Source organism: Tinamus guttatus, unplaced genomic scaffold (assembly GCF_059628265.1).
Source record: "Tinamus guttatus ecotype Peru unplaced genomic scaffold, ASM5962826v1 Tinamus_guttatus_pri_ptg000580l, whole genome shotgun sequence".
Classification (NCBI taxonomy): domain Eukaryota; kingdom Metazoa; phylum Chordata; class Aves; order Tinamiformes; family Tinamidae; genus Tinamus; species Tinamus guttatus.
In genome coordinates this window covers 485559-626312 of record NW_028289114.1, presented here as the reverse complement: position 1 = coordinate 626312, position 140754 = coordinate 485559, and the positions used below count along the sequence as shown (strand labels likewise).

At 52.9% G+C, this 140754-nt stretch overlaps 3 protein-coding genes, 1 long non-coding RNA gene and 1 pseudogene across 5 annotated transcripts in view; 3 read left to right on the top strand and 2 right to left on the bottom strand.

Moving 5' to 3' along the window:
- Positions 1-4024, top strand: part of RPN1 (ribophorin I) — a 7577-nt gene extending 3553 nt beyond the window's left edge. The window contains exons 5-10 of the mRNA XM_088534644.1: positions 555-747; positions 1076-1175; positions 1444-1582; positions 1769-1888; positions 2375-2620; positions 3632-4024. Of these exons, the coding sequence (XP_088390770.1) occupies positions 555-747; positions 1076-1175; positions 1444-1582; positions 1769-1888; positions 2375-2620; positions 3632-3814 (981 nt within the window). The 3' untranslated portion in view covers positions 3815-4024. The remainder of the gene's footprint in view (positions 1-554; positions 748-1075; positions 1176-1443; positions 1583-1768; positions 1889-2374; positions 2621-3631) is intronic.
- A 34091-nt stretch (positions 4025-38115) lies between these two features.
- Positions 38116-38590, bottom strand: LOC148592486 (uncharacterized). The gene is made up of 2 exons (XR_015913926.1): positions 38473-38590; positions 38116-38274 (listed from the first exon to the last, which is right to left on the bottom strand). It is a non-coding gene; the product is annotated as an uncharacterized LOC148592486 (long non-coding RNA).
- Positions 38591-47396: 8806 nt separating this feature from the next.
- Positions 47397-55679, top strand: GATA2 (GATA binding protein 2). 2 transcript variants are annotated; one of them, XM_088534615.1, is made up of 5 exons: positions 47397-47654; positions 48313-48912; positions 51513-51658; positions 54347-54472; positions 55326-55679. In XM_088534615.1, the coding sequence occupies exons 1-5, from the start codon at positions 47426-47428 to the stop codon at positions 55623-55625; spliced, it is 1401 nt and encodes a 466-aa protein (XP_088390741.1). In that variant the 5' UTR covers positions 47397-47425; the 3' UTR covers positions 55626-55679. The 2 variants fall into 2 exon arrangements, with proteins under 2 accessions (XP_088390741.1, XP_088390742.1); XM_088534616.1 differs by having other exon boundaries at positions 51480-51658.
- A 14182-nt stretch (positions 55680-69861) lies between these two features.
- Positions 69862-139741, bottom strand: LOC148592485 (uncharacterized; annotated as a pseudogene).
- On the top strand, positions 108353-109139 carry DNAJB8 (DnaJ heat shock protein family (Hsp40) member B8). The gene has a single exon (XM_010213888.2). The coding sequence runs from the start codon at positions 108366-108368 to the stop codon at positions 109026-109028; it is 663 nt and encodes a 220-aa protein (XP_010212190.1). The 5' UTR covers positions 108353-108365; the 3' UTR covers positions 109029-109139.
- Positions 139742-140754: the final 1013 nt, after the last annotated feature.

Here is a 140754-nt window from a genome sequence, read left to right as displayed (position 1 = left end):
ATCTCATTGTGTTGAATATTAATTAGAAACTCACCCATTCATTCCTTATCATGAAGCACTTGGAGTGTCTGCTGGCCAGATGTGAAGAGTATTTTGTGTTTTCATCTCAGCTGAAAGCTTTCTCGCTCCTCGAAGTCTCCAGGACTGATGGCTGTAGTTCTCCAAAGCAGCCCAGCCAAACAGAAATCTTGTTTTGCTGAGTGCAAAACAGCAAGTTCAAGAAGTTAGGAGCAGTGGGCTGGAAGGAAAAGGGCATTACTGCCCTGATGGGTGTGATGAGATCCCTGCTGTCTGGGGTACTTGGAACTGGGCTGAAAAAAGTGCTGGATTCTCCCATTCACTTAGAGGCCAAGTGATTTGGGCACCAGCACTCACTTTTGTTGCTGATTGCTTATAACAGCACAATTTTATCACTCAGTGTAACTGCTTGGCCATTTGGGGTCTGTCCCATGGGAATGATGTTCCTGAGGCTTAGCATCTGTTACTGGTTTTGCCAGCTCTCCTGGAAAGGAGCTGCAGAGCTGAGGCATTGAGCGTTGCTTCTCCCCATGCAGACCATTCTGCCCGCTGCTGCCCAGGACGTGTATTATCGAGATGAAATTGGAAACATCTCCACCAGCCACCTCCTCGTCCTGGATGACTCTGTGGAGATGGAGATCCGGCCCCGCTTCCCGCTCTTCGGGGGATGGAAGACTCATTACATCATCGGCTACAACCTGCCAAGCTATGAATATCTCTACAACCTTGGTGGGTGACACAGCGGAAGGGAATAAGAAAGTGTTTTCTGTGTTTTAGAGTGGTTGTGGCACAGTAAAGGACTCGGTCGTTTGAGCTGCACCTTAGCAACAACAGCACCTTAGCTGTTGTTTCTAGAATATGCAAATCCATCCCTCTTTTCTGTGCTTACTTCAGGAATTGGTACACTTCTGGTTAAAATATTCTTGGGTCAGCTAGTGCCCTGTGCTGTAGGATATATCCATCCTTTATTCTGCTCTTGCTTCTGTTAAGAACTGTATCTCAGTGTTGCCCCACGTTCTTCCAGGAAGTGTAACTTCTCCCTGGTTTGCCCTCTTAGGTGACCAGTATGCCCTGAAGATGAGATTTGTAGACCATGTTTTTGATGAGCAAGTTACAGACTCCCTGACTGTCAAGATCATCTTGCCAGAAGGTGCCAAGTAAGTGTCATTACTCCTGGCTCATTACCACCAAAGAGGCTGTGTTAGTGCCAATCCTCTGGCGTGCTCTAATGCCCTGAGGACAGTGAAACAAAACCACTGGCTGTGCATATAGAGGAAACCTTGGAACACAGCTTTGTTTCCTTTTAAAGGGCTGTTTGAACTACATAATTGACTTCATGCTAGAGGCCACAATTGACCAGCCAAGTTTTGAATTGCTTCACCTCAAACAGCAGAGTCATATAGGACTGTCCGGCTTTCTCTGTAGGAATATCCATGTGGACAGCCCCTATGAGATCAATCGTGCTTCGGATGAGCTCCACTACACGTATCTGGACACTTTTGGACGTCCAGTTATTGTGGCCCACAAGAGCAACCTGGTGGAGCAGCACATTCAGGACATCGTAGTGAGTGTCACCTCTGTGCACATGGTTTGTCTGACCTGCTGGGCCTCCTGTTTTCATCAGCACAGTCAAAACAGCTGTGTCAGGTTTCCAAAGCTCCCCTCCCTGCCACGTGGCCAGTTCCACTGGAAGAAGTTCTCTGCCTTAATAACATGGATCATTTCTCAGTGTCTCAATCTTCTCCTCTAGGTTCATTACACCTTCAACAAAATCCTGATGCTGCAGGAGCCTTTGCTGGTGGTTGGAGCCTTTTATATCCTGTTCTTCACTGTGATTGTCTACGTGCGGCTGGACTTCTCCATCACTAAGGTGCTGTATGATGAAGAGCCCTTTGGGAGCCTTAATAGTTTGCTCATCCAGTGGCTGGAGATTTTTTTAACCAGTAGTTTTTCTCTCTGAATATTGATGGTGAGTAGGCATCCATGTGGATGCTTAAATGGAGCCTTTTTCTATCATGCCCAAGCACTGATGCTCCTCTGCAGGGTTTGAATTGGTGGGTGAAGCCTGATCAGAGTTTTGTCTCTAGATAAAAGTCCACCCCTGAAGCAGAGTCTCTAGAGCCTGTCTGCAATTCTCTGTCTCCAGCCTCTATTTTGAAGCTGTGTGCTAGGTTAGCCTGAGCGCTGAAAGGCACTTGCCCATGTCAGTCCCTGAACGAGACACTTGTGTCATTAATTGATCGCTGTCAGTTGAGCTAATTGCAAAGGGAGTCATTTTCCTAATAGCCCCACTGTAAACATGGCCTGAAGCAGATCACAGATGTGATTGTCCTGATCTTCCTTTCTCCTCTTACAGGATCCAGCTGCTGAAGCTAGGATGAAGGTTGCCTGTATCACAGAGCAAGTTCTTACTTTGGTAAACAAGAGACTCGGGCTCTATCGTCACTTTGATGAAGCGGTGAATAAGTACAAGCAGTCACGGGACATCTCCACCCTGAACAGCGGCAAAAAGGCTTTGGAGACAGAGCACAAGGCCCTGACAAGTGAAATAGCCTCTCTGCAGTCTAAGCTGAAGACAGAAGGCTCTGATTTATGTGATAAAGTAAGAAATGTATTTTTTTTAAGGTCTGCTTTTCTTGGCTCTATTAAGTGTTCTAAGTCAGTTTTAATTTGTGGTTTAGCTTCTTCAGTCCTTATCTTTTTTAGGCCCCAAATTACATTTTTTTTTCCCCCAGAAGGTGTGAAGTTCCATTTCTTCTGTTGTTTTTTTCTCCATTCGTTGTTTTTTCTTTTCCTCCCCATTTGCTGTAATCTTGGCTACACAGCCCTCTAGGTGGTGTTAGAAACAGCACAAGCAACTGTTCACTAAAATGTCAGTTAAGCCAGCTGTGTGGGTGCACTTTTGTAATGGTCCCAAAGCTTGTCATTGAGCTCATGGCATTAGGTAAAAATAGAAACCATCAATACACTAACTGTTCCGGCTCTACTAATCACACTCACCACACCAAAGTCTTCTCCCTAATCCCTTATTTTCTTGCACACGTGACTTTGATGCTGACAGATCCAGTAATGTGATGCTTCTGGGGGGATTTTGCTGTACTGCGTGGAAAGCTGTGACACGAGTGTGCTCCCTCTGCCCTTCACTTACACTGTTTCAAGCCCTACCTGGAACAGCCAGCTAAGCCCAAGTGGGGACATTTCCATCTCCAAGGTCCATTCAAGCCCCAGCCACCTTGCTCACTCCATTAGCAGCCTGAGGAGCAGATCTGTCCCTGTGAACAGCAGCCCTCCTTCTCACACACCATGACCTTCACTGCAAGAAGGATGCAGCTTCCAGCCATCGTAGTTGTGATTTAGCTGAAAGCATCAAAAGCCATCGGTAACGCTCTGCTGTTTCTGTAGCTCCTGGTTTCTCAGAGCCCCTGCTTTGTCACCCATTCACACATTGTTCCTCATGACACAATGACAGGCAGCTGCTCAGGAGGCAATAGGCAGAGAGGAGATGTTCCTCCTACCACTGACGATGGTTTTTGGCCCAGAGTTACTGATCCAGCTTCACTGTAGGGCTGTTTTTGACTCCTCTCACATTCCCTTTGTTTCTCACTCCTGCCAGGTGAGTGAGATTCAGAAGCTGGACGGCCAAGTCAAGGAGCTGGTGCTGAAGTCCTCCGTCGAGGCGGAGCGGCTGGTCGCGGGCAAGCTCAAGAAGGACACGTACATCGAGAACGAGAAGACGCATTCCAACAAGCGCCAGGAGCTGGTCACCAAAATCGACAACATTCTTGATGCTTTGTAACGCGGTGGGTCAGTAACTGGGAGAAGGGGAGGGATGCAAAGAGAGATCAGAGGCCTGGGAGTGAACACACGTTGAGCCAAAAGTAGTAATGCTCCTTCCCCACAAAACTGGGGAAAAATTTCATGTGGAAAAAAAAAAGTCTGCAAGTAAGTTTTGTTTTTAGATTCTTTCACAGAGCCTCAGCAGTATCTGCTGTGCAAGGGACCATGATGTCCTGCTTTCAGGTGGATAGCAGGGCTTCTCGGGGTGAGACACAGCAAGGTTATAAAATAGTCTCCTGCTTTTGTTTGTCCCTGTGCAGCTGTGCTCTTACACACGGCCAGTCTGAGCACAGACGTGCTCATGGCAAACTCCAATCTCGCGTCCGGAAAGAATAAAGATGATTTTGTTTTAAAGGCTTTGGAATAAAACAGCGGCTGCCCCTGGTATTTGAGCAAAGTGGTGGGCGGGAAGGGGCCCGGCCCGGGATGACGGCACGGGTCTTGCCAGTGCCCGGAACCAATGTATGGGTGGCGCTGTTCCCGGGGGAGCAGAGTTCGGCATCGGACCGGCCCCCCACGGTTACATCACCCACTTGCCTTTTCCCCTTGGTGCGGCCCAAAGCCGGGCCCCGGTCCGAGGGCGCCGGTCTGGGTTCTGCGCGGGGACCGGGCTGGGCCGGTCTGGGTTCTGCGCGGGGACCGGGCTGGGCCGGTCCGGGTGCTGCACGGGGACCGGGCCGGGCCGGGGCCGGGGCCGCTCGATGCGGCTGCTGTTTCCCGTCTGCGGGGGCGCCGCCCGGGGGCGCCATGGTGGTGCGCGCGGCGCATGCGCAGTGGGAGGCGGCGCGAGGTGGGGAACGTGGCGCTGCGGGGCCGCGGGTTCGGGTCCCGCTGCCGGCGCTTGGCCGGGCCCGGGGCGTCCCCGCTGTCGCGGCTCGGGCACCGCGCAGGGCCCCCAGCGGGGCGGGGGAGACGGCAGAGCCCTCCTTCCGAAGGGCTGCGCGGGCACATACATCTCCACGGGGAGGCACTTCCACACGTCCCTCTCAGCAATGTCCCAGGCTGCTGCCACCCAAAGCCTGGGTCTTTCCTCTAGGTTGTAGGGGTTTAATGAGGGGATTCTCCTGTCCTGACTTTTTAAATGAGGCCGCAAATATAGGAGACTGGAAGCAGTTATGGGTAATTAGGTCATAGCCTGTTTCTGTGCCCCGATATGATCTGCTTTTCACCTGCCATGAAGAGCAGGAGAAGGATCAGTTTGCACTTTTGGGGAAGGCAGGGCACTCAGCAAGAGAACTGGAGGTCACCTACAAACCAAGCCAAGCACCTGTAACTGCAGAGAGATCCAAGCCACATCCATATTAGAATTATCACCAGATCCAGTCTCAGCTCCCAGCTCTTCCCAAAGTGTGGCTGTTGTACAGAGCCCTTGTGCTGGTGCCTGAGGAGGTATTTGCCATCAGGAACATTCAAGGTGTCCTTTCAACAGCAGATACCTGCTGCCCCCGTTAAAAGGCCACGCGAGGAGGGAGACCCCCATGGCCTCTCCACCCTCATGGTGACTGCGCCCTACCCCACCTTGAAGTACTGCTTTCTTGTCCCCAGTTACCCGGAGCCTCATCCCACACTGTGCAGCAGCCCAGGGGCCCAGCAATCAGCCTGCCCAGCCTGGCACTGCCCTTCTGTGGCCCAAGCCAGGTGCTGGGTGACAGGGACACAGGCTGTCTCAATCTGCCTGGGTGACCTGGGAGCGGGGCAGCCTGGGGCTGTAGCTCCTCTCTTGGGCAGACACTCACTTGCAGTAGGGCTGTTGGGCAGGGGGTTGTCAGGAGCACCACGCTCAGCCCTCTTGGCCCCGGGATGACCGTCACGGTCAGGTTTGTCCCCAGGCCTGGGTGGCCTCCCTGTCGCCCCTGGTCAGACAACATTTGGTCAAGGGGGTGACACAGCTGCCAAGTGCCCAGACAGGGCAGGGAAGCAGCAGGAGGGCCCGATCACACAGAGAGCCGGGGCCACCCCATCATGGTCCAGATGATGGGATAAAAGAGGCCCTGTTCCCGCTCTGGCTGGGATGCAAAGCCCCCAGGCAAGCAGCACAGCACCGCAGACTGGATCAGGTGCCCGTCTCCATTACAGGAGCTGCAGGAGATCCAGCCAACACAACAGCTCAACTCCCCAGCGCTGCTGTCTCAAGGAAGAGCAAAATCTTCCCAGGCTCTTTCAGGAGGCTTTTCTTTTTTTACAGAGAATGCAGGCAGCATGAAACCCCCTTGGCCACACAGATTCCAAAGTGGTTTTGTTGGGCATGTTTTGATGACAGGCATCTGACCACATTCTCTTGCAAGAACCAGCACCCATCACCAAAAGCTCCCCCTTGCAATGGGGTGGGCAAATGGGCACCTTGCCCAGACCCACGGCTGTCCCCAGCCTCTCTGATCCCTGCTGAGTTGCTGTTGGGATACAATGAGCGCTGCCTGAACAGGGTGTGGACAAAAACAAACCAACAAACTGCTAAAGCTCAAACAAACTTCCATTAATCCCTGGGACCAAAACACACATAAGACACAGGGTGGTCCTGGGGGCATCTGAGGCCAGCCGGGACTTTCCTGCTGCATGCGGGGGGGATGCAGGAATGTCCAGGAAAGGAGCGGGGATCAAACTGCCGATCCCAGAGACACCCTTATTTCCTGCCCCTCCTTGCCGGGAAAGGCAGCGTCACCTCCTCCTCTGCCCAGCTGCCCTGGCAGCCCCGCAGAGGGGATTGCGGCTGCACGGGGTGCCCTGGGCTCCCGCCACACCAAGGCCCCTTAAGCTGTAAATAGGAAGGATGAACACAAGGAAGACCCTGCTCCGCCGGAGCGCTGCCCAATCAATATCCAGGGGCTGAGGACAAAACAGCCGCAGCAAGAGGAGAGCCCTGGCTCTGTCCTCGGAGGCTCCTTTCTGCAGCCCTCCCCGGGTACCCGCGGCCTCCTGCTCCGCACACGGAGCCCACCCGCTGCTGGGAAGCTCACAGCCAGGGAGAGGCAATCCCAGGCAAGCAGCCTGCGGATGTCACCGCTCGGAGGCTTGGCACGGGCCCTGGGGACAGGCAGGGACCTCGGGTGAGCCGCGTGGATGCACCCATGCAGCCACTAATGCAACCTGCTTTTCAACTGGATTATGAAATAGGCTGGAAACACACGTGCTGTGTCATCCCCAGGGTGAATTTTGTCCCCAGCAGGGACAAGCCTTGTACCTGCTGCCTTGTGCCCACAGTCTCCAGGGCTGCTGGGGAGTCACAGCGGGGAGGTGTCCCCCACCCCAAAGTGCACAGCCCTCCCCGCTGGGGCTTTTAACCTGTGACAGCAGCCAATGCACCAGGAACCCTTGCAAACAGCACAGCAGGGCAACCTGGAAACCCGCACACCCTCGGGAGTCCTGCAAATCTGCTCCTGAGAATAAACTAAAAAAGGAAGAAGAAAAAAATGCAGCACCTACCAGGAACACAGGGCCTGCAGGAGCTGGGAAGACCAGAGCAGCAGCAGCTGATGGCAGCACATGCATCAATGAGGGCTGCGGCTGTTTGTCTCTGCCATATTTATAGGTGGGCAACCACCAACCTGAGAGGAGAGAGGGGCTGCTTTGCTTTCCAGGTGAGTTATCGGATATGGCAAACACCTGGCCCGTGCTCGCCCGAAAGCTCCGTATGGGAAGCTGTGCAGAGCCGTGTGCCACAGGGTTCCCTCTTGCCAGAGGGATAACCAGCCCTTCCCGGGCAGCAGGCGCCAGCGCTTCGGCCTTCGGAGCCTCTCCGGGCCACACGTTCCAAGGAGTCTCCCCTTGCCCGCGGCCTCCCCGCTGTCACCGTCACCACTAGGGGCGGACACGGGCGCCCTGCCGCCGTGGTGGCCACCGGGCCCATGGGCACCGCCATGGTGCCACCACCTTGGCACCGTCACTGCCGCCGGGGGGACCGCTGGCACGGGCAGGCCCTGCCGAGGGCCGCAGCGGGCAGCCGGGGCGCTCGCTCCCCGCTCGCTCTGCCCTCGTCCAATTTGTCTTGGCGCCTGACACCGGCGCAAACCCCAAGTGACAGCGCCTGCCCTGCACGGTTTTACCACAGTATCCTGCAAAAGGCATCTGGCGAGCTGATAGTGCAGGGGGGCTCCGCGCCGGAGCCGCTGCCGGAAGCGGCGGCCTGGCGGCGGTTGAGGACCCGACGCCTCCGCCGGGCCAGCAAACAGGAAACGTCCCCGCGGCTCCGCGCGCTGCTCCGGGGCCGCCCGCGCGCCCGGGAGCCACCAGCGCTGCCCGCGCGGCTGTGGGGACACTGGGTACCCGTCCCCGGCGGAGCTGGCGGGGTGCCCGCTCCTGCCCGGGGCGGCCGCCGGCCCCGCTGGCTCCGTGCCGAGCGGCTCGGGAAGCTCCTCCGAGGCACCGCGGGGCTGCCGGGGGCCCCGTGGCCCCTGCGGGACGCGGCGGCCTCGTGCCGGCGTCGGGCGGGCGCATGGCGGCGAGCGGCGCCGGGGCGCAGAGCTCGGCCCGGCCAGCAGGGACGCGGCTGGGTTCCCTGCGCCGCCGCCGCAGGCCGCCCGGCGGCAGGAGGGACCCGGGACAGCGTTCCGGGTGGCTCGGGGCGTTTAAGAGCGAGTCACCCTGTCACAACGCTGTCCGGGCTGAGGGGGTGGCCGGGGGAGCAGCGGCGAGCGGACGGTGCTGGTGCTGGGTACCGCGGCGGCCGCTCCGAGGGGAAGCGGGAGTGGGAAGACAGTGTCACAAGTGAGAAGGATCGAGCGATTAGCACCAAGGGAGGCGAATTATTTGGGTGCTTAAGGCCAAGGAGGGCACTGCGGAACCGGAGCATCGTCCCAGAGCTCACTGACCCGGAGAGCTCTACCGTCCCTTGCAGCCAGGGCTGGTGTTTAGAGGGCATTAAACCTGCCTTGCTTGCAAAGGAGTCAGCGGCACAGAGCTGGGCAAAGCCAGAACACAGCGTTTTCCAGATAAACCATAGAGCAGAGCTGAGAAATGGGAGGGAGGATCATCTTTTGCCCCATGACTTGCATACTCTCACAACTGGCTAAGGGAGACATAAGTGACACAGGCTGCTGCCTCCAGCAGGCAGCCAGTGCTGAAACCCCTTTGCTTGGCGTTATATTTCAGCAGCTGCTCCGTCCCCATGCCTGCCCACCGCGCCGGGCCCGCAGTGCCCCTGGCTTTGCAGTTTTCGATGCCTCTGTTCAGCATCCCTAGTTGTTCAACAAATGTGAAGGAACAAATGCGGGCTGCGAGCCAGCAGGGAAGCAGCAAGGCACTCTTCAGGCGCTCTCAGCTGAGTCCTGGAAGATTTCACTGCCCATAAAACACAAATTGGCACCGAGTTTGTGTCCTGGACGGCACCGGCTCCCACACTAGCTCTGGCCAACTCTATCTCACAAGCAGGAGGAAGCATTTCCCTCGCAAGAGCCCACTTGACGCATGCACACGTGCGTGCAGCCGTCCCTTCCATCACCTCCACTACAGACCAGCAAAACAGGGAGAAGGGAACCAAACTGGAAAGGGGCTGAGATGGAAAACGCCTCCCCTGACTTTACCCAGCCCAGGGAGGGGAGGGCGTTATTTATTCCCCCTCCTGCTCCTTGGTACAGCAGATAACAAGGAGTTAGAGCTGCTCAGGCGATGTCATGGGTAAAAAAGGCCCCCATATCCACATGTGTGCAGCCGCCAGCAGACACCCAGCAGCCTCACAAAGGGCAATGGGGCAATTCCCGGCCAAGCTCCCAAGAGGAGGCACCGTCTCCCACACGGTGACGAGGGTGGTATTGCTCCCTGCTGCTCCCCAGCATGAAATCCTGCCCCTGTGGCCGGGATCCTCTGCTGGGGACCCTGGGGACGCAGTGAGAGTGGCAGCCACCAGGTGTCCCTGCAAGCCCACGCTTGTCCCTCAGCAGGGCCACCTGCCCGGGGACCAGGCTGGCACACAAACCAGGGGACTGCGGGCATCACCAGCGGGTCCTTGCTCCCCCCCACCCCAGTTTCTATCAGTTCTGGGGGGGTTCGAGCTGTTTTACCAGCTCGGCTGGGGTAGCACAGAGCCCAAAGCTGCCCTGCACAGGCAGTGATAAAAGCCATGTAGGGGGGAAGCAGGGAGAAGGTGCAAAGGGGACAGCACAGAGGACCCTGCAGGCACGACCCCAGTACGAGCCCAGATCCTGAGGTGGGTTAAGGCTTCCTGTGCTTTGACTTAACTTGGAGAAAGTTGTTTGGGAAGAGGCCGGTTTGGAGGAGCTGGAGGCATCGTTGGGAGAGGCAGGCAGCAGGGGAAGAGGCCTGGGCACGGGGTAGCTGCATGGTTTGCCTCACCCAGAGGAGAGGAGAGGAGGCCCCTTCAGATGGGCACGTAGCCCTTGGGCTAGCTAGTGCCTTGCCCGGCCAGCCACAAAGATGTGCTTTGGTTTAGCTCCGGCCCAGCAACGAGCTGTGCTGCAACCACGACGGCAGGGAGGGTAGAGCAGGGTGTAAGGCCCGATACCTGCACAGGGTCACTGCTGCGCTGCCCGGCAGCCTCCAAAGGAAGGAGGGAAACTCCAGGAGAGGGACATCAGAGCAGCGAGAAAGGATGGCTGGAGGAGAACTGCTGCACTCACTGGAGATGATGGAGCAAGAGCTGCGCAGTCCTGCGGCAGTGGGGATGACACCAGAGCATTCGGGAGACTGGCGGTGATGGAGAAGGCTCTGGGCAACCAGGTTTCTCTGCAAGCGCATGCGAGGCCGGAGCAGCTGGCAGCAATAACGAGGGCAGATCTTACTGCAGGTGGCCACGCAAAGCACCTTGCTGCACCCGAGCCCGGGTGCTGGGAAAGGCTGAACTGCGGCCCGGGAGCACCCGGGACAGCGGCGTGGGCCGGATCCCGCGGCAGAGCTCCCTGCAGCAGGCGCTGCTGATGCCCGTGCCCGGCCGCTCCGCAGGGACAGGTCCTGCAGGGATGCGGGTGGCCATGGCCTGGGCCTCAGCAAGGGCGAAGCTCGCGTTTTGGGGAAACCGTCCAGCCCCTCTCCTCCCTCTGAAGGCTGCAGGGGGGGATGCGGAGCTGCAGCTGCGGCAGCATCAGGAAAAGCAGCATCTGCCCCGTTGCCCCCCCACGCAGCGCGTTGCAGTATCTGTTTGAGCGCTGTCCGCCCGGGTTTCCTCCCCTTTGACAATCAGACATTAATCTCCCTCGCACCCCTGTCCCGCTCACGTTCATTTTTATCGCAGTTCCGTTAGTGCCCGGCTGAGCTTTCCGGGCCCCGCGCACGGTCCTGGCGCTGGCGGTGCCAAGCGCCGCAGGCCTCGCGCTCGCTGCCACCCGGCTCCCCAGTGGGGCTGCCCCCGCCGCTGCCGGGCTGCGCTCACCACATCAGGATACGGAGCCGTGCACCAATTCCGGCCGGGCTTATTTCAGCGCTCTGGTCAACCGCAAGCGCGGGCTGTTTCACAAACAGGGCCCGCCAGCCCGGGGAGGGCCCGCGGCGCCTAACGGATGCTCGCGAGGGCACGGCCGCAACGGGACGCCCCTCCGCCTCCCCAGAGCGAGCCCAGGCCGCGTCCGGCCTCGTCGCTCCAGCCCAGCAAGCCTGGGACTAAAAAAGCCTGAGGTGCGTCGAGTCTCTTTGGTTCTCAGCCTGGCCGGCGGCACTTCAGAGCACATGCGGCATGAGGCCACGAGGCCCTGCCCGCGCCTGCTCCACGGAGGCTCTTCCTCCTCCGCAGGGACGGCTGCGCGTGTGGCCCTGGGGACGCTGCCATGGGACAGCTCCACGGATATCCCAGGGATGGAGCCGGGCACGGCGCCCACCCGGGCTCTCCGCAGCATTCGCGCTCCTGGAGGCAGCGAGTTATCAGGCACGGGCAAAGGCAGGGCTGCACGGAGCCGGCGGGAGCTGTGGTTTGAGCTGGGGTAATCACTGCGGTTCAGTGGCGGCACGGCGCGGTACGTCCCGCCGCGCGCTCCCGCGGCCTCGCCAGCCCCGCTCTGCCTGGGGACACCGTTCTACGAGCTTAAATCTGGCTCCAGGTCATTGGCGCTTCAACAAGAAGCTGACAGCACAATTGCGGCTGCTGCAGTGAATGAACGGGCAAGAAAGGCCTCTCCTCCCACCGCCTCCTTCTCCCCTTTCCAGAAAAATAGGCTTTGCTCCTGCTCTAGGGCACTGGGTGCAGAGCCGAGAGCTGGCAGCAGGAGAGCAGGGAAGGGAAAGGGTCCTGTGCCAGGGCCGCCGGCTCCCCGTGCCCAGCAAAGCCCCCTGCCCAGGCTGTACCCGCTCTCTCCTCCTGGCACGGGGACTTGCAACGGGCTCTGGCCCTGCCCGGCTGCTGCAGCCACATCCAACCCCCCTGCGCCCTCTCCCTCAAGGGGCCTGGGGCACCCAAAGCCCAGGGGGATGGGTTTGGAAGAAGGAGGTGCCCCAGAGAGGGGTCCCCATGCAGGCTGCTGCTTTCCCTTGTTATCAGACTTTTTGCCACCGCTGGAGTGCCTCGAGAGACACGGATGCACCTCAGGGAAGAGGGCTGGCTGCGGCAGGGGATGCTCAACGCCACCGTGTGCTCCCTGTGCCCTCCAAGCTGCTGGCAGGAGGGGACCACAGCTCTGTCACTGCTCCACATGCCCTGGAGAGGCCGCTGGCAGCCGCAGAGCCGGCCGAGCCGGGGAAGGAGCCCAAGCACGGGGTAAGGGAAGGGTTTCCTGGCAGCGACCGAGCCGCGGGGCAGCAGCGCTTGTCCCGACGGCCCAGCACGTCTCCGCCACGTGTGCGCAGAGGCAGCGGCCGCTGAGAGACGCTCCTCTCGTCTGTCATCCGCGCAGCTTCTTCTCCTCAAGGTCCTATTGTGCTCCGGGAACACGTCGGGCTGCTTTGCCAGATTAATCCTGTCGCTATCAACCCCTCAGGAAAACAATACGAGCCCTCAGCTGCCTAATCCCCATGGCCAGGAGAGCACCTTGCTTTGAAATCAGTCCTGTCTTGGCCTGTCGGCAGGGCAGGACAGGGCTGGACGCCTCTCTCCGCAGTCGTCGTGTCCTGACAGCGCCAGGAGGCATCTGTCACCGCGGCCCGCGGAGCTCGCAGGTGGGGAGGCAGCAGCGGCCGGTGCTGCTCCTGCCCGTCCTGCAGCCCTTGGGACAGGCTCCTGCAGAGCCCCAGGTGGGACAAGCCCCAAGCACGGGTGCAAAGGGGCCTCTGCACCCACAGGCTTCAACAGACTCCCCTCCTGACACATCAGCCAGACGCAATCCGGTCTAAATGAGACGAGCCCCACGTTGCCTCGCTGCAGTCCCCCTGCCCCATGTGGCCCAGCCCCTCCTGGGGACAACAGTGACAGCCCAGAGCTGCTGGCCCAGGTCACCAAGGAGCAGTGCAGGGCCCTGCAACGCCTTTGGTTTTCAGCCCTGTTGCTTTGCTGCAGCCTTGTGTTTGGCTGCATGCTGGGGCTGTTTGGGAGCACTACGGGACAGGGACAACCCCAGAGGGGTAACAGAGGAGGTGGCTGCACCATGCAGGTCATGGGGACCCCTTGGAGATCTCTGCTCCGCTCTCCCTCCCGCCCTGGAAGAGAAAGGCTGCTCGGGAGCCTGCAGGGTGTAACACAAACAGGAAAGCTGGCAGGGACCCAGCCCTTCCCAGCTGGGACAGGAAAGGGACACACTGCGTTTCGCACAGGTCCCGAGCTGGGCCGCGCTGGCAGCCACAGAGGAGCCGCCTGAGCACCAAAGAGAGACACTTCAGGGTGTCTGGCCCCACCAAGCTCCCCACAGGGCCCCTTTACTGCTCTCAACTGCTCACCCCGGGCCCAGGAGGCTCCTCAGACCCTGAGCACGAAGCTCAGTTGTAACCTCTGACTCCAGGAGCTGCAGCCCATGGGGTAAACTGTGTCCAGGACCAGGGGTGCAGCAAGGGCTGCAGGGACCACACAGCTCCGCTCCAGAGAGGGGTCTCGGCCCGGAGCTCAGGAGCAGCTGAACCGCTCAGCCAGTCCATTGGCTGCAATACAAAGGTGGGAGTTCAGCAGATGGGGATCCAGGGGAAAGAAGAGGCCAGGGGAGGGAAAGGAGGCCGGAGGAAGGGAAAACATCCCGAAAAACAAATAAAGAGAAGCGAGGGCATCCCGACGCGCCGGGCCCGGGACGGCTCCGAGCAGCGCGGAGCTCGTAGCGCCCGCCCGGAGCGGAGGCGGCCGCGGGGGGGCGGCCTCGGCCGCGTTTTGGCGGAGCCGCCTGGCCCGCGGCTTCGTGAAACCGGCCTGCGAAAACAGCGCTCATCCCCGCTCGGAGCCGCGTTTCTAAGCGCGGTCTAAGGCACCTCTGCTCCGCGGCTCGGCAAGGGAGGCAGCGGCGCCGGGCAGAAGGCGTCAGAGCCAGCGCCCCAGGGGGACACAGCTCCCCACACCTGCAGCCACGCTGGTGGCAACAGGAGGAGGGCACGGGGCCCAAAGGAGCCATTTCTCCGTGGACCCTGTGCCATGTGCTCTAGCTGTCCCTGCTGCAGCAGCGGGGTTGGACTAGATGATCTTTAGAGGTCCCTTCCAACCACAACCGTCCCGGGATTCTGTGATATGCCCAGTTCTGCATCCCCAGTCCCCTGCTGCAGGACTGGCTGTCCCCATCGCAGGGAGGGGGCAGCACTCAGGGAAGGGGTGATGAGGGAGCCCCAGACACCCAGGGATACCCCATGAGCTGGGCAGCCTCATGCCAAGCCTGCACTTCCCCCAGCAGAGGCAGAGCTGGCACCCTTGGCATTGGAAGGGGCGTTTCAGTGCACTTGGCAGGGAGAGGGCAGGGTGGACCAGGCTTAGCGCTTCTCACTAGTGATGGGCTACCAGGAGAGGCCCATGCCCAAACCCTCCAAAACAAGGAGGAACAGCCCTTATTAAAGACCCACCTGAACTTACCACGCTGGCTCTCAGCAGGACTCCAGCCCCACCAAGGCATCGTCTCCAACGCTGGGTGTAAGCGTGAGGAGCAGGACAGTAGGCAGCTGTGGGGACCTTGTTATGGCAAATAGTCACATTGACCAGGAAGAAAAGCGGTTCTGAACCTACGGACACCCCAGATTTGGATCTCGAGCAGATTCTGGGAAGGGCCTGATGGATGGGCCTGGGCTGCGTGTTTTCAGTGAGGGTGGAAGTGGCAGGGGAACCTCTACTAAGAGCTTCTCCAAGGCAGTACTCAAGCCCTGGCTCAGCTCCATGCACATTGCAGAGCAATGGACAGCCCGAGCTCCCCTGTGCCCATCCAGGCCCTGCCTGTGCTCGCTGCCGCCCAGCTGCTTTCCATGCCTGTCACCGTGTCACCGCCTCCTCCCACAGCGCCCGGCTGCGCTACCTGCCCGCGCTGCCCCTCTTTCAGTGGCATCAGCCCCTCGCGGGGCTGTCAGCGCCCGGCCGCGGTGCAGGTGTGAACACAGGCCGGCCCTTTGTGCGCCGGCCGGCCCGGGCGCGCTCCCCCCGCGCTGGCACGGCCTCCCGCTGCCTTTCAACGCCGCGCGGGGCCGCGGCCGCCTCTCGTCTCGCCCGCCACAAAGGGCGGCCCTGTCCCTCGTGGGAACCCGAGATGCTCTGCGTCGAGCCGTGCCAGGGGCTGCTCTTACCCCCGTGAAGAGCGTCTCCGGCTCCCAGTGCTCTCCCAAGTCCTTGGCTTTGCAAATGCTACCTCATTTTCCCGGGAGAATAGCAGGGCACCCTGTTATGCCCATTGGGGTGTTTGCCTTCAGGAGGCTAGGGACGGTTCACAAGACAGATAATAAGGTATGGCCAAAGTATCTGCAGAGTTCCACTCTTCTTGCAACAACAGCAACCACCCAAACAAAATAAAAACAAAACAATCTCCTCCCGCTCCCTGACCTGTCACAGCCTGTGTGTTCAGCCTCGAGATTTACACCTGGCTGCATTTACTGGCAGGGAGATCTCTGGGTCCCAGGACAAGGGCTGCCTGCCCTGCTCCTAGCCAGGTGCCTCAGCTCCAGGAGCTCCTGCTCCTTCTGCCCAGGACAGCAGGTGCTGCCCATTCCTAGTGAATCCCTCACTACGGGCAGAGGGCAGGTCTCCAGCACAAGCAGAGCCCATGCCCAGACCACAGACTCCCTGTGCTGGGCCAACAGGCAGTTTAAAAAAAAAAAAAAAAAAAAAAAAAGGGGTCATTCCTCCATGCTCATGATCTTGGGTGCTTTACAAAGCTTTCTTTTTTGTTTTCCTTCTCTCATTCGAGTTGGGAGTGCTTGGAAGTCCCTCCGTCACAGGCACCTAAAAAGCCGTGTGCCTTTTCTGGAACTAATCAGCTGGGCAGGACTGACAGGACTCTGCTCCGGCGCTGCTGCTGGCCAAGCACCGACCACCCATCCCTGCTGCATCGAGGGGCGGCCGAGCTGCTCAGGGAAGGCTCCGTGAAAGGCAGGACCGGCCGCTGCCCCGTGGCTGCCGCCGGGGCCGTCTCTGCTCCCCTCTGCTGCACTGGCGGGCGCAGGGGAGGCTCCGTGCCCGCCTGGGAGGGTCTCTCCGCTCGCCCCTCTCACCTCCCTTCTCCTCGAGGACAAAGTGCAGAGTTTGCGACACGACGTTCCCTGCTGCCCTCTCCATTTCCCAAAGCCCAGCACGGCCCTCCTGCCTTTCCTTCCCCGCAGAGCCCACACTGTGAGCATGGCCCTTCCTGCCCTCTGTCCCTTGGATCATTAACTAGCTCCACTCTCTCTCTCTCTCTTTTTTTCTTCTTCCCTTTTGAACATATCAGACTAGTGGAATCAAAGAGGCATTTCAGTGACTCAGGCGTTTCCCATTGCCCTATTCCAGCATCCTCTACTCTTAACGCTGAGAGCTTTTCACGTCCTATTTGGAACTGATAGGAAGCCCTTTCATTGTTTCGCTACATGGATATTAACACTGATGAAGGAAATGCTCCATCTGATAACAGAGCCGTTGAAAAGAGCACCATTTCCAAACGAGCGGACTCGGAGACAGTGGATTCCTGCTGCTCACACCAGCTCCGCGCTCTTGCCTGGGACACGGGCAGAGCCCAGTTGACGGCTGGCCGGATCCCTTTGGGCAGGTATCTCCCATCAGCATCATCCAAGAAAGGGCTCTTCTCACCAGGGCAACATGGCACTGACCACGTTTGCTCTCGAGGTCCACGACAACCTTCAAGCTGCTCCTGAAAAAACAAAACAAAAAAAAAACTGCAATTGCTTTGAGCCCCTCTGGCTTAAATAGCCCAGCAGCAACAGTGAGTTGAAGCTACGGCTGGTGGGAATATGTCTAGCTTAAGATGCCAAGGAATAGAAGTGTCTGACCTCAGAGGAGGTTTAATGGCTTAAGATATCCTCTGCTCTGCTGCTTCTGGACTCTGGAGACTGGTATCTACTGAGTGAGCATTAATGAATTAATCCCGAGATTCCCTCTGGGACAAAGCCTTCACCTAGAGCGCAGAAAAGGCATGAAGGCCCTTGGGAGATGGATATAGAGACAAAGAGCCCAGGATTCTACCTGTTGCCCCATCAGAGAAAACAGCCTCTAGGATTTACGTACAGAGAAATGGCAGAGAAAATACCCAGTGTGTCTTCAGGCTATAGCCCAGGTTTGGCCACACGCCTCTTTCCAAGACCGTCCTTTCCCACTCTGCTGCAGCCAGGGTCTAGGAAAGGATTTGACTCTTTGGAGCACGAGGAGCCAACTAGTCGAGTGGGATGAGCCCCCAGCCCTAGCTCTGCCCACCCAAATGGCCCTAGAGCCAACCCTGTTGCCCATGGCCAGGGATTTGCACAGTCAGCCCTTCCCTTGCACCGAGCCTCCGTCCACAGCACTCGGCCCCAGCCTAAAGCAGTTCGACTGGTTGGGGACATTCTGCTCTCCCTAAGGCCTCTCCAAAGCTGGCCGGGCACGGAGCTTTTCTGTCACTCCTGAAAGTCATTTCCTCCTGCCATGGCCGCCCTAATCAATTAGTCCCCTATAAATAGCCTCTCTGATTTCACGGTGACATCCGGAGCACCGCGTCACTGCCAGCTTCCTCCTCTACCTGGGGAGCTGTTTTTTTCCAGAGAGCAGAGGGAGGGAGGCAGCGGCTGGGGAGCACCCGTCCTCCTGGCCCTTTTTAACGCTTTCCATCACCAGTGACTTTCCACTCTCCGCTCGTTTCCTCCTGCTCTCATGCACCAGCAGTGATGCTGTTTTCAGCACTTTGCTGCCTCTCTAACACATGATCAGAAGGCCCTAGGCCCCATCAAGAAGGCTCCAGCTGGCAGCGCTGTCCCAAATCCCCTACCTGAGCTTCTTGGGGGCTCTACGAGGCCAAGCACTGTCCCACCAAACACCGAGACCTCTTGAGACAGAGCCCAAGCACTCTGGACCCAATCTGCTGCTGGGGACAGGTGACCATTCCAGGGCCCCTCCGGGCTCAGCTGTCCCATCCATTGCTCTCTGGCTTCTCAGAGGGTCCTGGCAGAGTCAGCTCGGCCATCTCAGGCACAGTGCAACCAACAGGAAAGACGGCCAACATCATCCCCACGCACCAGCAAACCTCCCAAGTCATTAGAAAGACCAAAAAGAGACTTACAAACCTTTCAAAGGTCTCCTCACCTAGAGCAACATAGCACCAAGACCAGCACGGAACCAGCAGAGGAAATTCAGGCTTGCAGCACATGACACACTGGGATGAACATCCTCCCACATTCACGTGCTTCCCTCTCCTCGGGCAGGAGGACAGCTCTGCCTCGTGCAGCTGCCACGGATCTGCTCTCTGCTGCAAGAGAAGCACAGTCAGCCGGCTCTTTCCTCCCCGGCCAACATGGTAGGGGCCAGGCCCATTTTTGCAATTATTTTCCTCTCTCAGATGATGGGCAGACACCAAACCAGCCCAGCCCATCAGGCTTCTGCCCTGCACTCATTCAACAGATGAGCAGTTGAGCTCTGAATTATCCCAGCAGCCAGGCTTGCTCAGGAACCTGGAAAACAGAATTCAAGCTTTTCGAGGACAGGGGAGAAGCAGTTGTTCAGAATTATCTACCAGAGTCTCTTCTGCTTTGCAAAAATCTCTATCGCCTGGCTGTTGCCTGGCCTCCACTGCAAGCTTGCCCCAGAGCAGCAGCAGTTTCAGGAGTCGAGAGCCTCAGGAGTGGAAACACGTTCACCCCTGCCTCTGGACTCCTGCAGCGGCTGCCCCGGCAGCACCGGAGGAAGTCACCCAGCATTTGTTCTGGCGAGCTGCTGCTTTGATCAGCTCCGACCTCAGCAGATCAAACGGCAGCGAGGACGCAGCGCAGATCCCAGGACACGCTGTGACAGGCAGGGGAGCCACCGCTCCAGCCGAGCTGGCCCTGGCAGCCTCCGGGCACGCCGGGTTTCCTGCCTCGCTGCTCCAGCCGGGACACGGTGGCTTCAGAGCCAGGACGTGTTGTCCTCCCGCACCAGCCGCCCGGGTGCCCCTCTCCCTGCCCAGGCCCTGGCAGCCTGTGCAGAGGTTTCCCACCCTGTCCTTGCTGGGACACCCTGGGGCCTTTCCCATGAGAGTCTCCTGGCCCCAGGCTGACCAGCAGGAAAACCTGGGAATTAGAGCCAGCCTGGTCACCGTCTCAGCACAAGCCTTGGCAAGTCAGTCTTGCTCTTCCTGCAGGCTGCTGGGCATGCAGAGCAGAACCTGGGGGAAAAAAAAGGGACCCTGCAGAGATCAGGCTGTACCATAATGCTGCATATCTTGCATTTTTTTTTTCCAGATGTGAAAAGGGGAAGGAGATGAACACAGGGCATGAGTGGCACCCCTTATTTGCTTGGGAGGGGAGACTCAGGGAAGTCCTTGCGGTGTGAAGCGTTCAGCTCTCATCACTGGAGCCCTGCATCCTCCTTCCCCATCCCAGCCTCCCACAGCCGATCCCACCATCCAGGCTCACCTTGGTGGGAAAATGCCCTGAGCCAGGAGAATCCCAGCATGGGGCTAAGGGGCACAGTGAGCTGGGATAGCAGCCCTGCGAAGCCAGCGAACGCACTTGTGCCACAGGAGGGAGGCACCAACGCGGAGTCACTGCTGTCTGATTAGGGGCTGAACTTGTGCTGCCCTCTCCCCTGCTAGCAGGCTCTTCTCTCTGCCAGGAGGGCTCTGCACATGCATTTTCAGAGGTTGGCAATCGCTGCCCCCTCAAAGCCTTCAGGCAGGATCAGACAGAGCTCTCAGTGCCATCAGCAGCAGCTCAGCCTCAAAATGCAGCAAATCCTTGGGGCTGGTGTGGCACCTCCTTCCACAGTGCCCTGCGCTCACAAGGAGGGAGGAGAGGGGCTACTGGAGCGGGTGGCACCAAGCGGTGCTGGGGACAGAGCACAGTCCTCCTGCATCCATCCAGGAGGGCCAGTCTCAGGTCCCTGCACAAAGTCCCTTCTCCACTGCTCAGTGCAGCATCCAGGGCCATCATTGCCCGTGCCAACGAGTCACAACAACCAACCCTGGCACTCTGCAGCTAGCGAGCAAGCCTGGCACTCTCTCAGGTGCTTTTCTTAAGTCTACGGCTGTTGGAGTCAGGGAATTCTGGTTTGTACTTTTTGTTGTGGTTATTTTTAAAAAGGGAGTTTTTTTATCCTTTGTAATTGTAGTAAAACCCTCCCATATCTCTAAAAAGCAGAAAGCAGGTAAAAGTTAATTTCAGAAAGATTCCCTTTCATCAAATTTCTCGACTCATCATTTAAACCAGTCACAGGTTTGAATCTCCCCTTGCAAATGCTCGGGTTCGATGAGACAAACCCGAGCAGGATGATGATGCACTGCACACATCAAGACAGAGACAAGAGAGACCCATCGTACAAGCCAGAGAAGGTGCTGGACCAAGGCCGAAGGGCAGGACAGCCCCATCAGAGAGGCCATCACAGAGGGGGCTGACAGGGATGCTGATGGGACACCAGCAAGGGACCAGCAGGGAGGATCCCAGCACTGCTCCCCAGCACGGGCCATGGACCAGCCCTTCACCTCTCCAGCACAGCCCAGCCTTGAGCATATTTCCACACAGCTGGAGGGAAACCCCAGCTGCAGTCCTGAAAAATAACAAATAATAAAAGTGGCTGTGAGCAGCAGCAGGGCTGGCAGGAAACATTCCCAGTAGCAGCTGCTTCCTGAGTGCGACATTTATTTGATCCCCTGGCACCATCTGGGCCATGCCCCACTCTTTGTTTTCATTAAGAGTTTAGGAAAACAATTCGGCTTTGACTAATTGCTCTTTAAGGTCCCAGGCTCACCCCAGTCCTCCCCCCACGCTTCCTCTCCCAACCCAGCGCCCTCCCTCCCTGCCCTTTTGCCAGCCCCACACTCTCCCCATCCCGTGGGGCAGAGCCCCATGGACCCTGCGCTTCCAGAGGTGCTGGGTGTCCTCAGGTCCCGGGGAGAGAGGTGTCTCCATGCTCCATCCTCCACCCCCTGCAAAGGCAGCACTGGCACCTTTGTGCCGTGGCGCATCCCAAAACATCCTGCTGCAAACAGGAGGTCCTGGAAGGTGGTGCTGATGTGGAGTGGTTTGAGCTGGGCACCCTTGATGGGAAAGATGGGGTAGGTAGTTAACAGGATAGGAGCATTTCCAGCCAGCACTGCTGTGCTACAAGTGACCATGTCCCAAACCCTGTTGCCTTCAAGTTCCCCATATCTCTGTCTAAATCCCTCTCAGTCCTTTTTCTACCTCTGATGCAAGTGCTTTCTCTCCAAGTCTCCCCTTGGAGGAATCCAACATGCAGCCCAGACCTGTTTTGCTCAATCTGTATTTTCCAGCCTGGAATAATCAGTTTAAAAAAGTCAAGCCTTGATTTGAAATCCTTGCCCTGCCGGGAGAGGGGGGGTTGTTCCACAGGACATGCGTGGTCCCCTCACCCCGTGTCTCCACCTGATGGCTTTAGCAGCATCCGTGACCCAGACCGGGAACAGGAGGAATTCCGGCCCCCTAATTACACTCACTGGGAGGAATTTGCTTTTGCAATATCCCTGCTGAGATCACCTAACAAGCATGGAGACGAGCCTTTCTTATTTAATTAGCAGCTCCACCATGAGCTCTCCTCCACCATCGCCCCCCTCCAGTGGGGCACCGTGTTTTGCTCCTTCTCCCCCTGCCGCTTGCAGCCTCGCCGAGAGCTCAAAGCACTTTTACGCCTTTCTACTCCCACTTTCCGGTCCTAAAAAGTTTGCTTGGGCAGAGGCAGCGGCTCCGTTTCCTTGCTCCTTCCTAACAAGCGCTTCCTGCTCCGTGCTGCCTGGGATTATTTGGAGCTCACGAAGCACTGGGATTTCCTTCCCTGGAAACACGACCGGCTCCGCTTGGCTATTCTCTCCAAGGAGGCCTGGGTAACTAATTACTGCTGTTTGTGCCTGCACAGCACGACGTGCACGGAGCCTCCGTGCTCGGCACGACACCTTTTCGGCACTGCGATCCCAGCAGGAGAGCGGCTGCGGGGGGACCCAGTGCCACTGCCCACCTCCCTCTGCACGGGGCAGCAAGGAGCAGAGCACCAAGCTCCTCGGGCACTGCTTTTGCATCCACACGGCATTCCCACAAGCTGCTCCTGGGTGCCACGGAGCTCCAAGGGGTTGGGGAAGCTCCCATGCAGAGCCAGGCTTTCAAACTGGGGTCAACTGCTTGCAGGCGCTGTGCAAAAGGCAGCAAAGAAAGGAAGTGCCAGCAGGCCAGGTTTAAGATAGCAGGGTTAGGCTTGGACACCAAAAATCTCCAAGGAAAAAGTATTTGGAGTTTGAAAGATGAACTGAAACTGCTCTCTCCATGATAGAGCTAGTCTGGAAAACCCTACAATGAAGGCTACCTTTAACAGCATGGTTAGAATCATACTAGAATAAGAGATGAAAGAAAAACAAGTTTTGGTGGCCTCCACATTGCTTTGCCCTGGCTTAGCACTGCACATAGAGAAAGCTCCAGCCGAGCCCCGTGGGGCTGCGATCGCTCTTGTTTACCCCTCAGCCTCGTCCTGCACATGCCAGAGCTCCAAACAGCAGCACATCGGCTGCCAAGGGACCCTCGTCTTCCTCACCTGCACCAGGCTGGTTTTCCTCCTGGCCAGCTTCACCCTGCCAGTCCCCAGCGTGGCAGCACAGTTTAATGCTAAGGATGGCAGCAGATGTTGCTGCTCCCAGGGCCGTCCTGCGCTTACCACCTCCACCAACGAACCTGTGCATAACCCAGAGCTGCTGTCGAGATCGTTGCTCTCCCCAGGAGAGAGGTTTTACTCACATCTTGCAGCAAAAACAAGGCGATAGAGCAGCACCTGCTGCCACCAGCACCACAGCATCGCACCTTGTATCAGGCTAACACAAGTTAACCAGCCCCTCAGCAGCTCCAACCCAGTCCTAATGCCAGCGGTGCCACTTTTCCAAGCCAGTTCCTGGAGCAGCCCCAGCACCGGCCGCCCACAGTTTGCAGGTGCTGCCAGCCTTGCCCGCTGCTTCCCCAGGACACAACCGTGGCACTGGCCCCCTGCTCCACAGTTAGGGCCAAAAAACCTGGGCATTAGCAACTTGCAACAGATTGAATTTCCCTAATGAACTAGGAGAGATCAGAGCTGAAACACCCCCAGGGACAGGCTCTTGGGCTGGTGCCCAGTCCTGGTGCAGTTAATGGTACCTGCAGTCATTAAACAACCCACAGGCACCAGCAAGAGAGTGGGGACGTTGCAGCATCGATGTTGCAGCATTGCTGCTCCTGTCCCCAGCGAGGGCTCGCGCGGCCGCCGGGTCAGCGGCAGGACGCTGCCTCCGCACAGAGGTATTCCAGGCATGCTGCAGGAAGCGGGACTTGGGTTTCCACGGCGCAGGAATGCCGGGCAGCCCGGCCAGCGCTCCGCGGCCGGCTTCCTGCAGTCCTGCTGCACGCTTCCTGCCCCGTTCCCGCACGCCAAGCCGGGAGCTGGCTGGAAACACCAAGCGCTACCCGGAGCGCCCGGCCCAGCTCCCGGCTGGCACACAGCTTTGCTCCTCCTTCCCTGCTGGTCACGCTCCGGCTCCAGGAAGGGCTGGATTTCTTTCCATAGGGATGCACAAGGCAGAGGGCAGGGTGCACTCTGCTACACCGCACGGAGCCGAGGTGGCAGGAGATGGCGTTGGCACCTGGGGCCATCGTGCTCCATTCCTGGGCTTTCCAGAGCGGCTCCTCTCCGCAGGGACATCCCAGTGTGTTCCCACCTCACCCACAGCGGCGCTGGCCGAGCAGAGGGGCTGCTCGCACAAGCTGCATTCCTGGAGCCGAGCAGGGGCAGCCTGCGGATCTCCACATCACAGGAGCTCCTGCTTCCCTCCCCAGATCCCTCCTTGCTCCCATTGCAGAGGGGAGCAGCTCCCACACCACACACCCCACGGTACCTCCGGGCCAGCCAGGACCTGCTGCTTCCTGCTCTTCAGCATCCTCCTGTTGTGCAGGTTCCTCTTCCAGGGCAAATCACCTTCTCCACAAGATGCTGCAGCCTCATCAGGACTCACCTGAGGGGAAAAAAAAAAAAAAAAAAAAAAAAAAAAAAGATCAAGGTCACCATCAGTTGAACCTCACCACTTCCCGCTTAAGCTTCTCACACCCCCCGTCCTACTTGGGCACCATCTCTGCTGCAGGGACCTCTTCCCGCATGGGTCCTGCCAGATCCCACCCTTCGCAGCCCAATCCTCATCCCCAAAACCAGTCCCTCCCTGCATGGCAGCCTTGAGCCTCCTCCGCCTTTTCCCACACCGCTTCTTGAGGACGAGGAATCTCATCCCACCTGCCCACAAGCCCCATCTCCAGCAAGAAGCACCACAGCTCCCATGTTCCACCTGCCCGGACTCAGATGGCCTCGGGATATCTCCTTGGGACCCAGCTGCAAGTGGGCATCAACCACACACCTACACCCTGCTGTAGGCATCACCCAGCAGCCTACAGCCCTCAGGACCCGCACAGCCATCCCAGGTAACAGCCACCCAGCTTGGTCCCAAGACACCAGGGATGCCAGTCCCCAGCCAGGAGCCAAATCAGTGTCACTTGAAATGCATCTCAGCGGGACAGGCAGGAGCAGCTCACGCTGTACTAGGCAACCACCTAATCTCCCCAGAGACAGTCCTTCAAGGCTGTTCCGGTTCAGGCGCTGATAAAAATCTGACCAAGATGTTTTCAACAGTAAGCTGGGAGTGATTACAAAGCAACTGTCCCCTACCCTCCAGCTGGGAAAGCTCAGCTTGGAGTTTTCTTGAGTAACATGCAGATTTAAGAATCACTTTATTTCCCTGTTACACCTCTTTTGCACCACTGCAACCCGTCCATGGGTGAGTTCCAGAGCAGGGGGAATGGATGGATGGGAGGAAGGCCCCAAAGGCAGAGCTCCTTCATGGGACATGGCTGGATGACACCAGAGATGAGCTGCTCTAGCTCTGGTTGGAGACCTCCCGAGGACCCTTCTGGCAGCATTTCCAAGCCAGAGCACCCAGTGCTGTAGGGACATCCCTTATGTGACAGCTCCCAAATTCCCCTTGGTCACACTGGCTTGGCCAAGACCAGGTAGTCTGGGCTGCCAGTGGCACCGGTACAGGCACCTGGCACTGCTCACCCCACCTCACGGCTCCCAGGCTCTGCATATGCAGCTTTACATTGACCCATTAACTAAAAAAAAAAACTTAATAGATAAAATATTTGGCAGGGGGAGTGGAGAAGAGAGCATTTTTTGGCCAGAGGTCTTAAATACCTTCCCTTTATAGTGCTGCCAACTCACAGCACAAACATGTCAGGGCATGAAAACCACTTTGTGAAATTCAGCAGACTCATTAGCCAAAGCATTAAGAGCAAAAAAAAATGACCAAAGCACCCTGGAAAGTAAATCAGGTCTAAAAAAAAAAAATGCCCCAGATAAATGCAAGAATTACAGCAAGATCACAAGGAAAACCGAGAACTAGCCCACGGCGGAGACCCCAGACCCTCCCTGTTTTGCACAGTGTTTCCCCATCATAACACAGCTGAACTCTGGCACCACAGCCAGCTCCATCGCTGCTGCTGGGAATTTGGCTCAGGGTTTGACCCAGTGCCTGCCATGACTGTGGTCTGGGCAAATAAAAGATTTAATTAACACTTTGACAGGCAGTGAATATATCAATAGCTGATCTTGGGGAGCAACAGGTACTTAAAGAAAAAAAGCCTTTTTTAATCCTCAGAGCCATAGGGAAATTGCAAACAGTCACTTCACAGTCAGACGAAAATTAAAAGTCCAACTTCAGTGACAACAAAAATAACCCAAACACATAATGTGCAATAAAAAGCACAGGGACCAAAAGGCTCTTTAAGCAGGATTTTTAATCTCCTCTCCCCTCTGCTCGTAATATCATCTTTATTATTTTCTGATTTGGAGCCTGATTCTCACAAGGGTAACGGATGCTGACAGCAGAGTAATGGAGCAGCAGCAATTTCAGCAGGGCAGACTTCAAGAATTTAATATGTCTGCAGAGGCCAAGAAGGGCGAGAGGTGACTCAGGAGGAGAGGGCAAGCTGGACCAGGAGATGCCAGCAAAGAGGCACAACCTCAACCTACAACAAAGTGCAAGCAAATTGCTGAGATAAAGCACCCGTGTTGTGAGAAACCCTGCTTGGCACCAGCACCGTGGCCCTTCCCGGTGTCTGCCCGGCTGTTGGGACATGTCTGTAGCACAGGGAGCTCTTGTGCTGTGTCCTCCTGCCCAGGCCATCCCTGCAGCCCCACCACTCTGCTAAGCTGTCGGCAATCAAAAAGACACCTGGGCTGTTGCAGAAGTGCCCCCTTACAGCCAAGGTCCTGCCTATGTGGGACAACAACTGACAAGACCTGCAAGACAAGGAGAATGTCCCAGCCCCAACTCATATGTTGTCTTCGGGATCCTCTCTGAAAACATGAATCGCCAGAGAGCTGAACTTGTAGAACTTTGAGGCCCTGCACAATCTGACCTGCACCATTTCCTTCACCTGCCAGGGAGGTCTAGGACTGCTGCAGCTCCTCCATGTACATTTGTCCCAGCATCAGACATCATAGCAGGGATCATCTCCCATGCAAGGATGGTCTGGCAACCACATATCACCTACAACACCACTGTGGTGGGTGTTAAGATCTGAACTGCAGCTTTCACATTTATTCTGTCCCAGCTCCAGGTCTGGCTCATCACAACTCTTTTAGCCCCCTGTGCCATGTTTCCCTCCTGGGATTTATACAGTCATTCACTATCACCGAGATCCTGAGCAGTGACATAAAGGCAGCATCACTGAGGCACTGAAAAGGAATATTTAGTGGCAGAACTTAAATGGAGACATAACAGAGCAAGTCAGAGCTGCAGAGGGTATCAGGAGAGCTCCCAACCCAACCGCCCACGCACAAGAGCACCCACTGCACGAGAAACCTGTTCTGGTGCCTCCAGCCCCTGTGCTGGCTGCATGTGCCCTCCTGGCTGACAGCTGGACACGTGACTGCGGCTGGAGTGATGGATGGGGCTGGAGCCTCTCTTTAATAGTATCTCACAGTGGTTTCCGTAAGTTGATGGAGATTGCACAACACTACCAACTGCCATGCCGGATATATTTTGCAACCAGGGCTTCTATGCCACATCTGTAGGATGATATGCCAAGGCCTTCCGAGGAGGCCTGGGGAACTCCGAGTACAGGAAAAAAAAAGAAAGAAAAAAGGGGAAAATAAAATTCAAACAAGCCTCTTTCCATAGCAGCTATTTTGGTGAGGCACCCTGGGGTGAGAGGAGCAGACACTGGTCAGATTTGGATGCAGAGCAGCACAGCAGGCTTGTTCACAGGTCTTCTCCAGCAGGGATAAGGTCCCTTTGAGGGCGGCTGCTGTATCTGGCCCAGCTGACAGCCCCAGGAAGCAGCATCAGGAACACAGGTTGGTGCCATGTGGATCTCATGAGCAGTCTGGGAGCTTCTACATCCCGAGTCTAACCCCATCAGCCACCTCCTCAGCCCCCTTCTAGAAGGAAAGGAAAAAGGAGCCCAAGATGCACAGACAGGGCTGGTGAGGGGCAGGCAGTGCTGAAGATGCTCTGCCAAGAGGCATCCACCTGGCTGGTACCTTGCGCATGTCCCAGGCATCCAGCCCCAGCAGCTCCAGGGTAGGAGCCCGCATCAGTGACTCAAAAACATCAGCATCAGCTCACACGAGCATCACATCTCGCAGCCTCAGTAAGGCTGAGTGAGCACAGGACCAAACCCAGACACCCGCTAGCACATCTTATAGTCATTCCCATAAAAACACTTTTCTGGAAAAAAAAAATGGGGCCTGGTGAAAGACCCAGCAAATTGTCTCCGTTAGACAGGAGAGGACTCTAGGTTCACTGCATTCCTGGACTCAGACGTTTAGTTAACAGTTCCTAGATTAGGAGGGAGAAAAATCTCCAACACAGAGGAGGCTATAGCCAGCCACCAGGAAAGGAGCAAGATGACAGGCCAGTCCCATCCAAGGATAAACCACACTCTTGCATGTGATTTGCATGTGAGGAGTTCGGAGGTGTCATTTGGACAGAGCTGTTGTGCTAAACACCCTGTCCCTGCTCTGCTTGGTGCCCTGAGGAGCTCAGCTTGCTGCTTTCGCCCCGGGACAGGCTGGTGTCCCTCGAGCCGAAATGGCAGTGCTGCCCTTTGCAGGGACAACAGGCCCACATGTGCTTCTGGAGCACAGGCAACCAGATCCGCTGGGAAACAGCGCAGAGCAGACAGCGAGTGCACTTGACACCAGGAGCCATCATATTGGAGAAATAGGGAAAACATTGCCCTTGATTCTCCCGTCAAGGATGGGGAAGTGGTGGGAAAAAATATCCTTTTCACAGCAGTGATGTGGTGAGGCCCAAACAGCTTCCCCAACACGTGATGCAGGATGCAGAGATGCTGCTTTTTCCAGGAGGGAAAGAGGGATTCTACAATCTCCTTAATGAGAAATTTACCTTACCTCTGAGGCAAGGGCAGCCCAGCATCTGCAGAACTGCAGCTCTGCGTTGCCTCCTCTTCCTCACTGCAAAGGGGACAGAGGGCTTCTGGAAAGGCTGCAGGTCCTTGTCCCACACAGGGGCAAGAAGGTCCCTTGGACACCTGTAAAGGAGGGTTAACACTCATCTGCAGCAGAGAGATGCTATGAGGCTCTATCGAGAGCTGCAAAACCCTGAGAAGCCGTCACATTTTTCACCGTCATCATCGACAGCACGAAGACGGGATTTTCAGGACAGAGAGGAAGACCCAGACACGGAGGCGGTGGGCTCCGGCCGTCTTGCCCCGACCTTCCCTCTTCCAGCCGCAGGCTCCCTTCCCTCACCTCCTTCCTGCCTGGGCCAGAAACAGAGCCAAACTAATAATTCAGATGACAGAATTAAACTGATCCTGATTAGAAAAAGCCCTTACCCTGAAGAGAGCAAAATCTGGCTCCACGCTGCCCTGTAATCCAATAGTCTCCCACGGCCTCCGCAGCAAACCTGAAACCTGCCTCCAGGCAAAGGCACTTTGTCTTGAAACAGGGGAAGTTAAATGTGCCTTAATGGGAATTTTGACACGTTTTGCTTTGATTTCGCTAATGTTACAAAAGTAGCTGTCAGAAAATATTTCAACCTCTCTGCAACAGGGCTCAGCGCCCAGCCAGGCCCTTCGGAAAGGGATCAGGGCTGTGGAAAGAAGACACCTCCAAGCTGGATCACCCCCACTCTGTCCTGGGGATCAGCACAGTATTTAATGACAGCTCCAGGGAGGCACAGGGACACACCATGGAGGGAGAAGGATCCCCTCGTTGTCCCCACATTGGTGGCTCTGTTTGCACAGCCATAGGGCATGCGGCCTCCCAAGGCTGCAGCCTGCCTGGGATGTTCCATTGCATTTCGAGCTGGGACACAGCAACAGGATCTCTCATCTCCCCAGGCAGAGCCACAGAGGGTTCATGTCCTAGAGGGCAGGATGATGACATGAATGTGTTATTAACTTGTAGAAGTTTCGTGATTTTCCTTCCATTTGGCATCAAAGCAGTGGCTGGTGCTTCCTGGGTCCTCAGTGACTCGGGAAGGGCACGGAGCTGCTGCAGGTCAGACCAGCAGCACTGCAGGATCAGGTGCATTTAACTCCCACACTCCTGGGAAATGCCACAAGGGACCACGGGAACCCAGACAAACCTTTATCCAGCACACAGGAATGCCTCCTTTCCATGAAAAAAGCAAAAATCAGGACTGCCCCATCTTTCCAGCCCCAGGAGGAGGCTTTTCACCCTTTGGGTCCTGCAGTACATACCTGGTTGAGCCCAACAGGTCACAGTCCTGTGCTAGGAAGTCATCGCAGCACACTTGCTGCATTATCTGACTGCAACTGTGCTGCCAGGGCATCGAATACGATGCAAATGCAAAGAACTGGCAAGCAGAAGGGACAAGAGACTTTCCTAATGAACACGCTTAGAGGGCGGCTCAATGAAAGACACCGGTTTCCTTTCCCCCCTGCCAATCTGCAAGATAAGTTTGCAAACTCCCCTCCGCACGACGTGCAGCCGCTGGCTGCACCAACACGGGCCATGCCCGGTGCCCACCGCAGGGCTGGGGTGAGCGGCAAGAGGAGCAGAGGGGAAAAAAACAACCTGATCCAGCACTAATTTTAGCTGGGCTGAATGCAATTTCCTTAACTGGAATAAATTAGACAAACAAACAGCAGGGGCTGCGGGTTGCAAGGGGGGAGAGCTGGGCTCCTCCTCGGAGACCCTGTTTACTCGCAGCAGCTTCTCCTGCCCCTGCGCCGGTGGCCCCAGCTCCACCTCGGACCACATTTGTGAGCTATTTTTTGTTGTTCTAACGCAACGCTGCAATTCTAACCCAGAGCCTCAGATTGTCAAACAGTTTTTCTTTTCTTTTCTTTCCTTCAGAAAAAAATACAGCTGAACTAATTTGATGAAAGGGGAAAATAAAATGCAAGCCAGGCTAAACACACACAGTTCCTACCTACAGCCAGGGCCCAGCTTCTCCCAGGCCAAAGTCAACACACGTCAATTTTTAACATGACAGGACTTTAAAAGGGAGGCTTGAGCCCTGGATGCAAGGCGGCTGGAAAACATTAACAACAAGGTCTGTCAATTAAAGGCAAGCATGACAAGCCACTAAGACAAAGGTGGTTTTTTTCTCCCTCCTCTCCTTCTCTTACCCTTTTAACAAAAAGAATGGGATTTATGAAGAACTTTGGCCATTGGTCCAAGTGTTTGTGTTACCAAATGAGGGACAGCCTTCGCGTAGGAGCCTTGCAGGCAGGCAAGGGTCATGATTATGAGGTGGAGGAAGAGCTTCCCCATGGAGGAGCTGCCATCTCCCATGCCAAACCTCATGCCAGGCCGCTGGTTTTGCCTGCACGAGCGGAGCGAGCGGCCGCTGTGCGCACCCGTCACCAGCCCTGCGGCCAGCCCGGCTGTCCCAAGCCCGGGTGACCTCCCAGCCATGCGCCTGCCATGCTGGAAACAGCTATTTTGGGTTCCAGGCTGCTTTTATCAGCCGCATAGGAAGTATTTCCATGGTTGCTGTGGGCCAGGCAGGTTTCTGCCCAAAGCCACCCACTGGTATCCAAAACAGAGCCAGGAAAAACAAGCAAAAGGGGCAGAGCAGCCACATCCCAGCAGGGCAGCTCTCAGCAGCGCGGGCCGACCGCCTCTGTGAAAAATGAGGCAGCAGCAGCCTGAAGCTGGGACCCATCGCTGCACGATGGCCACCGGGCCAGGGAGCTGGGACTCATCATTGCACAGCGACCACGGGGCCGGCATCCCCACCACAAGCCTCTCCAGACACAGGCAGAGCTCCAAAATGCTCCCTGGAGCCAAGCAGGAGCAAGGGAATTTGCACCATGCTCAGTGCCCAGTAGCACCCAGAGCTGGGAGCTGCCCCTGGCCCTGCAGACCCCTCGGTGAGCAGGATGGGCAAGGCAGGAACAACGGGCTCATTGGGGGCACAGGGAAAGGGCCTCTCCCCTAAAGGAGGGGAACATCCACCCACCTCCCCAGGAGCAGCTTCCCCCGCTCTGGAGAGGCAGCATTTGCTTTCAGCTGGGGCAACAGGTAAAGGATCAACCAGAGGGAAAACGCCAAGATTCATTTCACCTTTAACACCTAAATAAACATTGTATCCACAGGCACGCACATGCTGCACAGTGTACACCGCACCGGTGTACATTACACCTCAACATAACGCCAGGACTGACTGATGGACCAGCTCCAGCATCCACCACCGCAATGCCCGGTCCCTGACAATGCCTGGGACCAGATGCTGCAGAAGGTGCTAAGAGCCTCCCACAGTCTAGTACAACACGTGCTGCTGCCTCCTGTTAAGCATCTCCTTCATCTAATGGGGAGAGGAACCTTCCTGGAGGCCCTCCAGGTCCTCGCATGGTGCCCACGCGCCAGCCCGGGGATGGCACATGTGGGGTCACAGCAAGGCACGTGTGCGGGGCTGCCCCGCGTGAGCCAGAAGCTGCTCAGATCTGGGGGCTCCAGCTCTGCTTTCCAGATTATGCTTCTCTTTCCCTGGCCCAGATGCCCAAACTCCTTCCAACAGGCTCGAGGTTCACTTTGCAGGGCAGGCAGAGCCAGCACAGGCTGTTTTCAGACAAGCCTCTAGCCCCAGGTTTCAGGTAGGAATAAGGCTCCCTGTTATCGCCAGCTCTTGTCTCCCTGCGCTTTACCACACCCAAAACAAAATCATTTGGGTGATCTTGTGCTCTGGAGCTTGTCACCATCAAGGACCATTCCTTAGCACAGACCCAGGCAAAGAGCAAAGGGACGGGCAGGTAGCCTGGGTGCAGGGCACTGCGAGGGACCGAGCGCACTGAGGACCAACCCTGCAGGGGAGCCGGTTACCAGCACTGCCAGCCCCTGCTCCAGCCACCACCAGGGCACCGGTCAGAAGAGCAGGAGAAGAGAGGAGATGCTCAACAGCCCCCACAGGCTCTCCTGTCCCCAGGGCAGAGCTGCACTGCCACGAAAGACACCAGGCCTGGGGGCGATTTCAAGGCAGGGCTGGTCAGGAAGGTGCTGGTCAGACCTGCTCCACATCCACAGCTTCCTGAAAGCGATTTATTGACGAGCTCTGCTGCAGCCCCGGCAGGGCTGACATTGGTGAGGCTGGAGGTGCCTCCGCAGGCACCGACTGGAAAACAATGTGCTCAAACAGCAGCACCCGGCTGAAGTCAATAGCAGCAGCTCATCCTCCACACACTAATCACTGAAATCGTTAGGGCTGCTAACGAAGTTCTCTGTGCCCCTGCATGCACCGAAGGCGGCTGTCGGGGCAGCCCCAGCTCCACATAGCAAGCCACAAAGCCGGAGCGGCGCCCACCGCAGCAGCAGGAGAGCTGCGTGCAGGTAGACAGGACATGGATGATCTATGCGTGCACAGCAGATATATCATCCAGGCTTCCTGAGATCCGTTGCCAGCCGTGGCTCAGCGAAGAGCAGCCTGGAAGAGGCCAGAGCAGGGAGCCGAGGGCCCTGCAGCCGGTCAGGAACCATCCACACGTCTCAGTTCCCATCACAGGCAGCTGCCACCAGCCCTGTCACCCCTTGCAGACACCTACACACCTGCAGCCCCTTCCCAGCCAGAGCTCATGCCAGAAAGGGAATCACTTCCAGGACAGGCTAATATCACCATGAGCACCCTGACCTCAAGGACGGGGGTCTATCCTGAGATAGATTTCACTAATACATCTTGTCATTCTCCAAAATATCCAATACAGCCTCACAAGCCCCATTCTCTCCTCTGGCTCTTCACTTCTGGGCAGGCAAAGCAGCCCAGTGTTTCCTGCAACATCAGTAAGGATCACACAGAGCAGGGGAGGCAGAGGTCTTTTAAATGAAGTTCATACTCTATCAAGGCAGATGAGGATTCCCATCTCCCAGGGAAATCATAGAGATGCCACATTTGAATGTACCCAAAAAGCCACGACCATTTAAAGCATTAATTCGTCTCAAGTTTCAAGCAAAATAGACTCTTGTCAGTCAAATAAGTATATCTCCCCCAGCATAGGGAAGAGCCGTGCAACATGAAGGTTTCATCCCTCCATGAGACCCTGCTCAGAGCAGGGATGAGGCAGAGCACTTTGCAGGACTCCCTTTTAAAGAAGGGCTGCTCTGCAGCTGGAAACACCCTGCTGGATTTAGCAGGATTACCCTGGAGTCAGAGCAGGGTCAGGCCTAAAATTCTCCAGCTTCCCACTTGAGATCTATATCTTGGATCCAAGCACATCAGCACTGTTAGCATCCCTGTAAGGAGCCAGGGCAGTACAAAGTCTTGCAACATCAATGGGCCCTAAACAGTCCCAACACTCCATGAGTTCTTTCCAGACACAGCAATGGAAGCAAGGATAAACTAAGCATCTCCAGTGCAGAACAAAGCAAGCAATTAGCACACAAAGCTCCCACAACAGCCTGATGGAGCAAAGTTGAACAAGGAGATTTTCCTCCCAGGCACTTCTGCTAGAAGCCCTCTGAAATATTTCCATTTCTGTTGCTTTTTAGCAGCAAGGTCAGCTCCTTGCTTCCTACCCTGACATCCTCCATGAGGGCCTCTTTCTGGGAACTCACAGCAATGCGCCAGATGTCAGAGAGACAGAAAAACAACCGGGGGCCAAAGTGGAGCATGGGCTGCCCCGAGCCCCAGCCACAAGGAGCTGAGAGCACCCAGGGAAGGGGGAGCCGGCAGCCGCACGCGGCGCCGGAGCCACGAGTGCCCCCTCGGCAGCACCACGATCCCCCCGCACCTCGGTGTGGGGAGGGAGCCCTTCCTCCTGCATCCGCCTGCCGGGCGGCAAAAAGCCATATTACAGCAGCGCCACGTGCCCCGGCTTCACACAGCCCATGGGAAATAACCTGAATATTTGCATCGCAGAGCTGACCTCGTCTTTCTCTGCTTTTGCTCCATGCTGGGCTTGGGCAGCGGCCACCGCAGGTCCACATGTCCCCTGGCAGCAGGGCACAAACATCCCCCCTTGCTCAGGGTTGCAGCTCCTCACCCCCTGCCCGCCATGTGCTCGGGGTCTTGCTGCCCCGCTGCAGCCCCCAGCCCCAGCCACCCCCAGCAGCAGAGCTCCCACCAGAGCAAACCTGCAGCTCCTCCACGAGCAGCGAGATGCAGGTGCTGCAGCCTGGAGCTGCAGGAAGGGCCCTGCTCCAGCCTGGATGCGGCTCCTCACGGATTCCTGGATGCTCAGGGCTGGGAGCGCAGCCCACAGCCATCCCAGCACCACAGCAGCCGCTGCCCAAGACAACGAGAATGAAGTAGGGAAGAAAAGAAACCACAGGGCTTTAGAAAGAAACCACCTACGTTTGGTGATGGGTTGTGTTTCTCTGCAAGCTTGGTCTGCACTTTTAAGCTTCTTCTCTTTAATAATAATAAAACACTGTGACTCAACTGGAAATACATCTGCCTCCTCTTCTCCAGGAGAGGTGAGATTCCCTTTCCCAGGCTCAAAAAACATAGGTTAAATTAACCCTAACAGGGCAGGGAATAAAACAGCTCTCTGCTCTCAGCCAAGAGGAGCAGCAGAGCCCAGGGCTGGGCTTTTATGGGTGCAAGGTGGGCCCAGGTGAGAGGGTTTCCAGGTGGGGATGGGCCAGCCGCCCTCTTTCAGCTGTGCTGCCTGCTCTGGGGACCCAGCGTGGCTCTGCAAAGCAGCACCCACCTAAAAATAAAGTGTTAAAAGCACCTTAGGATGCAGGGTAGTCTGTGGCACTGCTGTGGGAGTGTCACTGTCCTGTGTCACCCCAGCAGCATCCTGGGGCTCCCCATCCCTGCTCAGGTCCCACCTGGCCCAGTGATCCTGGCACAGCACTCTGGAGATCACCATGACATCCCTTGAGGGATGGAGGAAAAACAGCAAGGAAAGAGAGGAAAATAAAAGGAAAAGGTGAAAAAATACATTAACCCCTCCAACACTTTCTATTTTTATTCCCTATCTTCTGTCCCTGTGAGGGTATTTCTAGAGCCTCCACTTTTCCACATTAAAAGGTGCTGGAATAATCTCACTTTGCAGCAGATACCTGCAAAGAGACCAAAACCCTAAGTGTGAATGGCCACAGGCACACATCGCTCCCTCCCTCTCCTGATTTTCCAGGTTTTCAGGAGTGACCTTGGAAAAAAGAAAGAGCCGTAGTTCTTCATGCCACAGGCGATAGCACATTTGTCACCATTCAAGCTGTCTGAAGCCTTCCCAGGTTTTATTTTATTGCATTTCTAGGTGTCACCAAGCCCCAGCTGAATTAGTTCGCAACTCCTTCAAAAAAAAAAAAAAAAAAAAAAAAAAAAAGTGACTTTGCTCTATGTCCCCACGCCTGGCTGGAGATGGAGACTCGTGGGCCTCTCTTTTGGATAACATGTGTGTTGTTCACCACGATATTTCCCACATGTGTGACAGTTGAAACTTGCGGACGGAAGACCTGAGACCCTCGCTGTGACAAGTGGGGTAATGGGTAGAAGGGGGATGTTGAACTGTCGCAGCCGTGTGGGTGGAAGGAATCCTGGGGACGTGATCCAGAGGCTGCCTCGCCTCTGACGGTGCAGCCAGGAAACGCAGCCCTGATGCGTCCCGGTGTCCCGATCCCCGCCGTCCCGCAGAGCTTTCCCTTCGGGGGCCTTGGGAAAAGGTCCCAAAGCGGCCGGGCCGCATCCGCCCCCGCCGGGGCAGCCGGAGCGGCAGCGGCACCGGCACCAGCACCGGCTCCGGCACCGGCTCCGGCACCGGCACCGGCTCCGGCACCGGCACCGGCACCGGCACCGGCTCCGCACCGGGCGCTGCGGGGGGGTCCGGGGCCGCCGCCGCTGCCTCGCCCGCCGCAGCCAGAAGGTGCCGCCGTCCGCCCGCGGATCGCGCCGAGCCCAATTAGGCGGCCGGTATCGCCCGCAATCACGGCTGCTGATAGAGATAAATGGGGAAGGCACTATCTGCGCGACGGTCGGGGTTTTTTTTCCATAAAAAAAAAAAGAAAGAAAAAAAAAGAAAAAAAAAACAATTGAACTTTTCATCAGCTGCTAATCATATTTTTTTTTATTGCTTTGCTTAGCATTTTCTGGAGAATAAAACCTCAGAGGAGCCCGGTCTTTTGTGGAAAATGAAAGGGCATATAAAAAAATGAATGTACATGGATTCTAAATATTTCAGGTTGTATGACTTTGTGTTTGACCTTAGCAGAAGATGAACTAATCCTGCAATATAATAGACTTTCATAGAGATATGGAAAATGGCTGCTTTTTTATCTCAGTTGCCATGGGAACCATCAGAGAGAAGGCCTAGCTGAGATGCAATAGAAGGTTATTAAATGTGTGCTTGTGTATATTGGAAAAATACAGCTTTTTGTCATCTTGTGTCACTCATAGGTCTTTAATACGTAATGTTTAGGTTATTAATAAACTAACACAGGTCCATTTTTTACAGGGAACAACTGTGAATACAGCCATAAAAAATTAGCACAAGTTGAACATTTGCAAAACTCTCGGGCATGGGCAGGGGCTGGTGAGGGCTGCGATTCTCCCTCAAGTTCCCACCGAAGTTTCTCTCCCTTCCCTTGCAGGCACAGGAAGGGGTCGAGCCCTTGTCACCCGCAGTGTGGGGCACAGGGCTCTCCTTGTCGCTGCCGGGCAGGCGGGGGGTCTTCTGCCCCTTCCCTGGCACGTCTCACGCTGGGGGCACAGCAGCTGCAGCAGTGCCACATCGCAGGGCAAGCTGAGTTTTAGCTGTGCGCTGGCTCAGAGCCCGGCGGAGGAGACAAGGGGCTGGCAAGAGCCAACAGGGCTTGGGGCTTCTCTCATTTGGGGGCTGCACCCCAGCTGCACGGGGAGTGGAGGAGTTGGAAGGCATAATAATAATAATAATAATAATAATAATAATAATAATATAACAACAACAACTTCGGGAGAAAAAATAAAAAGAAAAAAAAAAAGAAAGAAAGAAAAGCCTGACGCCGCTGTGAGCTGGAAGGGAAAGACTTCACCCTAGAACCCCACTGGGAAGGCGGCTCCCCCTTTCCGTGGCGTCATTTTGCTCCCCAAGGGTCAGAAGGAATCCCGGGATGTTGCACTGGGTGCGTGGGATAGCGAGAAGGGAACGCAGCCCCTGGCCGGGGATGCTCGAAATCAAGGAAAAAGAAAGAAAAAAAAAATCTCTGTCCGCTAATCTGCCAGCTCCCGGCGCCGCTAATTCCCCGATTTTGGAAGCGCGGCGGCACCTCGCGCGGCCGAGCCGCTGTCCCCGCTGCTCGGGGACACCAGGGGACACCGCCACCCCCGGCTCGTCCCGCAGCGAAGCGCCGTGCGCTAAGAGCCTCGGGGACGGGGGGTCGGCGACCCGGCCCGGCCCGGCCCGGCCCGGCCCGGCGGGACACTCCGCGTGCACACGCACCCGGCGCCCATGCATACTAAGTAAAGCGAGGAATACATAGATTTTGCCTATCTGCCGATCAAACGCGGAGATCTGCTCTGGTAAATGATGCATTAGATGCGGTGGCTGTATTTGTTGTGTGAGTTTTGAAAGGGTTCCGATAATCTGGAAGCGAGAGATAAGGAACACCATTTATTCAGCAGCACTTTGGAACCAATTTTCAACCCTGTTCAACCCCATTCTCCAGCAGCCTCCAGGAGCCCAGGAGATAAGGATTGGGCTATTCATTATCTTCACAAGGAACAAAGATTAGCTAGCAGAGATGAAAAATTACCCCTGGATAGTAATAATAAGGAAGCGAACCTGGAGAGTTGCTGAGCCTATATTCTCCCTGCTGCTGGTGCTGCTTCTTCTCCTTTTAAAATTCTCTCCCTCTATTTTTGTTGTTGAATCAATATTGAAAAGGTTGGGCTTAAAAAATAATAATAAAAAAGCCTTCCCCATGTCTACCTTTTTTTCCCTTTTTTATTTTTTTTTTCAATATGCAGAATATGGTTGTTACCGTGGAAGAGAACTGAACACGGTCCCCCCTTCCTCCCAGACTTCCAGATGACATCTTTAGTACGAAACTAAGCAGCAGAGGAAAACATCCTTTTATTCCAGGGAGAGAGGGGAAAATCGCCCTCCCCCCGGCCCCCGATGCCTCTGCGCGTCTCGGGGGTGCCCCGGACACGCGGGACAGCCCGGGCGGCGGCAGCGGGAGCGCCGCTCGCAGCCCCGCTCCTCCGCGAGCCTCCGAAGCCCCGGGCTGGACCCCCTGCCTGCCCCCACCTGGGGAGAAATCCGCAGGCTTCAGCCCCTGCTTTTCCCGGAGTTTTTCCGCCTGGGCGACGGTCCCTCGTTTTAGAGTCGTTCCGTGCTGGGGCGATCCCAGGACGCGGCTAGCGGCAGTTTCTCTCTCTTCCTCGGCACAAGGGAAAACAGAAAAAAAAAAGAAAGAAAAAAAAAAAAGAGGAGGATATATGTGTATGTATATATTTTAATAACACATTCTTTTGTATTTTCTTCCCCTGCATAAATCTGGTGATGTATCTTCTCTCGGAGGATGAAGGATAATACAGGAGGAGTAATTAAAACACTTACTTTGGAAATGGGCTGCGTGGGGCTGATAAGAATTATCTGCCGCATATCAAGGACCCTTTTTCCCCCGAACCATATCACAAAGACAGACAGAAAATGCCAGCAGAATAGGCTGCCCCCCTTCGCCCCCCTCCGCTCCCCGTCACATTTTTACCTCCATTATGATGATAATTCTGCTCCCCGCGAAACTTTTCCTCCTTCCCTTCCTCACCCGCGTTTCGTTCCCCGCTCCCGCGGGACCCGCCACCCGCTCCGGCCTCTTTGTCCCGCCGCTCCCGTGGGTTTCCAGCGGGACCCGCCCGCGGCCCCGTCCCGTCGCAGGTGCGGAGCTCCCGGCCGGGCGCTGCCAAAGGCTTTCGAGCTGCTCCGGGGGCTCCGGGAGCGAGGGGCTTGGCCCTTGCAGCATCCCCGCTGCCTCCCTAAGGTTGCAGGTGCACAGCCCGAAAGACTGAGTTTAGGAGGGGAGACATGGAGGAGAAGAGAACGAGGTTGTACAAAAGCTTCTTTGGTCAACGCAAAAAAATACATATAATAATAAGCATCTATACAAAAAGATCCCATTACCAAGAAGTGGGAATAAAATTAATAGGAATCATTTCTGCTAATAATTAATGCTACAGAGCGTCTGTCCCCATCCTGTCTTCCCTGAGCTCCTTCTCCTGCAGCAGGAGAGCGGCTGCGAGAGGCAGAGGCTGCCGAGCCCGGCGCCTGGGCTCTCTCTCTGTGTTGTTGGTATAATATAAATTCATTTAAAATATGAAAGTCAAGTCGCGTAGACTGTGACAGCAACCGTAACAAAAGGTGCAAGCAACAGACAATGTGATGTGCTTGTACAGATATTGTAATGATGCAAATGAAGTGGAGGGGACGAGCTGCCTTATTATGTACATAAATACACAGTGGCTCGCTGTGCCATCCTTGAATGCAGGAGAGCGAGAGAGAGAAGGGGAGGGAAAGAAGGGAGAGAGGAAAGAGAGGGAGGGAGGGAGGAAGGGACGGGGGGAAGGAGGGAGAGACAAAAAAAAAAAAAAAAAAAGGCTCAGCTCGGAAACTGCTGCCAGTTTTCGGCAGAGCGCACGCCGGGCAGCCCCTCGGCTCCCTGTGCAGCCCGCGGAGCGCAGCGCGGTGCAGCGCGGTGCAGCGCGGCGCCTCCGAGGCACGAAGGCGGAGGCGGGCGAGGACGGCGGCGAGGCGAGGTAAGAGCGGCCACTGCGCGGGGCTGCGCGGGGCTGCGCGGAGCGGAGCGGCCCCGCGGCGCGCGCGGGCACCGGGGCTCGGGGCGGCTCGGGCCGGGCCGAGCGGGCAGCGCCCGATTTGAAACAACGAAAAAAAAAAAAAAAAAAAGGATCTCCGACCACCCCCCCGCCGAAGAGCCCCCGCGCCGCCCCCGCGGCCCCGGGCCGGGCAGAGCCGCGGCGGCGCCGGCAGCGCCCGCCCGAGTGTGGCCCCGGGGGGCCCGGGCGCCCTGGCGGGGCCGCGGCGACCGCTCGGCGGGGCCGGGTCCCCCCCCGCCGCCTGGTCATTGTCGCCGCCGTAATTATTTAAATCTCCATCTTGGGAAGTTGCATTTGGCCCGGGCGGGCGCTCCGCGGAGGGGTGCGCGGAGTCCCCGCGCCCCCTCCCCGCAGCCGCGTCCCGTCTCCCCGCTCCCTTTGTTGGCAGCTTTGGGCATTAAGAGACGCGGGGGGTTGTTGTGCCCGGGAAAGGCGGCGGCTCCGCAGGGCCCGGCGCCCGCTCCTCCTGCACCTGCCTGCCGGGGAGTCCCAGTCCCGTGCGGCAGCTTTACGGGGCTTTGCATGATTTAAAATTAGCCACATCGGGGACTGGGCAGCTCCTCTCTGAGGGTCTCCCCCTCTCCCCCTCCTTTTTTATCTTTTTTTTTTTTTTTCGTATGTTTAAAGTTCCCCTCTTTATCTTCCTTTTGCTTTGGGGTTCAGAGGCTGGAAGGCAAGGAGGAAAAATAAATAAAAGCAACCAGGAGCGAAGCCTGCCTGGATTTGAGGCGATTTCAATAATAAAAGCGATTTCAGTAAGGGGGAGACAGGCTAGGGATTGTTCTCGTGGAGAGCGCAGAGCATCCTTATTAAAAGCAATTTATGTTTTGTTGTAAATCTAAACCCTGGCCTGGTCCGAACCCCACGTCTCGCAGTACGGGCTGCGCCAGGCTCAGGGGTGGCCGCGAGGGGTCCCGGACACGGGTGACACGAGCCCCATCCCCACTCGTGGCCGCTCCCTCCCCAGCGAAGTTTTGCCCGCGGACAAACAAATGAAATCTACGAAATCGGCTTCTTTCCTCCCTCTTGCCACAGCTGCACCCGAAATAACCTTGCAAAGGAAAGAGAGAAAAAGCGGGGAAGGAGGGAAGAATTAAAATGACCTCCTGCGAATGAATTTTTTTCGCGACAGCGCTTAGAAATATAAATACATATATTTATATGGACACAAATGTGTCCAGCAATCTCCCCCCTCCCCCGATACGCTTTCCTTCGCTAACTCGCACAAAAGGCGGTGTCCCGGGGGCGCCGGGTCGGCTCGAGGCTTCTCCTCTCCGTTTCGTGTGGCCGGGGAGGGCCCGGGCCAGGCGCGGACAAAGCGCAGGTGAGCGCGAGTGCGCAGGAGAGCCGGGAGCCGCCGCTCCTACCGTGGGATGGGGGTATCGAGGCGGGCTAGGGGTATCGAGGAAGCTTTTGCAGTATTAAAAAAAAAAGGAAAAAAAGGAAAGAAAGAAAGATTAAGTATTCCGTGATTTATTCCCCGCGCCGTCCTTTTTTAAATGCAGCTAAATAGGGTCTTGTGGTTAAGAGGTAACTGTGTCATTTTATAACCCTATTAGCAGCCATTAATATGTGCTGGCAATGCAGGATCGGGGGAGGCAAGCGGAGAGGAGGCAGGAGGGAGGCAAAAACGAAAAGAGGCAGAAAGCAAGAACTTCCCCTCCGCACAACCCACCCCCGAGGAGACGAACGGCGGGCGGTGGAGGGGGCGGCCGCGGGACCCAGTCCTACCTGCGGGGGCGGCGGCGGCACCTGCCTCAGCGCCGCGGCCCGGCCCGGCCCGGGAGGAGCCCGGTTCGGCGCGACCCTCCCGCCACCTCCCGTGGCCGCTCCGGGGAACGTTGCCCGCCGCGGCGGAGGCTGCCGCGAGCTCGGGCTGAGCCCTTCGCTCCCTCCTCACCTTCTTCCTTTCTCCCTCCCTCCCTTCCTTCCCTCGCCGCTTGCTGGCACCGGGGAAGGGAGCGGGCGGCGGGGCTGCTGCGCGGCTTCCCCGGCGGCTCTTGTCCCCTGTCTCCATTAACCGGAGCTGCGCGAAGCCTTCCCCGCCGGGGCACCGGGAGAGCGGAGGGCCGGGAGCCGCGGCCCCAGCCCGGGGGCACACGCGGGATTCCCTCGGCTCTGCCCGCATCGAAGCAGCCGAGGCCCCCCCTGCTCAGGTACTCTTCTCCCCAGCCCGAGCACTCGGGGTGAAAAACAAAACACAACCAAACAAAATCTCCAGGCGGGTAAATAAATAGTCTGTGTGTACGTCTGGGGATATTTGTTTTCTGCCTTCGCATCTGCTTGGGCATAGGTGTCAACTCCATCACACGGCACTACTAACTGTTGCTAAAACATGTTGTCGCCCCCCCCCCTTCCCCCTTAACGATATGACATCACTTGTCAGTCAAATTAAAATAACCAGTTGTGCTTCCAGATCTGGGAATTCTCCCGTATTAAAAAAAAAAAAGCAACAACTGTATCAAAATAAAGTTAATAAAATGAATTCCCTTTGTTAGGAAAAAAAAATTAAAAAAAAAAGAGAGGGAAATAGGGTTTTGCAAATAGCGAGGGGCCGAGGCAGCACCGCAGAGCCCGAGGGCAGGGGCTGCTCCGCGGCCCGCGGAGGGCCCGCCCGGCCCCGCTCCCCAGAGGCTTTTCACAAAATTGATGAGCGCGGTTTAACCAGCCGTGCGACCCGGGCTGCGCCGCCGGCTCCGCGGGGCAGTTTAAGCCGCTCGCCCGCAGGAGCGAGCGCTGCCGCTCCCGGTGGGCGAGTTAATTCAATTAAAGAGCGCAGACGAGGAGCCGCCGCTGCGGGGCTGGGGCTGCCGTCCTGCGCTGGGCAGTGCCGTGGGCTGCGGCCGCTCCCTCAGACCCGCAGCCGGAGAAAAGAAAAAGAAATAAAGGGAGAAAGGAAAAATAAACAAATAAATAAATAAACTCCGCCGAGGCGTCTCGGAGGGAAACATCCCCGCTCTGCCCGGCGCAGCTGCGGGCATGAAGCGGCTCCGTCACCAGAAATCGTTTCTCCCTGTCGCAGGGCTCGCTTTTTTAGCGAGGCGTTTTAAGAAGCAGCGGTGCGCGGAGGGGGCCCGAAGGACACGCTTTGCCCTTAGCTGTGGAGCCGCCAGGCCGGGAGCCGCCGCGGTGCCCCTCAGCGCGGCGCCTGGGCGGCGGGGCAGCCCCAGCGCAGGGCGCGGGCCGGGGAGCCGCTGCCGCCGCCCCTGCGGTGCCGCTTACCCCGGCCGCAGGGTAACCCGACCCGGGGGCTTCAGGGAGCGCTGCGGGCCGCGCGGGGTCTGCCGCGCCATAAATCAAGCCGCCTGATTAATCTTTACAATTTGTCTTTTAAAACAAACACGAACGAATTATCAGCTCGTTAACTGCGATTTTATCACCTGCCTAAAACAAACAGCCCACCCAGCCTCCCCCTACCGCCAGCCCCCCCCCCCCCCAAAAAAAAAAATTAGGAAAGAAACCCGTGGCCCAGGCTTATTGCAGTCGGGCAATAATTAAAACCTCGGTATCAGTTAATAACGGCGGAGCGAGGCGCTCCGTTCCCCGCCGGGTCGGAGCCGGCCTTGGCCTCCCGTTCCCCGCTGCAGGCCGAGCCCCGTGAAATGCGGCCCCGTTTATACGGGCGCTCCCGCCCCCCTGAACCCCCCCGGGCACAGCTCGCCTGTGCGCCCCGCTTGCAGCGAGGCGCCGAGAGACCTACCTGCAAACGCCGGGAGCGTTTTATGCTCTCCCGTCTTTAAAAACAAAATTCCGTTCAGGAGGTGGGTGGGGGGGAGGGGGGTATAAAGGTTTTTTTTTTTTTTTTTTTTTTTTTCTCCCCCACGGTGGGTTGCTGCATGTGCAAAGAAAATTGCTTCGGAGATGGAGAGAGCAGCTGGATTTGTAGACAGCTCGCTCGGTTTTCTCTCTGCTATTTAACTTTTTTTTTTTCCTTTTGTTTTGTTTCCCTTTCCTCCTTGGCCCCTCCGGCCTGCTAAGGGCCCGGGCGGGCTCCGCGGCGCGGGGGGCACTTGCCGCCCTGAGCCGCGGCCCCTCTGCCACCAAGCCCGGCTCATTTCCCATCCCGGCCTGCCGGGACCGGTCACCTCATCAGGCTCTGCCGCTCCTTCCCCGCACGGAGCCGGTGGAGGAGCTGCCGCCCGGCCCCGCGCTTGCGACCCTCCCTCCGGCGGCAGGAGGGGGCGAGGGGCAGCCAGGCCCCTCCGCGTGGAGGCCGAGACCCACGGGCAGCCCGCAGCGCCCCGGGTTTGGGGCGCCAAGACTCGCGGGGATGCAGGGAGGGGGCAGCGCTGCCAGCTCCCCGTTCCCGGGGGCCCCCCAGGTGGCCCCCGGCTCCGGCCGCCCCGCTGCGGGTCCCCGTGGGGCTGCGGAGAGTCCCTCGGGGGCTGTGGAGGGAGGCAGCAATTGGGGAGGGAGCCCCGTGTCGCTCGGGCCAGACGAGCTCCGCAGCGAGGAAAGGGAGTTTTATTATTATTACCGTCATCATCATTATTATTATTGTTACTGTTTAAAAAAAAAAAAAAAAAAAAGTTCATTTCCTGGCGAATTTGGCAGTGGCGGGTGACGTCAGAGCTCCGGCGTCGCCGTGACTGGGGCCGCGGGGCCGGGGGAGGCCGGAGCCCCCGCTCCCCACGCGGCTGCCCGGCCCCGCGCCCCCCCGCGCGGGCACCCGGAGGGGGGCACAGCCCGTCCCGGGGGGCCCCGGCACCTCCTGCCCCGGTGCGGCCGTCGAGGGGGTCCCAGCTCGGCGGGCCCGGGCCCGCTCTCTGCGCCCCTCGCCGCTAGCCGGGAAACGGGGGCGCTGCGAGCAGCGTTTCCCCTTTTCTAGGACACTAGAGGTCTGGGGATGGGAGCGCCCGTGAAACAGGAGCTGCCGGCAGCGCCGGCTCCCGGGGGTTTTTGCTCCTTTCCTTTATTTTTTGCTTTTTTTGTCCTCTCTGTCCCCAATGAGGGCGGGGTTACGGAGTCCTATGGGGGGGCGGAGGGTTTTGGGGAGCCCGGGTGGGCGCTGCTGAGCGGTCCTGAGCGGGCCCCGCCGTGCGCTGCCAGCGCCTGTTGCTGCGGGCTGCGCTCGGGCAGCGCACGGCGAAGCCCTCCGCGTCTCCGCAGACACGAGAGGGGATTTTGCACAAAAGGGCTCCGGGATAAAATCCAAGGCCGCGGGCGCCCCGGCTCCCCCCGAGCCCAGCCGCCCCCTGCGGCACCAGGGCCGACGGAGCCGGTCCAAAGCGCCGCTCTGCCCCGAGGCCCGCAGCTCCTCCCGGAGCACTCGCGTTTATTTAGTTTTGCCCATTCAGACGGTTATTCAAAACTATCGTGACAGCCACGACCACGCCGGTATTCACTCCCCTCCTGGCTCCGCGCATTGCTTTCCTTGATCTTTGCTTTTATTATTATTATTACTGTTTTTTTTTTTTTTTTTTGGTCTGCATTAACGCCCTCGCGCCGATTTGGCCGTGCCCCCGGCCCGCCCTGTTCCCCCCCCCCCGGGCCCCCGGGCATCCCGGCGGCGGCGCCGGCAGCCGGGGCCGGAGCCGCGCGCCCCGACGGACCCACCTCCCCGTCGCCGAGCCCTTTGCCGCAGCCCTGCCTCGCTGCCCGCCCCCCCGGGGCTCTCCCCTCCCGTGCCCCCCTCCCCGGGCTCCGCAGCCCCCCTCAGCGCCTCCTCCCGCCCCGGCGGGGCGGGCAGCGCCCGGGCAGGGAAAACCCCCGCGGCGGCGCCGGGCGAGGATGGTGCGGGCGGGGAAGGGGGGCGGAGGAGGCGGGGGGGGTCCGCGCCCCCCCCGGCCGGCTCCGTTTGGGCCCGGGGGTGCGGTCGGGGGCGGTGTGGGGCGGCGGGATTGGCTGGCCCGGCCGCCGGCCCCGCGCGCCCCGGCCCGTGCGCGGCGGCGCGGCCAGCTGGCGCCAGCGCTCATATAGGATGCGCGGGGATGGGAGCGAGCCGGCCAGAGCAGCGCGCTTTGCCATCTGAGTAACACCCTCCAGCCCGCGCGCTGCCTCCTCCCGCCGCCCCGCGACGGCTTGGCTTTTTTTTTTCCCTCTCTCTTTTTTTTTTTTTTTTTTTTTTCCCTCCTTTTCCCTCCCTTTCTCCCCCTCTTCGCGGCACTCGCATCCTCCGAGCCGGCTCAATCGCTCCCAGCCTCCCGCACGGGTAAGTGTGGGGCGCGGGGGGGCCGCGCTGCTGCCAGGGCTCCAACACCCCCCCCCCCTTTCTCCTTTCTCCCCGTCACCTTCTCCCCTCCTTTTCCTTTTGTGTTTGCCGGAGTTTCTGCTATAACCACGTTATATTAGATCTGCCGTTCCCCCCACCTCCCTCTTTTCTTTTTTTAAAGCCAGCTGGAAAAACTCCTGTTGACGTTTGTAGCGAGAGGGTGGGGGGGAAAGGAAGCTTTTTTCTTTTTTTTCTGGTAAAGAGTTTGAAATGGGATCTCTGTTTATTTTGTGGGGCAACGAGAAGGGAGGGCGCCCGGCGCGGACTTTGGGGGAGCGGATATTTTGGGCAAGGGGGAGGGACTCCGCTTCCCCCTCCCCGTTCCTGGGCCGCGGGGCGGAGGCGGCCGCGCGGAGCCGGCCTGGCGGGCAGCGCGTCCCCCCGGGGCCGCTCACCCCTCCTCGTCTCCCTACAGGTGCCGAGTGTCCCAGGAGCCGCCCTTGCCACTCTCCTGCTCGCAGAGGGGACGCATTTACCTCGGGGGACGTTTCCCCCCGACAGCCCCATCCGAGAGCCAATTCGAGTCGCCCGACTTTTTATTTTTAGTTTTTTTTTTTTTTTTTTCCCCTAAACCGCACCCCGCACCGTACCCAGCGCCAGCTCCCCGCGCAGCCCCGCGAGCCGGAGCCCCGGCGAGCGCCGCTCGCTGCTGCCACCGCGGGCCCGGGGGCCGGCGAGCCCCGAGGCCGCCATGGAGGTGGCCACGGACCAGCCGCGCTGGATGGCCCACCACGCCGTGCTCAACGGGCAGCACCCCGAGAGCCACCACCCCGGCCTGCCGCACAACTACATGGAACCGGCGCAGCTCCTACCTCCCGACGAAGTCGACGTCTTCTTCAACCACCTGGACTCACAGGGCAACCCCTACTACGCCAACTCTGCCCACGCCCGCGCCCGCGTCTCCTACAGCCAGGCACACGGTAAAGGCCCCCGGCCCCGCTCGGTCCCCCGCCGCTCTCCCGGCGCCTCCGCGCAGGCTGACGGATGTCCTATGTGGCGGCGCGGAGCTTCGCTCGGGGCCGCTTCGGTGTCCCGGGATGGGACGGAGCGGGAAGCAAGCGAACAGGATAGAAAGGGAGGCACGGGTGGGTTTTTAACCCTAAAGACAACCCAGTGCTGGTGGCTGGGAAGGAGCGGGGGGGAGAGAGGAAGGGGAAATAGTGCGTGCATGGGCTGAAACTTCTCAGACACGGCTGCTTCCCGGATGCAAAACACAACCCGGCTCAAGTCGCCCGTGGAGTTTACGTGGGGGGGCTTTTAGGAGCAGAAGGGAGAGCACTGCGGCAGCCCGGGGGATGGAGCAGGAGCTTTTCTCCGGGGGTTCGCTCGAGGAGCGGGGCAGGAGGACGGGGGTGCCCCCCGCCCGCGCTGCCCATCTCCCTGCTCCCGGAGCCTCCCGGCATCGCACGGAGGGGGCAGCTGCAAGAGGCTCTTGCGCCAGTGCGGCCGCTCTCATCAGGGTTGTGAAATCTCTGCCCGTGCCCGGCTCCCCTGTGCCCACCGCAGAGCCGGGAGCTGCCGGGCCCGGCGGCCGGGCGGCTTCCCGGAGCTCATCCCGCCTCTCTCCTGTCCCTGCAGCCCGCCTGACGGGGAGTCAGATGTGCCGGCCTCATCTTCTCCACAGCCCCGGCATCCCTTGGCTGGACAGCAGCAAGGCGGCACTCTCTGCCCACCACCACAACCCCTGGACCGTGAACCCCTTCACCAAGACCCCCCTGCACCCGTCTGCGGCCGGAGCGCCCGGGGCCATCTCCGTGTACCCGGGCAGCAGCACGTCCAGCACGGCCTCCGTGTCCTCGCTCACCCCGGCCTCGCACTCGGGCTCCCACCTCTTCGGCTTCCCCCCCACCCCGCCCAAGGAAGTGTCGCCGGACCCCAACTCCACCAGCGCGGCCTCCCCGTCCTCCTCCGCCGGCGCCCGGCAGGAGGACAAAGAGGGCATCAAGTACCAAGTGTCGCTGTCGGAAGGGATGAAGATGGAGAGCGCGAGCCCGCTGCGCAGCAGCCTCACCAGCATGGGGGCCCAGCCCTCCACCCACCACCCCATCCCCACCTACCCCTCGTACGTGCCGGCCGCCCACGACTACAGCAGCAGCCTCTTCCACCCCGGCAGCTTCCTGGGGGGCCCCGCGTCCAGCTTCACCCCCAAGCCCCGCAGCAAGGCCAGGTCCTGTTCGGGTAAGTGCTGCACGCTGGGGACCCCAGCGCGGAGCGGGGGCGTCCCCGGGGGGACGGGCTGGGGTGCTGTGTGTGTGCGTGTGGTGCCTGCGCTTCGCTTGCTCTTTGGGGAGGCTGGAGGCAGCTGCGGGGCTGGAAGCCCCTTTGGTCTCTAGCCAGGACTGCAGGGCAGGTGACCGCTTGGTCCCGCTTTCCTGGGTTTTTAAACTAGGAAATGGGGCTCGTCCCACGTGTCGGTGGTACCAAAATGTCCACAGAGGTGCCCCGGAGCCTGGGCTGCTCCGTGGGGAAGCAGGGCAGAGCGAGCAGAGCCGAGCGCTGCAAATGGGGCTTATTCCAGGAAAACGCTTCGCTCCAGGAAAATGTTTCACTCCGAGCAAAAGCAGCCCCTGTCCGGCTCCCACCGCCCGAGGTGCTCAGACCCGGCCGTGCCCTCCCGGCTCCGTGGAAATCCCGCAGGCTCCATGGCAGGCGTTTCTAGCCAGAGGTTTTTCTTTCTCAAAACATTTCAGCGTTTCTCGCTCATAGGAAAGCAGGCCCCAGCGCAGGGTGAAAGCGAAACTTACCCGGCCGGTCCACTGCGAATCGCAGAGGGCCTTATTTCCTCCACGTTCTGCAGAAGCAAAAGTTCAAATATAGTTTACATACCAGTGCGAAAGACTAAGGTGCCCAGGCATTGCTAACTTATCCCCACGCTAACTAGAAAATACTCCTTTTTTTTCCCCCCGAACTGGACACATCTCTGCTTGCTAACAACTGATTGCAGATTTTCCCCTGTCTGTAACTCTTCCCTGGGTTTTTTCCTAAAAGTGCTTTCCTAAATCAGCAAATTACGCGATGGCTGAAGTTTTGATCTCACTTTGAAATCTCCCCAGCTGCACAACCAGGCAAACGAATTAAGAGAATTTGTGCAATTCTACTCACCTCCCTGGTTTAACATCCTCTGCAATGCAAGGAAATTAAATACAGTGTGGAGGGACCGAGTTGGATTGTATTTTAGAAATATAATGGCTACATATACTTGTGTGTATTTATTTCCTATAGATCAATGCACATGTATGCTTATGGATACCCTCCCCACGTTTATTTTTAAAGCAGACTGTGATTTAGAAATGCGATCTTTTTTATGAGTTTTGCAACAAAAATATCAGATATTTTACAAGCTTATCAGCTCTGTTTCAAATGGCTCCTCTGAAGGGAAAAACACACTCCCCCCCCTTCCTATTATTTAAATGCAGTCGATATTATGTATATGTATTTTTTTAATAGGGCAGCAAATATGTAAAGGAAATTAGTAGCCCAAGCCTACTGATTTTTTGGAAATGGATTCAAGACCAAGGTCTCTGCAAATAAATGGATCTTGAAATGGCTTTTTTATTTCTGTCCTGTAGTTGACAATGATTTTATTAGAGTGGGGAAGTGAGGGGCTTTTTTGTTTTGTTTTAGGCTTTTTTTTTTTTCTGTAAGGGAGCCCCTTGTGCAAGGAACTGGGGAAAGTTCGTGACCACTCAGTGTTTTTGTAGGAAAACTAAGACTCACGACACGATGACTCCTGCAGCTTCCTGCCCTCGCAGGGACAAAAGCTCCGAAGGCAGCGCCGCAGAGCTCCCCTCATTTTTCACTGCAGACTGTGTTGTTTAAAAGTCGCCCGCTCTCTAGATTAAAGGAGACACGAGCCCCACTGAACTCGGCATGGCCTGCTTCAGTTATTAGCAAAAAAAGAGAATTTCCTCTGCAGTTAAATACTGTCGGATTTGCATAAACTATATTAAGAGAGCTTTCTATATTAAGCAGACCTGCCCTCGAAGCATCCGAGGCAAATGAACTTTTAGCAGAAAGCTTTCTGAGGCAGAAATAGATATCTAGGAGCGACATGCTGGGTTTTAATAGCCCCATTCCACAACGCTGTGTTTCCCACGTCTTTTTCCCAAAACTAATAGTGAAACAGCAATGAGGTAAACTGCTCCCTACTACATCCAAAATGCCTTGTGGAAAAGTCACAGAAAAAGGACCCAAAAATCTGCTTTTTGTAGTTGTTTCCAGAGTGCTTGCTGCAACTGAACTTTCTTATAAATCAGCATTTGCAGCAGCTTCATGCCTTGAGAACAGGAATCCTAATGGAGCTGGTGTGTTCTGCTGTGGCTGCTCGGCTGCACTTTCTTATCCTGCAGCCTTAGGAGAGAGAAGAAGAAAAAAAAAAGGCAGAGAACAGAGGGTGTTTTTGCTTAGATTTAGTTCTAGGGAAGCTTTTCCTCTCTTTTTCCACCCTTGGTGTGTTCGCAGGTGTGTGTGTGTCTTGGGGGCACCGCGCAGCCCTCCGAGCACGGGCGACGGGAGCTCCCGGTGCCGAGCGGAGCCTTCCCGCTCGGAGCGTCCCTCTCACCTTGCCGGGAGCGCTGCCCCTTGCCGTGAAGCGCCCGCCGGGTGTTGCCGGCGCGCTCGGCTCCTCGCTGCATGTGCTGTAGATGTCACTGCTGTCTGATTGCGCTTGATTTAACGCGCTGTTTTGACTCCTGGAGAATGCCTAAAGGACAATGCAAAAAGCTTTTGTGAATTTGTTTTTAAAGAAAGAAATCCGGTTTCTTCGTGTTTCCATTTAGAAGGCAGAGAGTGTGTGAACTGCGGAGCAACTGCCACCCCTCTCTGGAGAAGAGACGGCACTGGGCACTACCTGTGCAACGCCTGCGGGCTCTACCACAAAATGAACGGTCAAAACCGACCTCTCATTAAACCTAAGCGAAGGCTGGTAGGTGTCTCCATCTCTGCTGGGTTCGGGGATAAATGAGGCTAAGGGGACCCCACGCAGGCACATGTAGAACGTGTCGCATCTTCTCCATCCCATCCCTCTGCCCGTCCATCCGTCCGTCCGTCTGTCCGTGGTGGGGAGGTCGGTGCCGCGGCCCCGCGCGCTGCCGGCGGGATTCCCTGCGCTGCGTCGCGTCTCCGTCTCCCCGTTTATCCTCGGCTGACAGCTTTTAATTTAATTCCTCATTCATTCGGCCCCTTGGGACGTTTCGGGGAGCTTGCCGGTCGTGAAAGGGTTAGGAGTGAGAACGTCCTCCACTGTGTGCTAAAAAAAAAAAAAGTTCCAGCTCTAAAAAGCAAAACAAATCAGATGAGTCAAAGCTACTGCTCCCTACTTCATAATTATTTGTATAAAAGCCATGAAGTAATTTTCACTCTTATATTCTCTGGCAATATTAATATTGGTTCCCTCCCCAGACAATCCCCTACTGTTTTAAAAAAAAAATTCTATTATTTTTCCATGGAGTCACCTATACTTTGTATTTTCATTTGAGTGATTTAAAAAAAATGTCCTTTCTAAGCTCCTGGTAGTAGTTTCCTATCCGGATATCTGTACGTTAAAGATAAGGAAACTTTGTGTATCTGTTTCCTGACTCTAAAAGCTTTAGAGAGTTTCTATAGGCAAGCCTTGCCAGTCGTGCTTGCTGTTTTGAAATTTCTAATACGCTCCACTCCACAAATAATGCGTAAAATGCTAAGAATAATAAATACATTTTTTGGAACTTTGTGATTTATGGTGCCTAAACCTCTTGGCCATTGGTGGGTCTGTCTAGGTGAGCCTGGGAGCGCGGCAGAGAGCAGGAATTTGGCCCTGGTGCTGCAGCGCGGGGACGGGACACAGATTTCTGTCGCGAGTCAGAATTCCAGCTATGCGAGCTTCTTAATGACTTGCCTTCGAAAGTGACTGACATATAGAAAAATGTTAAGACAACAGTGTAACATTATCGTCTCCCCGGCTCAAGTGCTTTCCCGGCTGAATGGGACAGGCCGTGGAGTTAAGCAGCATAGTTGAATATCACTAAGCCATCTCAAATATGCAAACAGAGGTCTCCACCTTCCCGTGCGCTGCGACACTTAGACATCGCTTGCTGCAAGGGGTCCGGGCGGACCAGGGAGACTTGCTGGTAGTTTAGCTGTTGCTTTGAAATGCTTTGGTTTTTCAAATTGATTTTTAACTTTTATTGCCCCTCTGGCCTCTGTAGTTTGCTGCTTTGGGGGGATGCGCTGGCCATCCCTGGGGACGCGCTCAACCTGCCGAGCGCGCGGAGCCATCGGATGGGTGCGTGGGCCGCCCGGGTGTCCCTGCAGCCGGGGTGCCCCTTCCCCACACCCTGGTGTCACAAGCGAGGAAGGGAGCGGAGCGGAGCAGCGTCCGCAGGCCCGTCCAGCCGCCTGGGGACAGTTTGGGGCAGCCGGCGCAAAGCAGGAGGAGCCGGCAGCAGAACTGGGGTCTCGGAGCGGGTCGGCCGCGCGGGGCTCCCTGCCGCTCCGTGGGCCCTGGGGCGTTCGCCCCGCGAGCCAGGCCCTGCGGAAATCCACGCCAGTGACACGCGTTGGAAAGGGAATCGTGCGCATTTAGGGAGAGAAAATATTCATCCCTCGTGCGATTGCACGGAAGAGGCCGTGCGCTGGCCGCTTCCCGAGGCAAGGCCATAGCTTCCTAGCAAGAAATTCCTCCCCAAAATACAGGGTGCACCCTGGAACACTTGAGCAATCCCCTGTGCACGGCGCGTGTCCCAGTGCAGGCTCAGCCAGACAAAGGCCCCTGCGGCCACCCCGGCCTCGCTCCTTTGCCAATTCTTGTTCAGGGGGGAGTTCAACATTTGGGGTGTTTTTCCTTCCCCCCATCTCCAGTTCAGCAGAACAATGCCAATTAGAAAGGTCCAATTTATTTTTTTTGAGCGGGTTGTTTGAGGGCCTGTCAGCTGAGGAGCCGAGTAGGAACTGAGCAGGGACAGAGGCGGCAGACGGGTCAGCGGAATCGTTGCTCCGAGGCATGAAATTTGGTTTGCTAAATATTTAAAGAAAGTTGGAGCCGGTTTTGTTTTCTCCCTTTCACTTGTAAATGGAAACTGAATTTTCAGTGATGGCTCTGATAAATACTGCACCCAGTTAAGCAATGCAGTTGGTTTTCTTTTGTGGACTTCTTTAAAGGGCCAGAGTAGGGGTAAAAAACACATTCTTTAAGATCGTTCTCTTTTTTTAAACTCACTCCCACCATTGGCATAAACTAAATAGGTATTTAAAAAAAAAAAAAAGGCGCATGTACTTTCAGGACGCTTTCTGGAATCTGCAAAAGGAAGACTGCACAAATCAGTTGTCCTTTTCCCTCCCCAAATTTTGTGTTTGGAGAGTTAAAAAGAGCTGCATTGTTTCCCTCCCTGCTTGCCCGCTCGCGTGGTGCCAGGGGGCTCGGAGCCGCGCTCCGCGTCGCAGAATACTCGCATTTAAACACAAACCCGACGGCAACAAAACGTAAAAGCCACAGGCGCTTTCCTTCAGCCCTGATGCTCTGTAAAATCTCGGGATTAGTTCTGCCCAAGCTCACTGCTGAGCCCAACCTGACCTTTCCTGTGATCTCCCTCCTCCTGCCGGTACGTTATTAATTTTCTTTTTTTCTTTTGGTTAGTCAGCGGCCAGGAGAGCAGGGACTTGTTGTGCCAACTGTCAGACAACCACCACGACCTTATGGCGACGTAATGCAAACGGGGACCCGGTTTGTAATGCCTGCGGACTCTACTATAAATTGCACAATGTGAGTATTTGCTCGTCTCATGTGTCGCTGCGTGCCTGGCCGCGATTGATGTCTTAACTGCATGGTGTACGCGGCCTTTTATTGGTTTCAGGGTTTGGGTTGTTGTTTTATTCCTTCCCCCGTCTCTAAGGTTCCCCTGGGAAGTGACAGCCATTCTTTGTAGGCATAGTGATGCTAAGTTCAGTGACATTACAATGTATTAGCTTGGCTTCTAACGCTTGGGCAAATCAGGCAAAATAGAGTTACAACACTTGGTTTTAACTAAGCACATTTTGTGTGCGGTTTCCAGAAACATAGAGGCCATTTGAAATGCGCTCCGTGCAAAAATTAATCCCAATAGGGCATCTTTGTGTTGTTTTCTTTCTTTCTTTTTTTTTTTTTAAAGAAACAAGTATACCTAAGGCCTTTTTTTTAAAAAAAAAAAAAGAAAGAAAGAAATTAAATCTAAGCAGGAATCACTTGACATGTTGGAACATTATTTAAACTGTAAGTTACAGAGGTTACTGGTACAAGATTGCTCTTGTCTTAGGAGTGAATTTGGGTCAACGTGTGCCTCCTAGTTTGAGCTCTCCTATTAGGAAATGAATGAGGACTGGGGGTAAGCCTACGGGAAGGAGACTCATCAGCTGCCAAATTCACTTCGATTTGTTTTTCATGTCTAGGGTTTTTTTTGTGTGTGTGGTTTTATTAAACAAATCAATATAAACAAGTTCTGCAGAGCGAAACACCATTTTTTTTGGCTAGAAAAAAGGTCTCCATCCAGGAAAAACACATGGGGGCTGTCCAAATATTTTCATTTTTGCACAATAAGGTCATTTTGTCTGCATGAGCCTGATTTTCTCATTTCTTGCAGGTGAACAGGCCTCTGACCATGAAAAAGGAAGGAATTCAGACCAGGAATAGGAAAATGTCCAACAAATCAAAGAAAAGCAAGAAAGGCTCCGAGTGCTTTGAGGAACTGTCCAAGTGCATGCAGGAGAAATCGTCTCCCTTCAGCGCTGCTGCCCTTGCCAGTCACATGGCGCCCATGGGGCATTTGCCACCTTTCAGCCACTCTGGACACATCCTACCAACACCTACCCCCATCCACCCGTCCTCTAGCATCTCATTCGGACACCCGCACCCCTCCAGCATGGTTACAGCCATGGGATAAGGCCCGGTGAGCAAGACACCCACCCAGAGATTGAGACCATGGGGCTTTGCCTAAGACAACACCAAGCGAGAAAAGGTTCTGCAAAGAGGAGAGCGTAGGAATGGCAAAAGGAGAGCTTTGCTCCCACGTGGTGTAACTTTTAATGCTGGACTCAAACCTTGCAAACGATGGGTCTTCTGCAGCAACGCGGAGTGGTGCCTGTAATGCACTTTGCCCCCTCAGGTATAAGGAAGAAGAAGAGCTCACCTGTTTGATAACTGATGGTCCAGCAGAAAGCAGAAGGTGGCAGAAGCTGAAGAGGCTGGAACTGGCTTTCCTTTCTCTCTTTGTTATTACTGTGAATATTGTAAAGAGATATTAGCAGTCTCCGAGGATGGGATCGGCTCACTGGAAGCCACACGTGCCGGATTTCTATCGTGGACTTTGGGGAGGGAAGACAAACAACAACAAAAAAAGGACATCTTTATAAAAACTTAATTTTTAAAATGAAATCAGACACAAAATCATATTTATTTTGCTCTTGTTTTCCACAAAACGCCTCAACTCCTGTGATTGCATGTTTTTGTGCTGTTGTTTGGAATCGCCACTCTGCAAGAAAACCAGCCTTCATACCAGGGGAGGGGGGACTGAATTAGCTTCATCTATTTTTCATACAAAAATATCTGCCAGGAAGGGGAAAAGGAGAGTGTGAGATAACAAAAAAAAAGAAAAAAAAAAAAACAGTGAAAATGTAGGCGTAAGACGGGATTGTAATATGCCCAAGACAGCGATTACTTTGACACAATTTCTTCAGTCTTTTCCCTAACGTGAAAGGTTCATTTAAAAACGGGCAGCCCCCCTCCCCAGCGCCCTATTGTTCCTCCAAGCCGGGACAAACCGTCGGGAAGAGCCTCTCGGGAAGCGGCGGCGCTGGCTACCTCTCGGGAGGGCCATCCCGCGTCGCGGCTCCCTCGCAGCGCGGCCCAAACCGGGCCGGGAGGCCGACGCATTTTGCTCTGTCGCGTTGGCAGCTGTCGCGTAAAGATGCAGATGAGCAGCGCGGGTAAACGCGGCCACCACGGCACCCGGGCAGGAGCCGGGAGCGCTGGAGAAGGGAAAGGGACGGGACGGTCGGAGCTTCACATCCCTCAGCCCCCCGGCAGCAGCGCCCGAGCGGGGGAAATGCCCCGGGTCAGGGGGGCGGCCGCTTTCCGTGGCGCGTTTTATAGGAAAAAAAAAAGAAAACAAAAAAAAAAGAGAGAAAAAAATTAAATCTCCCATTATTAAACCATACTGTACGTAAACGACCGAAAACAAAGCTATTGCCAATGTGAAGTGTATTCTATTGATTGTTATGATCTGATGCCTCTCGTGAACACACGCTCCAGTATAACATACAGTGTACATATTTAGCTATACTTCTGATGAAAATGCCCCCACTGAGCAGAGGGGTTTGATAATGTAAACCACGTAAGCTTAACTCTGTGACGAGCTTTTTATTTTATTTTTTTTTAACTTTTTAACTTTTTTTGTTGTTGGGGTTACTTTTTTTTTTTTTTTTGGATCAAGCCAATTGTATCTTTACTGCAAAATCCTGCTTCAAAGAAAAAAAAACTCAATGAAACAAATAACAATGGATGTACATTTTTCTTCTAAATATATAATTCAAATATTTGATAATGAATTAAGGACCAAGCAGCCATGGAAAATCCTGCTTTCCTTCTTTTTTTCTGGTCTGCATAGGCATATAGGTGCACTTTGTAAAGAAGTGGAAATAAATGGGAAAAAAAATTGGTTGGGAGAAATCATAAGATTTTTTAATCTACTGAGGTCAAAAATTGGGTCCTTTCTACTTTTTACCTTTACAATGGTACAGTTGTACATTATTTGTACCCGACTCAAATTTCGGTAGGATTTGGGCAGGGGTGGGGAAGGGCTGTGGGTGGAAGACAGGGATTACTGATACAGTTGACAAAGTGCAATATATTGTCAGTCACTGCAGCATAGACAACGGCAGTCGCGAGTTAAATTATTTTGTACTTGTATCAGCATAAGAAAAAAAAATTGCAGTATTTTCTGTTTTTATTTTAATTTTTTTATTTTGCTTATTTTTGGATTAGTGAACTAAGTTATTGTTAATTATGTACAACATGTTTATATATTGTCTGTAAAAAGTGTATGCTTTCCTCATATTCCTTCAAGGTGAATATTGCTAAGAATAATAAAATACCCTTTTTTTTGTGAAAGTACCTGTGCCCAGCTTCATGGCATCAAGGCCTTTGGGAGGGAGGAAGGAAAAATTACCGTCGTCATTGTTGTCGGTAGAATTATTAGCGTAGGCGCTCCGCGGTGCGGGCTCGTGATAGTTCAGAAAGCTGCTAGGGTAGGACGAGGAGGCAGTGGGTGAATGATTTAGTATAAAACGCTCAGGTACAAAAGCGCATTCTCCAGGGTTGTTTTGGGGCAGCGAGATCACGCAGTTAAGCGCGATAAAGTTTCTAAACCGGTTTAAAAAATCCAAGGCAGCGGATGATGAACTGCATGTTTTGTGTCTTTTTTTTTTTTCCCTTTTTTTTTTTTTAAGGGTTTGAGGGAATATTTTTCAAGTGAAAAGGAAAAGGAGGAAAAAGAAACAGTTTCTAAAGCCCCTGAAAACTGCTCGCCGTGCGGCCTGGCTCGAGCGCTGCGTTGAAGGGAGGGACATGGCGTGACGGGGACTGGGGCTGTGCTGGCATGGGGACCCGTGGGCTGCCTCGGGGACAGGGAAGGCCACCGTGGCCCAAGCCTGACCCGCACTGGGGACCCCCGGAGAGGAGCAAGGACTCACGAGGACCCCGGCCCTGCGCAGGGGCGAGCGCCGAGGCTCAAGGGCTCGAGTCAAGAAAACTGCTAATGAACTTCAGGTTTCTGCCCGGACCCGCGGGGAGCTGTCTCACTTCTGTGGAAGGCGGCGTGGGTATAACTCCTTACTCACCAGGCCAAAGAAATAACCCGAGTTCCCTTTTCCGAGCGCACGAATTCCAGCCCTTTCTGGCGCTGCTTCCCTTTGGCCAGGCCGGGCGGCTCGAGCCCCTTCCCCACGCCGGGCACGCGAGGCCGCGCTCGCCTTCCCACTGCCAACGAGGCCAGCGTCTCTCTCAACTTGTCCAGCGAGGCTTAGTGCAAACAACCATTAAAAAAACAATTAAAAAAAAGGCAGTTTTTACAGCAGAGTTACATCTGCGGTAGCTTCATTTAAGAAGAAACACGCTTGTCTCCGCGCAGGTTTAAAACAGGGCAATAAGTGAACTCTGCCACCCTCCCTCCGCCTCCGAATGGCCGGGATGGCCGCTGGCGAGAGAAGGGGAGCGTCGCTTTAAAGCAGTTTGGAATAATCAGGCCATGTTGCTTTGGTGGCATCCCCTGAGGGGCTCTCGGCGTGGGGCTTGCCCTGGCTTCACCGCGGGCGCCGCTCCAGAAACGGGACCCCGGCAGCATCGCGGGTCCGTGAGGAGGCCGCGATCCGGGCCGCATCGGCCCAGCCCTCCGCAGCGTGCGCGTCGCGTTCGTCTCCAGACATTTTGCATAGCGGAAGGAAAACAAACAGCGGGGAATGGAAATGGAGCAAGCGTGTAAAGTTCAACACGAAGAGTTGAATCTGCAGAGCGGATTCCCAGGCAGCGAACTGGGATTTACGGTCCTTTCACTACCAGCAAGCGCTGGGGGACAAGCTCTTGGCGAGGGGGAGACCCTGACATTACTTGCCTTTGGTTGCCGTTGTTGGGATTATTGTTTTAAGCCGTGCTTAATTGTCATGTCTCCACAGCCACATCAAAAGCCAAGAAGATTAGGTTACAGGGAGTGTTTGATGTCAAAATACAAAATAAATAAAAGGAAAGCTGAAAAGGTAGCCTATTTTCCATGATGTCTAGCAAGGTTTTTGCCTTAAACATCTTTCCTGTTTTGTGCTTTTTTTTTTCCTTAATTTGCAAAGATTGCATTTCTTTTTTGTGGCATTTTGTTTACTTACTTCCAAGTGACTCCACCGCTTTCCTGCAACAGCTCAAAAGGGTTAATATCCCCTCTTTGATGGCAAACATGGTATAATTAATGCAAACTTCTTAAGTATCCTGGTGACCTGTAGATGGCCACATGAGAATTTTGTTATTTACTGACTTGCCAAACGTTTATTGCTTATAGCAGGACAAGTGGGAAGCGGGCATTCATTCTGATGCCGTTATCTGTGGTTGTGCGTAAAGTTCATAGCGTGGAGAGCCTATGTGTCAATTGCAATTAAACATTTCCCTATTTTTTTAATGGATTTCACGTTGGGGAAGGAGCTGGGCTGGCAGCCTTGCAAAATGAAATCCTGCCCAGCTGCAGAGCAGGCAGGACACTGCCAGACGCAGGACAACTTCCCCTTACCTGCAGGCAACACAGCTTGGCGCCACGGGGCATTCGATCCTCGCCTCCTCCACGGAGACAGTCAAATCAGCACCGAGCGTGGCAGGACACGGGGAGATTTTGCGGCGTGACATCTCTCTTTCTTTGGAAACCAGCCTGAACACCACCAAAAACGAAGCCGAAAGTGGCTATCAGGTGAACGTGTTCATCTGTCACCAACCTGGCTGGGATTAGAAGGCATGACCTAGAAGTAAAACGCTTTGTTTAGCCCAACTCCCTGGGCCATCTGGTCCTCGCGGGTAAACATTTCTAAGTGAGATTAAGTGATCGTTCTTTAAGCACGGTGATATGAGTGCAAACCAGGCTGCTCTGGATCTAACAGATCAACCCTCAGCATCAGGGCAGCCGGCGGGTGCCGATCCAGAAACACCATTTGCTTGAGCAGCGTTGGGTGCAGCTCCCCTTGGTGTCGGCCTTGCCCTTGGTCCCGGTTCAGTCCGCTGCATCCCTGGCTGATCCGGGGCTGGCGCTAAGTCTGGTGCTCCGATTGCACCAAGGAGCAGCGCGGAGGTCGAGAGTCCCATCAGTGGGAGCCAGGAAAAGCCTGCAGAAAGAACCACGCTGCAGATGCACTAAGAACTGCATTGCATTTTGAGCTCAGCTGGGCAAAGCGCAGCAGCAGGGTAGTAGACAGAGCGGGAAAAGCAGTCGGCAGGTAGTAACACAGCAGAGAACTAACCCCTCCTTCAGGAAAAGGCTTCTGCATACTGCCGAGGGAGGGAAGTGCTACTGTTTTGTCTATAAAAACCCAAGCAGGGCGGTATACTGCTAACCCAGCCTATGTGGTAATGCCAGGGAGAAAATTGCTGCCTGCCTATTTCGCGCCCGTCTCTCTGTGCGGCTGCGTGTGGGCTGCAGAGAGCTGCTTGGAGGAAGGTTAGCTCTGGCTCTGGAAGCTCCAGAGCACATTTAACCCATTTGGAGCTGGGTCCATCGATGCTGGGGGGTAAACGTGGACTCTTGTTTCTCCTACTCACTTCAAAGTCTTCCCCAGAGCTTTTGTTTTCCTCTGGAGTTGGACTCTGCTGCTGCCGGCCCTGCATCAGGCAGGGAGGATAGGGCAGATTCCTCCCTCTGGGATACGAGAGCTGAGAGGTGCATTCACTACATTGCCGTTTTCCTGGTGGCTCTTTGGTCCTTTCACTCGCCTCCCACCTGCTCATATTGGCTTTTTGCTTCCCCTTCTGGCAAGCTACTCTGAGTGATTTCAGGGTGTCCCTGCATATCCCTACAGGATTCAGGTAAAAATACTATTACCTACTGCATTTCAGCCCTTTCTCTAATCTTCTTTTCATTGGCCCTCATTAGAACTGAAAGTAAAAGCACTCCGTTTTGAAAGTCAATCTTTTGGGCAAGAGCTAGATGAGCAGAAAAGAACCAAACCATCCATGTAAGCTTTGCACAAGCACCATGCCCTGTTTTTCTCTATCCCACCGTAAAACCCACCAGCAGAGGCAAGACGTTTTTCCCAAACCTCGGGAGAAAGCGCATGGCCTCGCCAGCGCTAGGACTCATCCGTGTGCCTCCCTCGCTGACCGCACGCGAAGCTACGGACCTGTGCCTTAGTTTCCCCTTTGCAAAACAGGCACGGAAAGGCACGACCTGCCCCACGGGCGACGCGCGAGTGCCGACTCGCTCCCGCCTTGCGCCCGCTGGGCAAGCTGGAACAGCCGGGAGCGCGGCGCGCCGGCCGGCACCGCGAAGGGCACGCGCGGCTCCTCCCTGCGCGGAGCCTCTCCGTGCAGCTGGCCCTGGCAAAAATGACACATTGGAGAAATGAGTCACTGGAGCCACCGCAGCGCCCGGTGCGGCCCTCTCGCCGCCCGCCGCGTCCCAGCCCCGCGCGGGCTCCCACCGGGACCGGAGACGGCCCTAGAGAGCCCTGACTTCTCCGCAGGCCTTTCCCCTCCTCCCCGCTCTCCCGCGACTTAACGTTTAAACCAGCTGAAGTTTACAACAAATCAAAGCCTCCCCATAGACCCAGATTGTCTAAATACGGAAAACAGGAAGTGAGTAACCTTCGACGGGAAATTGTTCATCCGACGGAGGCCAAGACCCAAGGCCCGGTGCTCCCCGGGCCGCGGCGCACACGGGCCCGGTGACCCCCTGCTTCTCCCGTGGAGGGAAAGGGGCCGGTGCCCGCGCGGAGCAACCCGCGGGCGGCCGGGAGAAGACCGGAGCGAGGCAGGGATGGAGGCGAGCCCGGGCGGAGGAGGAGGAAACGGGGGGAAAGATGCCTGAATCCGACCCCGAGCCACCTCTCGCTTCCCACGAAGGAGGCAGCAGCGTCTCGCGATCCGCGCCAGCGCAGAAAGGCGGGAAGCGATTTTGTGCCACAGCCCCCTCGGCGCTAAAAGGGAGAACGCTGCATTTCCTACGCACAGAGGGGAATCATTTATTTTTGTAGAGTGCCTTGCTTGCTTCTCCCCCCAGGAAAGATCCCAAATTATTTTACCGGCTGTTTATCTAAGGCTCATATTAATTCACTACTGAAACGCAACCATTACTGGGGTGGAACCTAGCAGCTGTTTAACAACTCAAAACAATGCCTCTTTTTTGCAGAAGGTCACATCAAGATCCTCTCTAACTGCAAGTGAACTTCTTGTTGCATGCGGGATTTGCTGGAGCTGCAGCTCTCCTCAGACCTGTGCCAGAATGACAGAAACAGCAGAGAAACGCGGGAAAGAGGCAGAGCCCGAGCCCCTCCAGCCCGGTCGGGCACAGGGCAAACCAGCCGTGCACCCTACACAGCCCCTGGGCTGTAGGGAACCCTCCTCCGACCCCTCTGGAGCCGGCACTCGTGCTCAGTTGCCAGTTTTACCTTGGGCAGATCCCGAGATGAGCGCCGGCAGCCAGGCCGTACGGGCTCCGGTTAGGAAACGTCAGGGTCTGGTTTAGGGGAAGATCCGGGCTGGGTGTCCCGACACGCGGCGCTCCCGGGACACCCGTGCACGGGGCCGGCTCCAGGGGACACCCAGGCAGAAGGCACAGCTGGAACGGGGACACCTGACCAGGATGCTGCATCTGCAAACCCCAGCTGGACAGAAACGCACTGAAACGGGTCTCTGGGGGCAGGTCCTGCTATTTGGAAGACTGCAAGTTAGAGATGAAGCTTCTAGTCAGATCCTTTTGCAGGCGCAGATCCATACCAGCATGTCAAATGCTGCTGTGAATTTACCTTTTAAAAATATCTATTGTAAATATTGTTTTAGGCAGAAAGGCTTTTCCTCTAGCTTCTAAAATCTTACGCACTGATTTCCCCAGATTAACCACAGGGTTTATGCAGGAGAGTAATATTGGACTTGTGGCATTTGCTTTATAGAGATTTTTCTCTCATGCACGAAGTTAAAGCTTAGCTGGTTGTTTTGCTAGCAAACCAGCTGGCTAGAAGAAAGATGCTCGTAATCAAACAGGCTCTCTGCCTCTCCGGGGAGAACTCGCTGCCTTTTTCCCATCACAACAGGTTTCCCCTTTGTGCTCTGGTGGGCAGGTGTTGTCCCACTGGGATGTGGAAAAGGGCAGGCTCTGATCCCATTAAAGATAGCCCACTGGTAACACATCAGAGGGGCATCCCCAGGCTGTGGGAGAGTTTGCTTGCCTTGCTTCACTGGCTGGTGAATAATAGAGCTGCTTCTCCATGGCACATGCAGGGTTTTTAACGAGAGTCCTGCTCTCCAGAGGGATAATGAAAGGGAAAGGAACCTGGAGGGTGATGGCTGTGACCGGCATTGCCAGAAACCACAGCTGGTCCTGCAAGCAGCGGGAATGGAAACGACGCTGCTATCCAGGAAAGATGTTAAGAAATGCTCCCCCTCTGCGTTATTTGATTTTCTCTCTTCCTCCTCTCTCACAACAGACCAACTTTGGAGGATGTGGAAATGATTTTTGCTGCAGTGGAAAGTGAGACACAAATAATCCTGGAGATGGAAGGACTAAAGAATGGCTGAAATGGAGAGTTTCCATCTGGATGGTTGCAGCAGCTCTGTCCTGACTCCCTGGGAAGGAAGACCGAGCGCATGATGAAAAGAACCTGGGGGCTCCAACAGCCCCAGGCTGGGTGACCAGGGAAGCTGTGGCGCAGCAGAGCATGTCTGCCTCCAGTCTGGACATGGCAGCAGTTCTTGGAGCAGGTCTTCTCTTCATTCACCCTGTGCTCATGACGAGTGAGCTACTAGCAGGGCTCTATGGCACGTTTCATTCTTCTGTGCTTTCTGAAGTGATGCAGTCATCAACTCTGTTGTGCTCAGGAGCTGCAAAACCTCCATATGGGCTATGTACCTGTTGGCCAAGATGCTGAGTGCTTCTGTTTGCTCTGTAAAGGGAAGATTTATCTACATTGCTATGGTTGTGATGATGCATCGGTCTGTGTTAGTGAAGACCTTGGACGTGGTTGTGTCCCGAGAATGAATGCTCAAAACTGGATACAGCAGCAGCCAAAACACACACTGTGACTGTTAGCCATGCCAAGGGCTGTTTGCAAGCACGCACCAGCGCTGTGGCCAGAGGCTTGTTTCCAACAAAAGAACAGCTCCTACACACACTGTGTCCAAGCATGGGCTCCTTGGATTTCCTCTTCTCAGTAGTTCCCTTTGGCCATTACGTGCACGAGGGCCCTGTGCCTGTTTGGCCAAGGCCCTGCATCCTTGAAAGAGTTAACCCCTGGGAAGCTCCTGACTCAATCCACAGGAATGCAGCCATCTCAGGTGGGGTCCCAGCGGGGCCAGCCTTGAGCACAGCCTTGGTGGGAGCTCAATTCTGCACCCAACACAGCACGCTTACTGTGTCAGAACTGAGAAGAGCACAGATGGCATCGGCGTGTTAGAGAGCTACCTATATTTTAATATGCAGCCTTTGCTTCCTTTTCCTGTGTTCTTCCTAAGTGCCTCATAGAAATTACAAACCTTTTGGCCCAGGCACCCTGCAGAAGTTGAACATCTTTTTTTTTTTTCTATCCCTGTTTTCTCAGTGCTCTCTTTCCCATGCTTCACTCTCCCATTTATATCCTTGCTGAATTTACCTCTGTGGCTTGCAAACCAGCTGCCCTGTCTTACTTGTGCTGCATTAGTCTGTAGAGGGCCTGGGAAGACTGGGCATTCCCTTTACGAGGCCACCTCTGGAGGCTGATCCATGCGATCCAGCCCTTCCACTTGTTAGTCCAGCCTGCAACCCCCGCCCCTGCACAGCATTCCTGCCGGCTGCTTTCGCTTTTAGTCCAACACCGAACAAACCCCACTCCCTCTTCATATGCGTGTATGCATGTATTTATACACATACCCCCTCGCCACAGAGAGAAACCTATTTTGCAAGGTTTATATGCTCCGAGTTCTGCTGTGGACTCTTCCTCTTTTGTTGCAGCTGTGGTTTTAGGGCTGGCTTTGTGGGTTTGTGAGAGTCCTTGGATGCCTTGGGAAACGTTCTGCAAAAGCGGACTGTTCTCTCCGTGCATTCCGCACTCCAGCCACCAGGTCCTGAAATCGGCGTGCACAGGATTTCCCCTCTTTAGAAGAGCACAACACCTACCGGTGTAACCCCTGGTTGATACTGCCCATGCAGGCCTGCAGCATCAGGTTCAGGAACAGGAGAGCCCGCGGGACCCTCACCTATGTCACCAGCAGCAGCCACAGGATGCTCAGAAAAGGCTAAAAAGCAACATCACAGCCCACGGTGGCGGGTGCAAGCTGCTTGGCAGCCACTCTGAAAAGAGTAAGATCTTACCCACTACCTTCACATCTCCCTTCGTGACAGGGGGGAAGCAATACCAGCTTCCTTCCAGAAATGAGAGCCACGAACGCTGAATGCACTGTGAAACAGAACCAGGACTCTGCCCCTGCTGTGTTTGTCCTTACTCGCAAGAGAAAGTGAGCCCGGCTTCTGCGAGCCAAGGATTAACCTTGCGCAGAGGGCACCAGGGCAGCTTGCCTGGGTACCACCGCGGTAGGTCACAGCTTTGCAACGGGCTCGACAGTGAAGGCCGGGGGCAATCATGGCCTGGCGTGAAGACAGGCGTCCTCGGGGCAGAGGGGACAAGGAGGGCTCTGTGCGTGGCCTTGCAGGGGACAGCAGCCCCACGACACAACGCGGCTTCTCTCAAGGTGACGCCGGGTGAACGGGGAGCTGTTGAGCCCTGCCTGCTGCGGCGCGGGCCGGGCGCTGCGGCTCCCGCGCGGGGAGCAAGGCAGAGAGATGGAGGCGAGAGATTTCGCCGTGGAATTCGCAGCCTCGGAGCTCCCCGGCGGCCCCGCGCCGCCTCCTCCCGGTGTGTGGGAGCGGGAGGCGGGCGGCTGCGCCAGGGCGCCCGGGGCCTTTCTCAGAAGCCGCCTCGTGCATGTCTGGAAAGGTGCAGCAGGCAGCGGAAGCTGCGAAACCGCCAGCGTGCCCAGGCCCCAAGGACGGCTTTTCCATGGCCTCCCATACGGCGCCCGCTCCCCGCCGCGATTCTTCCTCCTTCCCTCAGTCCCCGCGAGCCGCGGCGGGAGGCGAGCGAGGGGCGCAGCCGCCAGCCACGGCCCAGGGCTGGCGAAACCCACCAGCATCGCGGCCACCGGCGCGCACTGCGCTCAGGGCCGGCTCCGTGGGGAGCCCGCCTGGCGTCGGGAAAACCGTGCCCCGGGCGGGAGACAGGGAGACCCCAGGGAGGGGCAGGAAGCGGCTCGTAAATCTCCCTCCCTGCGGCCGCATCCCGCTGGCCGGCGGCTCCGGCCAGGCCTGGGGGAATCCGCCAAAGGGAAACGGGAAAGGGTTTGGAGGGGAGCCATGGCGGCCCCTTCCTCACGGGGGAAGATGGCGGCCGCGGCCTGCCGGCCCTGCTGACAAGTTCACCTCGGGGCGGCTGGGCAGCGCCTCTTTTAGCACCTATTTCCCAAATAATGGGGACAAAAGAACAGGCTGTTTATCACTGTCGCCACCTGCCACATTACCTGGTGTCCCTGCGGGGCTGGGGTGCGAGAGCTGCAGGGCCAGGGCAGGGCAAGGAGCAGCATGGCCGGAGGCCCCGCGCCTGGAAAACCCGCTGCTTTCACACCTCCTCGTAAGCAGCAAAAGTTTCCTCTCCCTGCCAGGGTGCCGAGTGCCAGCCCGGCTGGAAGAGGGAGAGGAACCTGGGTGCAAAGGGAAGGGCTGGCGCCAGGTTCCCGTCGAGGCACCGAGACTTCGTCAGCACCCAAAGACACTGAGCACTAAAAAGTCTGATCTGCCGTCCTGAATAGGACAGCTCCTAGTTTGGGCACATTTCTGGTTCAAAAACAACCCCCCCACACAAGTAATAATAATAATGGCATAATTATTTACCTTGCACATTTTGTGGGGAGCAGAAAGTATTGGGTGGCAGAAAATAACTGCCCAAGAAAATGGGAACCTGCCAAGTGGGAAAGACAAATTTGCCATAGAAAAACAAACAAACAAACAAAACCACATAGTGACAAACGAGAAAAGATAATTGAATGAAAGAAATCAAGAAATAGAGGCAGGAAGATGCAAGGGGAGGAAGTCTTGAAATGCCCTAGTCTGTAAGGAAGATGGGGGTCCTTACATGGCACAGAAAGTAAGGTGCGATAGCAAAAGAAGAGTAAATACAGAAGAATGCACGAAATAAGAGCCTACAAAGCCTGCTCAGCGATCTAAGGATTAAAAAGAAAACCTTTAGTAGAAATGGAAAACAGGGAGGCAACCAAACAAGAATATTCAGTCAGTTAAGGCTTGCAGGGAAAAGATAAGGGCAGCAAAAATGCAGAATGAGTTAATTATAGCCAAAGGGATTAAGGAGAATAAGAGGCCTTTTACAAATATATCAGGGGAAACAGAAGCACTAGGTAGAAGGTGGGTCTGTTAATAATAGGTCAGAAGAGGGAAGGAAAAATAATGAAATAAGGGGGACAAGTCATGCCAACAGCGTGGGCATCTTCCTGTTACCAGCTGGTCGGAGACTTCCCAAGCCACTGAGACGGGTCTCCATGGACTGGCCTGGTTCTAGCCCAAAGCCTCCCCTGTCCACAAGGACAAATCCGAGCGGCAGGGCTGGGTACGGAAGGGTGCCACGAGCCGCCGCGTGCAGCCCCTGACACCCCCTGCTCTGCAGGAATCGATACGAATATTTGCAGTGATGTAGTTGCCTCAGTTGAACCAGGCTGTTACAGCAGCACAGCGGGGGCTGATGGAGGAAATATTGCCCTGCTCTTGCATTTTGTGGTGTAAGAGGCTGCGGGGAGCACGTGCAGGGCGGCAAGGCCCACATATACAGTACAACCGCCTTAGAAGACCTGCTCAAAACACATCTTGGGGTGACAGAGCAGCCAACTGCTAGACCAACCTCATCAGCTTCTCCCATGGCCTTGGCCAGGTTATTTCCTCTCCCTGTCTCCATGATCTGCCTGCAAACCAACAGTAACAAAATCCAATAAATCCCTTGGGATTGGAAGCAGGGATTGTATTAGGACTCAGCAAAACTTGCCATTTCACTGATCTGGGCCAAATTCTCACCTTTCTTAAGAAAGGTTGCTTGAGGACTTTATACCTTTCAGGTGTGCAAGCATTCCTGCAGTCAGGACTTTAGCTTTCTCCTGCTCCAGAAATAAAGTTTGGTTCCAAATCCCAGGCTTCCCTTCTCAGTTCCTTAAAATAAATAAATTAAAATAAAATTAGAGGCTCTATAGGGAAAATTACAAAGAATTTCTGAAAGCCAGTGAGAAGTGCCAAGAGGTAGAACCCGTTTCATGCAGGTCTTTCCCGGGAGGAAACCCAGTGCCGTCCTGCCCCGGGGCCCGTTTGCATACGGGAGCCTTTCGGAGCCCCCGAGTGTCCCTGCGGCCCCATCCGCGAGGGAGTCGCACGGGAACACAAAGGGCAGCTCCTTTGTGCGGGGAGACAAGGTGCCAACCTGCCTGTCTCTGTTTACCAAAGGGAGAGATGTTCCTGGGGGCTGGAATGGGGGCTGGGAGCATTGCTGGGATGGGGCCATTTGTCCTCCCTTCCTCGCTCCAAGGTGCTTACCCTTCCCTCCTGCCGCTCCTTGCTGCCTCCTCCTGATTTTCATGTCTTGCCAGCTTGGTTTTGCAGAGCTTTAGCTAGTTATTTAGTCAGGAGGCTGCTGAATAATAAGTCAATAAATAAGGCATCGTTGCAGGGGAATAAGGCACCGTTGCAGGGGAATCCAGGGAAGGGCCCTACAAATCCATGCACTGAAGACACGGGGTACTTCAGCCCCTGCATCGCCCCACGTAAGACGCCCTCCCTAGGCCCCTCTGCCCCTCGCCCTGCCCGTCCCGTCCCCCCGCATCCCTGCCCATTCCCTGTGGAGAACGGGCCAGCGTCGTCCTCCGTGGTTTTGGGGCAGCAGCTCCTGGTGCTCACACCAGTGGTTCAGCCATGCCAGGGGACACTCATCTGAGGCTGACAATTCCCTGGCAATTTTCACTAGGACCCAGGACTGGCTAAAGCACCTGGAAGCACCCGGAACATCTCAGCGCTCTGCATGGTTTTCCAGCAAGCTCTCGCCCTGCCCAGGGCTGAACCTGGACAGTTCTTCTCATAAGGAGGGCGAGCGAAGGCCCTGGGCACACACAGCTTTGCCATGCAGCGCTGCCTGCACGTCCCGGCTCCGTGAGCCGCGCAGCGCTGCCTGCAGCCACCAATTTGCACACTTGAGCACGGTAACATGGACAAACCCGAGTGGCAGAAGTGATATCACAGCAGTGCTGAGCAAACGGCTCCACGGGCTGCCCTGCGGCCTCTCCTTGCTCGCCCACCCTACCTACCTCAGAGACGGCACACAGAACAGCAACACGGTCAGTCCTCCCGCTCCCTTCGCCCTCGCTCCTCGTTACAGGTGGAAGTCGGTGCTCTCCGTCTCCCCGCTGCCGCTCTGCACTTTCAACCCAAGCACGTGAAGCTGCACAAGGAAGGCGAGGTTACAATAACAGGAGCTCGCAATAAAAGACAGGGAATGCACTGCCCCGGACGGACCTCCCGCTTACCCCAGCGGGGTCTGCTGGAGCTTTTACCAGCGTGACCTGCATGGGGGGTCTGTCAGAGGGAGCCTCCAGGGCGATGCCGAGCAGGAGGATCAGAGGAGCTATAATAAATAAAAATATATACGATCGTATTTTCTTCCTCCCTCAGGAGGAAGAATGACATACAAGTGATGCTGAGTGGTGTCGTTCCCATTTGTACACAAATACACGTGAATTCTCCCACCTCTTGCCTGCCCAGCAGAATTACAACAGGAGCCTTGAAGCTTCTCCTGGACTCACGTAGCTTGTTGATCCCCCAAGCAGGGGAGCCCTGCTCCCTGATCTCCTCTTTTTTTTCCCCTCATTTCCTTCTGAGCACCCGTCATTTGTCTCCCAGCGTCCCAGGAATAGGCTGGAAAGGTCCCAGCAGAAGGAGAGGTGGTTTTGGGGGAGCAGGGGTAGAAGCCAAGGCAAGAAGCGGCCACGCTGGCAACAGGCTGCGCCTGGGCCCGTCTCATGAATCAGCCCCGACGTTATCTACAGTGAATTGCCTGGGAAGGGGTTTCCCATGTCCTACGCTGACCTGGAAGGTTGAATCCACAGGGGCCTGAAAGGCATTTTGATTACCAAAGACAAAGGCCAAATCAGAAGGAAATGATATTTGATTTAACCTCTGCATCAGGGTGGGGGCCTGGCGGGGTGGGTAGAGGCAGGGGGTGGTGACAGAGGCCTGGGGACGGTACCAGGGGACTCGGAGCGGTAATTCAGGAGCATATGGGCTCTCAGTGCAGCAGACTGTCCCCAGCAAAGAGCCCATTTCCCCTGACGGGCTGTCAGCGGCCGCGCAGGCCGCGCGCTGCCGTGGCGACGCGCTGCCTGGTGCCAGCACGGAATTTCCTCTCGGGAAAGCGCTGTGGCGATTGTGCTTCCCAGACAACGGGCAGAGCCTGGAGCCCCCGCGCAGGCAGCGCTCCCAGGGACACCCGGACTTGGCTCCAGAGTCACTTGGGGCTCCGAGTGCTCCGCGTGGGGAAGGATGAACCTGGGGAGCTGCTGGGGCAGGGAATGGCCCTCCCAGGGCTGCCCCATCCCCAAAGCCTGCCGAAATCATCGGCATCAAAGGGCTTTGGAGAAACGGCTGGGCTTGGTTTGCCCTCTTGTTTACGGGCATTCGAGCTACAAAGGCTTTGAGTGCTTTCCTAACAGGACATTCCTGCAGGGAGTTGCTGTAGATATCCCGGGCCTTGTGATGGCCTGGGAGGGTGGGGAAGGGCTACCCCAAGGGTGCCTCGGAGGGAAGGTGGGCACCCATCACGCGGCGCGGGGGCTTCCTGCATTGATGCTGCAAGGGTGGAAAATGCCCCCAGGGTGAAGCTGGGGAGGTGGCAAGCAGCTCTGCCCAGCCTGGCCTCCCCGAGCAGCCCAAGATCCCTCCTCCATCCAAGGAGGACAACCTGCCAGCCTGGGGGTCTCCAGGAGCTTCGCCAGGCTCGGCCTTCCCGGCACTGCTCCCCGCGCAGCTGTAGGCACAAACAGGGTGGATCAGAGGGGTGAGAATTGGTAAAGACCTTCGCTCCGGTATTTCATCAGCACCAGTAGGCACACAATAGCATTTTATCACTTCCTTTGGGAGGTGGCTTCCACACCTCTTACGTACCAAAGAACAGGTGGTATTTTGCCAAATCTCTCTTTTCCTCCGAGTATAAAATAGTTGTGAAAGCCAGTAAGGTTTTTTTCAAGTGCAAAGGACTAGAGAGCGACTCCCCCTCTGCCTTCCCACAGTACCAAAATATCACACTTCGAAGACCCTCCTGCTGAGATCCGAATTCCCCCTTCACGCAAAGTTCAACGACTGTGTCTTGTTCCAAGCATTTCTATTTCAGACACTTGGTCTTTGACCAAATCTTCACATTTTAAGCTCGCGCTGAAGACCTGAAGACCATATTTGTGTGCATCGCCCCCGCACTGAGGAGCTGCATGAAGACCACACAAACCCCAGTCTGTCCTGAAGACGCTCCCCAAATCCGCGGTTCCCTGGATGCCCGGGATACTCGGGCAGGTCACTGACACACACCAGCTCTCCCGTCCTGCTGCGGAGGAAAACTGCGGCACAAACTGATCCGCGGGGAGCATGACCCGAAGTGTCAAAACGGGGCCTTTTACATTTTCCACTGCCACCAAACCTGTTTGACTGAATTACAGGTTAAAAAGGCATTGTGTCTATAATTGTTGGGCTTTAGAGAGCATGTCTTTTCCTTTAATGAAATACCTTGCTCATTCCATTCGAAAGGGAACCAAAGACTTCTCAGGTTTATGATAAAGTTGTAAAAATTTTATTTACCCCATATTTCCTGCTGGGTTATTTACGAGGCATTTTGTCAGCTCTCATAAAACTGCCTAGTAAAATATATTTTCTTACAAAAAAAATAAAATCATTTGTGCGGAACATCTTGAGAGCAGGGAGGATAGAGTTAATGGGATACACACACGCTCCGACCCTGGGAGAAAACAAAACAGAACGAAAGCCAGGCATTGTTGTGCTGTATTAGTTAATAATAGCTTTAGAGCTAAAATCCTGCTCCCACCGATGTTACTGGAAGTTGGTCCTTAATATAAAATAATCAGAGAACCAGCTGTGATGAAATGCAGAGCCCCAAAGTGAACCTGAAAAGCATTAAATCGCCCAGAAAACACTTTTTTCCCCCCCGCCATGGTTTCATAAGCAACACCAACACTAGGACAGCTTTTTTTTTTTTCCTCTTTTTTTTCCCCCCTCTAAAATATGATGATGCCAATTTACATAACACAAGAAAAGATGGAAATCTTCACCCAGAACTTAAGCCCAAGGCTGGCTGGTGTTTTTTTATTTTTACCTCTGTAATTTTTACCTCCGTAAAGTTCAAGACACAAGAAATGAAGCTACCGGGTGTAAATCCAGAGGAAATCCCACCTCGGGAGCTGCAGTTAAACAGCCTGGGCGCAGAACGGGCAGGACGCTCCCAGTCCTGATGTGCCCAGGGTAAATCTACTCTCAGCTTTTCACCTTTGCATCACACATTTGCATCTGCTCCCTTCTAAGCTTGTGCATTATTTTGTTTCAACAGTCCTTATGCTCCCTAATCCCAGCGGGAACCTCGAACCGCAGTACTTGCGGAGCGGTGACACTCCTAGTGTTGCAGGATTTGCAACGTTCCCAGCCTTGCAGTTGACTCCAGACACTGTCAGTGCTTGCAGGGCAGCAGGACGCTGCTAAACCCCACGTCGGCGCCAGACTTGGCCCAAGGGCACCAGGTAACTTGGCCTGGCTCACCCGGGAGCTCTGCAAAGGTATTCTAGCTGGGAGGCAGCAGGAGCATAAAGGAAGCAGGAAAACAATGAATAAAACACAAAAGAACGAGCCAGGGCGGGTTGTTTTTAAAACAACAACAGCTAGATGCTGGGAAGCGGTCAGAGCTCTTTTGTTTGGGGCCTGTACAGCACTTAGCACAACAGAGCCCCAAATTACAGCTGAGCTCCCAGCTCCTGCCCATGCATCAAAGTGAAGAAGCAGCAGCCCCATACAGGGAAGCAGGCAAGGAGCCAGGTTTGCAGAGGTATTTAAGTGTCTAAAGGCACAGGGAATATTTATTTACAGGTGCTGGTAAAGGTCCTGTTTCCTTTGAGAGCCGGGGGGCATCAGGCTGGCAGCCCTAGGGCTTTCTCAGAGCTATAGGTGTTTGGAGCACCTTTGGGCACAGCTAAATCTAATTTACAACAACTCTTCATGGCCTGTTTTAAGAAGCTGCTCTCATCGGGGAGGGGGAGAAGGGGGTAGCTCGGCCTGGATCATGCAGTAAGTGCCCACATTTAGCAAGGTGACACATCCACGCTTGGGACATACCTGGATCTCGGGATATGCTGCTCCAGGGAAGCAGGGTCAGGAAGTGTTGGGATGAGGCTGGGGCCTGGAAATGCCCTCTCAGGCTGCTGCTGGGATGGGGAAGATGCTGAATGGAGCACAGGGGCTCCCAGGAAAACAGAGCAGGATCTGAGCTTTAACCAGCAGCTCCCTCCAGCCCAGCCCTGCCAGGATGCTCAGCACAACAACAAGCAGGTCCCACAGTCACTGTGCTCCCCCTCAGCTGGGCTGAGTTCATTATTATAGCCCAGCAAGAAAACAGAGTTGGATTCACCTGGAACATTTGTCAGCCATCAAGCCATTAATGCAGAGGACCTGTAATCTGAGGAGGGAGAAGACAGGATAGGACAGGAAAAATGTGTCTAAAAGGATCTCTGGAAGCGATTCTGAGTGTTGAGCAGATGAAGATGGAAAGCCATTTCTACTCCAGATATCAAACAAGCTCTCAGGGAAATTCCTTCCACAGCTTAATTCATTTAAAAAGAAAACACCTTTGCCTCCCAGCTTCCAGGAGGTTTTGGCATCCTTTGCAACCAGCACAGTCACCCGTTCCAGAATCAACAGTTTTGGTCCCTGACTGACAAGGAAGGGCCGCTTCGCCTCTGTGCAGCGGGAGAAACGCGCAGACGTGCGGCAGACGCCTCATGGCTCCGCGGGGCCTGGGCTTTGGCTCCGCTCGCACAGGGTGCGGGATGTCACCAGCGCGGGTGGGATGTCACCAGCATGGGCGGGATGTCACCAGCGCGGGCGGGATGTCACCGCCGGCTTCCACGGGCGTCCCTGGTGCCGAGAGCTGCTGGCGTCTGACGAGGTCCGGCCCGGGGGGAGAAGTTCCTCCCCGCTCTACTAGACCGTTGCTATTAACGGAGAGAATTCCAAAATGAAAACTGCACAACGCATCTCTCAGTGCCCCGTGAGACATCAGAACGTGTGGTTCTGAAGTCTGAAATCTGGCACTGGCATTGTCCTTAGGAGAGGAAATACAAATGCAGGCAGATAGCAGAGATGTGCAATAGCCCACGCTGAGGTCTCTGAAAAGCTGCCTTTGGTTGGCGTCCCTGTCGAGTGCCTCCAAGCACTCAGGCAGACTCCAGCCTTAGAGCTGCCTATTATTTTTTGTCTGTGCTACAGGCTGTGCTATTCCTCTCCCCCACATCCAACTGGCATCGGTAACCAATTTATCCCCACCAAACACAAAGATATGTGTTGTTTGAAGCCAAGCAGGACCCTCGTCTAGGGAAGATTCTGGAGCTATTTAATAAAGCTGAGAGACTGGAGGAGTATCCAGGCTTTCCCACCATAGTAGGAGAAGATGAAATTCTTTAATTGTTTGTGTTTGAGTGAAACTCATATAAAAAGAGGATTTGGGATTCTGGGGAAGCTTTAGCGCGGGGTCTGACCTTAAGCTGTGTTTGTGCGCGGCATCGCACGCGCCCCGCGCCGCCGGGAACGCGGCCCTCGCTCGCAGCCCTCCTGCTTAGGTGCACAAGGGATGCAGGGAGGCAATAGACAGTTTATCTCATAGTTAGCACAAGGCCTTTTTCGGGCCCGTGGTCGAGGCAAGTTAAAAGAAGCTCTTGAGACCCACTATGGCTCAAATCCTCCAGTTACGCACAAGTCTCAGGGCAGTTTGAATCACCAGGGGTTCTCTCTCCAACCCCTTCTGCCACAGAGCTGCACAAACCCTTTTTCAGACTTTCCCAAAGAGCAGGAGAAGCAAGAGACAAATCAAGGTTTGCATGTGGACTTGGCCTGAAGTGATAGAAATCTCATAGGACAAGCTGCTTTCATAAATTCCTTGTCACTGAGGTTGAAGTGCTCTGAGCCTAGATGTTCTCAGGTGATTTTGCTCCTATTTGCACCTGAGCAAGGTCCCACCTGCTTAGGATTCAATCCAGATTTGGGACCAACAGTAGCAACGTTGGATCTAAGAGTAAACACAGATCGGTCAACAGGCCAGACACGCACTGGCCACGGATGAGCAGTCAGCTTGGATGGAGCCTCTCAAGCTCCACACAAAGGAAGTCATCCTAACAAACACAGGGAGCACAGGGGACTGTCTGATTTTCAAAATCTGGAAAAGTCTTCGCGGGTGTTTCCTCCGTTCTTCATCACACATTACAAGTCAGTCATACAGGCAACAACATCTTATAGGCTCCATGAATGTCATCCTAGATACCAGAGTTTGGGGTAGAGAATATCACTGCAGTCATGAGCACAGCAGGAAGGGGAAACACGGCAATTCTCTTGGTTCAAAGATGCCAAGACACTTGCCCCCAAATTCCACCAGGCGCAGAGTAAATCTCCCTGACCAGGAGACCATGTAATCAGACTGACAACAAACAATAACAAAAGTCAATGCACAGATATCTTGTTACCTCATCCCACAATATTACCTTATTTTTACTTACTATATCTGTATAGGAAATAACTAAATAGAGCAGGACGACTTAGCCAAAGAAGAAAACAACCGAGGGAAAGTATAACAAAGGTCTATAAACTGCTGGAAGACGAACCTGGAACTTTCATCACTTCTTCCAGGACGGAGTAACCAGGGAAACTCTCAGGAGGGCCCAGAAGGCAGCACGACTTGTGATGTACAGCCCAGCCCCACAGAGCCTCCATTTCCAAAAATCACCCTTACCAGGTCTGGTTGAACAAGCACCAAAATCTCCGCAGACTCCTCTGGAACACAGGGCTGGTTTGGGGAGCCTCTGTGAGAGGGTCCCTCAACTGGACAGAAAGCAGATGCTTTAGTCAGCCCTAAAAATAAATGACCGTTGGCCTTTTCATTCTGTAGAGGTGAGATCTGTGAGCGCTCTGAGCCCTGCACCTTCTTGTGGTCACACGTGGCAGCAATGTCTAGTGCTCAGAGCATTAGTGCAAATTCTCAGGCAGCAGGTCTGGTTTTACCACTAGTTTATCCTGTAGCAACAACAACAACAAAAAAACCCTAAGGTCTTGGCATATGAACAGCTTCAAACCAGCAACATACCAGGGTCTCTATTCTAAAATGTAGCCTTCCCATGTCAAATTCCAGATGAGAACAACAGCCTTCACCTGTTGGTGTCTCAGCAGGATGGTAATTCACCCAGTGCTGCAAAGGTTCAGAGCTATCCAGGTATTAGCTGTGACTGATTGAGTCTGACCAAATATCAACTCCCGTATTTTTAAGGTAAATTGGCAGAAGACAGAACCAGCTGCAATCTAAGAAGTGCAAACAAGGAGGGAAAAAATCAGAAGTTTTGCATTTTGAAAGAAAATGCATTTTTTTTTCTTTTCTCTCTTTTCTTTTTAATTTAGTCGAACTCCAGTGCCAGTCCTCACTCGCAGATTTTACACCTTCTGGCACAAGAACGAAGCCAGTCTAATCTCAGTAACTAGCTAAGGAATGCTCAGCCTTTCTGAAGCTGCAGCCCACTTGGTTAGCTTTATTTCTGAGACACAGAAACAGCAATCTTTCTACTTTTAACATCAATAACACCAGTTATTCTCCCAAAGAATTATTATCAACAATCCCTTTGCTATATTTACAAAGAAGCAGGGCTATTCTTAGAGAAAACACTAAAAAAGCCATTTTATTTAGCTTTCTTGGCAGTTATACAAAAATGTAAGGAATGTAGTCAGTTAAAAACATCAAATCCCCAGCACGAGCCTATAAGAGCTTCCCTAATGCATATTTACAGTATAGAAAGCAACCACTTTCCTGTTTTGCAGAACAAACAGGGAACCTTCTCTTTTCCTCTTAGCTGTTCCTGAAGACCAAACATTAAGTTTGACACAAACTGCTCCTTTTAATGGTGCGACTGTAAACTTTTAATGCCTAGAAAATGGGACTTTATACTACGGCTTTCGTTTCCTAAAAAGGAATCGGAGTCGAATTTTACTGCTGGTTTTAGAAAAGTTCTGAATTGGCAGCCCAGGGTATCTGAATATTCCTTTAGCCACAGCCTGGTTTGCCACAGGGAAGAGCTGAACTAATTTCTTCCCCGCTGCTCCTTGCTGAAGCAGAAAGATCCATCCCGGAGAGGGAGAGACTGTTCGTGTCCCACAGCTCCCTCAGGTCTTGGCTCCCTCGTGATCCTGAAACACAAACAAACAAACAAAAGACATGAGTTATCGCTCCAGGTCTGGGGCAGTTTAATGGGTTTTGCTAACACCGAGTGAAAATAGAAGAACGTTACCAGCATTGCTCATATTGTAGATCCCGAACAGACAAGGAATCACCTTTTCCGTGGAGAAATAAACACCATCTTTAGGTATTTTTAAGTTATCTGGTATAGACAATATACTCTGAGGAGCAATGTTCCACAGATAGGGACCTCAGTACTCAACTTCCCCCTTTTTCACCTCCAAGTAATAAAATTCTATATTTAGCTTCTTTAAGGCCACCTGTGTAACAGGCCTGCTGGTCTCCCAAGCCAGCTTGAAATTAAAGATCTGGAACAACTCCAGACCCTATTCCTAATGCTCCCAGTGATGGGAAGTCTCTCAGGCCAGAGGAGAGCCCTAGAATCATTCCCCTCTATCTGCTGCCCTCCAATTTTTTTCATCTTTTGTTAAAATTCTCTCACTAGCACTAACAGGCCTGCTGCTTGTGATGTGTTTTTAGAGGATTTCTCTGATTTATATCACAAGGATCTTTAGATCAGACAGGTGATAGAAATAGCTTACGATTTTTGTTTTCATAATCAACAGTCATTGCATTTATTGAATTTCTCCAGGTTGTTGAGTGCCTATTTCCAGATTTTGTATCAATTTCCTGTCCTTGTGTAAGATAAAAACTAAAAAGAGCAAAATCCTTTCTTGACCTGTGCTGCAGCAGTGCTCTGAGGCTGGAAATGAGTTTGGCTTCCTCTGCCCAAACAGCATTGGCACAAATGGTCACACGTGTGGGAGCTTCGTCCTCACCCTGCGCCGCTTGCCCTGGTTTCCACAGAGGCAGCCTCCGTTTTAGCAGGTCATTTAAACGTCCTCAGCCTGGACACTGGAAGACAAAACCCAACCCAATGCAAGTCGTGCAATCACACTGCAGCACACCGTGCCAGGGTGCAGCAGATTAGCCCGTCCTGGTGCGCTGTCGCCCTGCTGGCACGTGCCACAAAGCACCTCGAGAGCAGCTTGGCCCGTGCTCTGCTGACGCGGCGCAAAGCAAAGCCAGGTTGGAACGAGTCCTGAGATTGCCCCGTAATCACACTACAGTTGAGGGACACATCCAGGGGGAACATCGCTCCTTGTGGCAAACGACACAACCCCAACTGGGATTTTTATGGGCTTTTGTGATCTGTGCCATAGCCATATGCCTGCCTTTCTGTTTCAGAAGGATCAGAATTGAGCGAGCCTTCATTTGCAGAAAAATGGGCAAGCAAACGAGTGTGCTTGCAGGGTGAGAGAGGCACTGAAAGACTTGTTTAGGCCTTTGGCTCCCATCCGCTGTCATATAACAGTCGTACGGAGTGTCAATAAGATACCAACAGGGTAAACAATTGTCAGACAGATTTTCACAGAGCTGGTTGACTGGACCATGGCTGCTTTGTACACAATGCCAATGCAGTGTCATTTCTAATGGGAGAATTTATACAGTGTAATTATGTCAGAATTTGCTCCAGGCTACACACTGTTGCATTATAAACCTGGTCATTGCCATGTGATTAGTCAGAGCCTTAAATAACACTGAAAGTAATTATATCAAGCAAGTCGTTGTGAAAGCCTGACTAAGAAAAGTGGTGCATTCCAGTGCTTGTCACATACCCATCCCTGAAGCAGGGCAGCTAATGATGATGTCCCCTTTATTGCTGGAAGTTCTGATACCTTAGGCCAGATCCTGATCAGCTGACTCACAAAGAGCTTAAGGACCCTCTTCATTTGGTCCCTGCAATTACAGAGGAGAGGGGCCTTTCCATGAGTTACGATAAGAGTTCAAAACGATCGAATCGAGATATTCGCGATTGAAATGCAAAGAGCAGGGAGGCTGCCCCACGTAGCAGCACGGGGCCAAAGGGGCTGTCATCAAAGAGGCCTCACCGCGGGCTATCGGTGTAGGTGTTGGTGTCACCACCCACGCCAGGCGGGCGTCCCCACGCTGCTTTAGTTCCCTTTCCAGTAAATGCTCAGTCAGACCTGAGGCTACAGCCTCAGGGAGGCCGGACCCCTCAAGAGCTCATGCAGGCAGCTGCCATGATTTAGTCCAACTGACAGTGAATCACAGAAAAAATTCTATTGCAATATATCTGCTCTAGAAGGGACCGAGACACTTGCTTAAGAGCACAGGCATGCTTTTAGCAACCGGCAGGATGATTTGTAAGAAATCCCCAGTACTTCTGCTTCTACCTGGCCTGAAAAGCTACAGAGACCAACGACTTTCTGTGGTATCCTGGCATTTCTGCTTTTGTCTGGGATGGGAATTAAACAAGAAACTTGATGAACAATAGAAAATAACAGGCTGGTAAAGGATTAGCCAAATCTTTTCAAAGCTCAGGGGAGGAAAAAAGAGTTCTCTTAGGTTTTATGAGCAAACATTTAGAATAGTTCTTTTTTTGATCTGAACCAATTTGCCCTGCCCCTTCCTTTGACCTGATGAAACAGCGACTGGAGCCGTAGGTTGTGCATCCTGTTTCAGCTGCAGCTGAGGTCTGCGCAGAGGTGCCTGCCTGCAGCTGCTTCTCGTGGCTCCCATCCAGAGGTTGCCACCTCTTCAGAGCTGCTGGCATAATTATGTGTGTCATCGCTGTCCTCCTCAGCTCCGGCAGAATGACCCTGGTTAGAGAAGATCTACATTAAAAGTTCTTAAAAACACAGAAGTCACACAGGTCTCTTCGGGAATAAGATTAAGTGTAGGACTGTACCTTGAGCAAGAACCAGGACAAATATCAATATAAGATATGTATACAATTGTTCACATAAAACAAACAAATAAAAATGGGAATGGAAGCTGCAGTTCTATGGCATCCAAAGCCAATGTCTCTGCTGAGCGCTGCCATCCTCCACGGTTCCCCCTTCCTACTCCCTTTCTCACTTGATCCTGCAAAGAATTGCCTCAATGTATTGAGCTTGCAGGAAACTAATCAACCCAAGAGAGTTATTTATTTATTTATTTATTTATTTATTTATTTATTTATTTATTCATTCTGCTGCTCAGCACCCTGAGCAGGCTCAGAGCGGGATCCAGGGAGCCCCAGAGCCAGCACGAGGGTAGAGATACCCAGCTGAGGGCACAGGGAGAGGCAGGGCTTGGCGACCAGCACGTACATCAGTTAAGGCTGTTGTGGCCCCACAGGCTAGAGAGGCTGCTATAACAAGAGCCTCTTCCTAGCTCTTAGCCTCAAAATCTGCAGTGCCAGCTGCTGTGGGGAAAAAAGAAAGAAAAAAAAAGAAAAAAAGAACGAAGCCATGAGCAACAGAGCAGGAATTGAACAGAGGTAAATTTGAGTTTCAAATGAGAGACAGAAGGGGGTGGGGTGAAGAATGAAGGGTGGTGAGAAAAGGGATGCATTTTTTGAACAATGCACCAGTGTTTTATAGCTCAGGATTTCTCTGGAGTTCCTTGAAGTCTGATAATTTTACATCCACTTCTGGATGTTAATTCCCTGTGATTTTAGCTCATGTCATCAACTGTTTTAAAGGAGCCAACATTGCAAAGCTGCTGCTGTATTTATGAAACATGCATTCCTATATCTGCATACATCCGTCTGCATCAGCTGTGAAAAAGGAAGTCAAAAGTAATACCCTGATCAAATTTTCCATCTGAGATGCTTTGTTTTACTGTAAGCAGCAAAAGAGAAATAAATCTTAGCTGAAATGTAAACTGATAAGTTGCTGGCTTGCTTGCTGTGATTTATAGCTAGTGCTGGCATGGTCTGGAATACCTGGATGTTTATGTGGATTTGGTTTTCATTTTGAACTGGGTGAGATTTTTGACAGCAGGGATACTACTCGGTAAGGAGTTCCTGTTTGTTTGCAAGATTGTCGACTGAGTGGAAATATTCCCCACCGCTCTGCACGGGTCTGCTAGGACACAGGGCCAGCTGGGGCTGGCACAAGCTGTGGCTCTGCTCTGACCCTCAGCTCTGAACTAGCAAACCTGGCCCACAGCAGCTGTGCATTCATCTGGCTCCTCACCAAAGCAGGACGTTTAAACCTGGTGTTAGCTTAATACCTGCCATGCCCAGGCCATCCAGTGACAACACTGTGCTCAGAAAGAAGCTTTCACCAAACAGACAGGGGAGACCTGAGGCCGCTTCTCTTTTGCTTACCTGCTCCACCACACAGAATTGCCAGACACGGCACAGGGATGAGGATCCCAGCCCAAACTGAGCTGGTTGGCTGAAATCTTTGTGGCCTTCAGTTTGGTCCTGTCCCTGTTTCGAGACAGCTTGGAGAAGCATTCAGGGCTCTGACCACTTCTTCCAGCTCCCCTGCTTCAAGGAGAAAGAGAAGTAGCTTTTCTTGCATGTTTAAGCTGCTATTAATAATTGCAGAAGTCTCTGCTCCACGGCAGGCTGGGGCAAGGTGAAACCCTGAGCGGTGCACTAGCAAGAGCAAGTAGAACAGAAGAGAAGCCAGAAACGTTTGTGTGCACACAGAGCCCCACATCACAGCCACGGGCTTGCAGTCCTCCTAAAAACGTCACCTCGGGCACAGGTGACCAAGGCTCCCCAGAGAGACAGAGGCAGACTTGCATCTGCCTAACGGAAGGCTGAACCACCCAAACCCCCCTGGGTCTGACACAGCTTTTCCTGTTTGGTCAGCAAGGGCTGCCAGCATCCAGCTTTGTGCCGTGCTAAACTGTTTTGGACAAACAGTAGGAGGGAACGGATCCGAATGCAGCTCTCCCAGCTGTGCTGCCCCAGAAATGCTGGGGAACGCAAGGGCTATTGGAAGCATCAGGCAGGGCCACGTGGAGACTTGGGGACAGTAAACATCATATGGAATAAGATTCCCATCACTGACTGCAGGAGAGAGATGAAGCTCAGAGATTACGGATTCACCTGAACATGGAAAGAGCGATACATCTTCCCCATAGGTCTGCCCTTCAGCCATGTTTCTCCTGTTGCAAAGATGTCTGTGTTTTCAGGGAGGTGAGCTCCTCAGCGCAGCGAAACAGGGAAGAACGGGTTTAGACCTGGAAAATCAAGGCGGGGAAAGCATTAGGTCTGAAGGTACAAGTGAATTCCTGGCCCTTCCTGAAGCTGGCAACGAAGTTCCTAAAGTGTTAAATCCTCATCTATCCTCACAGAGAAATGGGAGACTCTTCTGTCTCCCCAACAGGCCCTTTCCTAGACCACAGAGACTCCCTGCGAGCCAGGGAAGACCCAGCACCCTCCGCACCGCAGAGCCCAGTGCCCTCTCCTCCCTCACCGGCCACAGCCAGCAGCTCCTGCGCACGTGGCCATCGCTTGTGTCACTGCAGAGGCCACATCCCCTGTGGGCAGGTGTGAAGGAAGAGGGGCAGCTCCATCCGTGCGTGCGGGATATACCTTGCAGTTTTAAGACAGTCCGGTGTATTTTGAAAGAGGAGCAGACAGGAGCATCCTGACAGTTCTCTATCGAGGGGAGAGAGCTTGTTCCTTCTGTACAAGATAAAAAAAAGAAAAATAGTAGTTATCCTCTTGTGCACTCAAAGGTCTAAGAGGTCCATTCAAGTGGCGCTATCCTTCCTCCTGAGATTTTCTGAACTCACAGCTGCACTTTGATTGTCAAAAAATGTAAATCTCCATCAGCAATGAATGAGATGTTGGAACGAGCCAGGGCAGCCAGCGTGGGACGAGTGTCAGGGACACGCGGGGAGGAGAAACACGCGAGAGGGAAAGCAACAGGAGAGAAAAACGAAGAGGGAGAGATGGAAGAGCAAGAAGCGGCCAAGGAAACCCTGCACAGTGACAGCATCTGGGCTCCCACCGCGCCGGCGAGCGGGCTCCCGGCCCCGGCCAACTGTAACAACATCTGTTGCACTTGAGCTCCGCTCGGCTAGTGGCGTGTTTGTTTAATTGTGGGCCTGGTTTGTTATTTTGCTTCCCATTAGGAAGCTGAAGAAAGGAGGAGGAGGAGGAGGAGGGTGTTTTCACTGTGGGCAGCATTTCACCGGGACAATTGAGTTTGCTCCCCGTGGCACCGAGCGGCCAGGACTGGCTGTACCGCTGCTCCCGACAAGACAGGCGCCTCCAGAGCGCATTGTTCGACCTGCTGCATTAAGGGCTCACACTTGTAATTTTGGCGCTGATCCCCTTCTCCCATTGTGCGGGAGAAAGGGCTCGAAAGGAGAGCCCGTCCTCCTGCTCCGGCTGCCAGGAGAGGAGGCGGCGCGAGCGGCTCCTCTGCCCGCCCGGCTCTGCCGCCGGGAAGGGGAGGGGGCGGCTCGGAAACCTCCCCGCCGCTCCCGGGAAACTCACCCGACTTTCACTCTCTGTCCCAGCTCCTTGGCGTCCCGCCAACTTCCCCGAATTCATCGCTGGATATTTTGGAAAAATACGACTTCTGCCTGCCTGGCTTTTTTTTTTAATATAAAATAAATAATAATAAAGAATCACTGAAAGATGAATTATCTAGTGGTGGACTAAGAGCCCCAAAGACCAGTGCCCTCTGCTTCTCCACGCACAGGAGTCACCGTGCAGGAGCAAACTGCTGCACCACCATCCCTTTATCTCCGTATCCCAGATCGGAGCAAGACAGAGCTGCCAGGGGGATTTTCTATGGCATGGACATCTCCTGCCCCAGAACGGCTCTGCTGGGGTCACACCGTGACTCTGTCCAAGCCTCCAGGAAGACTCTGGGCTTGGAGGGAGAGCTGGTGAATTCAGGGGTTCCCTCCTGTGCTTGCCCTTGTCAAAGGCAGGACTGACCCAGCAGCAAGCACAGCCCTATAGCTAATGATCCAGTACAGACTGCACATCCGAGCAATATTAGACACTGGGAATAGGGAGAGGCTGGCAAGCCTATGGACAGCACAGATCTCATCCCGCTTTTCCACCACTGCTCCAATCTTCGGACAACCCCGCTGGACCCAGATCTGCTCTTTCCTCCAGGAGACACTGAGCTCATAAAGACCATTTCAAAGATCTGCCTACAAACGTAACGAAACAAACCTTAGCCTAAAAATTAAGGATGGATTAAAAAATGAACTGAACATCAGAAGCTTAAACATAAACTTAAATTAGTAAACAGGCAATGCAAACAGAGCCCTGACTCTGCAAACATTTACACATGCAGGAATCCCGGGCACTCTGAGCTCGAGTGGAAGGATCGTGTGTCTGAACACATGTGGGACGGCGTTGCCAGGCCGAGGCCGACACTGGGAGCTCTGGGCTACGCTCTGCCTCCACACGGAGCAGGGATCCACTTGGGAATCACGGCACGAGCCCAGACCTCACTGGAGCCTGATTACTAACAGAAATAAAAGGTTTCAGGACAGCCCAACAGAAACAGGGGAAAAACAAACAAACAAGCCAACAAAACCTAGCAGACCCTCAGAAGGGAGGTGGGGCTGTTGCACGTCCAACCTGAGTTGGGAAGGAGAAGCTGGTTTGTTGCTTTCTCCCCACCAGCATCTCTGGAAGTCAGCTCCTGTCCCTAAATTACAGTAGAAACATCTTGCGACCAGAAGCCTTGCTGCCTACTTGCTAATACTCATCTTACTGAAGAAAAAACCATCCACCTTCAACTCTGCTAAGATGCAGGGATCATTAGAAATTAGAGCTTCCAGCCCCTAGGAGAGATCCATGCACGGGCGATGGGAGACTCGCGGGTTTAGCCGGCTCCTGAGGGCCCATCTCTGCTGGCTCCAGCTGCAGCCACGCAGCTACGGTTTAACAAGCGTGTTTGTGCGACGGGGCTTTGCCTTCCCCTCCAGACCGGCCTCTCCACTGCAGCCCAATGTGCTCTGCCCCTCTGTGTGCAGCCCCAGCGGCAGGAGGCATCGTGCCCGTCACCTTTGCGGCGTAGCAAGTCCCCCTCAATGGCAGATGATCTCCAGTAGCTCCAGCATAAAAGCAGCAGCACCCTTTCCTCGCTGGGGTTGCACGTGGAGACCTGGTATCAAACTCCTCTCTGCAGGGCAGAAATGCAGCTTTAGTTTTGCCAGCTCCCGCTCACTCCATTTTCTGTAACACACGACACATTATTTGCTAACCAATTCTAAGGGAGCTGAAATTTCTTTTTGCTGCCTATATGGATGCTATAAGCCCTGGAAGGCAAAGTTATTTGGGATCTGATACTAAAATGATTTCCAAGGAAGCTCCCAGCTGTTTGGGTGCTGGCGTTAATCTCAGCTGGTGGCAAGAGGACCATTGGCGTGAGAGGCTGCGGTCACAGCTTCGACAGCGCGGCAACTTCACTGGAGTTTAAGGTCTGCATGGAGCGAATATTAAAGAGAGGTCTCCGGGCTGCAGGGCTAGCTGAGCTGGGAGAGTCGCTTACAAAACAACTGTCCATTAGACGCAAGAGGCAGTACAGATGGTATCTAGCTGTGGTATCATCCCTTGCTGTTATAACTTAACTTTGGACGGTTAAGGTTTTGATAACATCACGAACGGGGCTAGGGGCAAACTGTGGCATAACTATATTCCCCGACAAAGCCAGCTGAGCAGCGCGTGCAGGACCTTGCTCAGGAAATATCGTTTGCTAACACATTTGTTTGCTGGCAAAGCCCATACTGCTGCTTCCCCTTGGTATTTTCATGTCCCCGCGCTGCTCCGGAGCCCTGTAGCTGTCCCAGGGCCATTGCTCACAGGTCACTGCAAACCAATGCACCAGAATGAGGTGGATTTAAATAAAACCGCTGAATAAAACAGGTTGACAAGTTCCCTCCGCAGCCAGACGGAGCAAGGGGCTGGAGAGACGCCCGTCGTTGCGCCCAGCGAAAACCCTGATCGCAGAATAACCCCATTCTGCAGCATTCAGCCCTGGCAGCTCCAGCGAGGCATTTACCACCCTCCGCTCGAGGGGTGTGTGATGTTTGCTTAAGCTCAGGCTGGTTTCACGTTTTCGCAGTGATATGATAATTGCGTTTAGATAGCCCTGTCTCTCTCTCTGCTGGGCTTTTCACAGGACTCTCCTGGCCCCCAGCAGGGCTAATTTGAAAGCGGCTCCACTCTCAATGACACGTTGCAGTGTTTTCAAAAAGAAACAACCAGCAGTGGCTCTCTGGAAAAATAACAAAGGGACCCAATTACAAGCAAATGTGTTGAAGGGTCCCAGGGCCGTCTGTGGGCAAATTAGGGCCAATTAAAGGTCAAAATGATTTAAGGTATAAGGACAAGAGAGAGAAGGGAAACAATTGGTCAGATTCCTGCACAGAATAAGCTTCTGCTGCTCAGTTCAAGCACCCCAGCGATGGATAAACTTCAGAGGTGGGATCACATCTGATTTTTAAAACGGGTAGTTCATATTTTTCTTTCCTTTGCACTTGGGAAAGCGCTGGTGGTTTTCCCCATCAGCAGCCCACCCGTGCTTATAACAAGAGGACATCTCTGGTGTCCACCAGACCCTGGGACATGGCAGCCTGCAGAGCACGGTCCCCACAGCAGGGTCAAGCGGCCCCATGTCACCGTTATCCGTGAGCCTGGCTGAGGGCTTGGCTTATCGCTGAGGGACAGGGGCACGGAGGGGTGCCAAGGCAGCGCCAGCAGTTCTAGTCCCCGTTGCACTTAGATTCCCTTAACTCAGCCCAAATTTGGGCATTTTCTGTGGAAAGTGCCGTGTCCACCAAAGTGAGAGTCGTATTCGGCACAAGTCTGAGGGGAAACCCTCGCTAGGAATCGTCATGGCCATCCAGCAGAAAGGGTGACCATCCCGTGCCCTGGAACAGCCCAGCCCCGATCTGACCTCCCTTACTTGGCTCTCAGGGAACAGATCATCTTCACCCACCTGAGAAACCTTAAAGCCAGAAATGATCCAGATGATCCAGGCACTTGAACCTGCAAAATCAGGGCTGGGACCTTCACTCCGCTTCCCTCTGGGATCAGTCCTTCTGCCTGCAGGCAGCACAACAGCCTGGCAAGACTGCAAGAGAGACAAAATGGTAAATACTCCCACCAGATCTACTAAATATAGGAGAATATGTTCAAATCTGCTGTTTCTCCTTGTGTTTCAGATGAATGGCATGGAGGAGATGGATTTTTCATTGCTATTTTCATCTAGAAGCAAAGAAGTCTGGAGAAGGACTGAACTTTAGATTCTCCCCTGTGTTTCCCTCTGGTTCACCATGGGTGGTTGAACAGCAAACCCTGAAGATCCACGATAACTAACCGGAGAGTTAAATGCAAGCAAGGAGGAGCCTGCCCTGTGCCACGGCAGCAGTGCCTGGTCTGTGCAGCACATTTAAGCAGGCACTGCACAGTTTGCACAAGCAAACCCAGGATCTGGGTCTCCTTTCAGATTCCTCCTCCCTTCGCTGTCACATTTTTGCCACGGACAGGAATTTAACGACAAGAGGCTCTTTCTGGGGTTTGGTTCACAAAGAGCAGAGGAGCCCTTTGAGAAAATAACCTGGATTTGGATTTCAAACGTCCCCAGATGGAAAAGGGTAGGAATTCAGGAGAAAAGCACAGGGCAAAGGAAGTCCTGAAATGACATTTCAAACAAGCCGTGCAGCTGGTTGGCTTTTCACAAGATGGCAGATAAAGCCATCCCAGGAGAGACGGCACCACCAGTGCTTTTACCCAATTACTCAGCATCACACGACATCTTCAGCATCCCCAACTGTTTGGAAATGGATGATTCCTGGTGACAAATTTCTGTGCAAACTTGCTTTAAAACAAACACACACACAAGAACTCCCCCGTTTAAGCCCATCTTATAAATGGCTATTAAAGAGTCTACCCTGTCACATCACATCCTGCCCCTTTCCTTCCACGTCCAGCTTGAAAAAGAGACCACAAAGCAGTTTTGTGCAGTCACATGTAAGTCCCCTGTCTCTGTTAAGGCAAGAGATTAGCCTGTTAACAAAGTTACCTTGTCACCTACCCTGCTTAATCCTCGCATTTCAAAGCGTAATTTTATTGAGCGCCTCGGAGCTGAAATCTGCTGTGTGCTATTTATTTATTTATTTAGTTTAATCGCTCTCTACTTTTTCTTTTTTTTTTTAAATTCACCTGGAGCTCAAAAGAACGTTTTTCTCCCTCCCTTGTTTTTTCTCCCCCCACCCGCCTCGCTGAAGTCGTTGACTTTTGGAAAGGCGGCGCCTGGGCTGTTTGTATTAATTTTAATGTATTTATTTAACCCTTTGGGGGCTGGGGGAGCACAGAGCGCCCGTCCTCCCCCTGCCCCGCACTCCCGGAGCCGGCGGCGGGCAGAGCGTCTCCGCGCCGGCCCGTTCGCCTGCCGCTGCAGCAGGGTATCCCGGCCATAAATCTGTCAATACAAAGAGAACAACGCACACACCAAAAATGCGGCTAAAACCAAGAAATGCAGCATAATTACAGGTTCATTACGGCAAACAAAAGCATCCCCCGATCCCACCCCTTTGGCAGGGACTGGAGCAATTCAAACAGGCTCATTATGTAGTTACCTGGCTGGGGTCAGAGCCTCCCGAATGGCTGCTGGGGCTCTGCTCGTTACCGCCTGGGAGGCCGAGGCTGCATGCGGGGCCACAGCGGCCGCTCGGCTCCGGCCTCCGCGTCGCTTCACTTGGGGCTGTGGTGGCCACTCAGCTCTGGCCTCCGCGTTGCCTCATGAGGGGCTGTAGCCGCTGCTCGGCCGTGGCCACCACATCGCCTTGTGTGGGGCCGTGGTGGCCACTTGTCTCTGGCCTCCACGTCGCCTCACGCGAGGGCACGTTGGCTGCTCCGGCCTCTGTGTTCCCTCACGCAGGGCCGCGGTGGCCACCCCGCTTCAGCCTCCGCATCATGTCGCCTCATGTGGGGCTGTGGTGGCCGCTCGGCCCTGGCCTCCATGTTGCCTCACGCGGGGCCGTGGCAGCGCAGGCCCCTCGCCTTGAGGCGCCCTGGCAAAAGGTGCTGCAGCGGCAGTGCCAGAGCTCAGCGCCACATCCCGGTGCTGCTCGGCCCGGCCGGTGGCCACCACGGTGCTGGGGAGCCACGTGCTGCCGCACGGGCCCGCGCCGCAGCGTTTGTGCGGTGGCTTTGAGGGCTACTGCTGTGGGGAAAAGCCTCTGGCGCAGAGGGGTGACCGGCTTCGCACATAGCAGCTTTCCAGCTAATCCTGGATTTCTCAGGAGTTTGGGAATGCTCAGTGCAGCTCCCCATTGCCTGCATGGCCGTGTCCCAGGCACACGAGCGGCCGCGCTCCCGCATCCCTCCTTCCCGGCGTTGTGCCGCCGGCGGAGCGGGGATGCGGCTGCGGCTTTTTTTGGCCGTTTCCAGCTCAGGCTCTGCTTCTCACCGGGCTGGGAAGCAGCGTGAAGTCCCCCTCGGCACCACGTGCCCGCTCCAGAGCCACAGCTTCCCTCCGGGGCGGCCGAGAAATGGAGGAACTCCAGCCGCCACGACTGAATATTGAGGGGACCTCGACCACGGCCTTCCCCTCGCCGCAGCGAGCCGGCCTCCATCCACAACACGAACGTCAAAGCGTTTCCTCCCGCGGCAGCGCGGGCCGGGCCGTCGCCCCGATCGCGGGGCCGCATCGCGCCGCTTTTGGGGACGGCCTTGCCAAGCCATTACTGTCAGCGCCCCACTGTGCGCAGATAAGAATAGGCTGCTGCTTCTGACTCATTTAGCTGAAACAATGGAGGCGCCGGGGGCCAAGCGAATCCCCGGTGACTTCAGCAGAGCGGCACCAGGCTAAGTTTGGTCCCCAGCGCGCGGCTCGCGCGCAGGAGAGCGCAGCTTCATGACAGGCTCTTGGCTCTTCCCCGGGGCGCCGCGAGGCTCCCCCGCGGCCGGCGGCCCCCTCGCTGCTGCGGCACCGCGTGCGCTGCCCCTTCCCGGCACCTGCGCGGCAATGGACTCCGGGGGACACGTCAAGCCACCACCATCGCTTTATCCCCTGCAAAGGGCAGGGCCTGGTGTGCAGGAAGGCCTGGCGCTCTCCTCGGGGCACAGGGAAACAAAAGCTGTCCCCTTTGGAGATGTACCGGAGGCGCTGGCTGCAGGCATCCCTGCGGAGCTGGGCATCCGCACTAACGGGCGTCCAACACCCTTGATGCACCAGGCTTTGAAACTCAGCCCTGCCAGCTGGTTGTGGGGCATCCAGGTCGCCACTAGCAACAGGTAAAACCAAACCCAAGTGCGAAGGGTCTTTTCCATCCAATATGTATTTGAGCAGCTGAGAAAATGGCTCAGAAACCGCGCGGCAATTCCCTCTGGTGGCTCTTGGCCGGCCAGGCTGTGCCCCAAGAACAGGAGGCATCGCCCATCCGCTCCCGCGGCACAAAAAATGGAAAGGGCAGAAGAAATGCAGAAAGTCGAGCAAACCTCCTCCAACTCCACAAACACTTCCTCAAAAAGCCGTTTCCGCGCGGCTCCGTGGCCGGGCACCGCTGCACGGGCATCGGCACAGCCCAGGACGAGCGCCTGCGGCGCCCTCACCCCGAGAACCTCCCGGCGACTGCAGGGGAGATCCGGGTGCGTGTCAGGCGAGAAAAATAGTAAGCGCCAAAAAAGCCTCAAATAATAATAATAAAAAAAGGGGAACAAAGAGCAGAGTGTGGGATTCGAGCGCGCTGCGCTCGGTGCCTCCCGCCCGTGTCCCCCTGCCCCCTCTGTCTCCGCAGCCTTTTTAAACACACAGACTTCTCATTCCTTTGACAATTCTTCAAAGGCTCCAGGATTCAAGGGAACTTCCTGTTTCATCTCAAACCCTCGCTTTCTTTTCCTCTTCCAGACGGTTAAACCCCGCGCTAACGAAGCGCTGTTTGTTGCATGTTCTACCACCCTGCCTCACGCGTAACATTAAAGTCACGCTGCTCTAGGTGTTTTGGTTACTGCATCCCCCTCCCAGGCCCGGCGTTACTGCAGAACAATGTCTTGTTAAGCCCGAAGCTGGAAAATATATTTCCTCTCTCGCATGCAGATCGTGGTTATTTCAGAGCTGCATGGGGTTGCGTGTATTATTTTGTTATTGTAGGGTTGCTGGTGACAACTGATCTGCACACACTGCTTTGTTATTGTAGGGTTGCTTTAAAATCCTAGGCTCCTGGTACTAGTTTCATTTATTTATTTTAGGAAAAGGTAATTTCAAGGGTTGAAAAACAAACATGTTTAAAGACATACCAAGACACTGCAAAGAGATGGCGCGGGGAGGAAATCCTGTCCATCGGGGGCCGTGCTCGCCTGGGCTGTGCCCCTTTAACGTGGCCGCATCCGCGCGGTTCCCGGCCGGCGCGCGCCGCCGCCGCGCGCCACATGACCGGCTCCTGATACTTGGCATTTTTGCAGTGCATATTAATGTCGCTGTGAAAACAGCCCGGCATTAGCAATTCTCAAAGGCTTGGGTTACTGTAAAAACCTGCACCAGACGCGGGGTTTAAAAGTTCAGATAAAGGAAAAGGTGGAACGTGCAGGAGGGAAGGGAAGGGCACCCCAGGCAGCTGCATGGAGAAACGCTCCTCTGCGGCTGCTGCTGGAGCAGCAAAGGGCAGCCAGGCCCCAGCGCGGCAGCCCTGGCCCTGCAGCCGCCTCTCCTGCCTTGCTAAGGAAGGGGGACCAGGAGCGACCTCGGCCCGTGCTGGGAAAGGGCCGAACACGCGGCAGCGAGGCCCTGGCAGCAGCTCTGTTGTGAAAGGAGAGACCGAAAAGACAGTGACACAATGAAATTACGGGGAGAGACTCCTGTCAAGCTAAATAATTAAGTCCCAGGGTAAATAATTGATGCGCCCTTGATGCGGACCCTAAATCATTTACAAGGCTGGTGTGTAACCAAACATGCGGCGCTGGCACTAGGACAACGACGGACAACATCCGCCTGCAGCAGGGTGAACCGAGCAGGGCACCCGGGACAACTTTAGCACGGGCCACCAAGGCACCCAGCAAGAAGGGGCAGCGCAGCAGCCCAGCTTGGGATGCAGTTGCACTGCGGTTGGATGAATTATTCCCGCTTTACCTGAGGGAGAGCAGAGTTGGAGCTTTTCTCGCCAGCAACCCACCACGGAGCCTCCTCCGAAGCAGTGCCGCCTTCCCAAGGCGGTGAAAGTAAAATGACCTGTCACGAAAGCAGCCTGCTCACTGGACATCACGCTTTGGTAGCTACGAGAGCAGCTCCACGAACACACGGGAGAGAGGGAGGTCTGCACAGCACAACGGGGCAGCGCGGGTGCTGCCACGTGGCAACGCTGCCCTGCTTCTCAGCTGGGATTTTCAAACCGAGTTCAGCTGAGCCCAGTCTGAATCCTGACCCTCAGCAGCCCAGCAGCACCTGCAGCACAAGGCAGGGTTTTGCTGCGGTCAGGAGCCGCACCGCAGCTCATCCCAGCGCCTGCGAACGGCAGCGCCCATGGAGAGCTGCTCGGGATCACTCCCGCAGACGGCTCGTCTCGATCGGTGCCCCGACCCCGAGGGAAGCAGCAGTGGACGCAGAAACAAACTGCTGGACAAAACCAGCCCCCCGGCAGCAGCTCCCTGGGCTCGCGGCGTGCCCGAGGGGGACGCAGCTGGCCCCGCAGCTGGCTCCGCTAGCCCACAAGACAGACATCAATCTCGAGGGCTTTTTCCCCTGTCAGCCACCCGCGACGCTCCCTCCCGCACCAGTTGCAGGAGCCAAAGCGCTTGAGAAGCGGGAGAGAAAACCAGACCCCCCCAAACCCCCACTTGAGAAGCTCTGAATATTCCCTGCAGAGCGAGGGGTGTAAATTCCCCGCTATCTCCTCGGAGTTTTCCGTTTATGCCGCGCAGTCCCTCCCCGGGAGCGAGCTGCCCCTCTCGCTCCTTGCGCAGCCCCTGGCCGCGCTGCCCCTCCTGCCGCCCGGTGCCCCCGCGGCCGCCCCGGTGCCGAGGGGACCCGCGGCAGCGCCGGCCGCGGAGCTGCCCCCGCTGCCGCGTTTTGACAGTCGGCCTGACGGGCCGCGTGTGTCAGCGCGGCCGCCCGGAGCCCCCCGGCTCCCCTGCGCCCACCCCAGGCATGCGCCGTCCGCCCGACACTGCCTACAAACTCTATTAGCTTTGTAATTAAAAACAGCTGTAATCTGATCAGGTGGAGATCACGGTTACAAAATGAAGGAAGCCATTAGCAGGAAATGTTGTGGTTCAGGCAGACATCAAATCAGTTTAAAGAGATTGGATTTCATTGTTTTTATACAGTTACTCCATTACTATAATGCACTAGGTCCATTTAAGCGGCTGGCTCGGAGGAGGGCTCATAAGGCAGTAGTGACATCTATGTGAAATGAACGGCATAAACGGAAAACTCCGAGGAGATAGCGGGGAATTTACACCCCTCGCTCTGCAGTGAATATTAATGTACTCGGAGCTTCTCAAGCAGGGATTTGGGGGGTCTGGTTTTCTCTCCTGCTTCTCAAGCCCCTTATCAGCATTTTAGCCCCTTTGTGGGCCTGGGAGAATCTCCCTGGCACGTAGCTGATCCAGAGACTTTTCCTCTCCCCTCAGCCACAAGCAAAACCACGGGTCCAGTTTCTCAGTAGCGAGGTGGAGTGAGAACTGAAACCACAGCAGCCACAGCGCTCTGCTTCCTCCCGGCTCGCTCGCCCCTGCACAAACAGCAGTCAGTCAAGACCGAAGCTGGAGAGGAAAATATTTCGTCTCTGAGAAGGGATGTGGCCCTTTTCCTCGCCTGTGCCCCAACCAAAAGAAGGGGAAAACACCCTGTGCTTTAAAAGCACCAGCCCCCCGACTCAAATACCCCGAGCCCAACAAGCAGCATGATGTAACCCAGAAGCGTTGGAATCGGGAGGGACTGGCTGCAAAAACTGTTGCGTCCCATTTTAATTCAGTCCTGCGCTGCCATGAATGAAGCCTATATTCAAAATAATCACTCAGATACCTGTAGAAAACTCTACGCCAACAGGGTAATGCCTCACGCTCCTTGGAAGGCCGATGTTGGTCACTAGAGCAGTGAGAGGGGCAGGAGCATGAGGAGTTTTACGGTGTTTTGGGATGACTCCTTCTCGTGTTTGCACTAGTGGAAACAGCGTGTCCAGCTGCTGGTGAGTCGCTCTGGACCAACCTGCCATGAAAGAGCAGGTCAGAGCCAGGGTTAAGACAGCAGCTGCATTCCCCCTACTTCAGTCCAGCCTCAGTCCCTGCATTTACAAGCTAGCCCATGCTCTGGGCACAGGGCAAGGAACTGCTACCTCTTGGCTGTAGCTCCGAAAAAGCCACCCGTGCCATAACGTGCACTGGATCCCTTACCTGCTCCCTGCCTCGTAATTCCCTCGTGCAAAGGAAGCGGGCAGGGAGGTTTCATTAAGCTGCTGGTAAAGGGCTCTAAGACAATGAGGATATTAAGGAAATGCAAATATTGGGAGATTTGGCTGTCGGGGAGGGAATTCTGACTCTCCCCTAGTCCTGCCTGAGCATTAAAAGGGCTCTCCAGGCAATACAGAATACAGATGCTGCCCTCCTCCCCCTCCGCTCTCCAATCTCCTAATCAGAGAGAGATAAAAAGGGGCCTGCAGACAAATGCTGAGCCTGCCTCCTACCCACCACGCCGATCTAAGCAAGCAGAACCCTCCGCTCCAGTCAAAACCCTCTTGGTTATCTCTAAGTCCCTCTTGGCTAGAAAATGGCTCTGTCATCTTCATACTAATCCAGTTCTAATATAAACAGGCAAAGTCTTTCCTCCTTTGCCATCACTTATCCCCTCTGTCTCCTGCCCCCTCCTCCTTCTCACCCCAAACTGTATCAAATGCATCAAAGCCCAAGTAAATTATGTTCCCTTTGACCTGCTGGCAGCAAGTTCAGCCACAGTACATTAAAAGAGCAGGCTCTGAGGTTTCATGGTCAGCGAAGACCGGGACAGAGGAGGAACTGCAAGTTTCATTACTGCGTTGCTTTTGCCCTTGCAATCAGCACTTTCAGCCAAGTTCAGCGGTGGCCAAGGCTGGGGTTTGGGCTCAGCCCGTTCGGGGAAGACGGGCCCGTTGGAGCTGTGACTTCCGAGCGCGCCCCGCGGTACCCGGCGGGTTGTCCGACACGGGTGGCACCACGTCCCGCTGCTGATCCCTGGGGCTGCAGGGGGTCGCTGGGCGCACGGGCGGCAGCAGCACCGGCCAGCAGGACCGGGTGACGCTCTGCAGCGGGGGGGACATCCCTCCTCCCAGCGCCCTGCCGCCCCGCGCTGCCTTCCCCAGCCGCCGCTCGCGCGGTCCGTTTGGTGTCCGTGCAGCCTGGTCACCTTCATGTGGTTTGGGGTTTGGTTGCTCCTATCTTTGCCGATCACAGCTTCATCCTCAGCGGTGACTGCAGGAGACCCGGAGCTGCCGAGGCCCAGCAGCTGCAGGAACGCTCGGAGGGAACACGTATGACTCAAGCTGGGTAGGAAAACCAGAGCTCCCAGCTTTCCTGCCTGCTGCCTTTGATGCATCTCAGGGAGCACGAAAACGAGGGAAACCTGAGAAAGCCCCAGTAGCATCTCTGCTTCTCGCACACAAACTCCAAAGAGGGTACCGAAACACGACGGCCCTGCTGTCCTCTCACCAGAGAGACGCACAGGGACAAGCTGGCACCTCACGGCATCATCATGGTTTATATCCTCATGTCTCTGCCCGTGTAGGTATTTCTGCCGCAGCTCTGGACATGGTGCAGAGAGCAAAGGACCTTCCTGTGAATTTGGTGGGATGGCCATGCCAGTCCCCAAAGAGCCAGTATCAAATTTGGAGCCTATGAAGCCATTGCCAGCAAAATGAATATTCTGAAATATTTTTAGCATGCTCTTGTTCAGAGAGAATTTCTTTGTGTCCTTCTGAGGAGCTCGCCGGATCTTTCATCGGTTTGTTTTTCTCATTAGCCGGCATAAGCTTTGTTCTTATTTAATAAAGATTAGGATCTGCTGCCTCCAGCCCTCTCCTCTTGCTCCTCTGTCAGGCCTGTGGGGGCTCAGGCTGCAGTGACATGTTTGATGTCGGCCTGCGGAAGTTGAAACGCGGGACAGAAGCTGGCGAGGGTCTTGCGTTCGCTTCCTGCAGCCAGCGCCGCTGCCGGCTCGGGCCCGTGCCAGCATCTCCCGAGCGCCCTGGCACCGCCACCGAGAGCTGCCTCTGTCCGGAGGCAGCGGGAAAGGGGGCAGGACGCGCAAATTGGAAGCTGCTGCCTGCAGCGTCCGGAGATTTACAGGCCCAGCTGGCTCGAAGCACCGCAAAGGTCCTGATCCGAGCCATTAAGAGACAGTGTGGGGAGGAGGGGGGTGGCCAGAGCACGTCTGATACAAGCAAGTGTAGCCCACATATAAGTCTAATAAAATATGAGATATGCCACAGATGGAGGAACTGCTTACTCTGGCTTTGGAGGTCAGAGATACATAATGGATCTTCCATCCCTTGATGTATCATCATATTTGCCTTGCTATCTGGGAAAATAAAACTTCCTTTCTTTCTTAAACTGAGTCATCCCAAGGAAAGAAGTGGTTCAACATGACAATAGTCATGAACTCATTTTATGGGCTTCCAGAAGAAGGCAAGGGACCTTCTGAGCTTGAAAACATCGTCTCTGCCAGAGGCCGCCGGGGTGGCCAACTTCCCAGGGGAAGGGGCAGAGGAGGATGCGCCCCGGCGCAGCGCGGCCACCACGGCCCAGCTTTGCTGGCCCTGGGTGCAGGGTACCATGGCACGGGCTGCCGTTCATCCACCTTGGCAGATGCCATCACCCGGGTTGGGTGGGAGGCTCTGCTGCCCGAGGGGCTCTGAAATGCAAGGCCCTGCGTGTGTCTCTCCGCTCATCTTCTCCACTGCACAGACCAGCCAGGTCACTGCTCTGTGCTTCGGTTTAGCCACCTCTAGAGCAAGACTATATTCACTTCCTAGGGAACACTGTGGTAATTCACTTGTAGCAACACATAGATGCAGTCTAAACAGACAGTGTGCTATTAACTTAGCTATTTGCAAACACATGTGTACTGCCTTAGAGATTTCATTTTCATTTATTTTTTAAAAAAGCTTTAAACACTCACCTCGCAGTAAAGCAGCACCCCTTTTTAAAGCACGGCGTATTTTGCATACGCGTAACTTTGAAGGGGCTGAATAACTTCATGGCCAATAACATTTATAGCTTTGCTTTGTGCGTGCAGATAAGGCTAATGGAACGCGCCGCTCCGGGGCAGGAGCTGTTTGCCGAAAGGGCTCGGGAAGGAATCCAGTCCCCACCCTGCGAGCTCCTCACCCAGGTGCGCGCCGGGCTCCGCGCGATCCGGAACGCGGGATGCCAGGGCTCCGGCACCGCTGCGCGGGGAGGAGGGAGGGAGCAGGAACAGCAGGGAAGGCAAATTTTACAAATACTTTTGGAGCAGTCACAGTTGTAAATGAACTCACCCTCACCATGTTTGTGTCACTCGTGTTTGCCGCCTGGGGCTATTTGAGAGCACAAGTTTTCCTGGCACGACTCCTCTTGGAAAATCAGCCTCAAATCCATATATGATAGTATTCATGGAAACCACAATTCTAATTTACATGCACTGATTTCCCTGCCAGAAACTGGGTTCCCATCCAACCAGCAGATAGAAACACCGTCCTGTGACTCCTCTGCCCAATCACAACCAACTGATGTACTTCAAAACTCAAATATTTTCCAGAGAATGTTTGCAACCCACAGTTTAAAAAAAGAAAATCTCCCCCAAATTCATGTGGTGGCTCAGCATCACGACTATAGTCAAGGAAGTTTCCTCAGAGATATTTCCCAAGCTAAATGTCTCTCCCCACAAAGAGAGAGAGAAAAAAAAGTGCAAATCCCCGAGAACTAAAACATCAAGACACACCATTTCTTCCATTGTCTTTGTTCAGATTTTTTCTTTCCTTCTTTTCTCAAGTGCTTTACACCACAACATGGAGACGTACTGACAGGGTGTCAGTGTGGAGGGAGGTACCTGTCCCCGGTGAGCGCGTTCTGCACCGGCCCAAAGCCGGAGCGGGTCTCGCCGTGTCCCTGCGGACGCGGACAGGGAAGCGCCGCCGCTCGCTGCCTTGCTCGGTGCAATGGAGCAAAGGTTGGGAGGTGGAGAGAGCGCCCTTAATAAAGATAAAATCTATTTCTAATGCCTATAAAAACCAAACCCAAATTCCCAGTTACTTCAACGTGAGCTGTGGTAATGGAGAATGGAGTTATTTATTAATAGAAGGGCATTTCAATAGAGATCTCAGGAGATGATAGGGGACAAATGGAGGTATTTACAGAAATAATCCTTAGAGGGTTCTACCCAGCCTGACCAGGTGTTTCGACGCCATCGTGTCCTGAGGACGGCAGTTTCCCATTCCCAAGAAGAGCGTTTTTCAGGTGCTGCAGCCTCACAGGGCCCTGCCACCGCTCCAGCCTTCGTCCCCGGCGCGCACGTTCCCCCGGACGGGAGGGAGACGTTTCACCGGGGCCCTGCTCCCACCGGCAGCGTCGCAAGCGGAGCAGCCTCCCCATGTGGCTCAGGCAGCAGGGTGGCATCGCAGCCACCAGCCGACATGTGGCCTCACCTGGGACCTCCCTGGGTTTTGAACCAAAAAACCACAACTGCTGTAGATCCTGCTCCAACTAAACGCAAAATTTACCCCCTCAAAACTCTCTGACGTCTCCTTCCGAACTATGAGCTCTGCCTTCGCTTTGTGCCATCTCCTGCCATGGCCGCAATTCCCACCTTTGCCAAGGAAAGGCCACAATCGACCTTCCCCCACCGGCCTCCTCCTCGCTATCCCCCTGGCACCGGGCTCCCTGCTCCGTCCCCGCGGGAGCCCGGGAAAGCTGCGCCGGCCTCCCCGGTCCTGCTCCCCGCCACCTCGCCGCAAAATTGAGTCGGGGAGAAGGGGAAACGTGCGCCTGCTTGATTGGTTTTGGTGAAAAGGCAGGCAGCCACGGCGCTGTCAAATTAACCGGTTCCAGAGCAATTCTGCAGTTACGAGCCACGCAAGATCAGCGGTCACCGCGCTTCAGCTCTAATGTGCAGAGGTAGAAATGGGGCTTTAGAAGCCTTTCGCTCTGGAGCCTTCCTTAAAAAGGTAGGACAAAATGAAAGCCAAAGGTCCCCCGGCGAGGCCACAAGGCTGTCCCCCATGCGCGTCGCCACAGGGGTTCAAGGGGGTGAAATGGCCATTTCTGCCCGCCCCACGCACGACGCGTTGCCCTGGCTCCGCACGGCAGCGCGACCGGCCCGGCAAGGGCTCTCGGGCCCCGTCGGGGCCGGCCCACGGGACAGCGCCCTCGGAGCCGCCCCCGCTCCGCGGAGCGGCCCCGGGCCCGCGGGAGCGCTTGGAAGCCCCACGCGGCGGCTCCCGGGGGTTCAGATCCCTGATTAGATGGGAATGCCTGCTGCAACCTGATAACGGCCCCGTATCTGGCGGGGAGGCTCCGGCAGCGCTCCCCGACTCGGGGAGTGCCTATTGTTTCGGGAGATATTAGCGTGCGCGCGGCGCGCGTGCTCCCAGCCGGGTATCGATAAGCAGGCCTGTCTGTGCAGGGCCCGCAGCGCATACCTCCGCACGCGCCCCGCTCCCTTATCGCCCCTCCATCTGCTCTCGCCTGCTGAACGTTATCTCTGCTCCTCGCTCGCAACCAAGTCCTACAAAAGGGCAGTTAGCACGGGTCGCTCGCAGCAGCAACGTGGTGCTGGCCAGTGACAAATGTTTGGGGGGAATTTGCAAAGGTTTCAAGGGTCTGTGTGGAGGCAAGCAAGACGAGAGAGTCTTTTCGGATCAAAACCCTGCCAAGCAGACTTAAAACTGGTACAGTTAAATTTGGAATGGCCTGGCCAGTATATGTTCCTGATGTTCTGTCCTGTATGTTCAGCCTGTTCTTGATTCTGCTACCACAGAACCGCCTGCTCCTGCTGCACAGCTGTGCAGACAGGTAGACCCCTATAAACTCCCATACATCCATGGCTGTATGTATGTACATACAGCCTCCTGGTTACACTGGAAAGCAAAGCAGCAGGAGAGTGTGTTTTACAGAGATTAAAAATGATTTTAAGAATACAGCCTCTTCCTTCCCCTCTGGTCATTAGATAAAAGCAAGTCCCCAAAATGAACAAACACCAGCTCTGTCCAGCACAAACTGCTCTTCCTCAGCGCCTCCACTGACCCGAAGAACCGGCGCCGCGCAGCTTCCCAAGGCAGGAGGCCCAAACGCTGCCGAACCGGCGCTGCCCACGCTGGCCCCGGGACAGGGGACGTTCTGAGCAGCGCCCCGCTGGCCTTGGAAACGCAGCAGAGCTCAGAGCCGGCCTTTCCGGGGGACCTGCACGTGTTTCTGCGAGCCGCGAGGCGCCGCATCGTGCGCCAGGCACGGGCGCCCAAAGGAGCCTTTGGCTGGTGCCAACTCACACGTGCCACTGCCGCCGGCCTCTGCTTTCGGGGACGCAGGCTGGGGCTTAACCTCAGCCAGCCCGAACTCAGCACAACCTCAACGGCAACCGCGAGCACTCACGAGAGGACGGGGAGACAGAACGTCTGCAGCAGCCACCAGCTGAGCCCGTGCTGGTACTTGATCCATGGAGGTGCTGCAGATCCCACACTGCCCAAGACGAGGGAGAAGAAAAAGGTGCCCTGAGGTATCTTGTAGCTTCTCCCCAGGATTTGCCTCCAGCTCTTCTTGCTTGGACAGTGGCCACGAGCTCTGCTCCCCACACAGCAGCGGGTTTGCACTAGATGATCCCTTCCCGTTTTGGCTTCAGTTAGAGCTGTCAGATGAAGTCCATATCCTTGGCACTAGCTGGCTGACCCCGGAAGCAGGCTGGTTTCCGGCTCTCCATCTTTAGTGGAAAAGAGGAAAAGCACCTCATCCCAACGGTGTTCACCCCTAGGCAATTCATTTGAGGGACTGCATCCCGGAACTTGGCACCAGCACCCTGGGTGAGCGCTGTGACCCACCTGCAGAATCCCCACTTGCAGCTCACCCAAGAAGCAGCCTGGCACAAAACACCCGCTCTGAAACACTGCACCAGCGGCAGGAGGGCAGCCAGCCCCGCGGCAGGGAACACAGCCTGGGGTAGGAGAAACCTGTGGTGGGAAAGGCTTGGGCACTGGTAGAGAGCTTCATCTTTCCAACTCCGCCACTCTCTGCTGCAGCCAAAAGGGGCAATGCCACTTCTGCCAGTTCTCCCCACGACTGTGGGCAATTAATCCAGCCAGCTCATGTTGCTTACACAGAAAAATAAAGATAAGAACACAGGTCTCTTTTGCAAGCACCGAGCAAGAGCACTTGGGCCCGAGTTAAATGCAAACACAGCATCAGACAGGAGGGACTATCCGTCCTCTCTGGTGATGCTCTGGCATCTTCCACAGTGAGACAGGGCAAACGCTGCTCCAGCACGACGCTGGTTTCTGAGCCAGCGGCAGGGAGCGCGTGCCCGTGCACAGCAATGAACACGCACGGAGCCACGGGGGCACGGAAGGGATGGAGCTCCTCCTCAGTGCATGTATCCGTGCCCACAAGCCTCCCTGTGCACACACGCTGATGCACCGGCTCAGGAGGCAGAGCAGGGTGCAAGGACCCTTTGGCAAATGCAGGTTTGAGCAGTGGGAGCAAGAGCAGACTGGTGAGCTCAAGGCAGCGAGGCACACTGCACACGAGCGCTCTCCGAAACGGGGCTGTATACTGAATTTATGAGCTCTTAAGTCATCACATTTACAATTTATATTCCCCAGTCTTTTAATCTCAGCAATAAACTTGGACTAAGCCTCCACTGAGGCCGTGTGGAAACTGCACTGTTCCCAGCCTCCCCAGCAGCCCCATGCACACACAGTCCTGAGACAGGACTAGAACGTGCTCTCTGATGGCTAAGATGTGGGGTGTCTTCTCCAGTCTTCCACTCTCAGTGAAGACAGCAGCAGCAGATCAATCTTCTACCTGCTACCTTGACCACCCAGCCCTCCTTGTTGGAGGGAGGCAAAACCCACTGGGAATTACTGTGAGGCAAACACTTGCAGAGGTCCCCTCCTGTCGTTTGGAGATGAAGGCTGCTTCCCTTAACGAGGGGCTGCAGGTCTATGTGCACAACATCAGGATCCTCAAATCAGTTTTGCTCTACTTGGGATCCTGCTGTCCCCTGAAAAACAGCCGCATTTTACTCACAGAATTGCTCTATCACAGAGGTCCAGAGAAGAAGCATCATCTCCAGAAGGTTTCCTGCTGGAGAGATGGCTCTCAATAGAAACAGGTCTCCAAAGTAGGCACACTTTTGCCATCTGACACCTAAAATTGAGGAGGAATTGGCACTGATGAAACTACTAATGGAGGGAGGCCCTCCTTGCTTGGAAGAACCCCATGTTTTCAAAAGAGGGTGGCATCATTTCTGCAGAATGCTTAAGTGGCCTCAAATAACACATTGAACTGTCGGGCACAAACCCAAGCGATGGCGTGAGCCAGCACTGAAATAATGAGAAGCTGATCTACAGCTTTTCCCCTCTGGTTTATTAAATGAATGCTCCACATACCACTTCCCACTGACTGGAGACAGAGAGAAAATCCCAGGACAGTAACTCATCATCATTTCTTCCCCCGAGAAGATTCAAGGCTGTGGCTATGTATGGATGTTGTGAAGTGATAAAGTTGCTGCGGCTTCGCAAGTTACCACGCATCAGCTGAGCCGGGCTGTCCGACCGCGCGCGCCGCGCGCCCTGCAACTGGGTGGTAAAACATGTTCGCTCACGAAGAGGCTGGAGCAGGTACTCCATCAGCGGGCTCCAGATAAGCGTGCTCTGCTGATAAGCAGCACCTCATTAAGCCCCAGGACTCAACGGCTTGCAACGCAATCTTTGGCCCAGAAGTCCCTCCGCTTTTCAAGTTGTAGCCCTTAGTCATGGACCTGGCAACAGGAAATCGCCCCGGGAAAGCGGTCAATATTACACGAATTCCTGCGCGTAGAACATAGAGAAAGGAGAGGCCCAGGCCATGCCAAGGAGAGGAATAGCAGAAATACCGGCCAACCATATTTCTGAGAATAACCTCACAGTAGCCCTGCCTGGATGAGAGTATTGCAGATAAACACAGAAATGACCCAGGCAACGAAGCTGAAGAGCTCTGGGGTCTGGAAGGACTGTCTAGGTCAGAGTCAATGGACACAATCAAAAGCACAGTTTGGGTTTTCCAAGACTGGAACAAGACCTCGTCTTGGATATCGTGCATGATCTAACATAAAAAAAACTGTCAGTACCATGAGCAGGAGCAGGCCCTCTGCTTGGCTTCATACCTCAGAAAAGTGGTTTTGTGAGGACCTGCCTCTTGCCAAGACCCAGAGCCTGGGTGTCTTCTAGCTTGAAGCTTGCTTTAGCCTCAGCGCCAGCCTGAGCTTCAGAAGCTGCTTGCAGGCCCACGTCTCCGTACTGCTCCTCAGGTCTGTGTTTCGGTGTGCTGGGGGTGCTTTCTCAGACCCACTGTCCCTCCATCCCAGGTCCCTTCACCGTGTTGAGCCTGACACACAGAGCATCACCACACGGGACACGCACAGCCTCCCTCACAGGAGTGGGAGGCTGGAATCCATGTCATTTAAGCTTTTTCTGCTCAACATTCACAGCTGCAAAAACAGCAGGCAAACTCCTGACCTCCTAAAACTAAATACCAGGCACCTACCCCCTCTACTCCGGCCCATTCAGGCGCTCTCAGTGCGGCAACTACATCCATCTAGGACAGGTTCTCTCTATCAAGACACTGCCCGTGCGTTGTGAGAAGGGCAGAAAGGCTCTTTGGGCCAAACTTCCCATTTGTTTTTAAATCTTCTTCCCCAAGGGCAGCAGATCCCTTTGTTCCCCCCGCAGGAGGCCAGGCCGCCCAACGCGCTCGCCGTGCGCCGTGACTCCGGAGCGACCCGCTCGCCCCCGGCGCCACGGCCGCCTCAGCCCTGCTCCCAGGGACGGCCGCGCGGCGGGGTCCCCTCCGGAGAGGCAGGAAGGCGGCGAGCGCAATCTCCCCTCCGACGGGGCCGCCGTGGCGTGAGGCATCCGATGACAGTTTGACTGGCGGGGCGAAGTGTGACTCTTGTTTGTTTGGATAGTCAAAGGACTCGGAACAAATGTCTCGGGCTCATGTTGTGTTAGATAAAAGGATCCCGGCCTTGTCACGGGATCAACGGCGCTGCCAAGAAGCCACTCGCAAAGACCCTCTTCTCCCCCACACCCTTTTAAAATGAAAATAAAGGGAAAAAAAAAACCCACAGAAAACAGAAAACAAAAGAGAAAGGAAGTTTTCATGGCCCAAAGACACTCACTCCCTTTAGGACCAGGGCTATCCAGGGTGGCAGGAGCAAGGACAGGGCTCATGACCACAAGCGTGGGGCCACCAGGTGACCAAAGGCTTGGGAGCTTTTGCCCCTTGGTGCCCTGTGTTTTGTTTGAGCCCAAACCAGATTGATCCGGGTTTGCAGATCCCTGCAGCGGTGGCGGTGCCGCACGCGGCGCCCGCTCCCATCCGGCATTCTGCAACAGCCAGCCAAGGAGAGCCAAGGAGGGAGTGCGCAGAGGAGAAAATCCCAAAGATCCTAGGATAATAAGCACCATTAAGGTTAGTCTGCCTCATGATTGTTTCTTATTAAAAAGAGACTGTACTTTATCTGTGCAGGATATGCTGTTTGGATGAGGGAATTAGCAGAGTGACTGCCTCCATATCATCTAATTAGCAAAAATGTTGATAAGCAGATACAATCACATATGATTAGGATCCTTTTAAAAAGCCACTCCATTAATTAAATAGACAGAAAGGCCGCCTCCAGCCCTCGCGTGCCACTGATTAGAATACAAATATTTACACTAATCTCACCTCCATCAGCCATGGGACACTTTTGAGTATTTTTAGTGACATCAGATTACTATTGATTTTCATCCCCAATGTCAGACCATTTTGTTAGTATCTGAAAGTGCTGCCTTCAGTTTCGGATGCTTTAAATCATGTTAAGGGTTTATCTTAATGACGCTGCTGATAACCACTGTTCAGGTCACTCGTACTTTCTCTTCAAAGAACACAGTCTGGGCTGGTTTTTATTGTTTGTACTTGAGATTTAAGATACGAAAAACATTTCTCATTTCAAAGCCTTGGTTTCTAGGGATGGGACTGCCAGGCTAGTTTGGGTCTAGTTACTTGATGTGTGCATGTCTCTCCCATTTCCCTTTCTCTCTCTCCTTCTTCGACCCTTTCTTTTTTTCTCGCAAACCCTTTTGGCGCACAGCAGTGGCCTCTGTTGAATGGCTGCTAATCTGACGCCTGCTGCAGGCAGCAGACAGACAGGCACTGAGCATCCCCCATTCCAGGATGACAGGAGAAAAACACTCCCTACTTTTCAGATGGCTAGGATGCACTAAATCCAAGAGAGATAACCCAGCGCGCCAGCCAGTCTGAGGTGGGCATTCGCCATCAAAAGCGATGCGTAAGGGAGGAGATGTTTCTCAGAGAGCGCAGCACAAGGCAAAATTCACCCTCTTCCTTCCTTGCATTGCCCTGCTCCCTCTGCAATAGCTCATCAAACCTTGCAAAGAACTCCCCAGGACCCTCCAAGAGGCTGTTCAGACCTGCCTTTGGCTTTGCGCTCTCCCTGCTGGGTAAGAGAGCAGGAACATCCATAGAACTGACCCTCACATCTCTACTGTGAAATTGCAAATGGCCCACGTTGGCAGCGAGGAGGAGCCATTGGCTCGTCTTGGTGGCTCAGGTGTGACAAGCTTGATTCACGCAACAGACAGCCATAGAAAACACCACAACAGTTAACAGCGTCCGCTTGGTGAAGATTTCAACCAAGGCAAGGTCTGAGCGAGCCAAGACGACTTACCTGTCCCCTCAGCACAGGAGGGCACTGGGATATGTTGGGATGCAGCTTGCTGCTGCCCCCGGATTAACTTTTCCCCTTGCTATGGTACCAGTAACACTCTACAGAACTGTAACTAACAGGGCACATCCCCCTCCTGGTTAACAAGGCCTCCTCCATGCGGGTGAAGGCAGAACCCAAGAGCTTCCCAGTGAGGTGACTCCACATGGCCACGAAAAACCAGCAAAAGAAAGCCAGGGGACATCAACTCCAACATCTCCCTTCCCCTGTAGAATTGCTTTGTACAGGCTGACGTGGTTGCCCCTAGGCTCCACGGCCCCACATGTATGGTATGTTTTAGGAGAGCAGCCAGCTCATACGCTGTGCATATGCTCTTTAGCATGGATGACTCTTGATTCCTTCCCAAAATGTGGGATAATGGGAAAGAGGGCAGTGATCTGCAACACATGCTGCCATTAGTAGGTGTTTATGACTCTATGTTGCAGACAGCTGAATTCTCATTACTGGCACTTCCTTGGAGACCTCCTGCATGCAACAATTCCCTATGAAGACATTGCATTTCCCACAGGAACGACAAACCCAGGGAACAGAAACAGATGCAGGATAACCTCCGACTGCATCAGCAAAGCTCAGCTCAGGCTGAACTTGTCTGCCTTGAGTTTGCACAGCAGCCCTGTGGTGCCTGCATACACCTGGGACCAGATGCCCAAAAGAACATGCAGAAATGAGGTTGTTAAAGCTGGTAATGAGCCTCAGTCAAGGCATTTCTTTTGGTACCCACAAGGGAGATAAGCTCTTCTTGAAGTGTTAAGTTTGGTTAGAAATTTAGAAAAGATCATGATGATCATCTAAATACGATTTTAGGAATAAGACCCACAGTTTGGGGGTTAAAAATGGCCAATGGTTCATTATCTTCATTATGCTCAAAACCCGGTTCAAAACTTGAGTGGTGCCAGCTCCCAGCTGCTTTGCCAGTGAACCTGAAGATCCCTGTGCTACTGCTTTTCTGCTCTCCTACAGGTTTGTGTAAGCTATGATCAAGCTCTCATTTTAACACTCTCTTACTATTAAGAAGGTTCCTTGAGTCTCTCAATCTACATCATGCTTTCCAAGCCCTTAATCACATTTACGGCTCCTCTTTGAACTTTTTCCAACTCATCAACAGCCTTCCCAAACCGTGAGCAGCCAGGCTGGGCACGACATTCCCATTCCCACACCTCCGGTCTCAGCAGGGCTAATACGACCTGACCGCACTGTACTCCCCCGGGCTGCACCCAAACCCACAGTGACTACCTCAGAATCACCCCTTAGGAAAGGGACAGCCAAAAAACCCCAATAATCCCACAAAGTCTGATGTCACCGCTGTGACGTCACAGCAGTTGAAAAACGCGCGCCCAGGAATTCCACCTCGGCACGAGGTCGGATCAAGCGAGCAGCGATTGGCTGAGCCACCTCTGACGTCACAGTCCCGTGACTGGAGAACAATGGGCTTAAAAAGAAGGAATTCGGCGAAAGCGCCGGTCCTGCCCGGCCTCCTCGCGCGGGACGAGCGGGTCCGGAGATGAACTGAGCTGCCGCGGGCCGAGGAGCGCAGCGGGCGGCCGGGAGCCCCTGCATGCTGGACATCCCAGGGATTCGTGGCCTCGAGGGGAGAGGCGCCGGGCCGCTTCCCGACTGCTCCGCCTTCCCTCTGACATGGTGGATTATTACAAAGTCCTCGGACTGCAGAAAAGCGCCTCTCAGGATGACATTAAGAAATCCTACCGCAAACTGGCACTGAAATGGCATCCTGATAAGAACCCCAACAACAAGGAGGAGGCTGAAAAGAAATTCAAAGCAGTTGCCGAGGCATACGAGGTCTTGTCAGACCCTCAGAAACGATCTCTCTATGACAGACCTGTTAAGGATATCAGGTGCCAAGGAGGAAGAGGTGCCGCAGGGGGACGTAACCCTTTCGATTCCAGTTTCATATTCCGTAGCCCCGAGGAGATCTTTAGAGAATTCTTCGGAGGGTTGGATCCCTTCTCACATGATTTCTGGGACAACTCATTTGACAGCCAAGGTGAAAACAGACACAGAACAAGTGGCAGAGGAAACGGTCTCAGCTTGTTTCCTGACTTTATGCGGTCATTCATATCATTCAATTCCTTTGGCCCCAGTGAGCAGACCGCCTTCTCCTTTGGTGGGGACGCAGCTGGGTCACACACTTTCAGATCAGTCTCTACCACTAGCGAAGTGATCAACGGCAGGAGGATCACAACCCGGAAAATCATTGAGAACGGGCAGGAGAGAACAGAAGTGGAAGAAGACGGTCAGTTGAAGTCTGTAAAAGTAAATGGGAGAGAACAGCTGAAATGACGACGTCGCCCAGCACCAGCATTCACTGCAAGCTGTTGGGAAACACTCTCATTGCTCAACAGATGGGATCTACTATGAGCAGTACTAATAAACGTCTGCGTTGAGTTCATGACACAACCGCTGCAGGCTTCTCAATGGCTTGCAAGAACTACTTGCCAGCTGAAGATATGGAATTATACTAAATTAAAGAGTGGGATTGGACTAACTCTAGGTAAAGTGATACTTAGTGCTTGCTCAGTAAGAGATGCAGTGGATATACCAGCCCTGCTGGTGTGCTAAAGAGCCTAATCAATTAATATAGGACGAGGAGACAGTTTTGTTGATTGATAGGTGCCAGGTAGAAGAACTTTATGACAGGCTTCCCACCTCTTCAAATAGACCCTTTTGCCAATGTTTAGGTCTGCTGGCTGGAAGGATAAAGACACTCGTGTGACCCTCATTCACAACCCTGAGGCTGAGTGGAGAACATCCTGCCTGTGGGCTTTAACGCTAGCATGGCAATGATATATGATAAGAAAAACATTCATTGAGAACAGCTTTTGCACACAGGCAAGAAGGTGAGGGGAGGTTCAGTGGGTCACGTAGCACACAGTGCAGGGGGCTGCCATGGGAATAACCAGAGGCAGAATTCAGTGAAGAACAGGAGGAAGAGCAAGTTGTTCCTCATAGGCTGTAAAAGACCATGGGAGATTTCCTGAAAATGTCCTGAAAATTATGACAGGAGACCTGGAGGGAGGCACCATGTCACTCAGGGACCGGAAGTGAGCAAGCAGAAGGTACATTTGGCTGCTGGACCAGAACAAGCCACGGTCCCTTTCTGTTTGGAGTCATTCAAACAAAAAGGGCTAAATTCAGACCAAAAGCAGATGACAGGGGGCTGAATGCAGCTCCCTGTTGGTGCAAAGCCGGTGCCAGGGAGCACACAGCTTTCCTCCTCCGCTGGGTTAGGGACCAGGCTGTCCGGATTGCTGCCCTCGCCGTGCTCACATGAACTGCCCCTCGTTTCTTGCCTGGTCGGATCACCTTAGGCATTTAAAATCTTACACGTCTCTTATTTTCAGTCCCACGTTACATACCCAAGAGTTTCCCAGCTTGGCCTGCCAACTGATTTCTCCCTGGAGACTGGACCTAGCATTCAGGGACATTTTCACCCCAATCCAGATTGCTATTGCTGCCTGTGTTTGGGCAGGTCTTTGCATCTGCTTCCTCCTCTGTAAAAATGGGAATAACAGACTCCCATGCTTTGAAGGAGCCGGAGAGGTAGGGATATGCATAAAGGACACTGAACATTAAACACGAAGATAGATTAGAACACTGCCACCCCCCAATCAAAACCTTTTATGTTTGTAAAGAAAAATGTAGCTTAAACCATCATCTTTATGAACCGATGCCATGCTAAGCTTGGAAAAAAACAGATGAAAACTGTATTTTCTATGTTAAGGGCTGTTGAGTCCCTGTAAGTCCTCTTCCCAGTATGAAAAAGGCACCTGCAGGGAGGCGAGCAAAAGTCTTGGTGCACCCTGGGGTCACGGCTCATGGAGGGACGTCAGCAGTGATGGGAGCAGGGACAACCCTGGCACCTCTGTGCAGAGCCCAGACCAACACTCATGACCCACGGCTGCTGCTCCCCAGGATCTGGGAGCTACAAATAGTCCTGCAGGAACTAGGACCCTGGACTTGCAGAAAAGTAATGAGGATTGGTGCAGAAAGATGATCATTTGGGTCAGAACAAAGAAAAATAAGGATCTATGTTGACATTGTCTGTGCAGACACCATATTCATGCAAGACAGCTTTCTGAATTCACCTTAAGTGACTTGGAAGGAAGTTCAGGGTAAAAAGAGACAATTGTGGCACCAGAGTTTGTATGAAAATGCCTACTTGACTGCGCAGTGTGAATAGCAAAGCCTTCCTCTTTAAAGCAGGTCAGAACCAAGGTCTGAGTGAACACCAACAGGCCTAGGAACCAGTAGGATTTAATGCCAGGAGCCTGTTGTTCAAGGAACACCTATTTTCACTTAATTTTGGATCTAAAGATCATGTGGTTTCATAGAGATCACTGAGGAAATCTAAAAGGGGTGACAAAGGCATGTGTCAGCATCTCCTGCAGCTGAAACCCACTCCTGCCTTGGGATCACTCCGACGCTCTCCGAACACTCCCCACATCACCCTGCACAGCACTCTGTGGAGGTGCCGCCCGCTTCACATCCACCTTCCACCCATGCAAACACACCTGCAGCAGCTGCAGACTCTGCCCAGGCCTTTCCTACTTGACCCAAATTCATCATCCAAAGTGAAGCTGGGCAGGGAGCAGAACCTGGCACACAGCAGCCTGCAGCTAATGCCCACCAACCTGTCCAAACCCCAGGGTGGCTGAAACCCACACCCGGTTCTACCCGTTTTGGTGTCAGCGCCCAGAGCCAGCAGAGATGGGTGCTCAGGAGGCACCTTCTGCAGTGGAACCTGACATGTCTTTGCTAAAAAGAGTATGTGCTAAAATCCAAATCACACTTGAATTCCCAACTCCTCAAGCTCTTCAGCTTGCTACAGGTAAAATTTTGCTTCAGACTCCCCTTTAATGCAGTATTTTTAACCATGTCCCTCAAGATTTCTTGATCTGTGATGAAGATACACAGATCTACATGCAGCTCAGACCTGGCCTGCCGTGGTCAGCAATTCCATCTTTCTAGCTCTCTGTTCCTCTTATAAAAATGTGATTTCCCCCTTCAACACTATATTTTAGGGCACTTCCTGTATTTCCTATATCAGGACATTTCCTCCATTTCAGGATATTTCCTAGGCAGTAGCGTGTCTTCAAGTCTGCTGGTGCTTCCACATGCGTTTCTGGCCATCCCTGAGGAACGCGGCCTCCGGAGGCAGAGCTCTTTGTGCAGAGGCCAGAGGAAAGCAGCTCCTCACCCTTGCAGCCCCACATGGATGCAATGTGCTTCTTATGACCAGTTCCTCTCCCCGAGCGCGCGAGGCCGGCGCAGTCCGACACCTCCTGCCTCACGGTGACACGTGGCGCCGACCCCGAGCGCGGGGCCGCGGCCGGTGGCACCGCGGGGAGCGCAGAGTGCGCGGCGCGGGGGGCCTCACTCATTATTTTATTAGCAGGCCCACAACTACTTTAATGTGGGCTTAGGCTGCAAAAACAAAAACATACATAAAAGCATTTGGAATTACTTCATAAAATACTAAATCACAATATTAACCGACTGACCTTTGCTCTATGCAGACCTGCTAATTTTAGCAATTACAGCCAACAACTTGAACATATCAAGTGGGCAACTGTTTAACAATAATGACATCTGCTTGGAAAATCCAATTATGTCTAAACATCTTTAAATCCCCACTAGGGGATACCTGCTTTCTTTTTGCAACTGTTAGTCTCTGCCTAATAGGATTTTAAACTCGCAGCCTGCTGCACACTGTGGTGGCAGTGGCCCCCTCTCCCTGGAGTGGCAACAACAGGACGGCAACCACATTAAGCAGGAAGCCAGAGTCCCTCCTTGGACAGTGATGGAAGCGGTTTGATTTTTTGACAGCCTAATCTGATAGATGGGGGCATTAGCCGGATCCCTTCGCTCTCTCCTTTCCCCTGCAGATTCTGCTCCCCGGCCCCCAGCGTGGAGTGCATTGAGCACAACCAGGCCGGCCAGGCTCACCTCCACGGAAGGATCATAGAATCACAGAATGCTGAAGGTTGGCAGGGACCTCTCGAGGTCATCTAGTCCAACCCCCTGCACACGCAGGGTCACCTAGAGCACGTCGCACAGGACTGCGTCCAAGCGGGTTTGAAGATCTCCAGAGAAGGAGACTCCACAACCTCTCTGGGCAGCCTGTTCCAGCAGCTGCCAGTGCCCAGGGCTGGGCACCCAAAGCGGGTTGTCCTACCGCAGCGCCCATGGGTGATCTCCACCCAGGGCTCATCTCCAGGGTTGCTGCAGGGGCCAGGCCAAGCCAAGCAGGGATCCTCGGCGCCGCGGTGGCGGGTCGCGCTCCACACGCCGCCGTCTGCGCCCACCTTCCCTGCTGCCTCTCCTTGTCCTCCCCGCTGGCCCTCCGTGGCCTGGGCTGGCCCGGCTCCCCACCGCGCTCCTCACCACCCTCCAACCACAGCAGCTATTTGCAGGGGAGGGCAACTCTGGGCACAAGGAGCAATTCTGGCATGGTGAAGAGTTGTGTTTCCTGGGTTGACCTCTGCTTCTTTCCCTGTCTCGTCTTCCTTCCTTTACCCCAACAGATACATTAATGCCTTCCCTCTGCTCCCAGCTTTGCAAGTGGGATGCCAATATCCAAGCGTGTTCCTTTCTAACAGGAATCCCTAGAAGACAGCAGCAATACAATGTCTTTTGCAGCCATGTTTCAGGCCTGTAGGCTTTTCTTGCCAAGAAAAGTGGCACTAAAAGTAACTGGGATCAGTGGGGAAGAGTGAGCACAACAAGACCACCCAACTCTCCAATAAAGACACCTCAATGCAGACCAGCATCCTCTATGCCAGGCTCATTACAAACAAGCAGAAAATGATGGGTTCTGGGTTCTTGGGCTGTCCCTGCTTGTGCTGCTGCAGACCCCTGAGCTCCACGGATCTGAGCAGCACTGGCAACGCGCTCGGCTCCCCGCTCACTCAGCACCCCTGGGCTGCGAGGCTATTGTCAGATACTTGAATCAAGATACAAGAACCGAGTATTTCCGTCCCTTCTCCTCCTCCCTCCTCAGCCAGCCTGGCTCTTTTCTGATGGAGCGTGCAACAAAATCACAATCACATGTTCGCAGCCGTAGGAGTCCATTGGCATGGAAGCAGCTGTGATGTCACACCAAACATTTCCACCCTATCCCATTTCTCCAGCACAGTCTCCGTTTTTATGACCCCATCCTGAGATCTGCAGGAAATCAAATTGTCCCGATTCTATTTTGAGCGCTGGTGTCATGGCATCAATATATAACGATGTGGTGTCAACCCAGCGAGACTGGAGCGCTGTGCGGCGGTGCCCCAGCCTGTTTGCTTTGTGCGGCTCCCCGGGCCGGATCGCAGCGCCGCGGATGCCACGTTTGTGCTGGCAGCGCCCGGAACACGGACGTGGTGCTAACAGGAGGCACTGGAGGGGCATGGCATGGGGCAGCACTGGCTGCCGTCCATTGGCAGCTCCTACAAGCTCTTAGAGCTTGCCACTTAGGGTATAGGAGTACCAGAGGGCAGAAGGAACACGCAGCACGTGATGTGCTGTCTCTGCAGCGTGTCCGTGCTGCGAGCAGAGGCCCACAAACATGGGAAAGGCACGTTAGATGCCAACCCAGCCCTAGTAGCTGCACACACGAGTAGAGAGTGATCAGAAGGGGCCTGGGCAAGGCAGGGATAGATGCAAGCAACAGAGAAAGAGATCTAGGGGCAGACGGACACTAGCAAGGTGCCAAGGGCAAGAAAGCAAGTGGCGACAATCTGAGGGAAACAGGAGAGAAGGAGTGTGCAGTGGTGACAAATCCAGGCCAAATGCTAAAGTAGAGTGAGTGGCTCAAGAGAATGAACCATGGGTTAAACCCTCCCTGACCGGTCACCTGAGATTCAAACAGGAGTTTCCATCCACTGTGCTCATGAAACACTCCTTGATGTTTTCCATCAGCACGTGAACCATGTCCCTGACAGCACCTTTTGCAGCTTAGTTGTAGTAAGGTCCATACCTCATTTTTCTTCTGCACTCCAATCTTAACCTCTCCTCAACATCGGATCTAATACAAGAGGTACACAGGACACTCCTAAAGAGTGAGAACTCTCCAAAAGAAAAAAAGAAGGAAAGCTTACCTGTGGGCCAGAGAGGTTATCCTCGACAGGAAGGACTTAAGACAGCTGCAGAATCAGCAGGAGCATAGCAGGAAACAGCCTTGGTTTGACTAAAAATGCAGCAGGAGAGATGTGGTGGTGGCTCGTACCCCCAGCAAGCAAAAGAGCATGTGCCAGTTATCAGAAAGGATCACAGGAGCTTTTCAAACATTTCTTCTAACATATGAGACAGGACAGTCAAAATGGTGCAGATTCAAATCCTACATTAAGATGAGAGCTCCTTCAACAGAACCACCTCTCACGTGCTGCGTTATGGTCCCATGCACGCAGAGTCTCGGTAAAGCTAAAGAGCCTCTTTGCAAAGGCAGAGAGAATCTATAGACAGAGTTGAGTATCTCCGGGAGCACAGGAAGCACCAAGCCCTCATGTGCACGTTTGCTCCCCAGTGCAACTCAAAACATGCCTAACACCAAACAGGAAGGGGCATTAATTCGTGGGGCATTTGATTACTGATGGGACTCTACTGCCTTCAGCCGAGCCTCCTCAAGACTGAATAAGACCCTTTCCTTGCCTTAGCCATGGTCGCTAAACTCACTCTCCAAGCAGCCAGCTCTGAGACCAGACAACTGCTTTCTAAGCTCCTGCACGGGGAACATTAGTAATTGGAGATAGCAGCCCGGCAGACTTGCAGCCTGAGACAACACGTCAGTTCCCACGAAATCTCTGGGTCATTAGTCATCTCCTCTCTGCAGCTTTCATTTTCAAACCCTCCTTTATCTTTGGCTATGATTAGCGCTCAATTGCATTCACCTTTGGTCACCCTCCAAAAAGCACCAGGAAAAAGAGCTCATGGGACTCGAATACCACCCACTTCTGAAGCTTTCAAGAAAGTTCTTCAGTGTTGTACTTCTGTATCTGCCTTCCCATCTTCCATGGGGCTATGCCCTGTAACTCCTTCTATGGTTGGCAGCAAAATTGTGCCCTTCCTTCGCCAGGCTCAGACCTCCCTGGTGCCACTACAGACGGCTCCTCACTTTCCCATGCCCTCAACCACTCGGCGCCTTGGCTCAGCGATGCCATCTACCCTCTCCATTCCTGTTTCCTCTCTTTAACCTGAATTCCCTCTCTTCTCTCTCCACTGCCTTCCAGGAGTTACTTTCCTTCCTCCTGCCACTTGCTAGTATTTTCCTTCCTCCTTTGGATGCTTCACTCCCATAAACAAATCAGTGCTTGAATCAACCACCTAAGAAACTGGCTGCTGCCCAGTGGGGCAGCAGAGCAGGGTATTTCCCCAGCTCACTCCTCTTGCTTGTGTGGCATTTGCTGGTTCAACTCCCGCAACGCTTTGATCATTTCAGAGATGCCATCGCGACCCGTTCCGTCTGCTCCCCGGCCAAACTGGAGCCCACCAACAGATCTGAGGGCTGCAGGCCGCCTCTCCAACAGTTCCCCCAGTCAGGGAGTTTTCCCTGGCCCGTGTTTTGAGCCACACAAGGAAAACCCTCAACAGTGCTTGAACAGGAGCAAAATTAAGCCCAGCAGCACCAGGTGACTTGGCAATGGATGACATCAGTGTTAAAAGACAAACACCAGCATGGTTGGAGTGAGGAGCCCGTGTGCACTGATAACATTTTTTTAATCTTATTTTTTTATTTTATTATTCTCTCTCTTGTGGTTCCTCCTGCTCCCGGAACGAACAGGGGGTTTTATTGCTGGGGTTAAAAAACACGAATTTGCATTACATCCTGGCTCCCACTGTAATACTTCAGTCTTGTTTCTCTCTCGTCCCCTCTCCAGAACAACTGATGCTATCACAGCCTGATTTAATTTCAAAGACGGATTGTGATTTGGCAGTCGGGGGAAAAAAAAAAAAGCCAAGCTAATCAAAAGTCACCATCTGCTGCGTTGCCATGGGGATATTCCTCCCCAATAAATGTGCTCTTTGCCAAAATCACAGATAACAGCACTATAAAGGGTGGGAGGTGGAGGGGGGGAATCAAAGAAAGAAGTTCCAACACTAGGGGGGAAAAACGAAAGAGAGGGAAAGGAGGGAGAAACAAGAGATAGAGAAGTGGGAGAGAAGGAAACATGGACTACTGAGCAAAAATGACACATGGACCATCCTGGGAGAAGAAGGAGGGAATCAGAGAGACTAACGAGCAGCAAAGGGTGACAAAGTGAAGGAGGGAGACAGACAACTGAATAGGAGGAAGAAGGAGAGACCTGTAGGTGCTCTGCTGCATGAGATGCAAAAACCAAACAAGCAGAGAAGAGAATTCCCCTCAAAGACAGCTCTCTGGGGAAGGGGAGAAAACTGAAGCATCAATGAGAACTCCCCAAGGTGTTGGTTAGAGTTCAGGAAGAGATCTTGAGGCTATTTACACCATAAAGTTACTGGAAACGAAACCCTGGCTGGGATGAGCAGCAGCACACAGGGATGCTGAGGATGCTGAGCCCTGGTGCTCAGGCCGCATGTGCCATTGGCCCTACGTGAGCTGGGACAGCTTGTCACACTGCAACACAGCACCTGACCCGCTGGGTTAAAATGGGAGTCACCTGAAAAGGAGCATTTGCAAGCTGTCCTGCTCAAGATGGCAGAGGGACAGGCCCCAGCCATCCAGTAACTGCTGTCGCTTTTCATTTCCCATTGTCATATACGGAATGTAAAGACAAACAGCGTGTGCACACAGGGAGTCACTATACCTAGAGGGCAGCAATTCCCACGTCTCGCTTCCAGGAACGTCGGGACCCTTCCAGCACGCTGCATCCCAGGCGTGGGTACCAGGCAGGTCAGACGCTCAGCCCGGGAGAGGGTCACCTAAGCGGAAGGGGATAAAAGCCGTAAGATTTTCGGTCGCAATGTGCTGCCTGCCCTCTGACCCTGCTCCGACTGTGCGCGTGTGTGTTGAGTGCTCCTATTAACCCCCAACAGCTAATGGAGACGGGGGAGGCACCCTGCACTGCTGCCCACCCGGGCGGGAGCTACGTGAAGACGGTCGGTTAGCACCCATGCTAATAGCACGGGATGAATTATTCACACTAGAGGCACCACGGGCCTCCTTTTTTTTTTTTTCCCCTCCTCTGTTTAAGAATTATTCAGGAACAGTTCACACATTGCGAGAATTTTTTTCTCCAAAAAAATGACTGAGTGACTTTTCCTTGAACTTGTTTTGCAATTCAGAACTCCAGCTCTGATAAGAAACGGTCGCTGTGTGTTGACTGTATGAACGTAACACTGTGTTGCCCATCCCCAACAGTCAAAAATTTCTAATCAGTTCTTCTCTCTTTCCTTTACTCCTACTTCCTCCTTCCCACTTGAGGACATATTCTAAAAATCACAAGTCTTAAAACACACCACTGGCTTATTCTTCTCTATAATCACTTCAGAGCACTAGCATTGCACTTCCAACCTGTTCTCCACAACTGTGCAAAGGGTTTGTTTCAAAAGGAAAGCTAGAGCCTCCCTCTGCACAACTCCAGGAGTTTCAGAAGTATTAACTAGCATGTGTCACACAGTAGCACTAATGCTTATTTAACCTGTTTGTGGAGAGAGCTGGGTAGTTGGAGTCAATTAGTTTTAAAAAAAAAATAGAATGGAAGATACTGAGGGTCTTTTTTTCAGAGTAGATTTAGTGAAGGCCAAAGGCATTGGGTCCTCTGAGCCCAAATGAGCCCACCTGTATGAATCGAGCAAAGGCTGCTAGAGCAGCAAAGAGCCCAGAATCTCCCAACTTGTCCCCATAAAGAGTCCCATAAAACACCCCTCCTGTCCTAGGCAAGAGCTAAGAAAGTGGCGACAGCCCTGGAAGTGATGGAACATTTCTGGATCCCTTCCTGATCTCCAGTTAGCTTTGACACTGTCTGCACGGACTCCTGTGGACGTACTCTCCCTGGGATGGTGGTAACACATGAGTTCATCACGTTGGCTAAAGGCCTTTTTGCCATCACATTTTCTATGGATGTAGGATGTAGGACAGTGCCCTAAGGGAGCTCTTTGGGATTATTAGAGGATGGTTCTAGTGGTCCAGATGGTCCTCAGCTCTTCCCCACCTACACTGACACCAGACAAGGTCTCTGTGGCAACACACAAGGAGGATGGAAGAAATCAACTGGGAAGAAAAGGAGCCAAAATTCGGGGAGAGAAGACACAGATGTGGCAATTGGAGAACCTGAAAGAAGAAGAAGAAGAAAAAAAAGTACAGGTAAAACTCATGAGGGCCAAGCAACACAAATGAGAGAGGGAGGGAAAACTGACTAGAAAACGGGCATAGGGAAGATTTGGGGGAGAGATGGACAAAGGATAAAGCCACACAAAATGGGGCAATACTTGTGGAATACAGCACAGAGAGGTAGGACATAGACACCAGAGAGCAGACAGAAGGAGCCAAGAGAGGCACAAGCTAAAGCCATGAGGTGAAGGTAAGTCCCCTCAAAAACAGACTGGCAAAACTCCCTGAAAAGCTGAAACTCCATCAGCACATGAGGAGGATGCCCTGGGGGCAGCATGTGTAAGGCAAGTGCCAGGTCATCCCTGGGAGAGCAGAGGAGCCCAAAGGGAGGATAGGCAACAGGTCTGACTTCTGCTGTCCAGAGCTCCGATGGAAATGGCCTCCAAGGGCTGCGCTAGAAGGGCTTTCTAGCTTGCACAGCGAGAATCCATCCAGGGCTAAGGCCCACAGGACCTTCCTTGGCCTGCCTGCAGTACCTGGCTTGGTGATGAGGAGGGCCCGCTGCCCCCGGGCACACATCTCGCTTGGTCCCTGCTCCCACTTCCTTTTCCTTCACCGGGAGACACCGGGAGAGCGCGTTGCTCTGTGTCCACTGCTTGGCAACAATAACAGGAAGGGAACATCAGCCACCCCGTGTCCCAAGGCTGGCCAGGCTGACATCTCGCCACCGCTTTTGGCTGCCTTCGGTCCAACCTGCACAAAGCTGCGCGTAGTTTTGTTACGTTCCCATGGAAGCCACTGGCCCACACCCAGAATTTCTTTCTGATTCAAGTTTCCAGTTTGATCACTTGGACACAGCAGCCATTCGATGCCCAGAGTGGACCCGGAGCCCTGGTTTGCAGGGCCCCCAGCACTGGCCACTGAGACAACCCACTCGCTGTTGAACAAAACTCAAGGCTGCAAAGCCACAAATCAAGGGCTCCTTTTCTGCCGGCTCCTGGAGCCAGGCCTGGCGACAGCTGCGCTAGGTGTGAGCACAGACAGCGCCGGCTCCTCTTGTTGCTCTTGGCATCGCGGCGGATGCCAGTTGTACACGTTTCTAAGGAACTCAAGGGAATAGAGGTTTGCTGCCAGCAGTCCACCGGCCTCTACTTCTTATTTTTCAGACATGTTTCCGCAGTTTTTACTAAAGATCCAGCAGCCGTTTCCTACCCTGAGGAACAAGGGAACGAGTCTTACAGCTGGCTGGCCCTCAGTGTAGTCAAGGCCGCACTGTTTCAACCTGCGAGCAGGACACTGAGGACTTGGCTTTACTCCTTCGCTTGCCTCCTGTCCCGGCCCCTCAGCCGCTGCCCGTCACCATGCAGGGGGCAGCGCTGTGGGGAGGAAGGGCGGGCAGAGGCGCCGCGTCCCCTCAGGCGGCCCTGCCGGACACAGCGGCCATGAGGCGAGGGGAAGGCTGCCCCCATTCCCGCCCCGAGGGCTTTGGGATGCCCATTCCCTCTCTCGTTGCCTCATCCGTGCTCGGATGGTACTTGCTGTTACCACGAGCTGTTGCCCTGCCCCGACCCAACCCACGGGCACGAGCTCCTACCACCGCTGCAGGAACCGGGATACAAGAAAGCCACGGGATACACGGGGCAGCTCAGCTAAGGATGGACCCCCCATCTATGGGGAACCCCCCATCTGTCTACCTGCCCACAAAACTTGCCCTATATCCCTCTCCCATGGCATACTTCTCCTTGGCATCTTCTTTTCTCTTATTGGGTTTTTACAGCATTTTATGGGCCAGAACGAGGGGAAATCAAGAAAGAGGAGGCACAAAAACAGGAGAGCAACAAATATTTACATCAAATGAGAAAATTTTGTCAAACAAAACCTTTTCCTATTCAGTCAACCTCTTGCCACTATTACTTTTTTTTCCCCCCTAAATTAAATGGCAAATTATACTTATCAAAGAAAGGAAGGTAAAGAGAAATCTGAAAGGCTGCGAGAAACCTTTAATTATTAGTATAGTGGCATGAAAAGCTGTTGAGCCCCTTAGAAACGTACATGGCCAATTATCAAAAAATGTAAGAGATGCAGAAAGAAAGGTTTGTCTAATAAGTATGAATCGCAGGGCCATTTAGAACATCAGTGTTAAAGCATTAGAGTTAAATGGAAAAGTAAAAAGGGGCTGATGGTTTTAACTATTTCACAGGAGGACAAGAGGTTGATACTGATAAGACAAGCAGTATAGTGAAGTTAATTATCTGCGGCCCTTGGTGCACAAAGCTTTTTGAGCTGGTGATTAATAGAGATAAACCATTCAAACTCCACATTTCTAAGGTGAATGAAGATGGCAGAGGAGCTGCACAGACCCAGCATACTAACTAATCCGGTGACGGGTGGGTTTATGGCACCCGATCCGCTCTGCTCTGCAGGGAGCTTTGGGAAGTTGGGAGCAGGGGGGCCTGAACTTCTCAGCTCCACTGGGGTGCTTGCTTCATTGGAGATGAAGCTTACCCCTAATTAACAGAAATGATCTTAAAAAAATAAATAAAGCTTTGATGCTACCAGAGGAGAGCAAGCCAGAGGTTGTATGCTGTATATACGCAAATTTCTCAGCCCATCCAAGTTCCTCACCCCTCTCTTTGGGTTGGGCAGAGAGGCTGCATTTTAAGGTACAGGGAGCACTTTGCCATGGTGGCCTTTGCTGTGAAGCTTTCAGCAGCTTCAGCATTCAGTGCTGCCCTGCAAAAACTCCCGAGCTGAGCCTGTGCAGGCAGCCTGAAGGGCCCCTGGATATCCATGAAGTGCCCCTGGATATCCATGAAGTGCCCCTGGATATCCATGAAGCACCCTTGGATACCCATGAAGGGCCCCTGGCATATCCATTAAGTGTCCCAGCGTATCCATGAAGGGCGCCTGGCATATCCATGAAGCACCCCTGGCAAATCCATTGCATCTTCCACAGGGCAGGGGTTACCAGCATAAACAGGGATAGGTGGTGAAGGGTTAAAAGTGCTTGAGGAAGGCATGTGTCCTAGATAGGAATTCTGGTTTAGAACCACAAAGTACCTGCACAGATGATGCAGGGATGGAAATAAATTAAATGGTCTGGCATTTTGTGGGAATTGGGAAACAAAGATGTGAACACGGAAGGATTGACTCAGCCCTTCATCTTTCTGAGAGAGATAAATCAGGCACCATGAGGTTTATCATGTTCAAGGCTGGCAGATAACACCTAAAGAAGTGGCCGGCCTGGATGGACAATCAAGATAGACAGATCCAGATCTTACAAGCTTTCCAGCCAGATCTCCAGACCAAAGCAATTTAGATGTGCTCCTGTAATAGTCATAACCTCCAAACTCTGTGTCAGACATTTCTCTCTTGGAAAGTAAAAACGTCCTCTGAGATTTCTGATACTTTCCACTAGTTGATGTTGTGGGGATGTTGTGAATGCTATTTTAGATGTGGTGAATGCTAGTTCAGAGGCAGCAACAAAAATTAAAAGTAGTAAGAAAAAACGGACTCTCTTTCTGAGCTTCACAAATTGTTTGGTGCTTAGTTTTCTAGTTCAATTTGAAATTTAGGATAACTTTAGGGTTGGCTGTTATTTTCTCCAAAGTGGTTCCCTTGTCCTTGATAAGTTTGGAAAGGCATCTAAACTTCAGCATCTGCAAACAAAAGAATCTTATATTTTTGGCCAAACTAAATTAAATAAATTTTGTGTTTGTTAATTGCATCCAGGCCAACCTAGCGCAGGGCCAAGTTTCAGCCCAGTGGGATTTGCACATGGCCTGGATACAAGCTATTGTAAATGGGGATCCCTGAAGGAAAAGCTGACAGATGGCGATTCTAAAAATGTTTGTTAGAGCCAGCCTTTGTGACACATAAAACCCATAGCCAAGGGGGTCCCTGAGTTTGGGAGATGGTTGTCAACTATATGTAAGGCCAGGGAAGTTTGCTAGTACCAGAGAAATTTTACTGGGACTTCTCTCATTGCCTGCCAAACCCACTTCTGCTCATCCCTATCTTTCTACAACTTCGGTGACTTGGATTAAAAAAAAAAGGAGAAGAAAAGAATAAAAGAAAACTGGATCTACACAGCACCTGGTTTTCTGATTACCTATCCCAAACTGATTCTGATTTCCATGCCATTTTATAGCACGGAAGGAAGATGGGCATACTTTATCCAAACAACACGTAAACCCTCCTCAACTAGTTCTGCAAGCAGGACTGCAGCCTGGCTTGTGCAGCAGAGTTTTGGTGATGAAATGAGACCAGGCCTCAAATCAAACCCTTCTCCCTGCTAGTGCCACTTCTCCTCTAACACTGCAACTGCATCAGAGCTCTGCACCAGAAGAGATCTCGTCTGGCACGCATGAGCAATAGGCAAAGGAAAAAACGGCCTTCTGATTTTCCCTTAAGTCTGGCCGAGCATGCCAAATCCAAGTATTTCTAAGCAGGGAAGATATGAGCCAGAAAGGAATTTCCAGCTTGGCCCCATTTGTAACAGTTACATCCCAAGACACCAGCAGCGATTTCCCAAAAGGGTCTACAGCAAACGTCTACCCTCTGCAATTAAGATTCATCCTTGGAAACCACAGGTTTCTGCCCTTGCTCATCCTGATCAGTGTCAGGTTCCTGCTGTTGCCAGATAAATGGGTTTAAGTAGCTTTATACAAACTGGGGTTGGGAGGAACAGTCCCAGTAGGGTAATGGGCCCTGGGTTACTCGTGCCTGGCTCCTCGTGGGTGGGATGGGATGTTATAACGTACCTGAACAGAGCCGGGGCTTGTGCCCAGCTTAACAAACCACCCAGGCATCCGTGGGGAAGGGGAAACACAGAACTGGCTCCAGGAAGGCTGCACTGGCTACAGAAGAGGTTACAAGGCCCTCAAAAGCAAGTTCAAATTACATATCAGATACACCCTCCCAGAAGCAGACTCCAGACACCAGCTGCTTATTTTTAGACTAGAAAAGCCTTTTCTTACTGGCACAGGTGGCGAGTCTGGAGAGCAACAAGCACCAGAGGCCTGGGGATCCGGGCCGGTGGCCCCAGGACATTCCCTGGAGGTTTGTGTCCAGGTAAGCAGCCAAGGTCCTGCTGCTCTGCGCCATCTCCCACCCGCGGAAAACGCTCATACCCAGCAGCCGCGTTCACTCCGTTCAGAAACTTGGAGAAAAGAAAACAGCATCCAAGGAGATTCTTAGCGCTTCCTCCTCAACTGAGCAGAGAGCAGCTTGCTAAAAGAAATCTTTTCTTCAGTGTGTGCCTCATTGCTGTAGATGTAACTAAACTATTACACAAGTCCAGACACCCTGCTAGCTGCTTGAACAACCGGACAACTCCTCTGTTTGAAATTATTGAACCAGTTTTGCTCTCTCCGTGCAAACGGCAAATTAGAAGTCTGCAAAGATTTTTGGATCCCTTTTAAAATTTTCTGCAAGCAACTCTTTTACTTACATCGCTTACCGCAGCATTTGTCTGAACACCAAAATTTAAACTCTTTGTCTGACTCTATAGAAGCATATATGTCACATAACTGTTTATTTCTACTTAGTTGATGGTCAAAAAGTTTAGAAAAATACATCAAAAAGAGTTTTAAACTACCCCCTGCTTCTTCAACATTTTCGTTTATTAGCCTATTTTACCAGTTTCCAGTCATATTCATATGTGTGTGTGTACACACAAGATAGCCATGGAAAGCCAAGGAGGGAACAGGCAGACCACCAGATTTTCATGTCAGAGGACTACTTTGCTAAATAGCCATTTTTAAAAGACATTCATTTTTTTTTTCTTAGAATAGACATTATTTGCTTTACATCTATGCAACTATAGATGGAAAACAAAAGAAACAAGAACTTATCTGTAAGCTTCCCCTTACAGAAATAAAAAAAAAAAATCACAAAATGCATCAGACGCTGTGATAGACACACTTAGAAAAAAAAGGCATGAGAAAAGGGCCATTTGAAGCTTTAAGTTAAAACAAGAGGCTATGTTATACAGGAAAACCAAGCTTTCCCTCTCATGGGAACTCACCTTTCTGAACTCTGACATCAGCACGGGGCTCTGCATATTCCTTTGGCTCCTGCCATCTCACAAGACCCTGCAAAAGAATGTACTTTAAAATCAGTGTGAATTCACTGGGGAATTTGTTTTTCCAGAAAAAAAAACTCAAATATATAGATCTTCTTCTAAAGGCTTGCATTTTAATATCAACTTCTTTCTGTACAATGTCTATTTAAGAGACTTCTGCAAGGAATGCCAGGGATGTGCGCCGGCTCGGGGTGGTATTTGCTGCTGGGTCGGGTCACACAGGCTTTGGGGGTTGCACAGGGCCCTTGTGCTGCTCCAGGAGGCTGCTCACACAGCAGCAGCTCCGTGGGGACTGCACCAGCTTGGGGACCACAGGCCACTGACAGCAGAGTCATTTCAGCAAAGGTATCACCGACAAACCCTTAAAGGTTCAGGGAGATACACCCAGACCATGGTATTTAATTTGGGGCAAGAGCATATGAAGTCTGGCCGAAGAGAAATGGAAGAGCCAGCTTGAAAGTCCAACAGCGCCATTCTGCCCCAAATTCCAATGAGATTTTTATCGATAGCACAAACCCTCCAAAAAAATCCAGTGTTGCAAGTTTGCTCCTATCTACCTGAGTGCTTGGTTACACCCTGCGGGCAGGACACAGCTTCTAAACAAACTCTTACCTCACCTATCATTTTTTGGTGGGCTTGACTTGATCACGCTCTTGCAAAGGTCATTTATTAGTCCTTCTCCTTGAGATACTTCCTCCCTCCGCGTCTTTGCTCTGCTATGGCTGATTGCGCTGCCAAGAGAGCCATGAAAAAATATCCCAGGTTCTTTGCGTTGTCCCATTATGGGCAGGTTTTGCTCTTCCATTGTCGTATCTGGAGAGGAAATGATATAACAGTGGTGACATCTCCAGGAAGATAAGGAGTTAACCAAAGCAAAATCGAATTACTTCATGCTTCAGGTATTTATTCCCTCCTAGCCATAGGAATTTATTCATGGTCTTCAGTCACTGTTGACTTTAGTCACTAGTTGACTCACCTTCCTTAGCTGGCTTTTAACGTTTCTTCTTACACGCAGGAAAGGCAAAGGTCTATTCACACTTGGATCAAAAATTGCTTAGGGAAGCAAATTGACCGGGAAGCACCAACATTTCACCGGGCAGCACCAACATTTCACCGGGCACATCTTCCTCCTGCAAGCCAGAACTCACCCATCGTCCCCCGTGCAGCTGTGCTGGGCCTGCCTTCATCCCCTCTCCCAACCCATTACTCTAATTACTTGGTTATGGTAGTGCCCTTACACTGCAGGGGCTTTCCAGTCTTTCAAGACAGGACAGTCCCTGGCTCGGAGTGTTAATGCCGTGTGGAGAAACCCTCCCAAAAGACACTTGTGCTATGATAAAACCCCATCCATTCAAAGGAATAATCGAGATGCCTAAAAGAGCAGGTTTCGAGCACCCTCGATCACAATGATGAATGGGGTGGTTATCCAGCACCTTTCCACATGAAAGCCTTTTGGAGAATAATTAGTAGATGTCCTTAGAAGAGCCAGAATTATGGAATGCTGTAAATTAGCAGGCAATATTAGACACAAGAAGCATATTCCAGCACAAACTCACCCCTATGAATTCTTTTTTTCAAGTTGTATTTTAGTGCAACTACTGATGATAATTCACTAAAATGCCCTAATAAATTTGCTGAACTGCACTTTTTTTTTATTATTTTACAGAACCATGTAGCCCATATGCTCAACTCCACTCATTCTCACACAAGTAAATTTAGGCACGTACTTGGCATTTCCAGACTCCGGGTCTGAATTCAGACATGACAAAATACAAATGTGCAGCAACTGCACAAAGGGCTAAGCAGCTGGTGGAAGGAAGGTGGACATCAAAAAGATTATACAGTCACTGCAAAAAAGCTAAGAGATATCACAGTGAAATTCTGCATACAAAGAAAAAGAAATCTTAGTTGTAACACTTTTAATAAAAACGTAACTTTTTAATAAAAACAGACTAACATTTAGAAACGAGAAAACTTTGGGCAATCTAACTTCTTCCCTGGCACAGGTGAGTGTGACCATTACTCTGCACAGATTATAAAAAACACACAGATTGGAAAGATGTGGACACAGTACAAGTGTCCTTCAGCTCATAGTGTGTTTCAGATTATAATAGAGATTCATTTAGCCACTATTGGGAAGAGATTTGATGGAACCACCCCATTCATAGTGATAACTGTCTGATTATTTCTGAAGTATCTAAGGACAAAATAGTTTTTTTTCCCATGTCTTTACATTTTTTCTGCTTCACAATACTGTTTCTGCTGCTAAATTCAAATGCATTTTTTCAGCCTATAAGAAAGGTGAAAGAATCCTTCATGTAGCACTTTCATAGCATTGAACAACGCTCATACAAAATGGATAAATTTGGTCCTATCTTTCTGTTATCTGTACTATCCTCTCCCTCACAGGTGCACTAATACATACTGCTTTCACATATATGCACGCATACAAATTCATGCACACACACACACATATATATGTATCTATAAAACATCTTCTTGCATGCCCAAATCAAGTAGCTGGCCGGTTGAATCCTAATAGTTTCTGCTTGAAATTAACAAGGCTTGCAAAATTTTCCTATAAAATCCCACAATTCATTTCAAAATAGGAGACTAAATAAGAGACAAAAAGAGAGAGAGAAACCAGTACTGTTGAACGTATATGGAGCCTGGACTACTTCATTTCTGTGTGTTGAAACTAATTTGTTGCATTATGTTTCTATCTCTTGCATGTCCACATTGCCACAAGGTCTTATTTTTACAAAACAGACCCATCATTCTTTCCCACAGGATGAAAACACGGTTAAATACTTGCTGTAAAAAAACCATTATGTGATGTGCTAGCCAAATGATACACTAATACTCCGACGTAAGTGCTTTTTTGGCAACTACTCAAAGGAGCAAAAATCACATCGTTTTCAACCCCAGTGATGATAAGATTACACAAAAGAAAGCAAAATATACAAAACGGGTTGATGATAAATATTGTACAATAAATGGAGAATAAGTCAGTTTTCTTGCTGTCACACCCTCTGCAGTTTTCTGTATTTTTTCCATCACTTGAGGCAGGCACACCAATTATTTCCATCGTATTGGGTGTCCCCTGAAAAAAAAAAAAACTGTTGAAAATAAGGATTTGAAAGATTCCTTTTCAGGAACTTCCTCCACCAACTATTTCCTCCTTTTCAAATGGGGCTTTCAGAAAGGAAGTGGTGGCCAGCAGTAACATTCCCCATGGGAGGGACCCATCTTCCCTTCACATGTGGAGAAGCAAGAATAAACTCTTATGAGACGGGGCAGGAAAAGAAATCATCCTTTCATCCGCAGCGGATCCCGGCCGGAGAGGTGAGTCTGGTGCTGCGTCCAAGATGGTACCTTGGCCTGAAGAGCCACATTGCAGAAAGGCACTGAAGAGCCCCATGGCTTATGCTCTACAGTTGGAAGTAAATCAAGATATTCAAGAAGAGAAAAGAAGCACAACCATTAATCTCCACCCAGATCCTCCACCACAGCAGAAGGACATTGTTATGTCCTCAGCCAGGTGCTCAAATTCTTCTCCTCATTGCTAGCACGTGCAGAGTTGGTGGAAATATTTCTTGCAGCCTTTCACCTTTTTTTCCACACTTTGCAAACCCAGTTTCCTGCTTTCTGTCTATCCCTTTCTTCCCTCTAAGTGCTCGTGGGGTTAGGGAACGCACTCCCAAACGCCATGGCTGGGCCGGAGCTGCCAGCCTCGAGCCCTGTTTGGGTGTATTTAGTTACACAAATCACACAGCTGAGCTCTGCAGGTAACATGGGGGAAAAAAAGGAACGTTCTGGAAGGGGCACGGATCCGCCTGCATTTTGGCGAGGAAGCCTGTAGCGAGGAAGCCATCGGCTTCCTTGTCATTCCCTCTCACGCTGGCTGGTGCCGTGGGTTTATTCACAAGCCCCTGATGCCGCGCGCGTTCGCCAAGGCCGCTCAGCAGAGCTCAGACGATGCTTTATGGCTTTCAAAGGGAGACGAGATCGGCGGCTGCTGCTCGCAGGATCAAATGGGTAAATTAGAGGCAGAGAAGATCGCCGTTCAGCCTAATGGGATTTACACTCTCAAATCAAGTTACGCGGATGCATTATAGGGAGTTCGCATTGAGGGGAGCCAATTACCCCATTAGCACTAATAGGAATTACACTGAGGCATCATGTGAGAAGATGCGTGCAAAACAATCACAGCTTTCCCTCATTTATTAGGAATTCTTTTGCTGAAATGCAGCAAAAATTGGCGGATCTTTCACTCCTCACACAGGCCAGGGTCTGGACATTCAATCCAGCCTCTTCGTTCATAAGCCTGGAAAGGGGCTCTCTTCCCAAATGCTCGGTGCAGGGCTCAGCTCTCCTACTCCTCTTGCAGCCTCTCTTGAACAGCGAAGAAGGGCAGAAACCCGGAGACGCCTTTTCCTGTTAGGGAAGAGATCTGCCAGGGACGTGCCCTTTATCTGCAATTTCTCCTGCGCCTCTGACGATTCGCGCCAGGTTTTGCCTCCGGTTGCTCTTGTTTATCGCCATCTCTTTGTTGGCAAGTGCCCAGCGGACACATTTATTCCCTGTGCAGTGCACAGAGGCATCTCGAACAGATACCTGTAACCCTAATGACGATTCTTTAACGAAGAAAAGGCAGCAAAATTAAATGCAAGTGGCATATTACCACACTTGTTTTAAATTGATATTTAATTAAAAAGTTAATTATTAATTAAGTTTATCAATCGCACATCAGTTGTTCAATAGAAAAGGGCTCATTCATTTAATTATCTGCATGCAACCGATAGTATATGCTTTTTAGCCAGGCAAGGTTATCTCTGCATCTCTTCTAATTTAGATCAGTTTAGCTTCTAATCTATCGAGAGTGCTTCCTTTTGCACGCTTTTGATTTGATCTATAAATGTTTACTTACAGAACTGTTAGGTATTAGAAGCTGATCAAATAAAGGGAAGCTGCTCGGAGCTGCGCAGCACTCGCCAAAGGGCTCTGGTGGCGCTTTCTTGCAAAGAGCTTCTCGGGGCATTCGCTAACAACGCGCCTGCCATAAAAGTTCCAAAAAAGATAAACAGCCATCCCGAAAGTATGTTAATAGCCCAAACAATGGGGAATCTTCAAAGGGCAGGAGAGGCCTGAGAGCCGGACGGCGACAGACGCCACCAGCGCTGGAAGGTGGCCGGGCTGGGGCCGCTCTGCACCGCGGGCGCCGGGCAGCGCCGCTGTCCCCAAGGGCCCCGCACGTCACAGGAGCAGCTCCCGCTCTCCCTTCTCCCTCGTACAGCTCCTAGGTGCTAAGCAACAGCTATTTATGGAGCGTTCTTGGATGCAGTGAACTCCCCCAGTACTTGGACGGTACAGTGAAGGGAAATAGCCTGTAGAGGCTGTGACTGCAATAGTGTAATTGTCTAATAAATTATTTTGTATTTATTTTTAACTGCAAACCACAGTCCTATTGAGTCGCTGTTGAAGGCAGTATGCAGTGCGTATGCTGCAAACGCTACAGGGTGCTGGTAGATCATCGTGTTACTGGGGACCAGACCTGCCTGGTGCTGAGGATGCTCAATGCCAGCGCGGCTAATCATTACAGACAGTTATGGATAGGTACTGAGTAATTAGAAACAGCCACGAGCCAAACTTTCTCCCGTTCCCGAGATTCTGGAGAGCTTCAGCTCCAGAACTGGACTGCAGGACCTCCATCACCCTCAACATTTCTAATGACCATTGCACAATAGGTGGTTTTTCACAGGCAGCCTTGACAACAAGAGCCCTATGCCCAGACCTAAAATAGATCACAAATATAAGGCAAAAAGTGCTGCAGAGCACAGTGGGTGAGGAGATGAAATGGTGTTAGAAAAGCCCACACAAACCCAGGGCCCACGGCCTGCTTGAGCAGACAACACTGAAGCGGGCACCATCCTTCAGCGCTTGGTTAATCAAGAAAAGGAAACGTAGGTCAACAAGTAACCAGCTCCAGCACAGGGGTTCCTATAATCCAGGTGATTAAAACCCAGACTCTAACCGGGTGCTTGAGCCGCAGGCAACAAGCCCAGGGCTCCCCTCTATCTCCTGAACGAAAAGCACCAAGGGGAGAGGGTTTTTAAGAGGAGGGTAATTTACAGTGCGATATTGCTGGGGGAAGTAAAGGCAGGTAAAAAGGGGTCATACAACTGGAAAGAGGATAAAAGAAATTTCCATGAATAATAACTCTATGCTTATAGATGCTTTGCCAACTCTGTATATAATGCACATTCATCTTGAGCAGATATTGAAGTGGCAGGACTTTTTCAAGCAATAATGTTTACAGAAAATGACTAGTTTGGAGCTGAACACACTAGAATTTGAGGAAACTTAAAATTTACACTCAACAACATCATCACTATCTGAGAAATCAGAACAGAGGAATCTGGCTGAACTACTGCAGATGTGCAGCAAACAGCAGTCTGTTTCTCCAGAGATGTGCTGTATCAGTTAAAATGAGAAATTTATCATGCATCTACTCAAAACTATTCTGAAAGAAGCCAAACATATCAAACCACTGATTGGTAAGAAATTATTTATACCAGTTTCCTTTTTTGACTGGGACACAGAACTGGAAAGTTTCCTTTCTGTTGTACCACACCGTTCAACGTGGCACGAAGCCATGGGATACGCCTTTCTTCCAGTGACAGGACTGAAGTGGAGATAAAGAAGAACTTCCATAGAGACAGTATCAATAAAAAAGTCATATAAGCAAGCAGCTGAGAAAGCTGGGACACAAATAACGCCAGTTGTTTTGTTCTTTAAGGTGTCGCTGCAAAAAGAGACGGCTGATAAAGTGGGAATTTTGACTGGAGCTTTTCTACAGGTAGGGGAAATCAGGGAGCCCCTTGCATCCCCCCTCCCCTGCCTCCTCGGAGGATTTCTCTCATTTTTAGTAAGGAATTGCAACCTTTTCCTCACACAGCCTGTGTCATGAAACCTCTAACAGTTTCAGATCTTCCAGCTCTACAGACCTTATGGTCAGGTGAGGCTAAAACTGTGCATTAGATGATAAAGATACCAGAGGAGGGGTTCAGAAAGACACAAGCCTGATTTGTCCTTGGATTCCTGAATTGAAAAAATAGTTGGGAAATTTAAAAAATTTTGGCATGTACCGAGAAGCAGAGCTTTTGGGATGAGACTGTTCATTTACAAGACAGCAATCGTCCCCTTCCTATCCCCCAGCAGATACAGAAATAAACTCAAAAGAACTGGGTTCCTCCAGGTTTGTGGCTGAAGAGGACAAACACTTGCAGCTCTGAGCATTAACTCAGAGTTGGGACCCCAAAAGGGGACTTCACCAGTTGACAGCAAGTTGGGAGCAAGCCATCAATGAAGGAGTGGGCCTTCAAGCAACACTTGGGTTAAACCTTTGGTTTCAAAGCTGAATCTTCCGTGTCCTTCTGTAATCCCAGGCTCCAACGGCAAATAAACGCAGAAATGCCGCTGGGGAAAGCATGTTTGTGTGAGATTTTCAACCCAATTTTGCAGACTCAGATGTTAGGCAGTTTAGATAAGGGGATGATTAGAGGTCTAAGCCTTAGGTTTGAAATACCCAGACTTCCTGGAACCACTGGTTCAAATCCTGCAGGGCTGACTCAGCCCTTCAACCTTCTGATGAAGATAAAGCGAACTCCATGAAAAGGTGTCACTTGAGATTCTCCACCCGCAACACCCCACTGGAGGTAACATAACCACGGTGGAGCCCACAGTGCAGAAGGACATTTGTTAGATGATGCAGGTGTAACGCCCGAGCCCATACACACGTTTTTTACCGGTACTTTCACTCTTGTGTTTAGGGAACCTCAACTTCTCCAGAGTTCTGCTGCCTTGGGCTCCAGCAGGTCCTGCTTGCATGTCCAGAGCCTTTCAGAGCTTCTGGAAAAACCATGGCTCCTCCTTATCTTCCAGCTGTGTTATCATAGAATCATAGAATGCTTAGGGTTGGAAGGGACCTCTAGAGATCATCTAGTCCAACCCCCCTGCATACGCAGGGACACCTAAAGCACGTGGCACAGGACTGCATCCAAGCGGGTTTTGAAGATCTCCAGAGAAGGAGACTCCACAACCTCTCTGGGTAGCCTGTTCCAGTGCTCTGTCACCCTCACTGTTAAGAAATTTTTCCTTAAGTTCCTATGGAATTTTTGATGTTTCAGTTTCCGGCCATTTCCTCTAGTCCTATCAGTGGCCACCACTGAAAAGAGACCATCCCCGTCCTCTGCACTCCCTCCCTTGAGGTATTTATATACACTGATTAGATCCCCTTCAGTTATGTATCGACCGCTTCAGAAGGGTGCACTATGAGTATAGTTTGTGAATCCCGCTTCACAGGAAAGCCCTACAGAAGAATAGAACACTGTTTTTTCTGTAAGTCAGCGCTGTAATCCAACCAGTGTTTATTTTATAAAAGGAATCAAAGCCCAAATCTTTGGGATGCTCTTCACACTAACATTCAGCTTGCCAAGCACAACTACCCAGAAGTTATGAGCGAACTATTCTTAGCAAATAATTTGAACTAATGGATATAGACTTTCTTCTTCATTCTGTTATCAGACAATTAGCCAACAGGACATCTAGCACACATTTCCCCTTCTGAGTTATTCATAAATATTTTCCTTTAACAATTTAAGCTTCACGGAGCACTTGCAGTGAAAACTTGCAATTTATTCTCTTGTGGCATATTATGAAAATTAAGTCAACTGATCAGGAGCTTTTCCAACAAAAGATAAGGAAAACCACACAACTTCTGTAACTATCATATATGGCAATCACAACTGATTTCATAACTAAACGCATGATTTGAAATACACTTACGGAAGCATTGAAACACCAGAGATGAACCTTTGCTTTCCACCCATACTCATCCCTTACAAATCAAAAGACAGTAATCCTGGATTGGAAACACATCCTGGAAAAGAGCGAAACTCTACAAATGGAAACTGGTAGAAGACCAGTCCTGCTCTGCCATTCTCCTGACCACACTGAGCCCAACAGATTGATCAAAGCAAGCCTGGATTGCAGATACTCCAGTTCTACCAGGCCAACATAAAAACAGCAGTAGTGAAATTGCAATTTATCCTGTTTCTTTCTCTCCTCACTCTAGTAACACTGCTTACCACAGCTCTTTTTTATTCTTTCCCCACCAAACATCGTACCTTTGAGACAGGCACCCTCCAGTCATTTTTCTTTTTCCTGCCAAATAGGCTCAGAAGTTATTGGGAAAAGGAGTGTGACCCACTTCTTTGAGGTCTGTGGCTAAAAACGGTTATAGAAATCACACGTGCACATAAGAACACTAATAACTAAGCAACTTAATGGAAGGCTTTGCTTTCCAAATAAAAGTGCCCACCTTCTGGTTTTTAATTCCAGCTAGCATTTTCATTCTGCTTTGGCCTGACTTATATTGCAACTCCCTTGGGACTGTGTCTTTGCCTTTTTATTTGCTTTTAAAATGCCTTGCATGCCCTGCAGCACAACATAAAATAATCTGTAGTGCTGCGAGCAGAGAAGTCTCCATGAAGACGCGCCTGAATTTTGTAATGAAATTGTCTCTGTCTTCAGGTGTTCTGGTACACAAACATTTCCACGACAGGGTTTTACTAGCATGAATACTTGCCTTTTTTTTTTGGTCATTTCATGTTTGAATACTCATGGAGACTGCATCTAAGCTTGGGTAAGCACTCACATCAGAAGGGACTTTGTAAGTGAAACTCTCCCGCTCAGAGAACAGAAAGAGGGATCTTGACCCATCCCAATTCTGCAATAAAATTCAAATGTGGCAAACCAGACCATCCAGGCTGCTTTTTTTTTCCTTTCTTTCTGTCTTTCCCTATCCCCCACCCCTCCCTTTTTTTTTCAAAGCAACAAACATTTTGTTGAATAGTTCTGAATAATGACAACATTTGAAACCACTTCAGTCTGTTTAAGATCTCAGGGGGGAAATTTAGCGAATAAATGACTCAGGATAAATCAAGTCATTCTGTTCTAATAACCGTGTCTCTCACTCTGCTTATCTCAGTTGCTGCCCCTATTTCTGGGTGCCCCTGGCTGCTCCCCAGCCGGTCCCAGGCATCGTCCCTGCTCCAGCCCCATCCCACCTCCTCCTGTGAAGTTGTCCCTTCAGTCCCAACCGCTCTTCCCTTGCAGAGCCCAGCTCTGCAGCTGGGTCTCCTCCGGGTCTCCTCCTCTCCGCTGGCCGCACTCAGGGCACCCACAACCCGCTCAGCTCCCCAGCAAGGGGCCCAGCTCCTCTCTGCCCTGTGGGCAGCTCCGTACATGGGCAAGACCCCTCTGCCGTGGTGACTCCCACCACCTCAACCAGACCCCGGTGCCTCTTCATAACGCACTGCAAAATCAAGCTAAAACCCTCCTTTTCTCCTTCTCTGTGCACCCCCGTTGCCTCCAGGTGCTCTTGCTATTCCCCACTGGACGCGGTAGCTGTGCGATTTGCAGCCACCCTTCCCGATGGCCTGTGGGCACAGTGTGCACGGGCAGCAGGACGCGGCGTGGCACCGTGTGGGACGGCTGACGGGATGGGAGAGGTTAACCCTTGGCTTAACCTCCTAAGCCCATCTGCCTTCACGCGAGCGAAAAAACATGCTCCAAACATGTATTATCTTTTCAGTACGTTCGTTTCGGGAGCAAGTTGCGCTAAGCGAAGGTACGTCAATTGATAATAAACCTGCTCCACACTGTCATTTGTGGGTGATTTGAAGAAAAACAGACCATGTAATCAGGTCTAAGGGGTCCCTAATACCAGAGACGCTGGTGCTGTCAGCTATAGAAAATAATTAGAATGTTATCCCTGTGGCAAGGAGAATGTAAATACATCTAAAATACGACATAATGACATTCTCCTCTGTAAGCCAGGGGATCTGCTTCAAATAAAAGGGCCATTAACACAACAATTAAAGCCGAGGGGGCCGGTGAAGCAGGGAGCCGGCCTGGTGCAGGGCGAGGCGAGCGAGCGCCCAGCGTAAATCTTTCGCCATCCCAGCCAGGAATGTGACTATTAGCCCTCTCATGACCCGAGGGCTTCCCAATAATGCATCTGCTCTCTGTCAGGGCCAGGATTTCGTAAGGTCCTTCAGCGCTCGAGGAGGGCCAACTCCACGGTGCGGCGCCAAAGAGGGAGTCGGCGGGCGCGGGGTGGCTCCACGCTGGACTTTGGCCCCTGTTCAGCAAAGCACTTAAGCACATGCTGTAGGGACATGTCTAGTCCCAGGGAAGCCAGCAGGGATATTCACATGCTTAGAGGTGACAGCGTGCTTACCAGCTCTGCCCCAGCAGGCACTAAGTTTTTGTACAGCAGAGATGCAATTGGGCCCGTTTGGATCTTCAGCCTTTCTCATCCTGGTTTTCCCTTCTCCTCATCCTGGTGAGGTGGTCTTGCTCTCTACCCCAAGCTGCTCTGTGAACTTCCTCGCTGCTTAACACGGGTTTGGGGAACCATTGAGACCTGAAGCACAAAGAGCACTGCATAAATTCAGACACAGTTCAAAGGAAATAATGTCACTCATTTGACTGTCCAGGCAAAAGCAGACAGAAGTTCTTAATATGTATGAAGTATGGATATAATATTTTATAAAAGCCCTATAAATGCTATAACAAACTTACGGAAAGGATGGACAAATGCTTGGAGAAAGCTGCATTTGTCTCCTTTTGTTTGGTTTGAAGAAGAAATAGACAATGCCAAGCCCCTCCAAACACATTAAGAACTTCAATTCTGGGCAAAAAGCCCCTAGTGCACATCTGAGCACTCTGACTTCAACAACTTGCATGCAAAAGACAAACGTTGCTGAGCCTGACATAATCACCTTCCACAACGACATGAGGTTCGGGCATTAGTGCTCTTGGAAGGAAGCAGACAATTTAGGCTGCAAATATAGAATTTGTTTCCTTGTAGACATAAAGGCCTTATCAAACTTAAGAAAATCTTTTGGATTTGGTGAATTTTTTGTGGTAAATGTAAAATTTTATGCATCTTGTGGAAGTTTGAGAATGCCAGAAAACAGGAAATGATACTGACCTGCTTGGTTCTGCCACACAGGAAGAGAAGGTACCAAATTCAGCTGTTTGGGAAGATTCGTAAGAAGTCAGTGTTATTATGCAGATCCTCTTTTTCTAAAATAATGGCATAAGAGATATTTCAAAAAAGTCACCAAATTTTACATTTAAGCCACACTTCTTCAAAATCCCAAGCAACATGGTTTCTGTGCCTTGCTTTAGGCATGCAAACATTAATCCCCCTACCCACAAAACAGTGACCAGTTTAAATAGTTGCAGTATATATAGAAACTTCGGAAGCTGTTTAAAGGTGACCTTTCTCTTTTTTAAAGACCAAAAACACTCTATCAACCACTGATGAGTAAGGAAGACATAAAGATAACAAACACAGAAGTCACATTTATCTTATGAAATCATACAGGACACAGAAAACTATTAAAAAAACACACACTGAAAATTTCTCCCTGAAGTCATTCCACAAAAGGAATACTTGCGTAAGAACTGAGGAGCTGGATAATTCAAGGTAGTCTACTGAAATTTAGGACTTGCCATGCAGTATTACTTTCATCTCATAAAACACAGGCAGGTTGTGGTTGCCAAGAAGCTGTGAAATTCAGCACCACTTCCAGAGGGTTCTTGTGCACGGTCCAGTCTAGGTGGGCACTCAGTCCATCCCCTACCGATGGATCCAAGATCATCTCCCTCAAGAGGATGCACTCGTGCCTGGGCCAAGAGAGGACTGTGCACGTCAAAGCACTGCACCCATCGCAGCAATATCTGGGTATGGAAACAATTAGGTAAGTGAAAATTAGCTATGTGTCCAATATAGAATAATCTTTGAAGATTCTCATTACAAGTAAACACAAGGATAATAACCAGTGGATAAGCTAATTAGTCATGCAAATCTGATGGATTTTCAGTGCCTACTTCCAACCACTTACTTCTTTAGAAGGCATTTCATGTTCTGAGTAGTGCACAGTTCAGCATCCAATTCATGTTAGTCGAGCAAAAGAACAGTCCTTTAATCTTCTGACACTTTGGTCCTCAATGTGAAGCACATGGAATCTTTCCAACAGAGAAACAAAAGAATGATAATATTAAGAAAATATTAGCAAAAACTCCCATGGAACAAAAAGAAGCGTCGTTCACTGGCCGATCGCATGCCTGAGCATTGTGGACAGCAATAACTTATAACCTGTGAACACAAGGACAGCAAACAACACATTTGTCTCTTTCAATTATGTGAGCTGCTTTATATAAAGTAGAGCTAGTAAAAATGATCTGAAATAAACAACATCCAGCCTTTGTAACTAAGGTCAGACTGGCCAAAAGGGCTCTGAATGTTCCAGCAAGCTAGGAACAAGTTTCTAGACAGCTGGAGACATTCTGAGCAAACATGGGCCAAATTAAACTGACGTGGGAAGCCAAAGTGAAACCAGTAAAAGCTTGCCTACTCAGATGACTTTTGTTTGAGCTGGAAGCTAAATTCAAACAAAATTCCTAGGACGATACTGATTCAACCCCAACAGCAGTCACCTGAGTCACGTGGTAAGCACTTTGCTTTAAAACCTCAGCATATCACTCCTCAGGACCTTTGTGCATCACATCCATGAAAAGTAGAACGAAGAAAATAAAGAAAGGGAAAATAAAGGCTTTTGTGCAAGCCCTGTGAACCAAGTCCCCCATGTCTCTTTCCTTCCAGACATTTCTGAAAAAACAACTCACTGGAACCACAAAGAACAACAACAACTGAGCAACATTCTAATATGGGACATCCTGCCGGACCAGCCAGAGCCAAAGGAAAAAAAGAAAGCCACAGGAGTCAGAACTCAAATTGGACATTCAACCCAAAACCTTGCATTTTAAGGCTTTTTTTTTTTTCTCTTTCTCTTCATTTAAACTAATCTAATCAATTGGTCACCATACAGAGGGCTCTATGAGCTGGCTTAGTTAGGTCCATCTGTGAAGAACCATAGAACCAAAGCCATGTGTTCAAACACATGCACATTTGAAAATGCGCACAAAAAAAACCAACTATTTTGTCTTAAAATGTCCATAGTTGATTTTGTGCATCACCACTAATAAGTATCACAGCACACATCATAGCACTTATATTGCTCTGAAGCCACCATCCAGTTCACTAGAAAAACAGATTATAGGTTTATTTTAACTCATATTGACACACAAACTGTGGGCAAAAGTTTACCAAGGGTCAGTGCTTGATGTTCATGAGACTACCTTGGAAATGGCAGCACATCAGAGAGCATGAGAAATAAAATCAAATCACTTTAATGAAAAGGAGAACTATAAACAAGCTAAGAACACGGGAAGAATGATTTTTTTTTTCCAGAAAAGAGTAAATATCCGCAAATCTTTGAGGAAACCTCCCTCATTAGCTCTTCAAAAATTTCTTTAGAAATAGAAGTGTCACAGTTTGGAAGTACAGCAACACCTAGTTATATTCTTCAGCTGTGTGGTGACACCTACTTTGCTTCCTTCCTAGCACGTGGGGAGTAAGACTTCATGGTTCTCCTGAGCAGAGCCAGGGCACGTTTTGACCCACCTTTCCATGCTGGTCCCTGATTTCCCTGGAAAGAAAAGGCTCTGAGGATGGTGCACATCCAAGCCCAGTCCCATCATGGCTGGACTGCAACCCCCAACATGGTGTCCCTCAGAAAATGCTCCTTGGTCCCTATGCAGTCTCCAGGATGTCTTCCAGAAATGAACCAGGTCCAGAGCCAAGCAATCCATTAAATGGCACCTGAGGCTGGAGCAGCCCTGTTTTGTGCATCCACACACCCAAAATCCAACGGTCAGTTCACCACAAACAAAACATCGCCCGCTGAGCTGAATCACTACAGGCACCGTGCACCTGAGATCCATGTCTTGTTGCATCTTGCACTCCAGAAGGCTTCAACTCTCCCTATTCTAGTTACTCACCTAAAACAAGACCTACACGTGTCCTGTGAACCTCCAGCCGTGCTCTGCTCTCCTCTACGCTGTGCGAATTCCTGCTTTGCAGCCCCACAGAGATAAACGCAGGGGATGAACGGCCAGGGCGTGTAGATAGAGGCTGCTGCAAGAACAAAACCAACCGCTGACTTTCTTTTTATCTAGCATGGCAAAGGCTTCTAATTCTCCTAAGAATAAACTCAGCTTTTTATAGTGAAATAAAAAGAATTCATAGGAATAACAGCAGAATAGATAAACGTCCTTTGAGAACATAAAGGAAGTGGAGTAAATCACTTGAAAATACAGGGTGAAGGGAAAACTCCCCCAAAGTGAACAAGTGTCCTTCACATTTTAAACAAGGGATGGATTTTCTTTCTTCTTTCCTTCCTCTCTTTCCAGCAGCTAGAAGTCCCATCTGGTTCCTGTTTCTGTTCGTCTGATCTCCTAGAAACTTCTAAAAGCCATAAGCATCAGCCAAAAATTCCCCAGGCATGGACTCCTTTCCAAAATAGCCCACAAAACGGCATTTTTTAGGTGGGTTGGTTTGGAAGGAGCAGAGGGGGGGATGTTGATTTCTGTAACATTCCTAGGAATTTCTTGCATCTTTTCTCCCCTCTAGAATTTCTCCTCTGTCTGAACCCCCTCCTTCCACTTTCCACCAGGCACTCGCACACTGGCCAGGACAGGAACTACCCTTTCCC

Coding starts and splice junctions, on each gene's coding strand:
- DNAJB8 (XM_010213888.2), top strand. CDS start 108,366: ATGGTGGATTATTACAAAGTCCTCGGACTGCAGAAAAGCGCCTCTCAG.
- GATA2 (XM_088534616.1), top strand. CDS start 47,426: ATGGAGGTGGCCACGGACCAGCCGCGCTGGATGGCCCACCACGCCGTG. Junction 47,655..48,312: donor CTCCTACAGCCAGGCACACG/GTAAAGGCCCCC, acceptor CTGTCCCTGCAG/CCCGCCTGACGGGGAGTCAG. Junction 54,473..55,325: donor TCTACTATAAATTGCACAAT/GTGAGTATTTGC, acceptor CATTTCTTGCAG/GTGAACAGGCCTCTGACCAT.